Source organism: Carya illinoinensis, chromosome 9 (assembly GCF_018687715.1).
Source record: "Carya illinoinensis cultivar Pawnee chromosome 9, C.illinoinensisPawnee_v1, whole genome shotgun sequence".
Lineage (NCBI taxonomy): Eukaryota > Viridiplantae > Streptophyta > Magnoliopsida > Fagales > Juglandaceae > Carya > Carya illinoinensis.
This window is the reverse complement of record NC_056760.1, coordinates 18,174,130-18,318,308: the sequence shown is the minus strand read 5'-3', so window position 1 is coordinate 18,318,308 and position 144,179 is coordinate 18,174,130. Positions and strand designations below refer to the sequence as shown.

Below are 144,179 nucleotides of genomic sequence, written 5' to 3'. Positions count from 1 at the left end.
AGCTAGCCTGCTCTCCAATATTCTTTTGTCTATGGCTGCATCAATAGAGCTCATCTGAAACATATAAATTACCATACGGACAATCAGAAAGAAACCATGTCAATCAACCACTTGGGCAAACCAGATATGTCATAAAGATTGGTCCTAAGCAAGAGATACCAAACTTTGCAAAAGAAGCTGACCTGGCCAAGTCTGAATTCACTGATCGACCATAAAACAAATTGTATGAATAGGCAAAAATCTGATGGGTTAAGACCTTGTTCCACCCAAAACCCCAAACTTCGGAATCAAGCATAGGGAGATTGAATAACAACAGGTAAATCCAAATCTCGAGAAAATACATACACATTGCTCTTGACTGACTACAATGCTAGGTTCGAGAATCCTGGCAGCAAGCTTGACGAAATAATTACTATTTACCAGCAAAAATAATGTAAATACCTACTTGCATTTTTTATGCCCACAAGAGTGGTGGCATTGCATGCAAACCGAATGGCAGTTTACATGCCCATCAACCGAATGGGTTAACAGAAGAAAAACACAATGATTAAATGACTTAGCACATTCTTAAACAGGCGTGCAACACTTTTGAAGAGAAAAAATTTGAAAATATCTCTCTAAATAAGAAAGAAAGCACAAAAAATCGAATCTGAAAGAGCTAAAAAGCAAAGCCTACCATCTGGTTAGATGCGAAAGCAACTCCATAGTTTAAAGAGTAGTAGAACTTACCTGGCTAGTTTCATCATGCACCTGATACTTCATTAAGGACATTCTTCTCTCCTCCTGCAATAGCCACATTTAGTAAGAATTATAATAGTTTAAAGCATCCTTTACAGACTTTTAAGGGGGCGAGGGGACTAACCATGGACATTGCCTCATCATCCCAAACTAGATAGACCTCATTAGTGGCTGGCTCTGTAGCAGTAGCTTTGTTTGCAATTACTGGGGGTGGTCCAATTGAAGGACCACCAGTATTTGGACCAGATGCATAAGAATGTGAATTGATCAATGGCCCGCCTAGAGTAAGTGTAAAAAATGCATTAAATTACAAAGATTCACAAAATCAACATAATTATAAACAACAAAGGCACCAATTAGGAATGGAAGATGAACATTGGGCAAGTACACAGCAGAACAGCATGACACAAGTATCAAAGTTCAACTTCTAGAAATAGTGGTATCCAATGTATCCAATGAAAGCAGTTCAAAATTACAAGACGCCTTAAAAACAAAACAAACCAAACTGGTGTAACATTGATACCAATAGCAGGCCCAAAACACACAGCAGCAGCAACAAAGTTTCTCGTAAAAGAACACTTTGTTCACATATATATTAGGTGATGGTTTTATGTCCCTTTTTTTTTTTTATTATTATTATTATTATTATTCGCACTGGGTGTCCAGGAACAGCATTCCGACTAATCCCGGGGTGCACAGGCCCTCGGCAAGGAGTTTCCCGCAAGTGCACCTCGGGTAATTCAAGATTTTTTGCACCCAAGGGGATTTGAACCTTAGACCTAGGGGGAGCATACCCCTAAACCCAAGGCCCTTACCACTTGAGCCAAGCCTTAGGGGTTGGTTTTATGTCTGCACACAGAGAGAGAGATCACAAAAATAACAGAGAAGAGACCAATTTACTCCTCAACATATGTGTACAGACTAAAGTTAAGTGTGCAAACTAAGAGATACAAGAGCAATGGCAGATTGACCAAGTGGTACAAGCTGAGATTGAGAAACTTAAGGCAAATATGGTCAAGATTAAAAAAATGCATTCTTTAAACATCATGATGGAACTTATCTTATGAGGTGCATCGTTTCTATGTTTTTAGGATTTTTTTTTTTTATCTTTTGGCAAACATCTATTGGCAATATCTAAATCACACATATACCTATTGACATGATAAATTGCATAGTAACTACCAAAAAAAAATAAAAATAATAAGAAACATAAATAAAAGAGAGAAACAAGGAATCTCCTAAATTTAACAAATCAATTGAAAATCATACCAGAAGCGGGAAGACACCTCGTCTTAAAGTCCTAAAAAGACAATGTAGTCTAATTTTATATGGTACCAAAAAAACATGGGCATCACACAGCCCTTAGGCAAGCAAGCAATAAATCCATACTGTCAAGAGGCTAAACATGCATGAAATTCATAGCCTGATAAATATACTGTTTCTGAAGAAAAGAGCAGCGGATCTTATACAAGTAATTTACAGAAGATAAATCTAAGCACATCTGATTAAACAATACTCAGTCCAAGCCATAACATACAGAAACATCTAGTGATAACAATGATATCCCAATATCAGGAATATAAAATGATGTAATTTCATGAATGCTGGTTTGTATAAATTTGAACTTATAAAAAAAAAAAAAAAATTGAACTTAACAATTTTATTGGTATATTCCAAAATGTTTTTTTATCAGTAAATGGGAGAGTTGATAGAAAACCAAAATTCAAAAGAGCCTTTTACAAAAATCAATTTTAAGATGTATCCAACCTGGAATGCTTAGTGCTTGGTAATTGCCTGTCACGGAAGTGTTAGCACCTGAATGTGCGTCAATTGAGCCTTTAACTTCTGTTGGAGAGCTTGATAGAATACTTGTCGAAAGCGTGGGAGCAGAAAAGGGTGAACTCTGAGTAGCCATATTGTTGCTCCCAACAACAGGAAACAATGGTTGTGATACAGGGGCAGGATTGAATATGGGCAGTCCCGGAGGATTAATCTGTGAAGGCTGCTGTAGCGCAGGTGATGTGGTTGATGGTAAAGGTGGCCTCATGTTCTGCACAGGAAACAATGGCTGTTGTGCATAACCCAATGGGGGAGGAGGAGGAAATGAAACTGCAGGATACTGTTGGTACCAAGGGTGGGAACGAGGAGGAACTGCCCAAGCAGCAGGAGGCACTGGTACTGCAGAGTTATAACTATAACCAACACCCCCCCTTCCCAAAAAAAAGAAAAAAAGTCAAGGCATTAGCTAAAGTGGAGATTTCCTAAAAACAGTGTTCAGTGCTGTAAGATAAGGTGAAAATTCAGATCTACTTTTACATCAGACCAAATGCAAGATAAATGTGTAGCAGAAAATCTCGGGAGAAAAATTCAAACAGAGAACATACATTGGCTGCATTGTGCTCAAAGTAGGTTGAGGATATCCAATGCCCGATGATCCTGGCACCACGCCACCAAGTGAGGTGGATGGGATATCCACTTTAGCCACTTTTGATGGAGCGTCGTCTTCTGCAAAAGAAACACAAATATCACTAATATGCAAAAACAACCTCCCAAGAAAAACCTCACTCTGGAATTTTTTTTCTATCAGATGTAACCGGACTAAAAGGGAAGACACATATAGCCTCACTTCCATGTTTATTTTATTAGTTTCTAATACCCATAGCAAAAGAGGCAGTAAAACCCCAGATGAAGTAAAAAATGTGGGGGCAGCCCATGGTGCGTCTATACCAAGATTATGGAATATCTATATTCTGAATGTTTCTTTTAGGTTTCTCGGGATACTCAACAAATCCTTAATTTACAGAGAAATTGATTTCTATTGCATCTCCTTATGTCCTCAAACACGCTTGAGATTGAAGATCCCACTAAGGCCTCTTTTAAAGCATTTAAAAAAAAAAAAAACTTTATAGAAACCATTTCATATTGCGGTGCATTTGACAATAAGCCAAGGCCCAAACTTTTGCAGATAATGAGAATTGAGAGGACAGTATCAAAGTTAAAAGCCATTGTATTCAATACCCTCTATGTACACTAGCTCCCATTTCACTAGCTTTCTAGAATTTAAAAATTTTAGCTCTTTTTATTTTATTTTTTATGGTGGTTAGGTGTATCCTTTCATAATGTGCTTTTAAAAAAAAAAAATCATTACTTATTAATAAAACCGCCTGGAAAACCAACAAGAGAATATGATGTAATGTTAACTGATCATAAGCTTTATCAGCCAATTCCAAAGCTCCAAATTCGAGAATTGATAATACAATGTAAGTGGAAAAGGATGGGATAATAATAATTTTTAGAATCACTATAATTACAATGATGAAAAATAAATCAATGGTATAGAAAGTTTTGCAATATTGTTGGCGTATTTTCCATTATTGTAATTATATTATTTTTCATTACTGAAAATAATGAGATAATAAATATTTGTCCATGCTTTTCAAGCATCCTCACCTTCCTCTCCATAGTGAGCAGCCAAGACATCAGGAGGGATTCCTTGCATTCCATATATTTCAATATCTGTGGACTCTCTACTAGGTTTTGCATTAGGGACTCTGTAAACATCATATAAGCACAACAGTTTCAAAAGACTACTTAGATTAAAAATCCCAAAGCAGCCAATATCAATCCATGTACAACACAAAATTTACAAAAAGAAAAATTTCCACTTCCCAGTCAACTAATAATTTTTTTTCAAAGATAAATAAACCCCAACATAAGACTAAAGCCAAGGAGACCTGCTATTCTCTTAATGTCTTGAGAGCCTAAACACCTAAGACGGTTATTGAATGATCTCCTTGATTGAGTTATAACAAGCTTTCTGATAAAAAGAAAAAGTTATAACGAGCTTTCATTTTAGTTATTAATTTGAAAAACACAGCTTGATCAATTTCCTCCATTAATTGTCACCATATATCCTCCCACAGCTCCTCTTCAATTTATAATGCTGAATTTTTTATTTGATGAGGAACTGGAAACAATGCAAGCACAACATTTCTTTTACAAAGTTAAACCCTTGATGTGCGTAATGTCTTCCATCATACGGCTCAAGTAACTCATGAGCTTTTCACTGATGGGACTTGGCCCTAGAAGTTGTTTGCACCCATTAGTTTGAGTCTTAGCGCATGCTTAAGATTGCGGTAGGAAATATAGGTTATAGCTTTATGGTTTATAACTTATAGCTTAAGTAATAAGTTATATTATTAAAAATTTATTTACTTTTTGATAACCACATGTTTAAAGCACTTTCAAACATGTTACATTTGTTTGGAAACAAATTAAAAAAGTGTTTTTTGATATAGAAATGACGATCATTTGATTTTCTAAAGATTATGACCATATCCTTAAAACTTTAAAAGTCTTAAAATTGTAAAGGTATTTTCGCCCATTTGACAGTCTTTTTAAAATTTGAACTACATTCGATGTTTTTCCTCAAACGTACTTTTTAACTTTAGTTAAAAAGTACTTTAATATGTAACACCCAAATAACCTAATTTTTCCATTAAAGAGCTTTTAAGACTATTTCAACACTTTTTAAGAATCCTACGCAATTTACTAGAGATTTACAGGACTGGGAAGTGAGTGAAGCTGCTGATTTCTATGTAAAGCTTTATGATTTGAAAATTGATCAGATCAGGGAGGATAGGATGCAGTGGGTTCATGATAATAAGTCCAGATTCTCTGTGAAATCCTATTACAAGGTGTTAAGTAGTCATGGTAATATAACATACCCCTGGAAATGCATTTGGAAAGCTAGAGTGCCCAGTAAAGTTGCATTTTTTTGCTGCCTGGTGTCACTTGAGAAAGTTTTAACTATTGATAATTTGAGGAAAAGGGGTTTATATGTGATGGATTGGTGTTTCATGTGTAAAAAAGATGGCAAATCTGTTAACCACCTGTTTCTTCATTGCAAAATGGTGACTGCCTTGTGGAATGAGTTATTTGCAAGGGTAGGCATTGCTTGGGTGATGCCTTTTCATGTGGTGGATTTCTTGGCTAGCTGGCAAGGTGCACTGGGAAGTGGAGGCAGTATAGCTGAGTGGAGGATGATTCCTTCGTGTTTGTTTTGGTGTTTATGGCTTGAGAGAAATGGGAGGTGTTTCGAAGATTGTGAAAGCACAATAGGGGAATTTAGGGATTTTTTCTTTAGCACTTTAAATTTTTGGGTGAACAATCTTGTGAAGGATATGAATATTTGTAATGCTTTATTTTAGTACTGTTTTGCTTTAGCTTGTACTTAGGTGTATTCTCTTGTATACTTCCTGTGTAATTGAGCTATGCCTATTTACTTGGAATAAAATCTCTTATTACCTATAAAAAAAATTAAAAAAAAAAAAAGACTCATTCATACACAATCCCAAACAGGCCCTTAGACTTGGGTGAGCATACCCAAAACCAGGGCTCTCGCCAACTGAGCCAATCCCAAGGGCTTTTTTCAATACATAATGCCGATAAAAAGTTCATTTCATTAAAATCAGCTTAGGGCAGTCTATCACCGGTAGGGGTGCACAGCGGGGGCCAGCACCCCCCTACCCCGCCCCGCAGGGGAGACTGCCCAATGGGGCCCCTCCCTGCTTCGCATCACTATATATAAAAAAATAATTTTTATTTATTTATATAAATAAATATATTTTATATGGATATATACAATTTGTTCAAAACTTGAAGTTGTAATCAAGTTATTGGATTGCCTTAGGCCAAGGCAATCAAAAATAAAACTCTAATGAGTTTATATTCATTTTTTTTTTTTTTTTTTATATCCTTGGGTGTCCGGGCCAGCCTACGCACACCTCGACTAATCCCACGGGACCCTGAAGTTAACGGCCAGGTAAACCTCCAGTGGCCCTGAGGGGACTTGAGTTTATATTCATTTTGTATTTATAATTTTAATTATAATTTAGGTCTAAAATATTTTGGACCCAAAAAATCTTTTTAGACCCAATGGGTTGGCCTAGGCGGGGCGGGACGGGGCGGATGAGGGTTTTGACCACATGGTGCAGGGCAGGGTGCGGGGAAGGGTCCCCGCCCCACACCATGTGGGTAGCACCCCTAATCACTGGTTTAAAAGATCGAAAGTAAATAGAAGCAGCATAGTTTGGTTTTCTTAAAACGCATTTATATCGCATGATCACTCCTCAAAGCCAATGTTCAATAAAAACAGTTTTAACAAACATGCTCAAAGCTTCAAAATCGCAATGGTTACCCTAAGAATCTCCCCAATAGTTCGAGCCGTAAAACACATATGGTATAAAAAATTAATCAAGAAAAACTCCAAGAACCCACGGAACAAAACTAAAGCATATCATACGTAGGGATTATAAGGTTTCGGTAAAAAAAATTACTTGGTGACGGACTCCTTGTGGACCTGGAGAACGTGGATGATCATGCCACCGGCGGTGGAGAGTTTCTTGTGGCAGACATGGCACTTGAAGTGCTTCGCCTTCTGGTGCTGCACGAGTATCTTCTCGTCCTCGAACTCCCTGTCGCAGTAGTAGCACCACACCTTCGATGACGTCCTCTTCTTCTTCTTTCCCATTCTCTCCCCTCTCTCTTTCTTTTTCTTTCTCCCGTTTTGATGGTCTCTGCCTCCGATTAGGTATATTAAGGTCTCCCTCCTCCTCTCTCATTACACTGCATGTCAAATACAATACTGCCACGTGGTCCGTTGATTCTGAAAACATTTTTTTTTCCTTGAATTTATGTTTACGAAATTGATTTCTAAATAAAAAGGGATATGGAACACACTGTTCGTGCTTATTTTTCTAATTTATGTTCTACTCAAGGTGTATCAATATAGTTGGTGACTCTGTTATTCATACAGTTGTGTCCTCCTTAAATTCTGATATCATACTTGAAGAGTTAAACTATACTTGCATTGTACTCATTCCAAAGAAGACTAATCCAGAGTATCTGACTAATTATCATCCAATCAATTTATGTAATGTGGTCTATAAAATTGTGACTAAACTTCTTGCTAATCGATTGAAGGTACTTCTACCCCAACATAGATTCAAACACACAATCTGCTTTTGTTGTGAGGATATAGGTTACAGATAATGTTCTACTTGCTTTTGCAATTATGCATACTATTAGAAGGAGGCGAGGAGGACGTGTGTGACGCCCCCAAATCCCCACGTACGAATACGGAAAAATCGAGACGTCCGGATGATGACATCACGAGTCATCATCCTATCGACGTGTGTCAAGTGTGTGAAAAAACGACAAATGTGCACAAGAAATACGCAACGAAAAGCAAGTCAATAACTAAGTACCAGAATTTTTCTTGTTTAATACAAAACTATTCAAAACATACATAAATAAATATTACAATACACAAATATAATTTTAAACTAAATGCAAAACATAACATCAGCACCTCGGCGGAGCCGCATCCTCGGGCTCAGCCTCCTCCTCCTCATCCTCGATTTCTGCACCAAAATCTACGGTACCAAAAATGGTGCCGCAGGTAAGTAAACTCCAAACACCACTAGATAAAAACATATAAAACTCAAACAATATGCATGAAATAAAAACCAATGTACATGCGCCATAAAACATGATTTTTACACGCACGCCAAAAACCCATTTGGCCCACAAAAACACGTCCTTAAAACCAAGCCTCGCCATTATCCCAGATAATGGCCCAAACCACCATTTTCCCAGAAAATGGATCAAAAACCTCGGAAACCAAGCATCGCCATTTTTCCAGAAAATGACCCACATCCAAAAACCATAAAAACAATCTGGTTATGCATGCACCATGATCTCCCCTAGGGATCACCCACATACCCTGGCTCTGTGACACACCGCAGGTAACGATTACGCATGTGACACCTAAACGAGCGATGCCCAGACTCGCGCCTCGCGCGTACCTGGCCAGGCCATCCTTTAGTCCCCGCCACTCTAGGGACCACGGAGTCGACACGACAGCGTTACCGTATCGTGCGATCCGGTCGTCGCAGGGATGTCACTCAGTTTTATCCACTCCCGAGTGACCAGAGGAGCTCCACCGAGATAATAACTCATCCCGGCTTGGGCTCGTGTAACACACGCACCCAAAAACCATTTACGCCAATAAAACAGGATTTTCTCAAATAAATAAAATGCACATATACGCAAAATGCAACTCACGTCTCATGGCTCAAATAAAATCAAGCAATCTCAAACAACCAAAACCAAGCACTTCATCCTCAATCCATCCGACCCCCGAACTCCTCGGACTCAGTCTGGAATCAACTAACCAGCAGCAATAATTTATTGTAAGAGCAAAATATATTTAAATCTAAAAGTAGAGTTTGGAAAATACTTACAGCGCTATACGGTATTTTTAGAAAGCTTGCGGCATTGTAAACGGCGGAAGGAAAGCAACGTAACAGTGAAAATTCACTGTGGCCATGGGTTGTAAAATACCCACTTTTGAACGGGGACAAACCAAGGCTTGGAATTGATAGGGAATGGTCTAAAGATGATTATGAAGCTAGTGGAAGTGAAGTTTGGCCGTGGGTGGCGGCGAAAACGGTGGTTGATGGCCGAATTTTCCAAAATGAAAAGTTAGCTCGTGGAAGCTGTTCCGGTGGCTATTAGAGGCCGTAAATGGGTGGGTTAGGACGGCAAGGAACCGGTGATGAATTGGTGAAGAGGTGGTGGCTGGAGGTGGAGCGACGGCGGCGGATCGGGGCAAAATTCTTGGGGCTTGTTGGGCGTTTTCTGGCCAAACGGCTAGCCGGATGGAGCTGGGGTTCGGTGGGGTGGTGCGCCGGTAGGAGGGGGTTCGTCTAGCGGGGGTGGTGTCGACCACGGTGGCTGGACGGCAGTGGGTCGGGGCTGAGGTTGAAATCGGCATGAGAGAGAGAGAGAGAGAGAGAGAGAGAGAGAGAGAGAGAGAGAGAGAGAGAGAGAGAGAGAGAGAGAGAGAGAGAGAGAGAGAGAGAGAGAGAGAGAGACGAACGGGGGGGGTTACGCGCGGGAAGGAAAAAGAAGAGGAAGAAGAAAAAGAAAAAGAAAGAAAAAAGAAAAAGAAAGAAAAGAGAAAAGAGAAAAAGGAAAAAGGGAAAAGAAAAGATGTAGGAAAGAAATGAGATCCAATCCTCACTCCGGAAAACAAAACAAATCCGCCGAGAATGAGATTAAAAACCGTAAAACGAATAAATAAATAAAACTCAACATCCAACAAATAAAAACCAATTTTAAAACGTAATAATTTAAAATAAATAAACGAATATATTAATTAAATTAAAAACAACCATTCAGTGAAAATACACGTAAAAGCGGGTCATCACATCCTCCCCCCCTTAAAAACAAATTTCGTCCTCGAAATTTGCAAGATTAACCACCAACTTAAAGCAAGTCACAAAAAATCACATAAACCATATGTGATCAAGATTAAGATACGTACCTTCATTACTCAAACAAGTATGGGTACTGCTCCCTCATGTCCGCTACTCGATTCCAAGAGAAGTCTTGAGCTAACGGATCTCCCCACGCCACCTTAACCAAAGGTATCGTCTTGGACCTCAACTGTTGCTCCTTCCAATCTATGATCTGCGACGGAACAACCTCATAAGTGAGATCCGGTTGCAACTGAATACCCTCTGGGTCGACGAAGCGTGGCTCTTGCTGTCCAAAGCTCTTCTTCAGGGATGATACGTGGAAGACATCATGAATATCGCCAAAATACTCTGGCAAAGCAACTCTATAGGCGACGGACCCTACCTTCTCCAGAATCTGAAAAGGGCCGACATACCTCGGATCCAGTTTCCTCTTCTTACCAAAACGCTTAACACCTCTCATGGGAGAGACTTTGAGATAAACCTAATCACCAACTTCAAAAGATAACTCTCTCCTCCTGGTATCAGCGTAGCTTTTCTAGCGACTCTGAGCTGCCGCCATTTTATCTCTGATGATCCGGACTTGGCTTTGCATCTCTTGAATTATTTCGGGTCCAATAATCTTACTCTCCCCGACTTCATCCCAACACAAGGGCGATCTGCACTTCCTCCCATAAAGAGCTTCATAGGGAGCCATCTGAATGGTCGCATGGAAGCTATTATTATATGCAAACTCGATGAGCGGCAAATGGTTTTCCCAACTCCCTTGAAATTCCATGACACATACTCGCAACATGTCTTCAAGAGTCTGAATGGTGCGCTCTGATTGGCCGTCTGTCTGCGGGTGATATGCAATACTGAACTTCAACTTAGTACCCAAAGCTGCCTGCAAACTCTTCCAGAACTGCGACGTAAACCTTGGGTCTCGATTCGATACTATACTCTTTGGTATGCCGTGCAGCCGCACTATTTCTTTCACGTACAAGCGTATCAACTTACCCAAGGAGTCGGTATTATTAACAGGCAGGAAATGAGCACTCTTCGTTAACCGATCAACAATCACCCAAACATAATTTTTCCCACTAGGCGTTCTCGGCAAACCCACTACAAAGTCCATCGTGATGTCATCCCATTTCCACTCAGGAATAGGGAGGGGTTGGAGCATACCAGCGGGTCTTTGATGCTCGGCCTTCACTTGACGGCATGTGTGGCATTTCTCAACATATAAGGCAATATCCCTCTTCATTCCATCCCACCAATAATTTTTCTTCAAGTCCCGATACATCTTTGTACTGCCAGGATGAACTGAATAAGGGGCCACATGAGCTTCTGCCATGATCCGCTCCTTGAATTCTGAATCCTTGGGGACCACTCTGCGATCTCGAAACCGAAGTATCCCATCTTTATCCATGCTATAATGCAACGGCCCTCGAGATTTTCTGACTCTTTTTCTGATATTCAACAGCTTTGGATCCTTCCTTTGAAGAGTCTTCAATTCTTCAAAATCAGTTACCCGAATATCAAGAACTGAAGATAAAATCTCTTCTTGCTGCTAACTCTCAATAAGGAGCCTTCTCATCCCACAAAGCAACGAATTCAATTCCGATGGCTCGGCTTCATCTTCCAAGTGCGATTTTCGGCTCAGAGCATCAGCAACTATATTAGCCTTCCCCGGATGGTATTTGATCTCACACTGATAGTCACTGATTAGCTCTAGCCATCGCCTCTGCCTCATGTTCAGATTTTTCTGGGAAAACAAATGCTTCAAGCTCTTGTGATCAGTGTATACCTCGCAAGCTTCCCCATACAAGAAGTGTCGCCAGATCTTGAGTGCAAAAACAATCGCAGCCAATTCTAAATCGTGCGTCGGATAATTCTTCTCATGGTCCTTTAGCTGACGAGATGCATAGGCAACAACCCGTCCTTCCTGCATAAGGACACAACCCAAACCAAACTTAGACGCATCACTGAAGACTACGAATGGTTTATGCGGTTCTGGAAGTGCTAACACTGGTGCTGTCGTCAACCTGTTCTTTAATTCTTAGAAGCTTCTCTCACACTTATCTGACCAAAAAAATTCTGTATTCTTCCGAGTCAAAACTGTGAGAGGTCCGGATAGGCGAGCAAATCCCTCCACAAATCTTCGGTAATATCCGGCAAGTCCCAAGAAACTCCGGATCTCACGCACTGTAGTCGGGCGCTACGATGACAAAATGGCTTCTACCTTACTAGGATCAACAGGCACTCCGTCTCGGGAAATCACATGCCCAAGAAATTTAACTTCCTCCAACCAGAATTCACACTTGCTGAGCTTGGCGTACAACTGGTGTTCTCTCAATTTCCCAAGTACCAGACGAAGATGATACACATGCTCTTCAACATCTCGGGAATAAACCAGAATATCATCAATGAACACTACCACAAAGGAATCCAGGTAAGGTCGAAATACTCGATTCATTAAATCCATGAAAGCAGCAGGGACATTAGCTAACCCAAACGGCATCACCTTAAATTCATAATGCCCATACCTCGACCTGAAAGCAGTTTTAGGCACATCCTTGTCTCTGATCCTAAGCTGATAGTATCCCGACCTCAGATCAATTTTAGAGAACACAGCTGCTCCTTGAAGCTGATCAAATAAATCGTCAATCCGTAGGAGAGGGTATTTATTTTTGATGGTCACCTTATTCAATTTCCGATAATCAATGCACATATGGAGGGTTCCATCTTTCTTTTTAACAAACAAAACTGGCGCACCCCACGGCGACGTACTAGGTTGAATAAATCCCTTATCTACCAGCTCTTGCAACTGAGTCTTCAACTCTTTTAATTCAGCCGGTGCCATGCTTTAAGGAGCTTTATGTACATGAGCTGCTCCAGGTTCCAAGTCTATAACAAACTCCATTTCCCGAACAGGGGGTAGTCCGGCAAGTCACCCACAAACACATTGGGAAATTCTTCCACAACTGGAATGTCTGCCAAAGACTTCTTCTCAGACGGCGTGGACACCATCTGGACTAAGAATGCATCCGCTCCCCATGCTATCTCTCTTCTTGCTTGAATTGCCGATATAATTATCGGCTTTTCTTTCAATTTACTCCCCGCAAATTCCAGACAATCACCATCTGGAAGCTGAAAGCTAATTATCCGACTTCTGCAATTAATACTCGCAGAATATCGGTATAGCCAATCCATCCCGAGGATGATATCAAAACCCAACAGCTTAAACACCACCAAATCAGCATCCAAGAACCTTCCATCAAAATTTAACGGGCATCCCAAAGCAACCTTGGAACACCACACCATTTCACCATCGGGTAGAGCCACTACCATAGACTTCGGCAATGGTTCCGTGACCAAATTACACACCTGAGCAAAAGTGGAAGATACAAACGACTGTGACGCACCGGAATCAAACAAAGTGCAAGCATGAAACTCATATAAACGGACTCTTCTTGAACCAAACACATTAACCCATGAAATCCAAAAAAAACAAAGGAGAAACCAAATACACCAAAAATTAAATCCAACTTAAAATTAAATTAACCCATACCTGTAATTACTCCAGCATCATGGGTCGCTGGTGCCTCATCATTCACATCTCTGGGTGTGACAGCATAAACCCAGGCTTGCACTGCTTGCCTTGGATTTGTTCTTCCACCGCGTCTACCTCCACGGCTTCCTTGAGCTGTTCTTGGACATTCTCGAGCAAAGTGACCCTGCTGGCCACAATTATAACATCGAGCCCCACCAGAAGGGCACTCACCCACATGGGCTCTATTACAAACTCCGCAAACAGGCACACGTCCTCCCATGTGAACACCTGAGGATGCTTGCGGTTGAGTTCCGGTCCGCTGAACAAATTTCTGAGGTGAACCCGAGCTGCTTCCTTCACTAGAAAAACTTCGCCTCTTATGACCTGGAGGGGAGCCCATACTCTGATTATTTTCTCGCTCCACAAGGGTGGCCACATCCACTAAGTCCTGAAAAGTGGATATCCGATGGCTGACCACCATACGGCGTATATCAGGGCGTAGTCCCTCCTGAAAACGCTCAGCTCGCATCTCCTCTGTGGCGATAAGGTGGAGAGCAAATCGCCCAAGTTCTATAAACCTTCGGGCGTATTGTTCCACTGTCATGCCTCCTTGGACCAAATTTGAGAACTCTCTTGCCTTTTGCTTCCTTACCGATGCGGGAAAGAAGCGGACGTTAAATTCTTTCTTGAAGCGCTGTCAGGATACAGCGGCGAATGAACCCAACTCTACTTCTAGCATCACCCTCTTGGTATCCCACCAATCAAAAGTGGTGCCTTGCAACAGATAGCTGGCGTAGAGTACCTGTTGCGCCTCGGTGCAACCACACACCTCAAAGTTCTTTCCAGGTCTTTGATCCACTTTCCAGCTTGAAGCGGATCCTCTTCTCCAGTGAAGTGTGGGGTCCTATGCGCAAGAAAGCGCTCATAGGTGCATCCGGCTTGCACCATGCTGCTAGATCCTCCCGGGTAAAGCCAAGGCCCTCCCTGATATGGCCAAGGACCTCCTGGTTGCGGCCAAAGTCCTTCTTGTTGCGGACAAGGCCCTCCTTGTGGCGGCCAGGGACCCCCTTGTTGTGGCCAAGGTCCCCCTGGTTGTGGCCAAGGCCCTGTCTGCTGCGGCCTAAAATTTTGCTGCATAAACTCCGTCATCTGCTGTATGGCTTGGGCTATGGAGTCATCTCTTGACGTATTGTCCCGTGGCTCCTGAGTAGATTTCTTTGGCCTCCCCATTTTCCTGCCACCACAACCTTTGACCCCTTTAAGAAAACAAAAACAAATAAAATCCACAACAAATAAAATCCACAACAAACAAAAACAAAACCAAAGACCAACACCACATCACACAAAACAAAAAAAAACCAACTTGCAAAAGCATAACTAAATAAATAAAAACAAACAAACAAGTTCAAACAAATAAAACAAATAAAACCAATCAATTAACAACTCTACTTAACATAATTTTTTTTTTTTTAAACACAACCTTAAAACATTCTGGTACTACCTACGGGACATGTGGTTTTTACCCAGAGCCAAACTGCTCTGATACTACCTGTGACGCCCCCAAATCCCCACGCACGAACACGGAAAAATCGAGACGTCCGGATGATGACATCACGGGTCATCATCCTATCGACGTGTGCCAAGTGTGTGAAAAAGCGACGAATGTGCACGAGAAATACGCAGCGAAAAGCAAGTCAATAACTAAGTACCAGAATTTTTCTTGTTTAATACAAAGCTATTCAAAACATACATAAATAAATATTACAATACACAAATATAATTTTAAACTAAATGCAAAACATAACATCAGCACCTCGGCGGAGCCGCATCCTCGGGCTCAGCCTCCTCCTCCCCATCCTCGATCTCTGCACCAAAATCTACGGTACCAAAACTGGTGCCGCAGGTAAGTAAACTCCAAACACCACTAGATAAAAATATATAAGACTCAAACAATATGCATGAAATAAAAACCAATGCACATGCGCCATAAAACATGATTTTTACACGCACGCCAAAAACCCATTTGGCCCACAAAAACACGTCCTTAAAATCAAGCCTCGCCATTATCCCAGATAATGGCCTAAACCACCATTTTTCCAGAAAATTGATCAAAAACCTCTGAAACCAAGCATCGCCATTTTTCCAGAAAATGGCCCACATCCGAAAACCATAAAAACAATCCGGTTATGCATGCACCATGATCTCCCCTAGGGATCACCCGCATACCCTGGCTCTGTACCACACCGCAGGTAATGACTACGCATGTGACACCTAAACGAGCGATGCCCAGACTCGCGCCTCGCGCGTACCTGGCCAGGCCATCCTCTAGTCCCCGCCACTCTAGGGAACACGGAGTCGACATGACAGCGTTACCGTATCGTGCGATCTGATCGTCGCCCTGCGATGACCCAGGGGATGTCACTCAGTTTTATCCACTCTCGAGTGACCAGAGGAGCTCCACCAAGATAATAACTCATCCCGGCTTGGGCTCGTGTAACACACGCACCCAAAAACCATTTACGCCAATAAAACAGGATTTTCTCAAATAAATAAAATGCACATATACGCAAAATGAAACTCACACCTCATGGCTCAAATAAAATCAAGCAATCTCAAACAACCAAAACCAAGCACTCCGTCCTCAATCCATTCGACTCCCGAACTCTTCGGACTCAGTCCGGAATCAACCAACCAGCAGCAATAATTTATTGTAAGAGCAAAATATATTTAAATCTAAAAGTAGAGTTTGAAAAATACTTACAGCGCTATACGGTATTTTTAGAAAGCTTGCGGCGTTGCAAACGGCGGAAGGAAAGCAACGTAACAGTGAAAATTCACTGTGCCCGCGGGTTGTAAAATACCCACTTTTGAACGGGGACAAACCAAGACTTGGGATTGATAGGGAATGATCTAAGGATGATTATGAAGCTAGTGGAAGTGAAGTTTGGCCGTGGGTAGCGGCGAAAACGGTGGTTGATGGCCGGATTTTCCAAAATGGAAAGTTAGCTCGTGGGAGCTGTTCCGGTGGCTATTAGAGGCCAGAAATGGGTGGGTTAGGACGGCAAGGAACCGGTGATGAAGTGGTGAAGAGGTGGTGGCCGGAGGTGGAGCGACGGCGGTGGATCAGGGCAAAATCCATGGGGCTTATTGGGCGTTTTTCGGCCAAACGGCTGGCCGGATGGAGCTGGGGTTCGGTGGGGTGGTGCGCCGGCAGGAGGGGGTTTGACCGGCGGGGGTGGTGTCGACCACGGTGGCCGAACGGCAGTGGGTCGGGGCTGAGGTTGAAACCGGCGTGGGAGAGGAGAGAGAGAGAGATGAACGGGGGGGGTTACATGCTGGAAGGAAAAAGAAGAGGAAGAAGAAAAAGAAAAAGAAAGAAAAAAGAAAAAGAAAGAAAAGAGAAAAAGAGAAAAATGAAAAAGGGAAAAGAAAAGATGTAGGAAAAAAATGAGGTCCAATCCTCACTCCGGAAAACAAAACAAATCCGCAAAGAACGAGATTAAAAACCGTAAAACGAATAAATAAATAAAACACAACATCCAACAAATAAAAACCAATTTTAAAACGCAATAATTTAAAATAAATAAACGAATACATTAATTAAATTAAAAACAACCATTCAGTGAAAATACACGCAAAAGCGGGTCATCACAACGTGAGGGTTGTATGTCTATTAACTCAACATGAGTAAGATATATGATAGGATAGAATGGGTGTTTCTTAAGCGGATTATGCAAAAATTGGGGTTTAGCCTGAGATGGATCACTCTTATCATGGCTTGCATTTCTTCAAATTCTGATCAGATTTTTCTAAATGGTGCTCCTACTAAAACTATTTTACCTACTCGTAGCTTAAGATAAGGGTGTCCTCTATCACCCTATCTCTTTGTTCTTTGTGATGAAGTATTCTCTTCTATGCTCAGACAAGCTATAGATGATGGTTCTTTACAAGGTATTTGTGTATGTAATAAAGCCCCCCGCCTCAGTCACTTATTTTTTGCTGACAATAACATCATGCAACATTGCAAATGCAAAGGTTCAGCACATTTTAAATATTTATGTGGAAGCTTCGGATCAGCAAGTTAATAGGGCAAAACCAGAATTGATGTTCAGTAAAAATACTAGACTTGAAGCCATAAATTAGATCAAGGCACTAAGGAGTATATAATCTATTCGATCTCATGATAAATATCTTGGGTTATCTTCTTTTGTGGGTCATTCTAAGCATGCTAGTTTTGTAAAATAAAGGAGAAATTCTGGTAAAAGTTACAAGGACAGAAGGAGAAGCTTCTTTCACAGGCTAATTGAGAGGTCCTTATTAAAATAGTGGTAAAAGCTATTCATGCTTAGGGTTTCTGTAAAGAATTGGAAGAAATGTATGTATGGTTTTGGTGGGAACAACATGGTGATGAAAGCAAAATTCATTGAGTCAAGTGGAGTCATTTATGTCAGTCCAAGATCTAGTGTGGTATGGGCTTTCACGATTTGGAAGCCTTCGATTGGGCTTTGTTGGCAAGACAAGGATTGTGGCTAATTCACAATCAGAATTCTTCTTTTTATCAAGTTTTTAAAGCTAAATATTTTCCTTATTCTGATTTTTTAAACTCTAATTTGGGTTGTACACCCTCATTTGCATGGTGAAGTATATTTGAATCAAAACGAGTTGTAAAAGCGGTGTTGATGTCGTATTTTATACACTATTGGGCCTGGCCCTCGACAACCTTGGTCTTTGATTTGGGGCTTGTAAAAAAAAAAAAAAAAATCCAAAATCCAGTGATTGGGGTGGTAGCTGGGAGGAGCCTCCGATGTCTAAATCAATAGAGTTTCAAGTAAAGAGATCAAGGACACTTGTAGTGAGAAGTGTTTAGAAAATCCAACCCCCGTTTCGGTGTCTGTGGGTTGTTTTTTTACCTATCTCTAGGATCAGAAGCCCATGCCTAGTGGCTGGGTGGAGAGGTGTCCTCTTGGAGACATTTCCGCCAAGCCTCATTTAATGTTGTGTGGCCCTCTGATGAGGTAATTAATGCGGCGTTATCCCTTGGTGAGTGTATTTAATGCGGTGTGATCCTTTGGTGTTGCCTTAGAATTCAATCCCATTGAGATGACATATTCCCTCCCTCCTTCATCGGGGTATCCTCCTGTCTCCTTAGAACAGCGACCCATCCTCAACCCGGAACCTTGTACCCAACTTATAAGGGTCGAGAGTCCTCGGTCAGGTTGTCGAGAGGCTTGGCTAATTTAGACATTTGGGTATTGAGCCTAGATTCCTGGGCCTTTGGGGTTTGGGAAAAGTCCCCCTAACACTTGGTCTGGGCCTGAGGCCCCGAGGAAAAATCCCCCTAACAAGCTGGATGCTTATAGCGAATGGGAAAGGGTAACCATATTAGGATATGGGATGAATATTGGTTACCAAATTCTCTTGGTAGGACAATTCTCACTCCATGTAATACTTTATTATCTGATGCTAAACTTGATGCATTATTGGATGTTTCATTGGGTTGTTGGAATGCTTCGTAAGAGATGTTTTTCTTCCTGGCGATGCTGTTGAAATTTTATAGATTTCGTTAAATGTACATAGAAGTGAAGATAAATTAGTTTGGAGTTGTTCTAGAAATGGGATGTTTACTATCAAAATTGCATGCCATGTAGCTTTGAAAATCATTTCTACAAAGGACCAAAGACCTAGTTCTTGTATACAATTTCATGACATGTTTTGGAAAACTATTCGGATTCTGAATCTTCCTACTAAGCTTAAAAATTTCACTTGACGTGCTTGTGGAAATAGCTTACCAACCAAAACAAAATTTAGTGTCTAGAGTCTAGACACATTCTTGGTAATGCAGTGTGTGATTTCTATTAAATGGTAGTATAGAATGCTCTCCATGCTTTGTGTAGTTGTTCTATTATATCTGGGTTGTGGAGGACTTATATTGAAGATAATAGTTTCGATTCTCAGAAGAATTTCAATTTTGATTTGTTGGTTTGGGAAGTGATGCAGCTTGCTGATCAGTCTTTTCTTGAAAGGTTCTTGACTATAGAATGGAGTATGTGGAAGTATTGAAACTTGAGGTTGTTTAATGCATCTGTTGTTGAACCTTATGATCTCGTTGTTAATAGTCTTGCTTATGTGGATAGTTTCCAACAAGTTAAATCTTATCATGTGGTTCGTAAACAACTCCTAGTGCTATGTTGGCAGTCTTCTCCATCTGGTAAATGTAAGGTTAACTTTGATGGCTCTATTTTTCATTCTTCACAAATATTTGGTGTGGGTGCTATAAAACAAGAAAAAAAAAGGTGATATACTTATGGTAATGTGTCATAGAGAGGAGGGAATTTATGGTGTTGAAGACATTGAGGTTGTAGCAGCATTGCATGGCATCCAAATGACAATATCCACGAGGATTTCCGACTTGATTCTTGAAAGTGATTCAAAGATTATTGTTGAGGCCTTATGTTCTGAGGAAGTCTTTCTCATCTTATAGCCCTTTAGTGAAGGAGATTAGAACCTTGTTATCTTCTTTTTATTTCTTTGACATTGTTCATGTTAAACGACATGGCAATGAGGCTGCACATCTTTTGGCACATCATGCATAAATGGTGTTTGATACTGTGCGATGGTGATAGGATCCTCCAGATTTTCTTGTTAGCCACCTCATTGTGGATAAAGCAACACTTACCAATGTTTAACTTTTATTATTTTGCTTGTAAATTTTGTTTGTATTGGTGTATTTGTATGAGATTCTATAACTGAAAGAAATGTTTGTTTTTCCAAAAATAAAAAAATAAAAAGTTTAGCGTATTACGTAAAATTATATCAAATTGTAAATATATTCTTATAAAATCCTTTTGTAACTACAATACTTCTAAATTAATATTAGATTTTCATTATCATTCTTATGACACTGCATTTTGTGGCATTTTAATTTTTACATCAATCATTAAATTAATTTTTTTTTTAAATAATAAATTCAAAAACTAGGAGAGATTATCATGTTAGCGGTGTGTTGAATTGAATGTGTAAAAAAAACAAAAAAGGGTTTTTAAATAAATTTCCTCATCATATTAACAAAATGAGATAAATTTAGAGTTTTACTTTTCACCAATCTGGTCGGAATGATAGCGTAATTGTCTGGCTGGTTGTGTCCACTCCCCGCTTATGCAACGGGTGTCACAAGCCAGACTTTTCAACACATTTTTCTATCCCTTGTAAAGTGCCCCACAACACTCGAGACACGCAAGGGCCAAGACACAAGTGAACACAACCAAGTTGCAGAGAGAGCCCTCAATCTTTAATACAAGCACAACAATAAAAGAAAATGATCAAGGTCCTTACAAACTAATGAGGGTCCCTCAATCAAGCCACACAGACAGACCCACTGCACAGCTTCGCTACACGCGCAATGCTCTTCACTGTACCGTCTATATGAACAAAGATAAGCCCCCCATGTAGAAGAGGCTCTCGCTCATCCAAGGAAAGCTTCTGCCTGGTCAACCAGGCTGCTATCATGCAACTGCTCCTGAGGAATCATAAATTTAATGCAAGAAGAATTTGACTGCAAATCCAGCCCAATAAAAATAAGAATACATCAAAATCCGGGTGTAACAAAATATAATAATCTTTTGACAAGTAAAAAGTGAGCCAAAGATAAATAATAATCTAAGACCAAGCTTGAGAATAACTTTATCATGTGAAATTTTGACAATTATCCAACCAGCAAGTTTTCTCCGCATTTTTTTTAACTTCTTTTTTTGGTACACGAGAAAGTCTTAAGTTTAAACTATTGTTGCTTCTTTCCTGGCTGGGAAGAATTATCAGCTTGATTTGTAGACTGACTGACACTAGCTTTCGCTTCAGCAAGAAATGCAGGATCTGGCTCATGCTTATCTGAAGGTTCCTTCATTGCCATATATACATAGAGGGCAATAACAACATTGACAGATATGACAGCAAGGAAGCCACTAACCAGCGTCAGATAATGGGGAGACAACTGTGTTGAACCTGTTCAGATGAGAAAGTACTGATTGAGGTCATCTGGCTTTCAAAGAAACTCCACAAAGAACTTGCATAACCACACCCCAACAAAAAATAAAAACTATTAGCATAGAATCTGATCAAGTTAAAGCAGAGCCCATAAACAAATATTACCCAAAATTCCAGCTATCAGCACTCTTAGTTGTCACAAGAACAGATATTGAGTTGCCAGAAACAGGCTCTGTATTGCGCTTAGAAGCGTCTCACATAAATGACTTGCATTGGCTGCTGTAAAGATCATAAGATATAGTGTTTTTTTTTTTTTTTTTTTTTTTTTTTTTTTTTTTTTTTATTATTATTATAGTTAATATATAAGAGTTTTATTACCATAAATAGGCATAGCCCAAGTACACAGGAAGTATACAAGAGGAAATACCTACATACAGTGGCTAAGAAGAAAGAAAAAACTGGAAAAGTTCCAACATTTCATCACTATTCAATACAAAAGCCTTAGCCCAAAGACACAGTTTTGAGAAAAAAATCCTTAATATCTTCCATCGAACATTCTTTGTCTTCAAAATGTCTCATGTTCCTTTCAAGCCAAAGACACCACATCAAACACAAAGGGATCATTCTCCAAATGGAAGTGAAAGAAAGACCCTGCCCAGCATACTTCCAGCAAGCTAGTAAATTCACCACGTGCTTTGGCATCACCCAAGAAATACCCATCCTTCCAAAAATGTCATTCCACAAACTTAAGGCCACCTCACAATGTAGAAACAAGTGATTAACCGATTCACTATCTTTGATGCGAACCCCAATCGACTCGCTTTGAGACCCAACAACAATATTGGAAAAACAAATCCAAGAAAACCAAAATCAAGTCAATGGATGGAAGAATCAAGACCCATTGAGAAACAATTCAAAACACCAGTCAACAATTCAAAGACCATGTTTTCTTAAATTATCAGTGGTCAGAATTGTGTCATGAGAAACAAGCCAATAGAAGAAAGCAACCTTATTCGGCACTTTTAACTTTCCAAATACTTTTCCAGGGGTAATCACTTACACCATGACTAGTTAAGACATTATAAGATATAGTTTATTACTTCAACTATTAAATACATGGAAACATGGAATACCTTTCAACCATGTATTAAATATAATATGTTACAATTGGAGCCCCTCGAAATTCTTAGTAAAGATTGAGAACTTCTCTTTCCCCAGTAATATAGAATCTCATTCCCCACCTTCCTATGCTAAATCTAGGGTATTACAACTTCAACCAAGTCGGCCCCAATATATAGCTTCCAGCACCCATTTCTTGCAATTCGAACTTTATTGCTTCTAATCTTGTGGATACTTGTTGAAGCTTTTCTTCAAACTTTTTGGTATTGAGGTCCTATCATAAATTTCCCACATTGCCAAGGCTTTCAAAATAAGCTTCATAATGTTTTCTTGTTAAATATGTTTGCATATAAACAGAGGCACAAGTGCACTTGCCAATCTGTACATTCCTCAATTTTCAATAACTAGGACCCATAGGCTTCCTACGTAAGCATCTTTAAAGACAGGTGTTGGGCTGTCTTATCGAGTGCAAAGGAAACTAAAAAATCCTTGCCAGAAATAATTTAGTTTGATAGGTAATCGAGAAGTTTGATTCATAACAATAGGCATAGCCAAGTACAAAGGATTTATACATGAGTAATACTTTTGTTTTATATATATTTTTTTAGATAAGTAAAATAACACTTTATTGATAGTAGTAAATAGGCATAGCCCAAGTAAATAGAAGGTATACAAACAGCATACACCTAGTTACAAAATAAGAAGCTAGAAAGTGATACAAGAAATTCATTGCAGCAAGCTCAATTAAGTACACAAGAGGAGGCCCAAAGAAATAAAGTGTCGAAGAAGAAACTTCTTAGCTCATCTAGAGAATGCTACTTATTTTCAAAGCTTCGACCATTCATTTTAATCCATAAACACCACATGATACATAGAGGAATTCACACCAACAATATGTGAATTGGTCTTACATCTTTGCTGACTTGCATACAAGTCAACCACCCTCTTGGGCATTACCCAAGCAATGCCCGTTCTATTAAAGATGATTCACCGATTCCCCATTCTTACATATATAACACCAATCCATTACGACGAGACCTAGCTTTCTCAAATTATTCAACGTCAAAATTTTCCCAAGAGATGCTGCCCAGCCAAAGAAAGCAATCTTAGGTGGCACCTTACTTTTCCAAATACACTTCCAAGGGAACAAAGTATGATTTTGACTTGACAAAACCTTGTACGATGATCGTACAGTGAACTTTATACTCCCTGTGTTCATCCAAAGCATCCTGTCCGCCACATTATTACCAAAATTCAACGAATACAATAAACTGGCAAAATCAGAAATAACTCCAATTTCCCAGCTGTGAGCAGCTCTGCTGAAATAAACAGTCCACTACAGGGAAGCACTAGAACAATCCAATAACTCAGACACCGAAGCCTCCTGATTAAGAGCCAACCAAAAGAGAGTGGGGAACATGGTCTTAAGAGCTGAATCACCACATCAAAAGTCATGCAAAAAACTGACCCTAGATTCATCACCAACCACGAAACTAGTAAGACGAGCAAAATCCTCCCATCCATATCTAATATTCTTCCACAAACCAACACTATGGGCACTTCTCGCTTTATTAGAACACCAAGCCCCTCGCAAACTCCCATACTTCAACTCAATAATAATTTTCCATAGACTTCCCTTCCTGATGGTACCTCATAACCATATTCCAAGGAGTGCCTTATTAAAAATCCTCATATTTCGAATTTCCAGCCCTCCACTAGAAATCGGTGGTGTACATATTCTGAATGACCAAATGGAACTTAGTCTCCTCTCCAATTCCTCCCCACAAGGAAGCAGGAATGTTTAAAACCTAATTAGAATTTAAAACCAAAATAAGAAACTCATGTACAAGAATTAATAGGTAACTGTCATATCGAGTGCAATGGGCAAAATATTGAACCAGTGAGCAGCTGGATCAAGAAAAAAATCTCTTCTAAATGCAATACAAATTTTAAGACAACCTATTAGGAAGCAAAAAGTAATCTTACCAGGAAGTAAATTATGGTTAAAACCATACAATATTGCAACTGGAGCAACCCACATAAACATGGACGCAATGAAAAACTTTCTTATCACTCCTGCCATTGTTACGTCCAACCTAGAAAGAAAGAAGTAGCAAGCAATAATGTTACCACAGAATCTCTCTGAACAATGCATACCTGTCAAAAATGTATTGCTAGGAGAAACAATTAATTCCATTTCATCAATAGCTTTTTGGGGTATTCCTTAGTTGAACAACAAACAACATTTCTTTTGAGTGCCCATCATTCTCTTTCAAAACCCTAATCTTGACACAATGCAGTAACGCAAAAGTTCCTTGAAACTCAGAAAATTGAAATTTAATAAGCATTTACTAATAATTTACTAATAGAGTACAGTAAAAATCACTTCAGAATAAGTAGTAACAGTAACAGTATCAGAACAATATTAGTAATGGTATCAATAAGTCACGTTTGCACCCCATGGCAAGGTTTTGTGGTTCAACGGCCAACCGAACTAAAAACTAAGTGAATTTTCCCTATTAAACTCAGAGTTTGGCGTTGAGCGTGCACCAAAAAACCACCACTCAGTGAAACCGCTCTGTTTCAAGAGAAACATAGGTGTCGGTATAGTAACAGTAACATAGGTGTTCGTACCAACATGGTAGTGGTAATAGGACAACAACAGAACAACAGCAGAAACAGTAATCTCATGCCTAAAGGTTTCAAAACATACATCTACAGTATTCAAATGCACAGTTGGTACAATATCAGAAAACAGCAACTGTAGCATTAGATATAACAGTGTCACATGTTGTTTACCAAAATTGATACAATGAAATAGGCGGAAAATACCGTCCGAGTGCAATGCAATGCAAAATCAGTTTTAGATTTTATGCAGTAAGAAACAGTACATGATCTTGCTAAAACAGCTCATGTCTACATCATTCACGTCCATAAATCCATTCAATGTCCAGACCCCAAGAATAGGCCAAAAGAGGCAGTTTTCAGAGCAAAAACACATTCTTCTGAAAATTTGACTTATGTTAATAATTTTAAAAAAGTTTAGCATAGATTCAATGCTTGCCTAAGCTTGTTAATGCAACCAAATTGCCTCACAACAGTGTCGAGCAGAACCAATTGAAACCGCAACAAGATTAGCACATTCTACTAAGTTGGTGTAGTGTCTCTTAGGAATATCACAAATCATAACAAATAAATGAATGTCAACCACTTTGGTCCCAATACACTAAATAGTATATTCACAAAGGCCACAACACAGACGTTCTTAAAAAAATATATAGGAACTGGATGTGATGAGACCCATTTATTCAATTCTATGTCTTCCAAGTAATTTCAATTAAGCCAAAAAATAACCTGATAGCCACTGCAGAAACCCAAACAAGACCAAATGCCAAGCTCCAATCCTTCATTTACCCACAAGCATATCCTTATGACCCCAAATGTACTGCATAATAATTCAACTCATTTTATTAATCATTAAATCTAAAAGACATGCCGAAACTTAGGGACCCAAACCTTCTCCTTTCATGAACATGCAGGTTAATATAACCGAGTATAAAAAGTTGATCTTATCAACACAAAAACCTCACACTTTTATAACATCAAGCTGGCAAACAAAGAATATGCCAAATATACTCAAACTCCAAACTGAACTTAACATCTATAAGACCAATTAATGTCTTCTGTTAAAAGCCTGCACAATGCAGAATAATCCTCACAACGCCAATTACTGCATTGTTCAACCAACATAGCAACCATTGGCATTCCCAAGTTAAACCAATCCAATGAATTATCAATTTTGATAAGCTTCCTCATAAATATCATCCCTGTATTCTAATTTCCAGAACTTAATCAAAAAAATTAAATCTCTGTTTTTTGCAACTAAATATCGCCCACATTTTGCTCAAACTCTTCTCTATAGCTGCATTAAACTAAATAGACTCAAAAAAACCCAATTTTACTTCACTCAAAATCCACTTTACCAAACTTAACTCAGACAACACGCCAGCTTCATTTTAGCATAGCCAACCTACTTATCGAAAAAAAAAATTATCATAGCCAACCCACGAAGACAATTACCCACCTAAACCATTCTTCACTGTCAGTTCAGAATATTGACACAAAATCTTCCATACTTTTCTGTAACAACCCTTCCTGTAGGTTAGGAATATTATGCACATTTGTAACATAACGACCGGTAAAGAGATTCGGTCTCATAAAATACCTCATTTATTGGATCATAAAACTTATCTAGCATGACAGTCTTTCATAACATCAAAGCTGAAAAATAAAAAAAAAATGACATAATCTAGTTTCTATGTGATTTAGTTTAACATTAGGCTTAATTTTGAAAACTTACATATGTCGTCACACATATACATAATATATAGATCATTCATTAGTAACATAAGCGAAATCAAACATAATCATGGCAATACATATAACGTGGACGGGAGAGAGAGAGAGAGAGAGAGAGAGAGAGAGAGAGAGAGAGAGAGAGAGAGAGAGAGAGAGAAGTTTAGAGAGTGAACTTTCAAACCGAGAACCAACGAAAAAGGGAGGAAGATTCCAGCGTGGGCTTATTGGAATGGTGTGAGGTGGCAGGGTGTGCCTGGTCGGCGGGTTCTGGGCAGTCTGGGTGGTGCTCCAACGTCCTCTATGGTCGACGGTGGGCTGAGCAACAACACACAGCTATTCTATTATTCGCGGTGGAGGGTGAATGACAGAAAAATGGGTTTAGAGGCTTACCGACAGAGAAAAGGTTGTGCATCTGCCTCAGGTGGCTAGGTCGGCAGTTTCTGGGGCTGTTTCCAGTGAGAGGGTGCTTGGTTTGTTGGAAGGAAGGCTATGGTAGTTTGCTGTGTGGAAGAGAAGGTTTGATTTTACTGCAGAAAGGTTCTGGCCACAAAGGTACATTGGGTTTGCTGAAGGGAATATTGTGAGGAAAAAGAGAGGATTTATGGGAGGGTTTTTGCCATGTGAATTGGTTTCAGATTAGGAAACCATTCAAACTTGGGAAATCAAACATAGGGATATATGGGGTAGAGAGTGGAAAAAACCTAATAAAATAAAATCAATATCTGACTTAAATAAATAAATAAAATCACTATCTTCTATAAAAATAAAAATAAAAATAAAAAATAAAATCACTATATTCTATAAAAATAAAAAATAAAAAATAAAAAAAATAAAATCACTATCTCAAAACAGATTTTAAGAATAATAGAAATACTAATAATAATAATAATTATAAAATAATAATTCTAAGCCCTAATTTAGGACCATATGTTATGTTTTCTGACCAAACCATACTTGCCAACTATCAAATCAAATACTCCTGCAACTAGAAATAACCCATTCAAATTCAATTAGGAAGCAATCTTCCAAATTTACTCCTAATTTGCATTACAAGAAAATCATTGAGTCTTGCCAAAACTTACAAATACAATAAAATCAAACAACAAAATTACTCTGGACGACTCTACAGATGCACTAATTCTCCCAAATTTCATTCTAACCCATGACAAAACCAAAAAATTTAAAAAATCTGAAATAGAATTAAATCAAAGAACATAGAATGGAAACACTCACCAAAGCTTGAATCAGCTGACGGAAACCCGAAAGAGTGGGTGCAGGAGACAATATTTAGAGTTATATGGCAGAGAATGAGAAGTAGAAAGTTGGGGTGTGGCGGAGAGCTTTGGGATGGGGCAGAGTTCGGTGACTAGGTCACGGTGGCCAAGCAGCAACAACGCAGAGAGAGGAAATCAGAGTGAGATGCAGCTGAACAGATAAAGGAAAACAGAGAGGAGCGTGTTCGTGACTCTTAACTGGAGTCACTTCCGTCCGGATATGCTGTAAAGCTGAGTTTGACGCCATCTAATTAGAAACCGCCACGTCGTCTTCCTTCAAAATAATAAAAAATTACAGCCACACACAATCATAACTCAGATCTCTCATGGCATTGGCATTGGATTAGCCATTCCAAAAGTTAAAATTTGGCTAATATGTTTCTTCTCACTTATCAAAACAAAAATTTGGCTAATATGTCACCTTTAGCTTTTAGCTAATCATTCAAAACTTGAACTCTACATTGGATTAGCCATCACACTCTCTATAATAATAAAATATTATTATTTTTTATTATTTATATTTCTTTAATTATTCTTTATTTTTTTAAATACTTTTTATTTTCATAATCTCCAATAACCTCCAACAATCATTTTCATTTTCATTTTCACAATCCAACAATCTATAAAATTAGCATCTCTAGTAGACAGTTTCTGTAGATGAATAACAAAAAAAAAAAAAATCAGGAATTTCACTATATTGCAGCACATCAACAATATTCCAGTTCACTATACTCCAAGAATTTCTCTAGTTCACAATATTCCAATATTCCTGCACATTCACAATATTCCAGCATATGCAGTCACCATATGACCGCAAAACATAAAACATAACAACAACATATAGATGATGAACAAAAAATAAATAAAAAATCAGGAATTTCACCAACATATAACAGCCCAAAATGAATATTCTTAGTTGCCTCCTTTGTTTATAGAGTTTGCTTTCAGTTTTCTCTAATAAAATGTGTAGGCAGTCATGGCCTCTTGCAACAGGGGAAATCAATGGAGGAGTGGCTAATGAAAAAAAAGGCTAACAACAAACAAATCAATTTTTCATTTAATTTGATCAATTTGAATGTTCAATCCAATTTTTCTAAGGTTCCTTGAATTTCTGCCCAAATTTGGCCAAGACCATTTTGGTGATTTCTGGAAGAGATAAAAGTAATCATTTTCCTAATGCAGACATTTGGAAACCATTTTATTTTTCGAAAATTTAGACAAAAGCCTGGCTCTACTTGACTTGAATTCAATCTAACAATTCCCTGCACGTACCGGGCAAACCATGTATAAACTACAACCAGAAGTAGCAAGAAGCACAAACCACAAGCCACAAACACACAGTGAGTATGAAAAACCACAAATCACTATCCAGCTACTAGTCTATCAAAATCACAGAATCCAAACGAGTATCAGAAGCCAATTCATGAGTATCAAGAAGGAGCAAGAAATTTTACCCAAGGGTTTTTGGGTTGAAATATGCAAGATTGTCGTTGGATTCTAGGGAATAAAAAAAAAAAAAAAAAAGTCTGCCGTTGCGTTTTTCACTCCGTTGATGTCGATTCTAACCCAGGGAAGATGAGAGAGTCAGCAACCGAGTGGAGTAACCGCATGCGACGGACACCCAAAACAGAAATGAAACAAAGAAAAGGAAGAGAAAAGCAACAATCATACCTGGGACGATGAGAGAAATACTCAGATGAGAGTAATCCTTCAACAGGTTTCTGGACACGAAAATGGTGAAGAGGGGGGGAGGAGAGAGAGTAGGACGGATGCTTGTGGAGAGAAGAAGGAAGCTGGGTTGGGAAACAGAATTTCGAGGGAAAGATGGAGGCCAGAAGAGACGTTTATTCAATAAAAAAATTATTTAGTCTTTGTACAGAGCCAAATATGACCTCCGAGTGTAATATACTGTAGCTCAAAGACGTATTATTTTTCCTTTGGCTAATCCAATACAGCTAATTTTATGTCAAATTAGGCAAATCTTAGATTTTATTGACATTTGACTAGTCCAACATCAGTGTTCTCAGAATCAAACAATTTCTCTCCCTTGATTTCTCAGCATCAAAATATAACAATATGAAAAACTTAGATTTACATAAAAATGGCGTGCCAAGAAAATGATTGTATACCAAGAAAACGTGTGTTTAAAAAAGGAGTTGAAGTTGTGAAACTAAGATTTTGGGTAACATTAAGAATTTTGATTTCAATAACATACTTTGATTTTTTTTTTTTTAATGGGTATTCAAATATTTCCTTTGATTTTCCAAGTATGCAAATAAATGATAAGAAAAACCTAGAGTTGATACCAAAAAAAAAAGTAACTCAAAACCAAGAAATAAAGAGCAAAAAAAGAAAAAAACAAGAAAAAAAAGAAAAAAAAAAAGAGGACCTATGATATCATGCCCCGTAATGGGGGTGAACCATTTAACCTAAAATCCACAATAACAAAAACGTAAATACAAAAAGTTCTCCTAAATCAAATGTCTAAAATATTCTTCCAAGTAAAATAAAGTAAGCACTTGAGAAATTTCTCTTAACTCAACAAATCCACTTATGCCACTCGACATTTATCTCACCTTTCCACTTATAATCCTGCCACATGCCATCCATTCCAACTGTCACAACCATCAAAATCATATGGAAAAATAAAAATTGTGGAAATAAGGGTTAGGTCTACTGACTCAGTAAACAGCGAACATATACTATTGCATAAACATGAGCTAGTAACCGAATGCAAAAACAGACAATTCTAAAAAATATGGCAGTGGAATTTTCATAAACATTTCTTTGTCAATAATAAGATATACAAAAGACCTTAGGCATAAACGTATTGAAGAACATCAAAAATGAAAATAGAAGCCATGTTTACCCCCGTGATAGAGTTGTGCATTCTTCAAATAGCCAAGTAGAACATAAATCATTTTGTCATTAAAGTGATTGCATTCAAAACAAAAGCCACTGTTATATCCTGTGGAAAGGCCAGATATAAGAAGCCACTATTATATCTTATGGCAAAGCTAGAAATTAGAGCAAAACAGAATCTTATACCTTGGGGTTTTCAAATACAATCCAATAACTGAATAGTATACCGATCAGATAATATCATATAATTGAATAAAATATTTCAGATTTCATGTTCACATTTTATGCAATAGAGATATAGAGTACAAAAATTGATCAAGTCCACACCAGCCATGACAAAATGTTACATTTTTATGTTTAGATACAAAGAATAGTGCAAAAAATAACCGAGGTTTTTATAAAAAAATGTGTAAGTTTTTCACAAAATCAACCTCAATCAATTTTGGGCAAAGTCTACCATAAGAGCACCACTTACCTAACTTTTGGAGAGTATTATCAAAGTCTTGAACCTGAACAGTAGTAATATCACAACCTAATCCAGGAAAATATCACCAACACATCAATAACTCATACAATACAAAACCAACCAAACTACCAAAAATCCTATAACATGAACCATAGCTCAGTAAGAGCCAAAATCCATGAGCCCAAAAACAGTCCATAAACCAATTGTCCACCATGGCGTCTTGAGTTCATAATGACCCAAGCACAGTGTCCAAAACACTATTCCACCAACAGATTAGCCCAACCTCCTTGGATGCACATAAATCCCATTCCAACACATCACGTTTACATTCATACCTCGACATATCAAAAGAGCAACTCACATCTTCCAACATCAACTGAGCCATGAAAATCCTCAAACCACAATTCTAACATCCAACGTAGACAACCCAATCTTCCAGTAAGCACCAAACAAATCAGTCACGATGTTCACTTTCAATAAAATCTGATCTGATTTTATCTTATCACATCTTAATCATTACAATTTTTTTAAATTTTCATATAAAATAAAATAAACAATTTAACTTTTTCAAATTATAATATAAAAATACTATTAAAATATATTATTTTAATAATATTTTATTCAATTTTTAACTTTAATCTCAATTTATCTCATTTCAAAAACAAACGAGACGGTGATAGCGTGGGTAGGATCGAGGTACCTTACTCAACTCAGAGGGGCTAGTCGGTCAATTCGAGAGTGAGGTGATGCTGCCTAGAGTTGGTTCGTGGTAGCTTGAAACACTTGGCGAAATGAGGTGGTGTGAGTACCTCCGGTGGCCTTCAGAGAGGCCTACCAGCGTGGAATCTTGGTCGAATGGTGAGGAAACGACTTAGGCGCGAACGGCGGACTGCAAGTTGGAGCGGCAATGGAAATTTCGCAGAGGGAGAAAGAGACAGCAGTTGAGAGGGAAAATTCTTCTTGTCATTCTCACACTTCACACACCACACTTATTTTAATTTTTTTTCATTTTTTATATAATAAATATGTAGTGTGTGGATGATAAATAGAATAATTCAATTAGTTTAATAAGAATAAAATGAAATAAAAAATAAAAAAAATAAAAAATAATATTTTAATATATAAAGTGTGTGGTGTGGGATGATGTGTAGCATTCCTCAGTTGAGAGAGAGGGTAGAGTGGGGAAGGCACCCATTAAACACACCGTTTGGTTTTGTTTTTAGAGCCGGATGGGTTGGGCTTAGGGACTTGAGTCTGGGCTCATAACGGGCCGAGTTGTTACCTATGATGAGGACAAAAAATTATAAATTAAAAACATCTCAACAAAGAAAGGCAGGTTAAGCAGATGATATATAAAATTTTTATTTTATTTCATTTTATCTCATGTTTATAAACATAATTTAAATAAAAAAATTTTGAATTATTCATTAGAATTTTTAAAAATTTCAAATAAAAAATAAAAATAATTTAAACATTTTCAAATATTTAAACAAAAATAATATTATAAAACTATATTCTTATAATATTTTAATTTTATAATATTTTTTATTGAACTTTCTTTATTTTATTTTCTAAAATTCAAAAAATATTCAATTCAAACTATTTCATTATTATTTACAAACTATCTTACTATTATGTCCTAAATTATCATCTCATTTCATTCTTCAAATCTAACAAAAGTCTAGTTTGATTATACAGATGAGATGAGATATTTTTTAAAAATAAAATAAAATATTATTATAATATAAATTTTTAATGTTAATTTTATTTTAAAATTTGTAAAAATTAAATTATTTGTTATATTTTAAGTCAAAATTTATAAAAATTATAATAATAAGATAAAATATTTTGGATAATCAAACTCACTCTTTGCTTAAAATAATGGAGCTCATTCGGCGATGTAGGGAGCGGCGGAGTAGAATCTTTAGGAAGTCTCGCTTGAATTGATTTTGTGAAGACCGCGTAAAGATTTTATGCAAGGAAATTGATTCTATGCCTCTTGGTTTTGTCTCCAAAATTTGCTTATTTTTTTTAATATTAAAGAAGTGATGATTAATAAATTTATAATTTTTTTTCTAATGTTTAAAAAAATGATTGAAAAATAAAATAAAATAAAAAGTATAAATGTGCTATAGGGCACTCTAAACGTACACAATGCACCGCATAACAGGCTAACAGTAATATGATACTACTCATCATCCTACACTATATATTTTAATATTATTTTTTATTATTTTTTATTTTATTTTATTCTTATTAAACTAATTAAGTTATTCTACTTATCATCTATACATCACATATTTATTGTAGAAAAATGAAAAAAATTAAAATAAATATAGTATATGATGAGTGAAGATAACAAGTAGAATTTATAAAATTATTATTATTTAAAAAATCTGAACATATCATATTTAGTCATGTTAATTTATGAGTATTACTTTTATTAGATTATTTTTAATATCTAAAGTGGAGGATTCCATTTACTAGGATTATCATATGTTGGGCTTAGAATTAGAGCTTAAGAATAGCATGATGCACCGTTTATAATAATAAGTAGCACAAATTATAATTAAGAAATAGTTTTAAAGACAAGAACTTTAATGTTTTGGACACAACAACAATTGTTAAAAGGAATTCAAGATAGAACATAGAAAAATTATTTGTAGAAAAAAATTGAATGGGACTCAAAATTTATATAACAAAGACGGATTGAAGATTTAGACGCATGAATTTATTTGTGTGTGATATATATATAAGAAAATTCTATACACCATATTATCATCCCACTTATATCACACTGAGTAGAAAGTTACAAATTTAAAACAATTAAATGATAATTTATTGCATACTTTTTTATCATTAAATTATGATAAATACGTAACTTTATATATAATAAAATATAAATAAAATGATAATATAGTGTATAACATTACTCATATATATATATATATATATGAAAATTTATATATGTATTTTACAACTCTTTCTAACAAAAAGCAAGAGTATTTAGTGGAAGGGCTTCAGCCTTAATCCTTTCTCCACCTCTTGGCCAGTTGGGTCATATCATGGGCCTAGACAATAATCTGGCATATGAACCTTGAATCTTGACATTCTGACTCATGGAGAGGATAGCCATCCCAGAAACCTCGGGAGAGAAGTTATCAGTTTGTTATTCTTAACAAGTGAAATTTGAATATCTCACGACTTGATTTTTAAATGAAGCATTAGGTGGTTATCACATCAAATCGAAGATATGAGGAGCTCTATTTATATCGCCCACGTATGTCCATGAAGCATCTTTTTCAGACCAAGTAAATAGTTATATTATACTAATTTAGACATCGGTGGTATTCCCAAGAATTTCCAATACTTGTTTCTCTTTGATTGTAGGTGATTATGTGGGAAGAGCTACGAAACACGTTCATAACATATAGATTCTTCATTAAATATAGGTGTTTATATGTAGTATTAAGGGGTTGTTTGGATAGTAAAATGAGATGAGATGGTTTTAAGAGTCGTTCGGATTTAAAAATCATCTCATTTCATTATTAAAAAATTTTCAAATTTTGACACAAAATATAATAAATATTTTTCTTTTCAAATTCCAAAACAATAATTATAACAATATTTTATTCAACTTTCAATTTTAATTTAAAACCATCTTATCTCATGTCACTATTCAAACAACCTCTTAGAAAAAAAATGATATTTGCAGTCGTAAGTGTATAAACACCGCACAATCATTTTTAAAAAAATAAATAAATACTATACACTTCATGAATATATATATATATATATATATATATATATATATATATATACATTACTTATAAATAATAATGATAATAAAATAAAAGAATCAAATAAGCAAGATAAGCCCGAACACGCTAACAAAATTTGAATTAAAAAGAAAAAAGAAGGAGAGGATCTACGTACGTCATGAACTAAAGTTTAATCAGTGTGCTTCTCACAGGAGATTGGTCAACACTATCAAGCAAGTTGCTAATGAGAATGGAGTTACTGTTAATAACCAGAAGGAAGTAGGTTTGGCTTTTCAAGACTTTTATAGATACCTTTTTTCTACTTCTGATCCTCAAGGAAGTGATGCTTTGCTTCATTCCTTCCAGGCCCGTGTCACTAGGGAAATGAATAGGTCCCTAACCAGTCCATATTCCACAGAGGAAATACAAAGAGCTATTTTTGACATGAACCCGATGGGATCTCCTGGGCCAGATGGCTTTCCAGCCCTATTCTATCATCAACACTGGCCAGTAGTTGGAAAAGGAGTCTCTGAGGCAGTCTTGGAATTATTGAACACAGGAAAGGGTTTCAAGGACATTAACAGTACCTTTATATCCTTAATACCAAAGAAGAAAGTCCCTAAATCTGTTACAGACTATAGGCCTATAAGCCTTTGCAATGTCTTCTATAAGATCATTGCCAAAGTGTTAGCTAACAGATTAAAAGTCATTTTGCCAAATGTCATATCTCCAAACCAGAGTGCTTTTGTGGCAGGAAGATTAATCTCGGATAATATTGTGGTAGCTTATGAACTCTTGCACTCAATGAAGAACAGGCTCAAAGGTAGACAAAATGGTTACATGGCACTCAAGCTTGACATGAGTAAGGCATACGATAGAGTGGAATGGAGTTTCCTACAATCAGCATTATTGAAGGTGGGCTTTGACAGTAGCTGGGTGGAACTGGTGATGGAATGTGTATCTACAGTGAGCTACTCGATCTTGGTGAATGGCATCCCACAGCCAACCTTCCAACCAACTAGGGGAATTCGGCAGGGGGACCCTCTCTCTCCCTATCTGTTCATTATTTGCTCAGAAATGCTAACTCACTGCTTGAACTAGGCAGAATCACAAGAGGCAATATCTGGGATACCAGTGGCACGAGGAGCCATGAGAGTTACTCACTTGTTTTTTGCAGATGACAGCCTAGTGTTTTGTAAATCTAACCCTGAGGAATGGACTAGACTACAACATACTCTATCTCCCTTTGAGCTGGCTTCTGGACAGCGCCTCAATTTTGAGAAGTCCTCCATCTATTTCAGTAGCAACACCAAACCAGACACTCAATTCTCCATTTTAGAGCTAGCAGGCATCAAAGCAACTGGAGCTTTCGACAAGTACTTGGGTCTACCATCTTATGTTGGTAGAAATAAGCAAAAAGCCTTTAGCTCCATACTTGATCAAGTGAAAAGAAAGATGTCAAACTGGAAGGTAAATATGCTATCTAAAGGTGGCAAGGAAATACTACTGAAGTCAGTTTTACAGGCCATCCCAACGTATAGCATGGGCATATTTCTCCTGCCAAAAGCAATTCTGAGAAGACTTAACCAGTTCTTGCAGTCTTTCTGGTGGGGCCAAAAGGAAAACAGATCCAAGATTCACTGGATCAGCTGGAAGGAAATGGGAAAACAGAAGAGCAAGGGAGGTCTGGGCTTTAGGGACTTTGAGCAATTCAATTTGGCTTTGCTAGCAAAACAAGGGTGGAGGCTCCTACAAGCTCAAACCTCCCTTGCTGCACAGGTCCTTAAAGCTAAGTATTATCCATCCTCGAGTTTCCTCTCAGTTAGGAAGAGAGCTTCAGATTCCTATGTATGGAAAAGCCTCCTTGCAGCCAGACATGTCCTCGAAGAAGGCCTACTGTGGAGAGTAGGCAACGGTAAACATATTAGGATTTGGTCTGACAAGTGGGTGCCAAGGCCATCCTCCTACAAGATACAATCCCCTGTGAGTATACTAAGTAAGGAAGCTTCAGTTGACCAACTAATCAACCCTCAGACCATGCAGTGGAACCTTGGCCTAATCCACTCAATTTTCTCAGAAGAGGAGGCAAACCTTATCAGTAAAATGCCTATAAGCCCCTGCGGGAGCCAAGATGTCCTATCTTGGAGGTGCTCAAGTAATGGTAAGTTCTCTGTAAAAAGTGCCTACCACCTGCAGAGCTCTATGAGAGAGTATGTTAAGGGGCAACCTTCCAATAGCAACACGGTTTCTAAGGTATGGGACAGGCTGTGGAGCATTGGAGTTCCTAATGGCACCAAATCTCTCCTGTGGAGAGCAGCAAAGGAATCTCTTCCTACTAATCTCAACCTGCTAAAGAGAAAGGTGGTGACATCTCCCTTATGCCCCATTTGCCTTACTGAGGAGGAAACAGTTTTCCATGCTCTTTGATCATGCAAGTCAGCTCAGGATGTGTGGTATTTGGGCTCGAGACAGTTACAGAAAATGAGTAGCACTGCTGAGACATTCAAAGAGCTTCTGGAATCCATGCTTGAGAAACTTCCCCCAGAAGTTTTGAGTGAGGTGGCTGTCACAGTCAAGTTCCTGTGGAATCGAAGAAACAACCTTGTTTTTGAGGACTTGTTCTCTTCACCTGCAAACCTCTCTACAAGGATCCAAGCAGAACTGTCTTTTATTAAATCAGGAACTGAGCAAGGTGAGATCAAGCAACCAAGGCAGGTACTGAGTCCACAGTCGTGGACACCTCCCCCTCTAGGTATGCTCAAAGCTAACTGGGATGCTGCTATTGATAAGATCAACTCAAGGGTGGGGATTGGGGTAGTCATTAGAGACTCCAAAGGTCTGACGGTAGCTACTTTGTGGGCATGCAAAGACATGCACCCGGATCCTCTTCTCGGTGAGGCAGTGGCTGCTCTCCGAGCAACATCTCTCTGTGCTGACCTGGGGCTAACTCACATAGTGTTGGAAGGTGATTCGATGGGAGTAGTAGAGGCTGTGCAGCAGGCAGAAGAAAGTTGGTCGTCAGTTGGTCTTATGGTTAGAGACATAAGGCTTATCCTCTCAAACTTCAGAAGCTGGTCTATTAGGCATGTACCAAGGAAAGGTAATGGCGTTGCTCATGGCCTGGCCAAACACGCCCTGTCTCATCCAAGTGAATGTATTTTGCTGGGGGACTATCCCCCATGTATTCATAACTTATTTCCTTGAATGAAAACAGGTTCTTCCTTTCAAAAAAAAAAAAAAAAACTTTTTAATTTCATAACAAGTCAATTAGCGAGAAAAAAAAGGTTAGGGCATATAAGCAACCTTATGACAAAGTCAATGGCAATGAAGTGTTTTTTTCTTTTGTTTAACGGGAGCCTACCTAATTAAGTTAAGGTTTTTTAATTTAAAACATAGAGAATTAAATAGGCAGTTAGGAGAAATTTAATAAGAAAGAGAAAAATAAGCGATTTTGAAGTGATTAAGATATAAGATAAGATGAAATGAGATAATTTTATCTGTGTAACAAAATCAAGCTGAAGATATGATATTTAGCCTCGACCTATATATCTTCTTGGTTTACTTAATGTTTATTTGATTTTACGTTTAATTTGTTTATACGATGGCCCTTCACTTCAACTTCACCATAAATTACAATCTAGCTAATTTTACTAAAATTCTATTCTCATCCCACTACAAACTAATTTTAGTTAAAAGAATAACATTATAAATTAATTACACTCTCATTCCACTATCATCTCATTATATAAAAGAAAATCAATATTTGAAGTTTTAGGATGTGCAAGCTCACCGCACTCAATTCCTTTGAAAATAGTAGATAAATTTGAAACCCACATGAAAAATTATTTTTTAATAATAGATTTTTTTTTTTTTCAAAATGAGTGCATAGAGCTTACATACCCTATAACTATATCTAGTATTACTCTATATAAAATGTATATTTTTTTATCACTCTTGGATGGTCTCTTATCATCTTAAAAGAATTCAAAGGTTGTAACGTTACCTCGTTATAGTAGGGTTTGAATATAATGATAGTGTAGTAATTTGTAGATAACATCCTAAACCAAGAAGTGGTGGTTAGAGATTATATATGTTATTTTCCTTTTACCCATAACAAGAAGTACTTGTCTTTTGAAATTTTCACCTACTTACATTCTGTAATGTAAAGTCTATGAGATTTAAGATCTCTAACTACGTACAGTCCCCACAAAGTTGAATGAGCGCACAATAGACATTTCAGGGCACTCTAATCAATAGATTTCCCCGACAAACTACCTTCAGAACAAAAATATATGAAAACAAACTAATTTTTGTAATATATTTTTTTTTTCTCTGAATTATGTGCCATTTGGATAGTGAGTTGAAATGAGATAAATTGAGATGAAAGTTGAAATTAAATAAAATATTATTAGAATATTATTTTTTTAAACAATTATTGTTTTTAGAGTTGAAAAAATTGAATTATTTATAATGTTTTGTACGAGAATTTGAGAATGTTGTAATAATGAGATAAGATAAAACGTTTTTTGTATCCTTAGGCCCTATTTGTATAGGTTGCCTCGTTTGGAACATAGACTCATCTCAACTTATCTGAGTTGAGTTCAAATTTAAGCCTAATTCAACATTCAAACACATAACTTCCAAATCACTAAACATCATTCAACTCAAGACTTTTTTACACGCAGGATCTACAATTTTTTTTAACTCAATACCTTTATACACGGGATTCACAACCTTTTTTAATTTTCATAAACAGATTTAAACTCATCTTAATATTCAAACACATCTAAACTCATCTTAAGTCGGCTCTACAAAACTCACTCCATCATCTCAACCCACTACTATTCATAAAGAATTTAACTTATCTCAACTCAGCTTAACATCCAAATGTAGCGAATTCTAGGTTTGTAATCCTTTTGTTTTTGTTTTATTAAAAATTGAAATTTTCCAAAGCGCCATCCACAACACCGCCATTACTTTGACGCATGCTTAGATTGTCATGTTTTGACCTTTTACATCCTTGAGAATGGAATTCTGATGAACGTAATTGCATAGTGAAGTGGTTGACGTATATAATGCTTATAAAGTTAAACAAATAAAATATTTCAATGGGTTTTCCAAATCTAATACAACATACTACATGACTATTGAAACTCTGAAGTACTCGAAAATTTGACAAACCTGCAAGCATCTCCATGCCCTAAGCCACAATATCCATCTCACAAAACCCAAAATTTGACCTAAAATTCCCCACTCTTAGTACACAAGCAAAACTCAATAATACGAAAGGAAAAATGGTAGTGGAGTTACCTATGAAGCTGGGCAGAGGGGTGGCAAAACAGAGCTCATGAACTCATCTGCACGAACTAGAGACCACAGGGGACTGGGCAGAGGGAGGAGTGAATGCGAGGCGGTGCTGGGCAAACCAAGGAGCAAAAGAGGGGTAGCGCTAGATAGAGGGAAGGGTGAGCGAGGTGGCGCTGGGCAAAGGAAGGGGTAACGAGGGCTGCTGGGCAGAGGAGGTTAGAATGCGGGACTAGATGAATTCTCTTACAAATTTGAAATGGCATCTTTCTTCTCCTCAAAACAAGCATTTCAGCATTAAGGAAAAAAAAACCACAAGTGACACATCAGTTGTGGGGTAGTGAATAGTGACTAATCTATGGCAAAACTCCATATATATACAAGGATTCGAAACTCATAAAATGTTTCGTTGAATCATAAAATGCAAGAAGAAGGGCACAATTCTATGAGCACACTGAGCATAAACATTTCAAATATCTATTATTTCCTCTTAATTAATAAAGAATTATTCTATTATGAAGATAGCATGTACATCACTTAATGATAAGATTTGATTGCCAAGAGCTTAATGGCATATGATCCGGTTCTTTAAATGAAAAACCTGGGTTCGAAACCCCCTACTCTTGTTGTATAAAAAAATGATAAGATTTGGTTCATAATATTTAAACTTTAAAATTGATCTTCTAAATCAAATTATAATATAAGTAGCTTATTTACCCTTGTGCTCTACACACTGACTTAAAAGTATAGTTTTTCATTAATAAATCGCAATGATATAAAAAAGTATCGAAAACAAAACAACATAATTGCAAATTGAGAATCAACGAATGAACTTGCTGAAATTTTAGGAAGAAAAAATAATAAACCGATGTCAAGGCTTCTTCTTTGTTCTTACAGTTGGAAGCCCATACCCAAAACCAGACAGAGTTTAGGTGTTGACTAGTCGACCAATAATCTCATCTATACACTTATTTGAACTTCCACTCCCATTCACTGCCTCCTTTGCAAACTGTTGCCACTACATGGCTTTCTTCTTAAACTCATGCTCTCTTTCTTTGGCCTACATGACTTGGCTGATGTAGCTCTCGATTTCTTCCCTACAAGCAACATCTCTTTCGTTTAATTTTGGCTGAACTCCCACTTCCCAAACTTTCTCCAACAAATACACATTCATCATTTGGTCTAGAAACTATGGCATTCCAACTATTGGCACTCCTAAGCTTACTCTTTCCACCGTCGAGTTCCATCCGCAATGTGTTATGACGCATTCGATGGCTTGGTGGGCCAGCACCTCCAGCTGCGGGCACCATGCCATAACCAATCCTTTCCCTAACATCTCCTCCACAAATTTGTTGGGGAGAGTACTCTCTTCGGTTGCCTTCATCACCCACAAGAAGTTGCTGCTGGTTTGCCTCAGGGTGTGTGCCATTTCTGTCATTTGTGGAGCACTCAAAGCTGCATCACTGCCAAATGAAACATACACCACTAAACTTGGTTCCTTTGAGTTTAGCCATTGCATGCATGTCTCGCTGATTGAATTATAGAGATTGAAACCGTAATCTTTGTCATCTTCTAGCCTCTTGTCGAGGTAAACAAATGGCACAGTTGGTCTGGTAATTCTAACTATAGAGTAGAGATTGGTCATCCACTTCAAAAGTTATATCTTAGCCACATTTACCTTGTCACCCATTGTATGATTAAATCATTGACAAGGATAATGATATATATAAATTCCAAATGAACAAATTTCGCATAGGTATATTTTATAAAAAAGTAGACTCCATTACGAAAAAGTATGAAAAATTCTTTTTTTCTCGATGGAACCCACATTTTTACAAAATAACTTGCCTAACACTTGTGCATTTGGAACTTATCTCTAGATTAATCTATTGAAAATGACTTGAGAATCTCAAACTTATCTATGTAAACAGTTTAAATTTTGGGCAGAATCAAATTTTTGATAACTTTTCAAACTTGAGCCTGGAGATCAAAGAAATTTTCTCTATTTTGTCGATATCCCCAAGAGTGAACATGGATACACATTTTTTAAATATAACTGCTATAGACACAAAGAGATTACACAAAATAAACTCACAAACTGATGAAATTCGTTAGATCTAGTTTATAATAAAAGTAACTTTACAATCTAACATATCACATCAAGGTACATCAGTTTGTGAGTTTACTTTAGTGTAATCCACTTGTGGCTAAAGTATTTTTCTTTATTAAATGCATAACAAATATAGGATAGGGTTGGCCAGCAACACGGATTAATGCTTGGTATTATTATTCCCACTTCCACATATGAATCTCTTGTAAGTTTACTTATTGTGTTTCACTACAAGAAAAATGGTCATTTCCAGCACCAGAATTCGTCTAAAACAATGTAAAAAATCGCCAGAAATAGACTTTTCCATTGATTTCCATTCGACGCACGTTGGATGCCACAAACTGAGAGGCAACTGCTTTTTACCAATGATTTGCAATAATTATGTGCTACATAAGGTTTTAGCACCAATCCAATATCGCCATAAAAGTTAAATGTCGCTGCAATCAGTTGCAGTGATAATATTTCTATTGTAAAATTTATTAGTTGAATCCCTTTCCCCACAGGTTTTATTGTAAAGACAAAAAGTTGCCTGATAAAGTGTCAAAACTGCATAATTAAATTGCTAAAGTGAATAAATTGTTTAACTAAAAATGAATTAAGCACTTAATTATGCAGTAGATTATAAACTTGAGTCAATTGTTAAATCATGATGTTTTGCACTTAAAAAGTTTGTAATGCAGCTAGCATACTCACACTGTTAAGGCAAATCAGAATTGATCTTCCAATTTTACCCTTATAGTGTTGAAATCCTAATTATTATTGTAACACTCATCCTTGTGGTGGGTCTTTTAGAAAATGATTTCAAGAAAATAGACAGAAATTACGGTTCCTTTTGAAATTTTCTTTCCTTTCATACCAGGATACAAAAAAACTCTACGCTTATAAATAAAATGTGTTTTTTAATTTAAAAGGTTACAACAAAAAATATTAAATTTTATAATTAAAGTCTATCGTACAAAATAACATGTCTAGACTTTCGTGCTCTTTCCCTTGGGCCATGCCCTTCCTGACTCGTCATGCTCATCTTATTCCTGGGAGGGCACACATAAAAACTTAAACGAGTTAATGACTCTTAAACATTATTTCATACAGTTAAATATAATAACATAGGTTTTCAATCATGCATTCATCACTCCATACATATCATATACATAGCATGCATAGACATTCAGTTCGTTTTAAAACGTTGTGATGTGAGATTTTTCTTTAAAGAAGGTTTTCTTTTGTAAAACAGTTCCCCACGCCTCGCTGTCTTTATTTTTTAAAGAGTCTTTTTATACATATATCTTTTCATACATACATACATTCTTTCTTAAAATGCATACATTCTTTCTTATCGCTTTTATTGGCCGTTGCACATTGTTGCGCCCCTTTGTGCTGGGGTTAGCGGTATTTTGAATCTGATTTCGCCCTTGGCCACGGGTTGGGAATCCATTATGTCAGGGTGCAGCATTGCATGCACTACCAGTACCATTTACCCGATATTGCAGTTTGTCCAGTCCAATCCTTTGGTATCTTTTCCTTTTCATTTATGTGGCTGTTACGTATTTTCATACATTAAGCATTCAGTCTTTGTCATTCATTTCAGTTCTTTCATTCTTTTACAGTCCATTCAGTCATTTACAGTTCTTTCATTCATTTCTTTCAGTTCTTACAGTCCTTCAGTTCATTTCATTCAAAAAAGTCATTTAAAAAGCATGGGCTTACATGTCATCTTTCATGGCATCCTTTAAAACATCAGTTCATAGGGACATTTTAAAACACTTTCTTCGCATTGTTAAAAGCATAGGGCCGAGGTCTCTCATTTCGTCTCGTAAAAATACATACAATACGTACCATGTATAGCATCCATCCACATGTATACACTTACGTACTTTGGGTGTGTGAAAAGGGGCTACCAAGGAGAGTCGTTACGTACGTATACTTGAAAACTTATGCTTAACGTTCTTTTTCATAAAATGTGTTTTGTAAATAAAATCATTTCATTTTCCTTTTCTTATCTTTTAGAAAACTTTAGAAGAGTATAAACACAATACTTATCTGGACTTCATGCCATACTCAATCCATGCAGTCCATTCGTGTGTGTGTTAGATGGCAACCTACATGCATACACATAACCTCACATCATTCTCTATCTAATGCATAAGCACTATACTAGAAATAGAACTATGGTTCACTTAGAACACTTTCCGTCCATCTATGGGCTCTTACGTGCCATTTACTATGTTAAAATATTCGGAATCTTATTCCTTAAAGTGAACTTCCATGATTCACCTTAGGATTAAGACATTAAGACCTTCACCTTATTCTTCTATCAACTACATGTCGATGTATGACTCAGACTAACTAAGTCACACACTCCAATCCTAGATAACTTACCCATTACTACTTTCATGTATCCTAATCCATAGTCAATCTTCATTCCCATCCATACAGGCTACATGACTTTAAGCCAACTCTGAGACTTAAACATTAAGCAACCATGTTGAGAATAGATTACTCATTACATATGGTGAACCTGTCCGGCATACGTGTCTCGCCAGAAGCATATGTACCTTATCCCTTCATCGCTTAAGACTACACATAGTCTATTAGTAGCTTGCTTCTATGAACAAGTACCATATTCCGATACCAACTTGCTTAGACCTGGTTGATAGGATTCTTCCAACTTTCCGGCCATGTACAAGTTCATCCCGACACTTAACAAGAGGACTACATCCACAAATGCACCTCTGTCACATCATGTAGCTTGAGACTAATCCCAAGTTAAGGCATGACGCTCGTCATGCTTCCGCTATACTATTCTTATACTTTTACACCACTTCACATATACTCTCAGCCTTAAATCAACCACAAGGTGACATCCATCACCTCGGACTACAGGCCACACCACAGCTACTTCGGGATATTGTTACACAGTTCCCGATACTACACAGTATGTTCTACACTCCTCAACTATGCAGCCATCCTTTTATTCGTGACACACCTTACGATGCATCGCTACACAATACAGAGCACATGCCATGTGTACTATCTTCCACTCACACTACGCCACGCATCACTACGACACATGTCACACAGTGCATCGCTACACTACAAGGAGTACACACCACGTGTACTCCCTTCACACACCATGCCGCATCACAACTATGGTACACCTCACACCCATACTTCAAAACACAGTCCACAATACTACACAATTATGCTCAACACTTCATTACACAGCCGCACTTCACTTTACAACTACACAGCAAACTCCACAATTACTAACAATACAGTCTACAGTCCAACCAACCAACTAACATTAATATAAATAATGAGAGATAGAGGAGTCGACGAGATAACCCATGCATCGCTCACTGCCCGTCACGATCAAGACGTCAGAGGAGTCGTACGTGATAGTTAAACTGCATATAGTGGCTGTTAGCCACATACAGTGGCTGTCCACCATGTAAAGTGGTGCTTTGAGCTTGAGGATAGCTAGGGTGGTCTTGGAAAGGCTCAAGGTCGCCTCGTGGTGGTCGGGGTAGCAGAGCATGGCAAATCTCACTGTGAACAGTGCACCTGAGAGAGAATGAGGGTGCATGAGGTGGAGGAAGGCTATGGAATTTCGTGGGGAGCTAGAGGGATGAAGAGGGAGGCTAGTGGAAGTGTTTGGTGGCAGGTGGTGGCCAGATGGTGGCTCACGGTGGTGGATCTAGTCGTGAGTGGTGCAATTCGTGCATGGGAGAATGGGGAAGAGTGAGACCTGTAGGGACTTCGGTTGGGCATGAGAATTGTTAAGGAAGGTCGTCGTGATCAGGGGAGGTTGTTGGTGGTGGTATGGTGGTGTGGGTAACCGTGCACGGTGGAGAAACTGTGTGTGTGTGTGTGTAGTGACCCATCGGAGAGAAATAGAGGTAGGGGAAATGAGACCATGGAAATAAAGCCCATGGAGTGGGGATGCCGTTGGTGGTGGTTGGGGGCCAAGCTGGCCGTGTACGATGGTGCTAAGAGGAGAAATGGGCTCGAAACCCATTTTGAATGAGCTGCCGTGGGAGGAGGAGGATGTTGCCGTGTGACTCACCACTGGTGAGGTTGAGCTCCTCGGCTTGAAGGGGAGCTACCGGTGGTGAAGGTGAGGTTGGGCGGTGTGTGGTGGCTTCGACTGGGAGGAGGGAAGGTTATGGTGAGAAGAGAGGGAGAGGGGCATGTCGGGCTTGGAGAGAGAGAGAGAGAGAGAGAGAGAGAGAGAGAGAGAGAAGTGAGAGAGAGAGAGAAGTGAGGGGAAGAGAGAGGCTTGGATATTTAATCCAGGTCATTCGTTTCAGAATCTATAAAATGATCTATCAATGAATTTAAATACTGATTTGAAAATGCATAAGCATTTTATTTAAATTAAAACACTTAGAAGTATTAAGATAGAATATTATTTTATACACTAAAATTTATAAAATAATATTCTTTCATCATTAATTAAAATGATAAAATCTCATTAGTTACTTGAAGAGAATAAAACCATTTAAATTAATTTAGAGTTTTCAACGTAAATTTAAATCTCTTAATATTTTTAAATGACTAAAATACTAAAAATATCGCATATAAATATTTTCATAATATTTAAAATATTCATAAGCTTTTAAAATAATAGGCTTGCTTTAAAATCGGCTTGATATCTTTTAAAACACGCCATCAAAGTAAGACACGTAGATCGAAACTCGTAATTATAGAAGAAAGAATGAGAAGGTTATTACAATTGTAGGGCACATTTGACTGAACTGGAAGTGGCTAACAGAGAGGACCATGACTAAGGGCTGAAAGGGATTTGCACACTCAGCAGGATCCCTAAAAATCGTGGCCTCAAAATTGCATAGGAGTTGGCCTCAAGCTGGGCAACAGACTCGTGCATGCAGGACTGCAAGGCACGATCGCATATGGCCTCAAGCGGTGAAGTGGAGCAGCATTTGGAGGTAGCCAAAGAGGAAACCAATGGTAGAGGCCTCAAGCTGGCCATTAGATGACCCACGTGGAGCAAATGCCTGAAACGGAAGAAAAAAGAAAAAGAGAAAGAGAGGATATAAAAAGGAAAAAAGATGGCGCACTAGTAGAGTTTTCTTTGGAGTTTTTTTTTTTTTTGTTCTTTCTTTTTCTAGGTTTGAGTTTTTTTTCGGCTCCTACTTTGGGATTTTTTTGGATTTTCATATTTTCAGTAGTTTGGGTTTTGCCATAAGAATTTTTACAAAGATGAGGAGAATCTAACTTCTCAACTGGAGCTACGAGTTGTTGATTCCTTTGTTCAAGCTGCTGATTGAAGTAATTTAGTTTGATAATTTCCATTTTATTGAGCTACAAATAAAAATCTGAGAATATTAATTCCTGAAACTCTTGTTCTTGTTTTGCTGTTGACGTTAGGCACAATAGAAACACGGTAATCTTTTCAAGGTTTCTCATGGCTAGTGCTTCATAGTAAATTTATTTGCATTCTATAGACACTTAGAGTTGACAAAAATTTGGTTTTATTTCCTTTTTTTTTTTTTTTCTGATTGTTAATACTCGGAATGGATTGACAATTGAGTTATAGAGCTTGAGTAAATCAGAGTTTGGGATAGGATGAGAGAGTCCCGTAGCCTAGTGTTTGATGTATTGTCTTTTAAGTGTTTATTTTTCTAAAATCTCTACTTTTCTTGCATCCACTTCTTTCAATTTACAAGCACCTAGAAAACCATTTTGAAAAACAAAGATCTTAACCATCCTTTCCTCAATACACTCCCCTCCAATATATAAACACATGTTCATTGAATCTCTTCCCTTAGCTGTGTAATCAACCCTCTCATAAATAAGATTCTTGCACAAAATATACTTCATTATATGTTTGCTCAGCATAAATACTGTTTTCCCTATGGAGATGACCTTGGAACTCATCCTTGTAATACTTTGATAGCTTCTGCACTTAGAAGAGAAATTTAGAAGACCATCAAGTTTTTGACGTCTTTGCTGGGGACAACTGGTGTTTATTAGAGCATTCCCTTACTGCCAATAGGACATTTGAAGGACATCTATGAACCTCTTCACAGATTGGGTGACATTATTTTATTTTATTTTTTTTCATTTTCTTTTATTTTCTACTCTTGTTTGTATGACTGGTTGGACTAGAGACCAAACTTCTCGGTTGGTTAGGATAGAATCACTATCATCTTTTAACTCTGCATCTCCTTCTTTTAAATTATCTTCTGACACTCATAGCACCATAGCTGAAAATGAGAATTACGATAGGGAAATGGTAAATTAGAACAGGACACGTAAAGATTATTTACAACCTGTCAAGACTAGCACACCCTCAGGATTAATCCAACCTTTGAATGCATACAACTTTAATTTCAAACCTGGAATGATCCCATTGATTCTACATTTTCATGGTATGGAATCCGAGAATCCTTACCTGTATATCAAAGAGTTTGACAATGTTTGTTCTACATTCATGGACCAAACCTGCACTGATGAGGTTATTTGACTAAAGTTGTTTCTATTTTCCTTGAAAGATAAAGTTAAAACGTGGTTGAATTCATTAAGACCTAGAACCATATGCACATGACAGAAAATGAAAACTGAATTCTTAAAGAAATTCTTTCCAATACATAGGACAAATGCACTTAAAAGGCAAATCATGAACTTCGTTAAAAAAGATCCTGAAACTTTTTATCAAAGTTGGGAAAGGTTCAAAAATCTTTTAAATGCTTGTCCTCATCATGGTTATAAAAATTGGCGAGTGATAATGTTTTTTTTTTATGAAAGTTTGACACCTAAAATATTCCAATTTGTACAAATCATGTGTAATAAAGAATTTTTTGACAAAGAGCCTGAGAAAGCATTCGAATATTTTGATTACCTTGCTGAAAATGCTTAATTTTGGGACACAGCTGATGTACATGATATGTTTAGGCAAGTTAAGTCTGGTCATGGAAAATATATTTTAAAGGAAGATGATGATTTGCGTGCTAAGTTAACTTTGCTGTAAAAAAAAATGAAAATCATGGAATTGAAAAAAGTTAATGAAGTGCATGCTGTCCCAAAAATTCCTGAGAAGTGTGGCATATGTGAGGATCATGGGCATTCAACTAATGAATGTCCCACGATCCCTGTTTTCAAAGAAGTATTGTTGACCAATCTAATGCTGTAAATATGATACATAAACCATATTCTGGTCCTTACTTTAATTCTTACAATTTAGAATGGAGGAGCCACCTAAAATTTAGTTGAAGGAGCGACTAGCATGTAGATCCAGCAACCTTGGCTCCGGGACCCTCTCAACTCACAATTTAAGCACCTTCAATGCAAAAGAAGGGACTTGAGGATACAGTGCAGCATATGGCAAACACCTTGCAGTAGTTTATGCAAGGTCAAGCAACAATTAACAATCAAAATTCTCAAGCAATAAATGACATTCGGAACACACTTACAAAGATTACCACTACCTTGAGCTCCCAAGAAAAATGAAAATTTCCTGCACAACTCCAACCCAATCCACAAAGTTAGCCACTTCAAGAAGTAGTTGAGAGTTCAAATGTCAGGTAAGTGAAGGCAGTCAATACTTTGAGAAATGGTAGGGTGGTGAACATTCTAGCTAAAGGTTCAAACAAGGTTGGTAAGATCTCTAAACCTGTACAAAATGAGGCTGAAAAGAGTGAGGTTAAACAAACTGAAATTAAAATTGAAACTGAAAAGATTTCATGTCCTGTACCTACTCGTTTTCCTAAAAAATTGGCTCCCCTACACAAAGACAAATACCAATATGAGATTTTAGAAATATTCAAGCAAGTTAGGATTAACATCCCTTTGATGGATGCTATTCAACAAATTCTTACCTATGCTAAGTTTATAAAAGACTTGTTAACTATTAAAAGGAAATTAAATGTGCAAACGGAAGCCTTTCTTACTGAGCAGGTTAGTGCCATAATTCAAAGTAATACCCCACCAAAATATAAAGACCCCGATTCACCTACAATTGCTTGTGTTATAGGCAGTTCAAAAATTGGTCAAGCATTGTTGAATCTTGGTTCAAGTGTGAATTTACTGTCTTATAATGCATATGAGCAACTTGGTTTGGGGGAATTAAAACGAACTCCAATTATTTTACAACTGGCTGACAAATCAATTAAAATGCCAAGAGGGGTTGTTGAGGATGTCTTAGTTCAAGTTGATAAATTTTTTTTATCCTATAGATTTTGTTATGTTGGATGTTCACTTGACACCAAAATCTTCTTTTCAAGCACCTATGATTCTTGGGAGACATTTTCTTGCTACTTTAAATGCATTGATAAATTGTAGGAGTGATGTTTAAAAACTGAGTTTTGGGAACATGACCCTCGAACTAAACATTTTTAATATTTGTAGGCAACCTCAAGATTTGGAAGATATACAAGAAGTCAATTTGCTAGAAAGTATCCTTGAGGAAGAGGCCTATTTGGCATATTAGACCACTGACATGCTGTTTGAATTAGAAAATATTTGTGACTTCATCACTAGTGACACCCCCACTGATGCTTCTCTTGTTTTTAATGCAGAAAATAAATTTAAAGCTAAATGGAGGCCTAAAGTTGAGCAGCTCCCAATTGACAGCAAGTTTGAAGCATTCAGTAGATAAAATCCCAACCTTAGAGCTAAAACCATTATCAACAGACCTGAAGTATGCATTTTTGGGTCCTGACAGCACATTCCCAGTGGTGATTTTAGCCCAAATCACTCATGACTAAGAAGGTAAACTAATGGAAGTCTTGAGGCAGCACGAGGGTGTTATTGGATGGAGAATTGCGGATATAAAAGGTATAAATCCTCTTATGTGCACTCATAGGATTTATTTAGAAGAAAATGCTAAAGTCTCTAAGGAGATACAAAGGAGAGACTAAATACTACCATGAAGGAGGTAGTAAAAATAAAAGTTTTGAAATTACTTGATGTAGGAATTGTCTGCCCTATTGCAGATAGTAAGTAGGTAAGCCCCATTCATGTAGTTCCAAAAAAACTATGGGCTTACCATTGTGAAAAATGAGCAAAATGAACTGATTCCTACTAGGATTTCTACCAACTGGCGCATGTGTATAGATTATAGGAAGTTGAATGCCACCACTAGGAAAGACCATTTTCCTTTGCCCTTTCTTAATCAAGTATTAGAAAAGGTTGCTAGCCATGATTTTTATTACTTTTTTAATGGATTTTCTGGTTACTACCAAATAGAAATACCACCTGAGGATTAAAAAAAAACCACTTTCACTTGCCTGTTTGGCATTTTTGCATTTCGAATAATACCTTTTGAATTATGTAATGCACCAATTACTTTCCAAAGATGTATGCTTAATATTTTTAACGACATGATTGAAAACAGTTTGGAAGTATTCATGGATTATTTTTTAGTATTTGGTAGTTCTTTTAATGCATGTTTGACTAACTTACAAGCTGTTTTAGCCAGGTGTGAAGAGAAGCATTTGCTTCTCAATTGGATGTCACTTCATGGTTTAACAAGGCATACTTCTTGATCACAAAGTCTCATCCTGATGTATTGAGGTTGATAAAGCTAAGATTGAGCTTATCTTCAAGCTTCCTATACCCAAAATAGTAAAGGAAATCAGATCATTTCTTGGGCATGCTGGGTTCTATAGGAGGTTCATTCAAAATTTTAGTTCTATCTCTAAGCCCTTGTGTGAGTTACTTATGCATGATGTTGCTTTTGAATGGACCCCTACCTATCAAAATGCTTTTGATAAGCTGAAAATCTTGTTTACCACAACCTCTATCATGCAACCCCCTGTTTGGTCAATTCCATTTGAGATAATTTGTAATGCTAGCGATGTAGCCATAGTAGCTTTACTTGGACAACGTAGAAATAAGTTCCCACATGTCATTTCTTATGCAAGTAGAACTCTAAATGGAGCCTAAAGAAATTATTCTGCCATAGAAAAAGAATTACTTGGTGTAGTTTTTGCATTAGACAAGTTTTGAATTTATATTCTTAGTTATCCTGTGGTTATTTTCACTAACCATGCAACATTAAAGCACCTATTGTCGAACAAGGCTGCTAAACCATGACTAATCCGGTGGATCCTTCTTCTCTAAGAATTCAACCTTATAATCAAAGACAAAAAGGGTACTGAAAACATAGTTGCCAACCACTTGTCTCGGCTTACATTTGCTGAAAATGAGCACACTGTCCCTATCCTTGCCTCTTTTCCTAATGAGCAGTTAATGTTAGTTGAAAATTTGCCGTGATTTGCTAATATAGTTAATTTCTTGGTGACAGGATAAACCCAGCCTCATTGGAGTGCTCAAGACTTAAGAAAATTCATGCATGAGGTGAGGTCATTCTTCTTTGATGATCCTTATTTGTTTAAATACTATTTTGACCAAATCATAAGGAAGTGTGTGCCTGATCATGAAATACAAAATAGTGTGTGGAGGACGTACATTTTTTTACACATAAAACTGTTGCAAAAATTTTACAAAATAGATTTTATTGGCCTAATATGTTTAAAGATGCATATAATTTTTGCAAGACTTGTGAGCCATGTCAAAAATTAGGCACAGTCACTAAGAGAAATATGATGCATTTACAATCTATTTTGGTCATTGAGATTTTTTATTGATAGAGGATCGATTTTATGGAACCGTTTCTATCTTCTTTTGGTTATTTATATATCCTAGTGGCCGTTGATTATATTTCTAAGTAGGTTGAAACCATTCCATGTAAAAAAAATGATCATAAGGTGGTGCTTAAATTCTTAAAAGAAAACATTTTAGTTAGATTTGGCATGCCTAGAGTTATCATTAGTAATAATGGAACCAATTTTTGCAACAAAACCTTTGCTTCTCTCTCGAAAAAAATATGGTATACACTATAAGGTTTCCACTCCATATCTCCTTTAAACAAATGGGCAAGCTAAATTAGTTAATAGGGAGCTTAATCACATCTTAGAAAAAAAGTCAACCCTAACAGAAAAGATTGGTCTTTAAGGTTGACTGATGGACTTTGGGCTTATATGATAGCCTTTAAAATCTCTCTTAACATGTCCAATTATCACTTAATATATGGAAAAGTATGTCATTTTCCCGTTGAGCTTGAACATAAGGCATATTGGGTTGTTAAATAATTCAATTTTTCCATTGACCATGCTAGTTCTGTCAGAAAGTTTCAAATTTCAAGGTTGGATGAGTTTAGACGAGATGTATATGACAATTCCAAATTGTCAAAGGAGTGCATGAAGATGTTACATGACAAGCACATCCAAAGAAAGAATTTTGAGTCCAATGAACAAGTTTTACTTTACAATTCTCGCCTCCATCTATTTCTAGACAAATTAAGATCGAGGTGGAGTGGTCCTTATTTAGTTAAGGTTGTGTTTTCATATAGAACTGTTGAGATTATTAATCCTCAAAATGGAAATATTTTCAAAGTAATGGCCAACGACTTAAACCTTTTTTGGCAAAACTTTCACTTGAGGATACTTCAATTCCTTTGCAAGATCCTACTTATTCTAATGATCCTTAGTTCATTTCTATTTTGTTTTAATTTTTTTTTGTGTTGTTTATTTCACTTCTATTTTTTGTTCTTTCCTTTATTTATTTATTTTTTTATCTTTATCTTTTTCTTTTTCTTTTTCTTCATTCTATCTTTTCAAGTTTAGCACTGTTTGTTTCTTTTTTTTTTTCTTTTCTGGTTTCACGTTTACTTTCATAATCTTTTCAGCCATCTCGGGTATTTCCTTCAGCGCTATTCTCTTTCATGCCTTATTTATTCATGCTTTGCAATGAGGACACTACTCATTTTTAGTTGGGGGGTAAGGAGAGTTTTTCATCACTTAATCTCTCATAATTTATAATTGTGGAGTTTGAATTTTTTTTTTTTTTTTTTTGCTACCAAGTTGCTGTTTTCACACTTCTCTAATTAAGATCAGATAGTTGTAGTCTTGGTCTACACTAATTCCCACTGGTTTAGATTTAAGTTCAACACATGGCATTATAATAGTCTTAGCAACTCAAACTTAGGCAATGTGTTTCAAAGCTAATGATTGATTACCTTATTAGACACATGCAAATATTTTTGTTGTTTAGTTCGATATCAATCAGTGGTTTTCATCTAAACAACTAACAAGAACTACAATGAACCATACCTTAATGGCTTAGGAAAAGTGAATGAGAAAATCCAAAAAAAAAAAAAAAATTGTAGGGTGAATGAGAAACTCCAAAAAAAAAAAAAATTGTAGGTAAAATAAATGAGAAAAGGAACAGGCTAGATGTCAAGGAAAACAATTGGTGCAAGTGCATTGGAAAAAGGCTACCTATCACCGGGATTTCTTTCTTAAAAATAAAAGAGAGATTTTTTTTTTTAAAGTGTAATAGCGTGAAAGCCACCAGTATAATGGTTTTGAATTGGAGTGAAAACCTTTTGGTTTTTCTTAAAAAGTTGCTGGTTGGAGACTATTGTGAGAGATCTTGAAAGTAACAAATGGCAATCTGTTCACACACTTGCATTGAAAGATCTGAAACTTTAATACATTCCCCTTGTTTGAATTCTTGAGAATTTCATCAACCTTTATGTTGAACTATAACTTGACCTAACTACATTTTAATGTTCAGGATTTCAATAAGATTTGATCTTTTGCAGAGATTTTTGAGTTCAGTAACTCACTCTTAGATCTTTCATTCTTTGATTATATTATTTGCTAGAGACTAGCAAAAAGCTAGTTGGAGGGTGTGATAAAGTGTCAAAACTACATAATTAAGTTGCTAGAGTGAATAAATTGTTTAACCAAAAATGAATTAAGCACTTAATTATGCAGTAGATTATAAACTTGAGTCAATTGTTAAATCATGATGTTTTGCACTTAAAAAGTTTGTAATCTAGCTAGCACACTCACACTTTAAGCCAAATTATAATGGATTTTCCGATTTTACTCTTATAGTGTTGAAATCCTAATTATTGTAGGGGACATTTGATTGAACTGGAAGTGGCTAACAGAGAGGACCACGACTAAGGGCTGAAAAGGATTTGCACACTCAGTAGGATCCCTAGAAATCGTGGCCTCAAAATTGCGCAAGAGTTGGCCTCAAGCTGGGCAGCGGACTTATGCACGTGGGACTGCAAGGCACGATCGCATATGGCCTCAAGAGGTGAAGTGGAGTAGCATTTGGAGGTGGCCAAAGATGAAACCAATGGCAGAGGCCTCAAGCTAGCCAGCGGATGACGCATGCGGGAGTAGAGGGCTGAAATAAAAAAAAAAAAAAAAAAGAGAGGATATAAAAAGGAAAAAAGATTGCACACTAGGAGAGTTTTTTTTTTTGGAGCTCGAGTCTTTTTGGCTCCTACTTTGAGGTTTTTTTGGATTTTCATCTTTTCAGTAGTTTGGGTTTTGCCATAAGAATTTTTACAAGGATGAGGAGAAGCTAACTTCTCAACTGGAGCTATGGATTGTTGATTCCTTTGTTCAAACTGCTGATTGAAGTAATTTAGTTAAATAATTTCCATTCTATTGAGCTGCAAATAGAAATCTGAGAATATTAATTCCTAAAACTTTTGTTCTTGTTCTACTGTTGTCGTAAGGCACAGTAGAAACTTGGTAATCTTTTCAATGTTTCTCATGGCTAGTGCTTTATAGTAAATTTATTTGCATTCTATAGACACTTAGAGTTGGCAAAAATCTAGTTTTAATTCCTTTATTTTCCGATTGTTAATACTTGGAATGGATTGACAATTGAGTTATAGAGCTTGACAAATAAATTAGAGTTTCGGATAGGATGAGACAGTCTGTAGCCCAGGTGCTTGATATATTGTCTTGTAAGTGTTTATTTTTCTGAAATCTTTACTTTTCTTGCATCCACTGCTTTCAATTTACAAGTAATCAGAAAACCATTTTGAAAAGCAAAGATCTTAACCATCCTTTCCTCAATAAACTCCCCTCCAGTACATAAACATATGTTTATTGAATCTCTCCCCTTAAGCGTGTAATCAACCATCTCATAAATAAGATTCTCACACAAAATACACTTCATTATATATTTACTCAGCATAAATACTGTTGTCCCTGTGGAGATGACCTTGAAACTCATTTTTGTAATACTTTGATAGCTTCTACAATTGGAAGACAGATTTAAAAGATCATCATCACCACAAAAACTAGATTTCATTGCAAATTTTCTATCTCAACGAAAAGAAAATATTGCTACAGTAAAATGACTTGTTGCAACGACAAAAACTATCACAAGGTATAGAAGTCGTTATAAAAGAGTAAACAGTGAATTCTTTTCAACTTCACATTGGAATTCACCGGCAAAATGAAAAATGTCGCAATTAACCACTATTTGCAATGATTTCTTTTGCGGCAATCTTAAAATCGCTGGAAATGGCCTATTTTCTTGTAGTGAATTTGGGTCTTTGTTGAACTTGTATCGTGCCTATCCACAAAAGTGATAGCAATAATCTTAAAGATTGAACAATCAAAGGAAAAAGAAATGGAAAATAGAAAAAAAGGGCAGATATAATGCCCTGTAAAATAGTAAAAAAAAACTAAGCTCACCTCCTCTTTCAACTTACAGAATGAGTTAAACAGGATCCAATCGGCCTTCTCAATATTGCTGAATTGGTTTAATATGTGTTTGATTAAAGGGGAAAGCGTTCTGTCTCTGAACCAACGGATGCAAAGTTTGGAAGTGCAGGTTGTCGCAATCTAGACATTGAAAAGGCAAGCACCGATAGTGGTTTGCCACACATCTCCACGTACATGGGGTAGTAGCAAGCAATTGCAGCACATGATTGAGTGAAAAATGCAGCACTAGCAACACCAAGTTGCTTAGCTATGTTTAAAGCTCATGGTAAATTAGTAACATAAACCAGTCCCTTCAAAGGGTACTCAGAATTCTCTAGCTTCTTGAAGAGTTCTCCTAAGCAACGTCTACCAACAACTTCAAACGTGTCGAGGAACCCCATCAACGTTATTGGTCCTGCGAGCCCTTCTTCCGTGTTGTCATCATATATTGATGTAGTGTAATTGACCTAGCTCGAGATTGCATGGACTTGACGCTGGAAAGTGTTGTGGATACCATGATTTTGATCCCTTTTGAGGCCAAGCATTTAGAAAATTGGAGCATTGGATTTATATGGCCTTGTCTAGGAAACGGAAGAACCACGATGTGAGCTGTGTAGCCTTTCTTTTCCTCTATTTGTTTTCAACACTTTCAGGTTCTTTTCCTTGCCTTTGTTTCCTAAGCTGCTTAAGCTTGTCAAGACAACGATTAATGAATAGGAAGGAATTATAATAATAAAAAAAAAAAGTGTTGTTTTTAAGTGTTTCTCTTGGTTTGGATTGATCTTCTAAGCATACGTTTGGATGTTGAACTGAGTTGAGATGAGTTGAATTCTTTATAAATAATCGTGAGTTAAGAGGATGGAGTGAGTTTTATGAGGCCCATCTAAAATGAGTTTAGAATCTTTGGATGTATTTGAATGTTAAGATTAGTTTAGAGATTTTTATGTGAAATTGAAAAAAGGTTATGGGTTTTACGTATAAAGAGATGTTGAGTTTAAAAAGGTTGTGAGTCCCATATATAAAAAAGTTTTGAGTTAAAATGAATTTAGTAATTTAAGAGTTGGATATTTAAATATTATATTCAATTTAAAATTACATTAAACTGAGATCAAAAGTGAGTTGCTCTTAACTGAATCTTATGAAAGCCTTGACTCCAAATATTCGGACGATTGTTTGTCAGTAAAAGAGAGAAAAGTGGAGCCATATCCGACTCCAACAATACCGAGTCCACAGAGATTAATCTGAACTTCAGTATGATTAACATACTGTAATCTTCTCCGATTCTTTAATTTGATCTGATAACAATGTATGATTAACGTATAAAAATGACCAATACATTGGATCTACGATTCCAAAAAACCGCCACACCGGCCATCAGAGGTTGGAACTGGTTGGCAGGTGGCAATATTTTAACAAAATCGATTGGTGTCGGTTTGGTCTCGGTTTGAGGCCGATTCAAACCATTGAACTGGCTGATGCCTTATAACATTATTTTTTTTAAAAAAATTATATGTTTCTAAAACGGCCTTAAACCACGTGTTTTAAACAAAATTGAAACGACGCGGTTTGGTAGCGTAGTTTTATCCATTACGTATGAAACAAAAAATAAGTGGAATAGCGCTGTTGGATTTAAAACCAAATGGCATCGTTTCCAATTTTTATAGTCTTCTTCAACCCTTATTTTTCCTCGATTTGTTTTACACTTCTCGCTTCCTTTCTCTCTCCTCTAAAACTCTCTCTCTCTACTCTCTCAGATAACCATCGCCACTAGGGAGAATTGAGAATCAACCGTGAACTGCTAGAAAATTGCCGGAGTCGATATGGCCCATTTTTCTCCTCCTCATTGACAGGTTACGGTCGACTGTTCCATCATTTTCCCTCTCGTTAGTCAACGTTAGTTTTACCCAAAAACTGGGCCAAATGGGTCGGTTTTCACCCCTACCATACATAATTTTTGGCTTTCAAATTTTATTGGGATCAAAGTTTTAATTTTTAAGAAAAATTCTAGGCTTTTTAAGAATTTTTTAGGATAGGATCGATAGCTATTTCAAAATTTCTTTTATAATTTTGATAATTTTTCTAAAAATGGTTGGCCCTTTATAAGAGGCTTGTCTCTCTCATATAGAGAGAATCCAAAGAGACCACTTCATTGATTCACACGACTATATAAATGAAAATGAGTAGCGCTACACGTAGGTATAATTTCATGCATAATATATATTATATGCAGTCACATTTTATTAATATTTTTTTAATTTAAATTTTACATTTTGAATTTTAAAATTTTTACTATTTTCAATAACTAACAAATAAACATGTATGATTATGTAAATAAAATTATAAATATAAATAATATTTTCCTATAAAAATGTTACTCGACTAGTGGACACCTAACATTATTATTATTATTATTATTTTTGGATCTTTGTTTTCTGCTTTTGTATGAAGGCTTAAATTGATAGGAAAAGCCAATTCAATCATTTTGAATTTGCAATAATGTAATTACCGTACTGTGCCTTATAGTACTACGAGCGTTTCCTAATCCATGGTTTAGTCATGTTTGAAACTTGGACTGAATTAAAATCAATTCAGTTTAGTCTAATTTTAAATTAAATCTAATATTTAAACACTTCAATCTCAAATCATTAAATTTATCTCAACTCAAAATTTTTTACATGTGGGAACCATGCATAACTTTTTTCAACTCAACACCTCTTTACATGTGGGACTTATAACCTTTTTCAACTTCACATAAGTATATCTAAACTCATTTTAATATTCAAATATATCTAAACTCATTTTAGATAGGTCTCAAACTTATTCCATCATTTTAACTCACTACTATGTATAAAAAAATCAACTCAACTCATCTCGACTCAACTTAACATGATTCAAACGGAACTTTAAAGGTCTTGTTGGAATCCCAACCCTCATTTAATATTCAATTAGTAATATTATTGGATAGAGCTAGAGCCACCCTTAGTGGATCAGCACCAATCGAAAGTGTAAATATTATTATTATTATTATTATTATTATTATTTGGTTTTTTAAAGTATTTTTTATGTATTTAAAAAAAACAAAATATTAAAATATAAACAAATACAAATCCTAAAAAAAAAAATTAATATACTTATTTTGTCGGTGCAAAATGTCGGTGGAAATAATATTTTCCAATATGATCCTTAAATAATAACAAAGTCTAAAAAAATAGTTAGAGCAAACAGAAGACTATGTTATAATATGGCAAGATATCATGACAAAGTCAATAACAAAAACAAAGTCAAAGTTATGACCTGTCATTGCTATGTCTACATTTCCATTATAAAATTAACTGATAATGGACAAAGAGATCACTTCGAAATTTGATCTATACCACAAAAGTCGATTTTAAGGAAACACATGCTTAAAGTGTACGTTTGGCCATACAAAATTCCTAATGTTCATATAATATGGGATAAAATCAAACCGATAGATCCAGTTGAAATTGGACAACTCCAAGCATTAATATATAGATGCATTTGCCCTTATTCTTTTACTCAGAATCTACCTTATGATAAAGTAAGTCATTTGATTTACAAAAGAAATTCTACAAAAAGAAATTAATAAATAAATATATTTTGATGTGGTGCGCGCATTATAATTTTTTTATTCTAAAATATATAGATTTGACGTCTCACATCGACCCACTTTAAGGTTGATCTAGTTTATTTTATAATATGTCCTTATAGATTAATTAACACTTCTCAAATAATTTATTATACACTAAAAAACAAAAGGTTGGTTTAAGGCAGCTTGGATGATCGCATTCAAAACAATTGGAGTTTTATTTTTCCTAATCAAAGGAAATGGAGCCATGTGTTTTTTTTCTCAAAGTTTTGTCTCTCTCGCAGTTGAATATCTCATGCTAATCAACTACAACTGTGGTCTAGATCTCTCTCTCTCTCTCTCTCTCTAAATCTTTAACTAATTGTAAGTATCTCATGAATGCACACAATTTATGATCTGGAAGCCGTAGTCTGTTGATCACAAGTCAACATTAATGGCTGATTTTCGTTGAAAATGTTCATCTTAGTGATCACCAAATTAATTGCAAGGGCCAAGGAGTGATCCAAACATGCAGGCTTCTTATCGACAAGCTGGAATAGTCTCTTCTGTTCGATCTTCAACAGCATTAGATCTGGAGACAAATTACTTTGGCTTACCTCCCGGAGGTAGCAGGTTAATTAATGCAGGGATATCATCAACACCAGAAATCGAATTAATGGAGCTGATTGATTTGGAAGTACAAGAGCCAAGCCAAAGCCAGTATTCGGAAAGGAGTAAGCGTACTCATGATCTTGATCTCTCATTTGCATGCAATCATTGTTTTTTTTTTTTCTTTCTTTTGAATAACTTTGATCAGCATGCAAAAGTTATACATACACAAAGAGATGTCCTATGCACTGACTTATTGAGTTTATTCACCATTATCCTATTTGTGCTTATATATATGCATGTCTTTAAAATATTTAAGGGGATAAAAGACTACCTGAAGAATATCGTACCTTGTCTGTTCCCCTCCTCCAAGCTGCTTTAAAAGGTGACTGGAAAGCTGCTAACTCGTTTCTTAGGAAACACCCAGAATTCGTTCGAATTCCCATAGACAGAGAGTATGCAACAGCTCTTCACAATGCAGCGGCTTCAAAACACACCAACTTTGTAATAGAACTTTTGAAATTGATGAATAAAGAAGACTTGGAATTGAAAACCACAGACTGATGCACAGCCCTTTTCTTTGCTGCTCAATCAGGAGTCGTGAGAATTGCTATGGAGATGGTGAAAATGAACGAAGATCTGCTATGCATCCGTGCTAAAGAAGATGTGACACCACTTCTCGCTGCAGCTATGCGTGGACGTAGGAACATGGTTTCATATCTATACTCTGTGACTCCTTTCCAAGAGTTGACTACTGTAGAACGCCTTACACTCCTTCTAGCAACAGTTTCCACTGATATGTATGGTATGTTTTACATCTTATTAGTGACTGTTATTTTGAGGAATCTAATTTTCAAACCTTTCTTTCATATTCTTATAGAGCTTTTAAGAATGAGTTTTAGGTAATTTACGCCATTTATTCAAGACAAATAATGTTTTGTTTTATGGACAGATGTAGCCTTGAACATTCTAGAAAGGGATCCAAACCTAGCAATTGCCAAAACTGCAACGTATGGAAGAATAACATTGAAAACAATGAACGCGGTGGATACTAGGAGTACTTCATTTGCCCATACTGTGTATGGGTGGATAGCATTGGGGGAGATGGCGAGAAAACCTTTTGCAATTGGCAAAAGAAGTCAATTAGCAATCTGGGAAAGATGCCTCAAGTACATCTGTTAGTTTATCTCCAAACCATTATTTTCTTTAATTGCATATATATGCACGTGTACGACGTTCAATATAAAATTTTCTAACAAATAGTTCAAACAAGATGTGCCATGTATATGATTATTTATATCTACGGATCAAACAGATCTTAAAAGGTTAGAAACTAAGCAGCCACATGATTGATCTTTTCCTCAGTCACTACTCTCTCAAATTGGACTACTTGTGCAGATGGTTGAAGCAATTGAAGAAATGTTTCGTGTATAAGTAGGTTATTATATATAATGATATATATATATATATATATATATTTATATATATATTTATATATGCTTAAATTAAGTAGATTCATTAGAAATTGACCGGATTTGAATCTAAACAACTTAACACAAACTTAAATGACTTAAGATCTACTTATTTATTCAAGTTGAATCAGGATAAAGTCCTTTATAGCTCGAATTCGGGCGCTGGACTGACAATTGACATATGCAAAGCCAGCTGATCGGATATGAATTACCATTCATACTCAACATATGTAGTTTCTCTTAGAAATAAAATTTTGATTAATGCAAGATATTAATTGTACATTTTGCTACATATATGATAAAAGAGTTTAAATGCAAAGACAAAACATATCCAAAACAGTCAAAATTAGGACTAAAATAAACTGCCTTTAATGTTTCCATATATTACCTTTGCTTTTTCCTTCGATGAAATTCTGATTTCATGATTTTTTGGTAAGGAACTGTATATGGATCTCTTGTCAAGATAATATACACATTCTCTCTCTCTCTTCCCCCTAATGCTAGGGTTCAAGGGGTTTTATAAGAAAGCTTTGAGGCGGACATTAGCTCATGAATTAGTTGAAGTTCTTTGGGAGAAGGTTGGAATGTTGTCGATCAACCAGATGTCATCAAACCTGGTTCAGCATCATATGACTTTACTCATTGAAGCTGCAAAAGTAGGGAATATTGAGTTTCTAAATATTCTTATACGCTCACATCCTGATCTCATATGGCAAGCAGACGAACATGGAAAGACTTTACTTCACATTGCTATTCTTTATCGGCAAGAGAGTGTATTCAATCTTATATATGACATAGCCGCTACCACGAATTCCATTGCACTCTCTATTGACGAAAAAAATAACAACATGCTACACCTAGCTGGAGAATTGGCTCCTTCAAGTCGTCTAAAAATCGTATCAGGAGCAGCCCTTCAGATGCAGCGGGAGTTGTTGTGGTTTAAGGTGGGTGCATGAACTTTAGTGTCATTTAAGACAACATTTTTATATCATATATGGTCTATTTTTACTAGTCACCTTTTTAATCGTTAGTTAACGTTTACACCATATATATATGCATGATGTTTGTAGGAGATAGAAAAAATTGTGCCTCCTGCATATGTGGTCAAGAAGAACCTAGACGACCAAACACCTAGAGATTTGTTTACAAAGACACATGAAGGTTTATTGAAAGATGGTGAAAAGTGGATGCAGCGCACGACAAGCTCTTGCATGCTAGTGGCAACACTTATTGCAACTGTGGTTTTTGCAGCAGCCTTCACTGGGCCGGGCGGCAAAAGTCTAGATAGTGGCACTTCTATCGTTTTGGAAAGTAACTGGTTCCTATTATTTTTCATATCAGATGCAGTAGCATTGTTATCCTCTTCAACTTCAATATTAGTTTTCTTGTCAATTCTCACGTCACGTTATACAGAAAATGATTTCCTTAGATCATTGCCTACGAGGTTGCTGCTTGGACTCACTGCACTCTTCATCTCTATAGTAGGCATGGTGGTAGCCTTTAGCGCAACCTGTTTTTTGATTTATAGCAGAGAAACCTCAAGGGTTCCGATTGTTATTGCTGCTTTGACTGTTGTCCCAGTTGCTTTGTTTGTTCTGCTACACTATGAGCTCTGGATTGATATTATGCGCTCAACATACGGGTCTAGGTTTCTTTTTCGGTCATATAAGCGTAGACTCTTCCATCTTGGGGAAGATGACGAGTGGGCAATTTGGCAATATAAATTCTGAACATGCAAGCCAAGTGAAAACGGAAGGAAGATTTTCAGAGCTATTCACTGGATTTCGACCAAGAAAAGCAAAGGAAAGTATAATATTGAACAAATTATCATATTAATGATCTGCAATGTTTCCAACAAAACTTCAGTTTGATCCTCAATAATTAGAATTGCTTTCGTTTATTTGTACGTGCGCGCGTTTACACACCCACATGATATACAGTATGTATGGATCATATATCCCATTGTATTTTCATTAATAAATCCAATTGTACTTCATGTCTTGCACATTCATTCATAGGTACTGACCGTGGATATTTAAACTCTCTCAGTAGGTTTTCTTCCACATTTGTAAGCCTCTGCTCCTTTTTTCTTTTTCTTTTTTTTCCAGTTTTTCATTTGGTTTTTGTGTTTTTTAAGTTTTTGAATTTGTATGTGGGCGCAAGAATGAAAAGCTAGAAGGTAGGAGCAAACATTTCAAACAACTTGATTTGATCTAAACGTCATCAGCATTTTTTTTTTTTTTTAGATTCGATCAAATGCATGTCATTGGTAAGATAAAAATAGCAAGTCAAAATTATAATCTCTAGTCATGCGGTATTCATGTGTTGAAAAACATATGTATATATAATGATGAAGTCACCAGTACCCTGGCCTTAAAAACAATGTCAAAAGCTATAAGTTCCAATATGAAAGCTATATATTAGTCTTATTAGGATGGAAAATGACTCGGTTATCTAGTAAATGACCTTAAGGAGTCAATTAGTAATATTATTGGGTGGTGCTAGAGCCACCCTTAGTGGATCAGTACCAAATATCGAAAGTGTAAATATTATTATTATTATTTTATTTATTTATTTATTTTTTTGGTTTTTTAAAGTATTTTTTATGTATTTTTTAAAAAAACTCAATATTAAAATATAAGCAAATACAAATCCTAAAAAAAAAATTAATATACTTATTTTGTCGATCGGTGCAAAATGTCGATAGAAATAATATTTGCCAATGTTATCATTACATAATAACAAAGTCTAAAAAAATAGTTAGAGCAAACAGAAGACTATGTTATAATATGGCAAGATATCATGACAAAGTCAATAACAAAAACAAAGTCAAAGTTATGACCTGTCATTGCTATGTCTACATTTCCATTATAAAATTAACTGATAATGGACAAAGAGATCATCACTTCGAAATTTGATCTATACCACAAATTAAAAGTCGATTTTAAGAAAACACATGATGCTTAATTAAAGTGTACGTTGGAGGCGTAAAAACTAGGTTACTCGGTTATATTTGGATTTGCATTCAAATTTATAATGCGGTCAGATCGAGTATCCATTCAAGTTAATTCGGTTATAAAAATTTAAATATCTAGTGAATTATAATAGGATATAATTTTAGTTGAATGCTTACGCACTACAGAAAATTGCTTCATTTCTGGCAGGTAAAGTCGTCGGAAAAAAAAAAGCATAATTTAACCGCTATTAGTTATTACCCGCTATTTCTAGTCGTCAACAAATAGCCACTATTAAATAGCCAAGTAAAAATTTTTCTGACTACTTTGAGAATTGCCAGAAATACCAATTATTTCCAATAATAATAATAGCTGTAAATGAATAAAATTTTATCGCAATAATTTTTGTCAATATCCATTATCCATTGCCAAAAATAATTTTCGGCTATATTTTTTAGCCAGAAATATATATTTGTGGCTACATGTTCAAAGCCAAAAATAGGTACTTGCTAGTTGTAAGTCGCCAATTTCTTTTCCGGCTATATATTTATAGCCGGAAATACGTATTTGCAGCTACTTTTGTAGCCAAAAATAGTAGCTGGCTTGATTGGCTTTGACAATTTTATTTTCCAGCTATATATTTGTCGTCGGAAATAAGTATTTGCATCTATTTTATTAGCCAGAAATAGTTGCAGGCATTCTTGGTTGGCCAAATTTATTCCAGCAGAATATTGTCGCCATAAATGTTTGAAATCTGATCCTGTTTTTTGATTCATACGTTGTTTTTCCTTGAAACTTAAAGGTACTTGCTTGTTAATAAACAAAGCAAGTTAATAAACCAAAAAATATTATATTTGGAGAAATTCAGTTTTTGCTTGAAACATCATTCATATAACTTCAAAGTACATATTTGAAGCTTAACCATTGCACTACCATTGTTTTAAGTTTTACATAAAACCATCCAACATATCACAATGGAATATAAATTTTCAAGTGAAAGTTTTTTCTACATGGGTTTAGCTAGCTTTTCCATCAATCTTTGACAGCTTCTGAAATGTTTTTGCTCTATTTCTTGATATCTTGGTTCAATCCTATGAGAAACAAAAACAAAAAATAGGTCATGAAATTTTAGAGATGTCATCAAACACAAGCTAGCTAGCATGCACAACCAACCGGATAGAATGCAAAATGCAATAAATCAAAGTATAAGTATTCAACAATGTTGTAGATTTTTTTCGTACATATTTTCTATACCAACTATGAATGCAGATTTTCTAATCAGATTTTTTAACAATGTAGCAACAAATTTCTACCCTGGGGGGGAGGGAGGGAATCATTGAATGAGCAATTTACCAACCTCAGCAATCAAATGAAACGACTAAACCATTTGTTAGTTTATCTCCAAACCTATATTTTCTTCAATTGCATATATATGCACGTGTATGTTCAATATGAAATTTTCTAAGTAGTTCGAACAAGATGAGCCATATATGTATATGATTATTTATATCTACGGATCAAAGAGATCTTAAAAGGTTAGAATTAAGTAGACACATTGATCTTTTCCTTGGTCACTACTCTCTCAAATTGGTCTACTTGTGCATATGGTTGAAGAAGCAATTGAAGAAATGTTTCATGTATAAGTAGGTTATTATATATATTGATATATATTTATGTGCTTAAATTAAGTAGATTCATTAGAAATTGACCAGATTTGAATCTAAACAACTTAACACAAACTCAAATGACTTAAGATCTACTTATTTATTCAAGTTTAGTCAGGATTAAGTCTTTCTAGCTCGAATTCGGGCACTGGTTTGACAATTGACATATGCAAAGCCAGCTGATCCAATATGAATTACCATTCATACTCAACATATATAGTTTCTCTTAGAAATAAAATTTTGATTAATGCAAGATATTAATTGTACATTTTGCAACATGTATGATAAAAGAGTTTAAATGCAGAGACAAAACATATCCAAAACAGTCACAATTAGGACTAAAATAAACTACCTTTAATGTTTCCATATATTACTTTCGCTTTTTCCTTCTATGAAATTCTGATTTCATGATTTTTTAGTAAGGAACTATATATGGATCTCTTGTCAAAATAATATACACACACACACACTCTCTCTCTTCCCCCTAATGCTAGGGTTCAAGGCCAGGCTTTGGGGATATCTATTCGCTTGTGGTGAAATTTACATCCGTGAGACTAATCATGTCTATTGTTGCAAAAATGAATTTAGAATTACATCAGTTAAATGTTAAAAAGGCTTTTCTTAATGGTGAGTTAAAAGAAGACATCTTTATAATTCAACCTAAAAGATTTCAAATTGAAGGATATGAAAAAAAAGTCTACAAGTTAACGAAATCATTATATGAACTTCAGATATTTTGAAGACAATGGTACTTGAAGTTTTACAATGCAATTTTAGAAATTGGATATGAAATGAGTCCGTTAGATCATTGTGTATATATATCTAGAAATATGACTATAAAATAACAATATTATTATTATACGGTGATCATATATTGTTAGCGATCTAGATATGATGGATAAAACAAAAGAACATTTGAGATCTAAATTTCGAATGAAAGACATGGGTGAGGCCACCTATATTCTTGGCAAAATAATTTCAAGGGATAGGAACTCAAAATGTTATATTTAGATCAAGAAAAATATTTAGAAAAATTATTTAAAAGATTTGGTACAGAAAATTGTAAATATTTAAGTATATATGTTTATAAAGGTCATACTTTGAGTTAAAGTATGTCCCCAAAAGATGCAGAGGAAAAGAGCGAGATACTTAAAATTTCCTATGCTCAAGCTGTGAGAAGTCTCATGTATGTAATGACAAGTATGAGACCCAACGCTTGTCTTGTAGTATGATTGGTAAATAGATATCAATCTAATCTAGGGAAGGAGAATTGGAAAGCAGTAAAACTTATATTAAGATATTTACCAAAAATGTGAAGTTTTGTTTTGGAATCAGTGATACGGAATTAATTAGCTATAGTGATGCCGATTTTAAAAGTGATGTAGATGATAAAAAATCTATATGTGGATATATAGTTCTATTTGGTAGAACAATAGTTTCTTGGTTGAGTAAGAAAAATGGTTGTGTTTTTAAGTCCATAATGGCAAAATATATCGCTTGTAATAAGACATTGATGTACATTATTACTATATTTTAGATATAGTTAAAAGATGAAAGGTTAAAGTTAATTTTGTTTCCTTGACTGAGATGGCAGTGGATCTAATGACTAAGAGATTATCTTTGGAGAAATTCAGAGAGCATGTAGCTCGAATGGGGTTAAAAAATACTTAGGTAAAGTAACCTCATGGTCAACATACATAATTCAGGAAGTTCTGGGGATGCTTAGATAGATGGAATTATGGGGAGTTACTCAAAATAAATGGTTGGTCATTTGTAAAGTCACTGATAAGGTAATTAAAGAAAGTCCCACGAATGGCTTCAAAGGAAGTACTTGGTAAAAGTTTAGTGCAGGTTGATTATCCAAAATAAAGGATTGATCATTTATAAAACTGCCAATAAGGTAATTAAGGAAAGTCTTAGGAATGAACTTTAAAGGAAGAACGGTTGATACATGTTTTATGTATTTGGCTGAAGTCATCCATTATGGCAAAGATATTTATTCAATCATGGATAATTGATGTCATTCACTAAAGATATAGTGAAATGAAGTCACCCATAATATGTGATCAATGGGAAAACATATTGTAAAGGATGGGGTTAGATAGGGTAATGACTAAAGCATATGCACGTAAAGGATTGTCATTACTAATGTTAATTTGCAAGAGTTGTATATGATAGTTGAGTTGTGAAAAATTAAATTGATACTAAGGTAAAAATACTCACCTAGATTCATCACCATTGTGTGTTCAAGTAGGAGATATGGATTTAATGGGTGGTGATCACACACCAAACGATGTACCCTTTAGATTTGTATCATTCCCATAGTGATGGTTCCCACTGGGTGTTGGCTGAGGAAGTGTCAAGAGATATAACTGTTTGATTGAATCAAATGGTTGTGCCCCTTGCCAATGATTGCACCCATTGTCAACCATTGCCTTATAGTCTATAAATATAGACCAAATGTGCACAATCACTACATTTACAATTCCTCTGTCAAACAACAACCTATGGGACAAACACCATAATGAGATTGTCTGATTTTGTGTAAACACCAATGTATCTTCATTCGTTTATTCTAACATCTTCATCTATCTACATCATGCTAGCTCAATGATGGTGTTGGGCAAAATGCACTAATGGACAAATTAACCAGCAAGTGCTTTCAACTTCCTTTAATGTGGCTTGGGTTGCAGCATATTATATATTTAGCCTTCTACTTGATCTAGAGAAGCCCTAACTTTTTTGAACTCAGTCACTTTTTTTTCCCACATAGTTAGTTGCTTTCCCTTGGTCCTAACTTCTTTTGGCATTGACAACGTCTTGTGCATCTATGATCACACGATCTTACCAAAGTGAATGTTTCCAAGAGAGTATTAACAAAAGACTTATTGAGAATCATTCGCTGGGAGAGTTTCCAATGCTAAATTATAAAGAAGTTGCTATGTCTACATTAGGAATAGAAAAAAAAAAGGGATAATAATCTTTCATGCACCTCATGGTCTCTAATAGGAAACGATCATGAAAATAATCACGTCTAATAGACTTTTCATTACACATCAACAAACCGCCTGCATTATGAGCTTCTTTTTAGTGATGTTCATTTTGGAACATGAGGTACTTATAAGTAGGCTGCTACATGCCCATATAGGTTGGGTACTGGGTAGCCACCTTCCCTGATCCTGCCTTGGCCAGTTGGGTGGCTACCTGCCCATATAGGGCGGGATTGCCATATGTACCCTTGTCCCCAACCTATCCTTTGGCTCGTTGCTAATAATCATTGTTAAATAAGTGGGCAAATTGGCAACATCACCATTTAGTCCCCTGTCCATTTATGAAAATCACATCTCATCAACTATCCAACCCAATAATTTCAATATCCATTCAAAAAATCACATACAATACAAATGATCCAACCTAAAACTTTAACAATCCAACTCGAGAATCATATCAACAATCCACCTTGTGGATCTAAAGGATGAGGACCTAAGAGCCATAGTTGCGACATGGGAATCTTAGACTCGAGAGATGCAGTGATGGGTATAGGGTGGAGATGTGGAGCTTGTGTCCTCAAATAAGAAGAGTGAAGAAACAAGAAGGAGCATGAGAAGAAGAACAAGAATAAGAAAGGTGGAGGAAGGAGAATGAGAATGAGAAGATGGGGGAGAAGTAGAGATCATAGGAGAGAAAGGAGATTCAAAAGATGGGTTTAAGGTACATTTTTTAGATTAGAGAAATGATATTTGCAGTCATAAAATGCACATACGCTGTGTAATCCTTTTGAAAAAAATGAGTAAAAAGGAGACTTACATGATAAAAATTAATTTTTTAATAGTGAACCTCACTCTTTAACAAAAAGATTACGCGACACTTGTACACTCCATAACTGTATCTAGCATTACTCATATATAATATTATATATACAAACTAAGTGGGTGGGCCGGTGGGTATCTTACCCACAACCTACCGCCCATCGCTATTTAATATTTTTATGGGCCGGATCTTGTGATGAAGTTTAACCTTTGCACAAGTTGATTAGTCAACTTTTCTTTTGAGATTCATCCCTTGATTAAAGGATTCAATAAACTATGGATGTTTACATTCTAAAGTGTGGCCATCAGACTTATAAGGATAAGCTTTTCTCAATTTGAGGAATAATTTATGTCCATTCATCAAAATCCAATGAGTCTTAAGACATTACTTATTCAAGTTTAAAGCTCACACGCAAAGATAAGACATGGTTTTTGGAACAAATGAGTCACAAAAAAAAAGATACATGGTAGGTTTTGGGAACCACCAAAGTCTACCACAAGCTACCCTTTCTTCAACTAAGTTATTTCCTTCAGAGGTGAGTCCCCCTATCTTTCATTTCTACCTCTTCTTCTAAGCAAATTTGTAGTTAATGTCAAATTTATTTGCATAACCATCCTTAGAATCTAGTTACGTGGCAACCTATGGGTTGGCTCAAGAATTGCAAATGGGGCTTGTTGCACATGCACTTGGGCTGAAGTATAGGCTCAATTTTATGTCTAAACAAGGGCCAAATTTCAAATATACTGTAGTGGGAATACAATTTTGGGCCATTAACTTAGTCCATTGGTTGAGTCTATTTTGACCCAAAACTTTGTGTTGTAATGCATAACAATGCATGCATCATACAATTCTTAGAGCATTGACATTTGTTTATGTAAAAATTTAGCCAAATTTAAGAAAATGAAGTTACTTTTTCTAGTTTGCATAACCTATTGTAATAATCTCCACATTAAATTAGCAACTTTATGTCCATAGCCCTTCCTGGAACTATCCACCAATTATTTTTCTTGTTTCTCGACTGTAGCACAAAGACAGGCTGGTCTACTGCTTTTAGGCCACCTACGATTGTCACGCACCACATCACAAGACTCCTCAATTGCAAGTCCCTTGGCCAATAGAAGAAGATCATAAAAAGGCGCATGTGGCTCATGTGTGGCCTAAACCACATGGCATCCACGTGCTGCCCGCCATAATGAGTTTTTAGCCACCATATGTGGCAGTAGTGGGATCAACAACATTGAATATTTCAGATCCAACCAACCTCCTCTCTCCAATAGTGGCGCATGTCCCTTATGCGCCTACATAGCCACTATAGGTCTTTTGTTGGAAATTTGAACCATATATCACTTGCTATTTTTCTACTAACCAAAAATTGTGAGAAAGAGTAAGTAAAAGTCTCATTCAGCCAATCTAGACCAACAAAACACAACACAAAATAATTTACATGACTTTTTATTGTAAAATCTAGGGATGAAAACCGACGCCTTCGGCACGGTTTTTGGGCAAAATTGATGCCAACCGACGCTGTGTAAGAGGGAGGAGACACCGATCGTAACGGGTCAATGGAGAAGAGGAAAACTAGTCGTCTCGACTTCGGCGGTCCTTTCTTAGTTCTCGGCCAATTTTCAGCTCTCCTATAGGTGATCTAAGCCTAAGAGACTAGAGAGAGAGAGTTACAAAGGAGAGAGAAAGCTACTACAATTGAAGCGGGGAAGAAGAAACTTAAGGCAGAAGATGATCCCACATCACAACGACACCGTTTGGTTTAAAATCAAACGACGTCGCTTCAAACATTTTTTTTTCGTACGTCTCTCATGAAGCAACGTCGTTTCAACTGTGTTGTATAATATATGAAGAAAACGACGCCATTCCAAATGGCATCATTTTGGAGTAGGTATATTAAAAAAAGGGTTTGTAACATAGGTCGGTTCAGCACTCCAGTCTAGCTTCAAACTGAGATTGAACCGTTGAACTTCAATTTTCTCCATTTTCCACCGCACGCCAACCAGTTCCTGATGTGGCTGGTCGATTCATGTCTGCGGCGTCTGGTTTCATCAGTTCCTGTATAGCCCAAATAAAATTATAGTCTAAATTTTGGGATTGCATTAAAATTGCTTTAGACGGCTCCCCCTTGTGGGAAATGAGTGGGGCCCAAGTTATTGGCTCCAAATCTCTCTTTTTTTCTTTCTTTTTCTTGTATTGTAATAGCTAGTTTGGGATGATTGTTGCAGTCTCCACCATTCTCTTGTATTTTTTCATTTTTCATATATATAAATATATATATACACACACACACATACACACATGTGCGCACGCTACAACTACAAAGAGGTCTACAAAAATAAACTTACAAATTGACATAATTTCAGATTAACGATGAGAAGGATTCATTCTGGCACTAGTTGAGCTCACTTTCTTTTTTCTTGGTTGGGATACATACATCAAGAATAAACAAAAAAGAAAAGATTTTTTTCATTCCTCACCGGCTTTATCGACAAGACAAGACACACCCGTGGTGGCTAAAGATCCACTCCTACATACCAACATGTAGAGGGCATTGCCAAACATGCCATTGGTAACAACCTTATGTTGAGTAAGGGGGAAAGGTTACTTTCTCCCTACCTGGCCTCTTTGAGGCCCTAGTATAAGCACTCTACCTAGTATCTTTCCATTTTCAAAAAATTATTATGTTTTGGTTCAAGCATCTTCTAAACATATATTCATGCATTTTTTGTCTCGTGTTACTAACAATTGTCCTCAATTCATTTTGACCCAAAACAATTTATATCAAACTCAAAGTTACTTATTTTGTCTCATGTACATGGATTCATAGGTCTTGCCATATATTACAACCCAAATAAATGTTGATAGATAGGTATCAGCCTTAATTATTGCAATATATACAACGTTGCAATAATGGTTCCCCTTTACGCAATAACAGTGAAAAAAGATTACATTAAATAATGGTTATTCCATTTCTTTTCTTTTTTATTTCTTGAAAAATGATCAAGAGAGAATTATTTTTTATAGCTCCATTTTAAATTGGAAGTGTTTTTGTATATCACAGTTACACAACTATAGCATTGTTGTTGAATGATGCAGGGGGATCTGAGACAGATGATGCTGAGCTGTCAGATTGCACCTTAATGGCGCTGAGATACCATGAGTTGGTAGATCAGAGCAAAGGCAGGAATTGATTGTGATATGTTCCTCATTAAAGCCGTTTTGAGTGCGTTTTAGTCTTTTAGCCATAACTTTGGCTACGGGTGTCGGAATCGCACATAAGACCCCAATTCGAAAAGCTCTTTTCGGCGCGCACGCTATCCACATCAAGCATGGCTCCATTTGACCTCAAATTCTACTGTTTTTCCTTCTGAATCACTAGTTTTAGTTATTTTTTTCTATTTATGGTAATATTCACTTGTCAATTAGGAAGTCATTTTAAACCTGATTTGAGCCAAATTTTTTACAGATTGCTTATTTTATTTCAAATTTCAATTTGGAGTGATTTCTGAGATTTTGCTATTTTTGGCAAAATTTGGATAAACACGATTTTTAACTATAACAGTCCGGCTTGTGGACTAATTTTGATTATTACTTGATTTGATAATATTCAGTTAAACCCTAGAGACTTTTCTCTTTGGTTTTGGGTGATTTTTCTCCTGTGAATCATCTGTTGGAACTAACCTGCAGGATAATCGCTATTCTGTTTGGCGTCAGTTGGCATCAGAGTTTCAACATCTTCCTGGGAAATTTCACCAGTTTCAATGGCTGGTGGTTGTGGTCATGGTCGTCGTGGGCAGGTTCCGAATGAGGTAGCCCAACGCCATGATCGTAGCATTCAGGATGCGATGATTGAGGATTTGCAGAGGCAAGTCACAGAATTAACCCAGCGCCTCGCGGCTCAGGATTTTGAGGATCGTAAGGCCTCTGATCACCATTCTAATTCCACTTTCAAAAACCCATATCACAATCCTGCTCTATTTCGGGAGCACAGTGGTCGGGAGGAGCATCATGGATACCTCGATTTTTGAGTCAATCTGCCCGAGTTTTCTAGTACGTTACAGGCCGAGGGATTCGTGGATTGGATTAACGAAGTGGAGTGTATTTTTGATTATAAGGAAGTCCCCGATCGTGTGAAAGTGAAACTAATTGCCATCAAACTCAAGGGCAGAGCATCTGCATGGTGGAAGCAATTGCGACATTCACGAGACAGGCAAGGCAAGGCCAAGATCACTGATTGGGAGAAGATGAAGATGAAGATGAAGGGTCAATTTCTTCCCTTCAGCTACACGCAAACCTTGTTTCAGCGACTTCATGCGTTGAGGCAGGGCGCGCGATCAGTCGATGATTACACGAAGGAGTTTTACCAATTGGTCGCCCGGAAAGATTTATCTAAGACGGAGGAGCAGATGGTGGGGCGGTATTTGGGGGGTTTGCACCAGCCCTTGCAAGATGTCCTCAGCTTTCATTCACTGTGGAATGTTTCGAAGGCCTACCAGCGTGCATTTGCTGTTGAAAAATAGCAAAACAGGAGACCAGTGATTAGAAGCGATCAAAACAGTCGGCCAATTCGCCCTTAGGATTCTCGTCCTGTCCAGCAGCCACCGCAAGGTAATTCTAACCCTACTATTAGATGTTTTCATTGTGGTGAACAGGGGCATAGGGCGACAGATTGCAGGAAGCCTGCTAATCAAAAGGGCAAAAATTTGTTGATTGAGGAAAACGTGGTAGACGAGACTGAGGAGATTGGCGAACCCGTGTATAACGATGATGAGACTGATGATGTGCTGTATGGAGATGTTCATGAGACTCTGGTCATTCACAAGAGTCTACTGACTCCCAAGGGCGATTCAGGGGACGATTGGTTGAGAACCAATATTTTTCACACAACCTGCACAGTTACAGATAAAGTCTGCAAAATGATCATTGATAGCGGTAGTTGTGAGAATGTAGTGTCCGAGGAAGTTGTCCAGAAATTACAGTTGAAGACGGACCATCATCCTAAGCCATATAAGTTGTCATGGCTAAATAAAGGAAGTGAGGTAACAGTTGATAGGTGATGCCTCGTGTCTTTTTCAATTGGTAGAAAATATTTCGATAATGCCAGGTGTGATGTTGTGCCTATGGATGCACGTCATGTATTGTTGGGTCGACCTTGGCAGTATGATCGCAGTGTCATTCATGATGGACGGATGAATACGTATTCCCTTAACATCAAAGGAAAAAATATTGTGTTGGCGCCCCAGCTGGAAGGACTCACTCCTACCCCGGTAGCTAATAATACTAACCTGCTTTCTATGTCCAGGTTTTTAGATGAGATTGAACATGGAGGCGTGGTCTATGCTTTACTACCTTGCGAGAATAGTGCAGTAGACGTGGATACAGATTTACCAATAGAGGTGTAGCGACTACTAGCAGCATTTTTTGACTTGATGCCAGAGGATCTTTCTCCTGGGCTACCGCCTATGAGGGATATTCAGCATCAAATTGACCTTGTTCCTGGGTCAAATTTGCCAAATCGATTAGCATATCGCCTCAGTCCTAAAGAGGCTGAAGAGTTGCAACGACAGGTGGTAGAGTTGTTAAAGAGGGGCTATATCCGAGTGAGTATGAGCCCATGTGCAGTCCCTGCCCTACTAGTGCCAAAGAAAGATGGTTCTTGGAGTATGTGTGTTGACAGCAGAGCGATCAACATAATTACAGTGAAGTACCAGTTTCCAATTCCTCGTCTGGATAATATGTCCGGTTCTAAGGCCTTCTCAAAAACTGACCTTAAAAGCGGATACCACCAAATCAGAATAAGGCCTGGAGATGAGTGGAAGATGGCATTTAAGACGCCACAAGGTTTGTATGAGTGGATGGTCATGCCTTTTGGGCTATCCAATGTGCCCAGCACGTTCATGAGATTTATGCATCAAGTCTTGCGGCCTTTTATGGGGAAATTTTTTGTAGTTTACTTCGATGATATTCTCATTTATAGTCCGACATGGGCTTCACACTTCGATCACCTCCGTGCTGTTTTTGAGATGCTAAAAACGGAGTGCCTGTTTGTCAATCAGAAGAAATGTTCTTTCTTCACTACTTCTGTGACTTTTCTTGGTTTTGTTGTGTCTATTGATGGTGTTCATGCAGATTAGTCAAAGATAAATGCAGTCTTGGAATGGCCCAGACCAAGGACCTTACATGACATCCGAAGTTTCCATGGATTGGCATCTTTCTACCACCGGTTCATTAGAAATTTCAACATTCTGATTGCCCCTATCACAGAGCGCCTCAAGGGGCGTGATTTCCAATGGTCTAAGGAGGCAGAGGCCAGTTTTCAACTGGTCAAGCAGAAGATGACCGAGGCTCCAGTTTTGGCACTCCCTGATTTTAACAAAGTGTTCGAGGTAAATTGTGATGCATCTGGCGTTGGCATTGGTGGTGTTCTAAGTCAGGCAGGTCGTCCACTTGCTTTTTTCAGCGAGAAGCTATTGGGATCAAAGAAAAATTATTCCACTTATGACTTGGAGTTCTATGCCATAGTTCAATCCCTAAAGCATTGACGTCACTACCTAGTACAGAAGGAGTTTATTCTGTTTACCGATCATAAGGCCCTGAAGTACATCAATGGCCAACACAAGTTGAGTAGACGGCATGCCAAGTGGGTGGTATACTTGCAAGAGTTCACCTTTACGCTAAGGCACCAAGCAGGGAGTCTGAACCGCGTCGCAGATACCCTGAGCCGTCGTACCTTACTCCTCACCACCATGGGTACCAAAGTTGCAGGCTTTGAGACGTTCACAGATATTTATGCAGCTGATCCTTCCTTTGAAAGAATATTTCAAGAGGTAACTGATGGTCACCGTCATGATTTTGTTTTGCATAATGGGTATCTGTTTCATGGATTACAGTTGTGCATTCCAGACTATTCATTGAGGCAGAAAATTATAAGTGAGCTTCATAATGAAGGACACTTTGGCCGAGATAAGACCTTGGCCCTTATCTCTTCTGACTTTTATTGGCCCAAGTTGACTAGTGATGTGGCCCATTATGTGGACCGTTGTTATGTGTGCCAACGGTCTAAGGGAGTCCTCACCAATGCGGGTTTGTACACTCCCTTACCTATTTCTGAAGCTCCTTGGTTCGATGTCAGCATGGATTTTGTATTGTGCTTACCCCGCACCCAAAGGGCCTTGGATTCTATATTTGTTGTGGTTGACAGGTTTTCCAAGATGGTCCATTTTGTAGCTTGTAGAAAGACTATGGACGCTGTCCGGATTGCCCATCTTTATTTCAGGGAGATTGTGCGTTTACATGGTGTTCCTCGATCCATCACTTCAGATCGTGATACTAAGTTCATCAGTCATTTCTAGAAGAGTCTATGGGGGAAACTGGGAACACATTTGAATTTTAGTAGCGCCTACCACCCCCAGACAAATGGCCAGACCGAGGTGGTGAACAGGAGTTTGGGCAACCTTTTGAGATGTTTGGCAGGAACTAAGCCAAAGCAGTGGAATTTGGCATTGCCTCAAGCAGAATTTGCCTACAACAGATCGAAAAACAGAACCACAAGCTTAAGCCCATTTGAGATTGTCTATGGTCAGAACCCATCCGGGGTGCTAGACTTAGCCCTTATTCCACGTATAGGACGTTTCAATCCTAAAGCAGATGAGATGACAGGGCATCTTCGGGGTATCCATGAGCAGGTGAAACAGACCATTCATGAGAGCAATACCAGATACAAGACTAGGGTTGACAGTCATCGTCGTCAGGTACTTTTTGATGTTGGTGATTTTGTTTGGGCTGTATTAACTCGTGATCGTTTTCCTATTGGTGAGTATAATAAGCTTAAGGATCGGAAGATTTGACCTTGTGAGGTCATGCAGAAGATCAATGATAATGCTTATAGGTTGCGCCTTCCCAGTCACTTGAAGACTTCTGATGTCTTTAATGTGAAGCACCTAAGTCCTTATTTTGTGGATTCTAATGACACTACTCTGAACTCGAGGACGAGTTCTTTCCAACTCAGGCTGACTGATGTAGGGAGATCTAAGACAGATGATGCTGAGCTGTCATATTGTACCTTAATGGCACTGAGATACCATGAGTTGGCAGATCAGCGCAAAGGCAGGAATTGATTGTGATATGTTCCTCATTGGGGCTGTTTTGAGTGCGTTTAAGTCTTTTGGCCATAACTTTGGCTATGGGTGTCAAAATCACACATAAGACCCCAATTCGGAAAGCTCTTTTCGGCGAGCACGCTGTCCACATCAAGCATGGCTCCATTAGACCTCAAATTCTACTGTTTTTCCATCCGAATCACTAGTTTTAGTTATTTTTTCTATTTATGGCTATAACAGTCTGGCTTGTGGACTGATTTTGATTATTGCTTGATTTGAGAATATTTAGTTAAACCCTAGAGACTTTTCTCTTTGGTTTTTGGCGATTTTTCTCCTGTGAATCATCTGTTGGAACTAGCCTGCAGGATAATCGCTATTCTGTTTGGCGTCATTGAACCCAAGGTTTTAAGTTTTGTGTAATTATATATCTACAAATGGATTTTGATGATAACAAATGAATTCAAAGAATAAAAGAGTCTCAAACTCAAATTGTCTACACAATAGAGTCAAACACATCAAGAAAATAAGCATGAGCAAGAAGGGAACAAGTTCACATTAAAGTCATAGAGTAATGTTATAAATCTCTTAAAAATTCGAAATTAGAATTAAGGCTCAAAATTAATATTTTATCATAAAGCACTAAAATACATTTTCAACATGTGCATGAATATTTTGAAAATTAAATTTGAAAATTATGAAAGATGATTGATTGTCATCTTTTACATGTGCATTACATGATTAAATGTTTGAATTTTAAAAATATTAAAGATGATTGATTGTTATCTTTCACTTGTGCATGTTTTATTTGAATATTTTCAAAAGTGATTGATATTTTTTTGACTTATGCAAAAGGTAGATGTTTTTGTTTAAAATATTTGAAAAATAAAGTGTGCTTCTTTTGTCATATGCAAAAAGTAAAAAGATTAGGTTTGAAAATTTTGAAAAGTAAAGTGTGCTCCTTTTGTCATATGCAAAAAGTAAAAGATTAGGTTTGAAATATTTGAAAAGTAAAGTGTGATCATTTTGTCATATGCCAAAAGTAAAAGATTAGGTTTGAAATTTTTGAAAAATGAATAATGTTGTCTTTGACAATTGAAAAAAAAAAAGGAACTTTTTATTTGAATTTTTTGAAAAAGTGAATGATGTTGTCTTTGACATGTAACTCTTTTTAAATTTGAATATGAAGTCTCATATGCCTATAAATAGATCATTTGAGAGTTTCACACTTACAATATCCAGAGCATACAACATTCATTCAAAGCTTTCATTCTCTCTTCTCTAAGCATTAAGTCTTAATCTTTGTTCATTTTGAGAGATATATAATTTGCGTTGTATTATTCTTATTTCACTCATTGAAGAGTGTTTTCTGATAACCTTACCCAATATCAGCTCTTGTATCAGTAAAAGGATGTGTATAACCCTTATGCGTGTAGAAAGTGTTCTATACAGAGAATAGTTGAATCACCACATATAAGGTGATTGCAAGTGTAGAAGGTATTGTACACGGATCCTTTGTATTTCCACTTGAATAAGGTTGAATAGTGAATTTGAGAATTATCAAGGGATAGCTTGAGGCGAGGACGTAGGTAGTGGGGCCGAATCTCATTAACATACTGAGTTTACTTCTCTTTTACCCTTACTCTTTATATTTATTACTATTTCGTATTTTGTTTATATTTTATATTGTATATTTAATTTATAATTGTTAATTTTTTTAGTACAACTCAATTCATCACCCCTCTTGTGTTAGTCAACTGGGCAACATTTGGTATTAGAGATAAGAGATCTATTATAACATTAACTATCTTTTAAGTTAAGATCTTATGGCTAATATTGCAGCTTTATTTGGTGAAAGTCAATCTAGCAGTCGGCCTCCACTTTTTTGTAGAGACAATTACTCATTCTGAAAAGTTAGAATGAGAATATTTCTTCAGACTCAAAGTAGAGAAATCTGGAAATGTATTGTAAATGGACCTTATATTCTAAGAAAAGTGGTTGATGGAGTAAAGGTCAAAAAGGAAGAAAAAGAGTTTGATCGTGAAGACGATAGACTTTATACTTTGAATTTAACTGCTATGAATTTATTATTTAATGCTTTCAATGGAAATAAGTTTGATAGAATAATAACTTGCGCTATGGCAAAAGAAATTTGGGATAATTTGAAAGTTAATTATGAAGGAATTTCACAAGTCAAGAAATCAAAAATTTATATTCTTACTCATGAATATGAAATGTTTAATATGAATGATGATGAATCTATTTTTAGTATGCACACTCGTTTTACTAACATAATAAACAGCTCGACAGCTTTTGGCAAAATTTATTCCAAAATGGAGATAGTAAGAAAAATTCTCAACTCTCTACCAAAACGCTGGGAATCAAAAGTGATAGAGATTTTTAAAGATAGAGACCTCAAGAAGCTCGGAATGAATAAACTCATCAGATCACTTATCACCTATGAGTACAAATTGAAAAGAGCAGAAGAAGAAGAAAAGCTAAATAAGAGCATGACACTTAATACTATTCCTCATGAAAGTGAAAGTGATGAAAATGAAGAAAATGAGGACAAAGATAAAGAAGTTGCGATGATAACGAGAAGATTTCAGAAGTTCTTAAAAAAATAAAACTCTTCTGAGGAAATCCTTTAAAAAGTTTTCCAAGAAAGATTTAGGTAAAAATGACACTTTAATTTGTTATAAATGCAATAAGTCTGGTCATATCAAGTCAGATTGTCCTCTGCTAAAGAAAGATCGAAACAAGGGTAAGAAAGCTATATGGGATGATGATTCAAGTAGTTCAGATAGTGAAGCAAGTAATAGAGAATCAGCAAATCTTTGTCTTATGGCTAAAGATGACATTGAGGTAACAAATCTTAATAATATTGAAGATCCTTCATATAAAGAATTGTAAAATGTTCTAGAAGAGTAATATGAGGAATTTGAAAAATTGGGTATCAAGTATACTGTTTTGAAAAAGAAATTTTTTTTTTTTAACAAACGAAATTGATATTTTAAGAAAATAAAGCATCGTTTTGAAATATAAAAATCTTGAATTGAGGAAGAAGAAAACTGATTTAGAAAATATTATTGAAAATTTTACGAATGGAAAAAGAAATTTTGAAAAAGTTATTGGTAGTCAAAGATGTGTTTTTGACAAGGCAGGTTCAGGATATATGCCAAAACAAAAATACAAACCCTATAAAAACTTCTTTGATAATCCTTCTACATCAAAGTCCAACATTCAAAATTCTTTTCATAAAAATAATTTTGTCAAAAAAAAAATATTATTATAATTACTCAAGTTCTTCATATATGCCACATGCTATTTGTAATTTTTGTAATAGAAATAGTCATAATTATCATGCTTGTCCTATTAGAAGAAAGCATATAATGACTATTAGGGCCATATGGGTACCTAAAAATCTTGTTTCTTCTAATACTAATAAATAAATGACCCAAAGAACTTGGATACCAAGAAAAATCATTTTAATTGTTTTTATAGGTATGCATGAAGTCTTCCACAAACAAAAACAAATGGTTTTTAGATAGTGGATGTTCAGGACACATGATGGGAGACAAGACTAAGTTCTTTGATCTTAGATTTAAAGAAGAAGGACATGTGACATTTGGAGACAACTCGAAAAAGAAGATCGTGGGAATAGGTAAAATTGGTAATGAATCTTCTCTCATAATTGAAGATGTTCTACTTGTTGAAGGTCTAAAACATAATCTTTTGAGTATAAGTCAATTATATGATTAAAGATTTACAGTTACTTTTAAAATAGATAAATGCATTATTTTGAATGATCATGATTGTAATATTTGTTTTATTGCTTTTAGAAACAACAATATTTATACAATCGATTTTGAAAAAATTACCTCACAAGATGCGATTTGATTTTCAACTCAAAATGAAACTAGTTGGTTATGGCATAGAAGACTAGGTCATGCTAACATGGAACTTATTTCCAAACTTTCAAAAAATGATATTGTAAGAGATTTAAGAAAAAAATATTTTCTTAAAGACAAAATTTGTGATGCATGCCAATTTGGTAAATAAACAAAAACTTATTTTAAAACCAAGAAATATATTTTCACTATTAGACTATTGCAACTGATACACATGGATCTTTATGGACCAAATAGAGTTGCAATTTTAGGAGGAAAATATTATACATTTGTTATTATTGATAACTTTTCTAAATATACTTGGGTCATCTTTCTTACTCATAAAGATGAAGCGCACATAATGCCTTTACCAAGTTATGTAAGAGAATTCAAAATGAAAAGGGTTATACTATTTTAAGTATCCGAAGTGATAGGGGAAAAGAGTTTGTTAATAAAAATATTGAAACATTTTGTGATGAAAATGGTTTTATATATAATTTTTCTGCTCATTGAATTCCTCAACAAAATGGCATAGCAGAGAAGAAAAATAGATCTCTTCAAGAGATAACAAGAATAATGCTCAATGAGAACAACTTGCCTAGTTATTTTTTGGCTGAAGCGGTAAGTACTACATGTTATGTTATAAATAGAGTTATGCTAAGGTCTAAATTAGATAAAACCCCCTATGAGCTTTGGAATGAGAAAAAGTCTAACATTGGTTACTTTCATGTATTTGGATGCAAATATTTTATTTTGAATAACAGGGATAATTTAGGTAAGTTTAATGCAAAATCTGATGAAAGTATCTTTTTCGGGTATTCTACTAATAGTAAAGCTTATAGAGTATTCAATAAAAAGATTTTGACTGTACAAGAATCTATGCATGTAGTATTTGATGAATCTAATTCTCTACTCTCCAAGAAATCTATTAATGAAGAAATAGGATGTATAAATAACACGAAAAGTCTCAATTTTAACAAAGAAAACATAATAAAAGAAGTTCAACATGGAAAAATCAGGAAAGACCATCAAAATTTAATACAAGATGTAACCAAACAGTGAAAATTTGTGAAAGATTATCCAGTAGAACAAATTTTAGGAGAACATTCACGAGGTGTAAGTACTCAATCATCTCTTAGAAATATTTGCAATCATACTGCTTTTCTATCTCAGATTGAACCCAAAAATATTGATGAATCACTTCTTGATGAATTTTGGATTCTAGCTATGCAAGAAGAGTTGAATCAATTTGAAAAAAATGATATTTGGACACTTGCTCCTAGACCTAAAAATCATATTGTTATTGAAACAATATGGGTTTTTAGAAACAAAAAAGATGAGTCCAGAATCATTACTAGAAATAAGGCTCGACTTGTAGCTCAAGGTTTCAATCAAGAAGAAAGAATCAATTATGATGAGACATATGCACCAGTCGCAAGATTAGAAACTATTCGAATACTACTTGCATATGCTTGTTATAAAGATTTCAAATTTTTTCAAATAGATGTTAAAAGTGCTTTCTTAAATAGTTTTATAAATAAAGAGATATATGTTGAGCAACCTCCAGATTTTGAAAATCATATTTCCTCAAATCATACTTTTAAACTCACAAAAGCACTATATGGACTCAAACAAGCTCTTAGAGCTTGATACGAGAGACTCAGTGGTTTCTTGATTGAAAAAGATTTTTTAAAAGGAAAAATCGACACAACTCTTTTCATTAAATATGAAAATGATTATATTCTTTTGATTCAAATTTATGTTGACGATATAATATTCGGTGCTATTAATGAAAATATGTGTCAAGTTTTTGCTAAGACTATCCAGGAAGAATTTGATATGAGCCGGGAGAACTTACATTCTTTATCGAATTGCAAATTAAGCAAGCAAAAAGTGGGACATTCATCAATCAATCAAAATATATTAAGAAATTAGTGAAGAACTTTGGGATGGAAGGTGTTAAGGAAATTGGAACACCAATAAGCCCATCAACTAAACTTGATAAAGATGAATCCGGTAAACCAGTTGACTCGAAAATATATCGAGGTATAATTAGTAGCTTATTATATTTAACAACCAGTAGACCAGATATTATGTTTTGTGTGTGCTTATGTAGACGCTTTCAATCATCTCCAAAAAAATCACATTTAATTACAGTTAAGCGCATTCTTAGATATCTTAGTGGTACAATTAACCTAGGGTTATAGTACCCTAAGCACACATGTTTTGATCTAATCAGTTACACAAATGCAGATTATGCTGGCTATAAAATAGATTGAAAGAGCACTAGTGGAGCATGCCATTTCTTAGGTCATGCACTAGTTTTTTGGTTTAGTCAAAAACAAAATTTTGTTGCACTATCTAATGCTGAGGTGGAATATGTTGCTGCGGGTAGTTGTTGTATTCAAGTTTTCTACATGAAGCAACAACTTGAAGATTTTAAACTCATATATAATCACATTCCAATCAAATGTGATAATATAAGTGTTATAAATTTTTCAAATAATCCAATACAACATTCTAGAATTAAACATATTGAAATAAGATATCATTTTCTTCGAGATCATGTGCAGAAAGGCGATATAGTACTAGGGTTTACAAACACACACGATCAGTTAGCAGATATTTTCACAAAACCTTTACCAGAAGATAAATTATGTATGATCAGAAGAGAAATAAGTATGATGCATGCTATGAATATCTCTTAAAAGATAGACCAGAGTCAATAAAAATAAAGAGAGATTTTTTAAATACTTTTACATAAACTTGAGATTTTTAGCCTCATGTTTGAGATACTCATTTTCTTCATACAATATCATATCATTCTTATCCATGGAATCTGGCAAACGGAATGAAGAATCTAATAAAGATTTCAACTGTTTATTCTTCTTCCGAATGATTCCTTCCCTTGTGTGAGACTCTTGAACAATTTGTTGAAGTACAACAATTTGTTCTTTAAGCCTTTCAATTTCATGATTTCTGACTTTTAGCCGCTGAAAAAAACAACAATAGAGGAGGAGTAGAGAGTCTCAAGACTCACCAAGTCGTAGATAGCATCAGAATCTGACTTATTAGCCAAATTATTATTTTCTTGCTGCAACATGACACCAATGGCAGCTGCATAAAGGACAGGAGGTTGGGGTGCAGAATACCTCATGGATGAATCCAGAGAAATGTTAGAAAAATGGCCATTGAGAAAACAATTGAAAGCTTAAAGCGAGAATGTTGAAGGAATGCAGATGAGTTATAGAGATGAGAAGAAAATTTAATGCAGATTGGATGAACTTTAAGATTGATTTTATAGAGATAGTATAAAAAATAAGACAAGCTATCATCCAAGTTAAGAAGTAATGTGATTTTTTTACCGTTTGGTGAAAATGACATTTTTTTTACACTTGGAGCCTTTAATCTCGTTTGTCAACGACATTAGGTGATTTTTCTGTTGAACCCAAGGTTTCAAGTTTTATATGATTATAAATCTACACATGGATTTTGATGATAACAAATGAATTCAAAGAATAAAGGAGTTTCAAGATCAAGTTGTGCACACAATGGAATCAAGCACATCAAAGAACCAAGCATGAGCAAGAAGGAAACAAGTTCACATTAAAGTCATAGAGTAATATTGTAAATCTCTTAAAATTCAAAATTAGGATTAATGCTCAAAATTAATATTTTATCATAAAGCATTAAAATAAATTTTCCACATGTGCATAAATATTTTTGAAAATTAAATTTGAAAATTTTGAAAGATGATTGATTGTCATCTTTTGCATGTGCATGCCTTGATTAAAGGGTTGAACTTTGAAAATATTAAAGATGATTGATTGTCATCTTTCACATGTGCATGTTTTATTTGAATATTTTCAAAAGTGATGGATGCTTTTTTAGACTTATACAAAAGGTAGATGATTTTATTTGAAAAATTTGAAAAGTAAAGTGTGCTCATTTTGTCATATGCAAAAAGTAAAAGATTAGGTTTGAATTTTTTGAAAAAGAAAGTGTGCTCATTTTGTCATATGCCAAAAGTAAAAGATTATGTTTGATTTTTTTGAAAAAGTGAATGATGTTGTCTTTGACAATTGAAAAAAAAGAACCTTTTATTTGAATTTTTTGAAAAAGTGAATGATGTTGTCTTTGACATGTAAATCTTTTTAAATTTGAATATGAAGTCTCATATGCCTATAAATAGATCATTTGAGAGCTTCACATTCACAACACCAAGAGCATACAACATTCATTCAAAGCTTTCATTCTCTCTTCTCTAAGCATTGAGCCTTAATCCTTGTTCATTTTGAGAGATATAATTTGCGCTGTATTGTTCTTATTTCACTCATTGAGGAGTGTTTTCTGATAACCTACACACTATCAGCTCTTGTATCAGAAAAATGGTGTGTATAACCCTTGTGTGTGTAGAAAGTATTCTACACGGGGAATAGTTGAATCACCACGTGTAAGGTGATTGCAACTGTAGAGGGTGTTCTACAAGGATCCTTTGTAGCGGTGTTGTTCAAATGTGTAATAGGTTTCTATCTCCACCTGAAGGAGGTTGAATAGTAAATTTGGGAATCCTCAAGGGGTAGCTTGAGGCGAGGACGTAGGCAGTGGGGCCGAACCTCGTTAACATACTGAGTTTGCTTCTCTCTTACCCTTACTCTTTATATTTATTGTTATTTCATATTTTGTTTATATTTTATATTATATATTTGATTTATAATTATTATTATTTTTTTAATACAACTCAATTCACCCCCCCTCTTGTGTTAGTCATCTGGGCAACAATTGATATCAGAGCTAAGAGCTCTATTATAAGACTAACTATCTTTTGAATTAAGATCTTATGGCTAACATTTCAGCTTCGTTTCGTGAAGGTCAATCTAGCAGTCGGCCTCCACTCTTTTGTGGAGATAATTACTCATTCTAGAAAGTTAGAATGAGAATATTCCTTCAAACTCAAGGTCGAGAAATCTGGAAATGTATTGTAAATGGAACTTATATTCCAACAAAAGTGGTTGATGGAGTAAAGGTCAAAAAGGAAGAAGAAGAGTTTGATCGTGAAGACGATAGACTTTATACTTTGAATTTAACTGCTATGAATTTATTATTTAATGCTCTCAATGGAAATGAGTTTAATAGAATAATGACTTGTGCTACGACAAAAGAAATTTAGGATAACTTAGAAGTTACTTATGAAGGAACTTCGCAAGTCAAGGAATCAAAAATTTATATTCTTACTCATGAATATGAAATGTTTAAGATGAATGATGATGAATCTATTTCTAGTATGCACACTCGTTTTACTAACATCATAAACAGCTTGACAGCTCTTGGCAAAGTTTATTCCAATGTGGAAAAAGTAAGAAAAATTCTCAACTCTCTACCAAAACACTGGGAATCAAAAGTGACAGTGATTCTTGAAGCTAGAGACCTCAAGAAGCTCGAAGTCAATGAACTCATCGGGTCACTTATCACCCATGAGTACACATTGAAAAGAGGAGAAGAAGAAGGAAAGCCAAAGAAGAGCTTAGCACTTAAAGCTGTTCCTTATGAAAGTGAAAGTGATGAAGATGAGGAAAATGAAGATAAAGATGAAGAAGTTGCGATGATAACAAGAAGAATTCAGAGGTTCTTGAAGAAAAATAGAACTCCTCCAAGGAAATCTTTCAAAAAGTTTTCCAAGAAAAATTCAGGTAAAAATGACACTTTAATTTGTTATAAATGCAATAAACCTGGTCATATCAAACCAGATTGTCCTCTGCTAAAGAAAGATCGAAACAAGGGCAAGAAAGCAATGAAAGTTACATGGGATGATGATTCAAGTAGTTCAGATAGTGAAGCAAGCAATGGAGAATCAGCAAATCTTTATCTTATGGCTAAATATAACATTGAGGTAACAAATCTTGATAATATTGAAGATCTTTCATATGAAGAGTTGCAAAATGTTTTAGAAGAGGTATGTGAGGAATTTGAAAAATTGGGAATCAAGTATACTGCTTTGAAAAAGAAAAATTCTTCTTTAACAAACGAAATTGAAATTTTAAGAAAAGAAAGTATCATTTTGAAAGATGAAAATCTTGAATTGAATAAGAAGAAAACCGATTTAGAAAATATTATTGAAAACTTTACGAATGGAAAAAGAAATTTTGAAAAACTTCTTGGTAGTCAAAGATGTGTTTTTGACAAGGCAGTTTTGGGATATATGCCAAAACAAAAATACAAACCTTATAAAAATTTCTTTGATAATCATTCTACATCAAAGACTAATATTCAAAATTCTTTTCATAAAAATAATTTTGTCAAAAAAGGATATTATTATAATCATTCAAGTTTTTCATATATGTCACATGCTATTTGCAATTTTTGTAATAGAAATGGTCATAATTATCATACTTGTCCTATTAGAAGAAATCATACAATGACTATTAGGGCCATATGGGTACCTAAAAATCTTGTTTCTTCTAATACTAATAAATAAAGGATCCAAAGAACTTGGGTACCAAGAAAAATCATTTTAATTGTTTTTATAGGTATACATGAAGTCTTTCACAAGTAAAAACAAATGGTTTTTAGATAGTGGATGTTCAGGACACATGACGGGAGACAAGACTAAGTTCTTTGATCTTAGATCTAAAGAAGAAGGACACGTGACATTTGGAGACAACTCGAAAGGGAAGATCATGAGAATAGGTAAAATTGGTAATGAATCTTCTCTCATAATTGAAGATGTTCTACTTGTTGAAGGTTTAAAACATAATCTTTTGAGCATAAATCAATTATGTGATAAAGGATTTACAGTTACTTTTAAAATGGATAAATGCATTATTTTGAATGATCATGATTGTAATATTTGTTTTATTGCTTTTAGAAACAATAATGTTTATACAATTGATTTTGAAGAAATTACCTCACAAGATGCTATTTGCTTTTCAGCTCAAAATGAAACTAGTTGGTTATGGCATAGAAGATTAGGTCATGCCAACATGGAACTTATTTCCAAACTTTCAAAAAATGATCTTGTGAGAGGTTTACCAAAAACATATTTTCTTAAAGACAAAATTTGTGATGCATGTCAATTTGGTAAACAAACAAAAACTTCTTTTAAAACTAAGAAATATATTTCCACTACTAGACCATTGCAACTGATACACATGGATCTTTTTGGACCAAATAGAGTTGCAAGTCTAGGAGGAAAATATTATGCATTTGTTATTGTTGATGATTTCTCTAGATATACTTGGGTCATCTTTCTTGCTCATAAAGATAAGGCACATAATGCCTTTACCAAGTTATGCAAGAGAATTCAAAATAAAAAGAGTTATACTATTTCAAGTATCCGAAGTGATAGGAGAAAAGAGTTTGTTAATAAAAATATTGAAACATTTTGTGATGAAAACGGTTTTGTGCATAATTTTTCTGCTCCTCGAACTCCTCAACAAAATGGGGTAGTAGAGAGGAAAAATAGATCTCTTCAAGAAATGGCAAGAACAATGCTCAATGAGAACAACTTGCCTAGTTATTTTTTGGCCGAAGCGGTAAGTACTGCATGTTATGTTATAAATAGAGTTATGCTAAGGTCTAAGTTAGATAAAACCCCCTATGAGCTTTGGAATGCGAAAAAGCCCAACATTGGTTACTTTCATGTATTTAGATGCAAATGTTTTATTTTGAATGACAGGGATAATTTAGGCAAGTTTGATGCAAAATCTGATGAAGGTATCTTTCTCGGGTATTCTACTAATAGTAAAGCTTATAGAGTATTCAATAAAAAGACTTTGACTATACAAGAATCTATGCATGTAGTATTTGATGAATCTAATTCTCCACTCTCCAAGAAATCTATTGATGAAGAAGCAGAAGGTATAAATAATACAGAAAGTCTCAATCTCAACAAAGAGAAAACAATAGAGGAAGTTCAACATGGAGCCATCAGGAAAGTTCATCAAAATTTAATACAAGATGCAACTAAACAGTGGAAATTTGTGAAAGATCATCCAGTGGAACAAATTTTGGGAGAACCTTCACAAGGTGTAAGTACTCGATCATCTCTTAGAAATATTTGCAATCATACTACTTTTCTATCTCAAATTGAACCCAAAAATATTGATGACGCACTTCTTGATGAATTTTGGATTCTAGCTATGCAAGAAGAGTTGAATCAATTTGAAAGAAATGATGTTTGGACACTTGTTCCTAGACCCAAAAATCATACTATTATTGGAACAAAATGGGTTTTTAGAAACAAGAAAGATGAGTTCGGAGTCATTACTAGAAATAAGGCTCGACTTGTAGCCCAAGGTTTTAATCAAGAAGAAGGAATCGATTATGATGAGACATATGCACCTGTCGCAAGATTAGAAGCTATTCGAATGCTACTTGCATATGCTTGTTATAAAGATTTCAAACTTTTTCAAATGGATGTTAAAAGTGCTTTCTTAAATGGTTTTATAAATGAAGAGGTATATATTGAGCAACCTCCAGGTTTTGAAAATCATATTTCCCCAAATCATGTTTTCAAACTCACAAAAGCACTATATGGACTTAAACAAGCTCCTAGAGCTTGGTACGAGAGACTCAGTGGTTTCTTGATTGAAAAAAGGTTTTTCAAGAGGAAAAATCGACACAACTCTTTTCATTAAATATGAAAATGATAATATTCTTTTAATTCAGATTTATGTTGATGATATAATATTCGGTGCTACTAATGAAAATATGTGTCAAGTTTTTGCTAAGACTATGCAGGAAGAATTTGAGATGAGCATGATGGGAGAACTTACATTCTTTCTCGGATTGCAAATTAAGCAAGCAAAAAGTGGGACATTCATCAATCAATCAAAATATATTAAGGAATTACTGAAAAAGTTTGGGATGGAAAATGCTAAGGAAATTGGAACACCAATGAGCCCATCAACTAAACTTGATAAAGATGAATCCGGTAAGTCAGTTGACTCGAAGATATATCGAGGTATGATTGGTAGCTTATTATATTTAACAGCCAGTAGACCAGATATTATGTTTAGTGTGTGCTTATGTGCACGCTTTCAATCATCTCCAAAAGAATCACATTTAATTGCAGTTAAGTGCATTCTTAGATATCTTAGTGGTACAATTAACCTAGGGTTATGGTACCCTAAGCACACATCTTTCGATCTAATCAGCTACACAGATGCAGATTATGCTGGCTGTAAAATAGATCGAAAAAGCATTAGTGGAGCATGCCATTTCTTAGGTCATGCATTAGTTTCCTGGTTCAGTAAAAAACAAAATTCTGTTGCACTATCTACTACTGAGGCAGAATATGTTGCTGCGGGTAGTTGTTGTGCTCAAGTTCTCTACATGAAGCAACAACTTGAAGATTTTAAACTCAAATATAATCACATTCCAATCAAATGTGATAATACAAGTGCTATAAATCTTTTAAAGAACCCAATACAACATTCTAGAACTAAGCATATTGAAATAAGATATCATTTTCTTCGAGATCATGTGCAGAAAGGCGATATAGTACTAGAATTCACAAACACACACGATCAGTTAGCAGATATTTTCACAAAACCTTTACCAGAAGATAGATTATGTATGATCAGAAGAGAAATAGGTATGATGCATGCTATGAATATCTTTTAAAAGATAGACTAGAGTCAATAAAAATAGAGATAGATTTTTTAAATACTTTTACATAAACTTGAGATTCTTAGCCTCATGTTTGAGACGCTCATTCTCTTCATACAATATCATGTCATTCTTATCCATGGGAACCGGCAAGCGGAATGAAGAATCTAATAAAGATTTCAACTGTTTATTCTTCTGCCGAATGATTCCTTCCCTTGTGTGAGACTCTTGAACAATTCGTTGAAGTACAACAATTTGTTTTTTGAGCTTACTTCATATTTTTGGCTTGTAGCCGCTGAGAAAAAGCAACAATAGAGGAAGAGTAGCGAGTCCCAAGACTCACCAAGTCATAAATAGCATCAGAATCTAACTTATTAGTCAGATTATTATTTTCTTGCTGCAACATGGCACCAATGGCAGCTGCAGAAAGGACAGGAGGTTGAAATGCAGAATGCCTCATGGATGGATCTAGAGAAATGGTAGAAGAATGAGCCATTGAGAAAAGAATAAAAGACTTAAAACGAGAATGCTGAAGGAATGCAGATGAGTTATAGAGATGAGATGAAAACTTGATGCGGATTGGATGAACTTCAGGACTGATTTTATAGAGATAGCATAAAGAATATGACAAACTATTTTCTCTTCAAATCTTATTTAGTCAAAAGAAATACAAGATATGCTGGACACACATTGTCAAAAGTTTTCTTATTAAGCCAGTGAGATTAACAGTAGATTGTCCCTATTTTTCTAGTAAACGATGAACTTCTGCTGTTATCTGCTGATGTTGACCTTGTATCTGAACCCTTTCTCGTTTCAGCTCCTCTATTCGTGGTTGTAGATCATGAGCATACCAATCTGCAAATTTTTTCAACTCTTGGTTTTCTTACTTTAGCCTTTTATTCTCACTATCCTTATTAGCAAGCTTCTGTCGTAACTCAAATATTTGCATGTTAAGATGATCAATCTCACTCACCCTCGTCATTAACCTCCGAGACATGATCGTAACAGAGGCAGCATATTGACTACTGAGCATTCTTGATTTTGTAATAATCTCAGAATCAGCCTTACTAGAAAAACGGTTCACTGCTCCTATCATGGTATTGACGGCCTCAGGAGAGAAGATTGATGATTGATGCGTCAAGAGTTCCTGATTCAAGTCTGGAACATTAGTGGAAGAGAATTGCTCAGCCATTCTATCGTTGTGGAAAAACAGAACTCAGGTCAAGAAGCGATTATTTTTTTGGCATCCGATAGATGAAAATGATCATTTTTTTATAGAAACTCGGAGCCTTCAATCCCGTTTGTCAACAACATCAGGCGATTGTTTAAATCTTCAGCCATGTTAAATTCATAGAGTTAGGCCTCGAGGCTTTGCAGCACTTGTCGGGTCACAGACGGCTCCATTTTTCAACTATCTATAGTGTCTACTAACGTACCGTTTTCTTCAGTCTATTTACTTGTTGCGGATCCTTTTTAATGATGCCAAAAGGGGGAGAAGTGTTAGACTAGAACATTAACACTGTTTAAATTGCTAAACTTGTTATATATGCTTGGAATTATATTTATACTTTTGCTTGAAAAACTAACGCATATTTTCAAGGGGAGCTTAAGTATTAATACAGGTTTCAAGTTCTATCAAGTATTTGTCATCATCAAAAAGGGGGAGATTGTTGAACCCAAGGTTTCAAGTTTCATGTGATTATAAATCTACACATGGATTTTGATGATAACAAATGAATTCAAAGAATAAAGGAGTTTCAAGCTCAAGTTGTTCACACAATGGAATCAAGCACATCAAAGAACTAAGCATGAGCAAGAAGGACACAAGTTCACATTAAAGTCATAGAGTAATATTGTAAATCTCTTAAAATTCGAAATTAGGATTAATGCTCAAAATTAATATTTTATCATAAAGCATTAAAATACATTTTCTACATGTGCATGAATATTTTTGAAAATTAAATTTAAAAATTTTGAAAGATGATTGATTGTCATCTTTTGCATGTGCATGCCTTGATTAAAGGGTTGAACTTTGAAAATATTAAAGATGATTGATTGTCATCTTTCACATGTGCATGTTTTATTTGAATATTTTCAAAAGTGATTGATGCTTTTTTAGACTTATACAAAAGGTAGATGATTTTGTTTGAAAAATTTGAAAAGTAAAGTGTGCTCATTTTGTCATATGCAAAAAGTAAAAGATTAGGTTTGAATATTTTGAAAATGAAAGTGTGCTCATTTTGTCATATGCCAAAAGTAAAAGATTAGGTTTGATTTTTTTGAAAAAGTGAATGATGTTGTCTTTGACAATTGAAAAAGAAGAACCTTTTATTTGAATTTTTTGAAAAAGTGAATGATGTTGTCTTTGACATGTGAATCTTTTTAAATTTGAATATAAAGTCTCATATGCCTATAAATAGATCATTTGAGAGCTTCACATTCACAATACCAAGAGCATACAACATTCATTCAAAGCTTTCATTCTCTCTTCTCTAAGCATTGAGTCTTAATCCTTGTTCATTTTGAGAGATATAGTTTGTGCTGTATTGTTCTTATTTCACTCATTGAGGAGTGTTTTCTGATAACCTACCCACTATCAGCTCTTGTATCAGAAAAATGGTGTGTATAACCCTTGTGTGTGTAGAAAGTATTCTACACGGGGAATAGTTGAATCACCACGTGTAAGGTGATTGCAACTGTAGAGGGTGTTCTACACGAATCCTTTGTAGCGGTGTTATTCAAAGGTGTAATAGGTTTCTATCTCCACCTGAAGGAGGTTGAATAGTGAATTTGGAAATCCTCAAGGGGTAGCTTGAGGCGAGGACGTAGGCAGTGGGGCCGAACCTCGTTAACATACTGAGTTTACTTCTCTTTTACCCTTACTCTTTATATTTATTGTTATTTCATATTTTGTTTATATTTTATATTATATATTTGATTTATAATTGTTATTTTTTTTAATACAACTCAATTCACCTCCCCTCTTGTGTTAGTCATCTGGGCAACATTTTCAAATCTCCAGCCACACTTGTTGAATCACGAACGGATCCATTTTTTTAACTATCTACATTGTCTACTAACGCACCATTTTCTTCAGTCCATTTACTTATTGCAGATCCTTTTTAATGATGCCAAAAGGGGAAGAAGTGTTAGATTAGAACATTAACATTGTTTGAATTGCTAAACTTGTTATATATGTTTGAAATTATATTCATACTTTTGCTTGAAAAACTAACGCATGTTCTTAAGGGGAATTTAAGTATCAATACAGGTTTCAGGTTCTATCAAGTATTTGTCATCATTAAAAAGGAGGAGATTGTTGAACCCAAGGTTTCAAGTTTTGTGTAATTATATATCTACACATGGATTTTGATGATAATAAATGAATTCAAAGAATAAAGGAGTTTCAAACTCAAATTGTCTACACAATGAAGTCAAACACATCAAGAAAACAAGCATGAGTAAGAAGGCAACAAGTTCACATTAAAATCATAGAGTAATGTTGTAAATCTCTTAAAAATTCGAAATTAGGATTAAGGCTCAAAATTAATATTTTATCATAAAGCATTAAAATACATTTTCAACATGTGCATGAATATTTTGAAAATTATGAAAGAAGATTGATTGTCATCTTTCACATGTGCATTACACGATTAAATGTTTGAATTTTGAAAATATTAAAGATGATTGATTATCATCTTTCACATATGCATGTTTTATTTGAATATTTTCAAAAGTGGTTGATACTTTTTTTGACTTATGCAAAAGTTAGATGTTTTTGTTTGAAATATTTAAAAAATAAAGTGTGCTTCTTTTGTCATATGCAAAAAGTAAAAAGATTAGGTTTAAAAAATTTGAAAAGTAAGGTATGCTCCTTTTGTCATATCCAAAAAGTAAAATATTATGTTTGAGATATTTGAAAAGTAAAATGTGCTCCTTTTGTCATATGCCAAAAATAAAAGATTAGGTTTGAAGTTTTTAAAAAATGAATGATGTTGTCTTTGACAATTGAAAAAGAAACTTTTATTTGAATTTTTTGAAAAGTGAATGATATTGTCTTTAATATGTGAATCTTTTTAAATTTGAATATAAAGTCTCATATATCTATAAATAGATCATTTGAGAGTTTCACATTTACAACATTCAGAGCATATAACATTTATTCAAAACTTTCATTCTCTCTTCTCTAAGCATTGAGCCTTAATCCTTGTTCATTTTTAGTAAGATATAGTTTGTGCTGTATTGTTCTTATTTAACTCATTTGAAGAGTGTTTTATGATAACCTACCCACTATCAACTCTTGTATCAGTAAAAGGGTGTGTATAACCCTTGTGCGTGTAGAAAGTGTTCTACACAAGAAATAGTTGAATCACCACGTGTAAGGTGATTGCAAGTGTAGAGGGTGTTATACACAGATCCTTTGTAGTGGTGTTATTCAAATGTATAATAGGTTTTTATCTCCACCTGAAAGAGGTTGAATAATGAATTTGAAAATTCTCAAGGGGTAGCTTAAAGCGAAGACGTAGGCAGTCGGGCCGAACCTTGTTAACATACTGAGTTTGCTTCTCTCTTACCCTTATTCTTTATATTTATTGCTATTTTGTATTTTATTTATATTTTATATTGTATATTTGATTTATAATTGTTAATTTTTTTAATACAACTCAATTCACCCCTCTTCTTGTGTTAGTCAACTAGGCAACAATTGTTATCATAGTCCTCTCTCAATGGTTTTTTTATTTTGTTACTTTTTCTATTTTAGCTAACAATTTTTACAATATATGAACTTCTTTATATCGTTTAAATATAACTATCGATAAGTTTATAAAATTCTCATATCTTCCAAAATTTCTCATATATTAAAGTGAACACAGTTTCTTTCTGTTGCCAAATGACATCAATTGCCTAATAAAAAATTAAAAAGAAAATAAAGTTCATTCATCCTTTATTTTGTGAATTTTTATCTTTTTATCATCATAGTCTTTTGTCTTTTTTTTCATAACATGTGTAATTTATATCTTGGCATGAGTAATATGAAATGTTACCATGGCCTATTTAAAAAGTTTTTAAATCATATATACCACTTTTAGAAAAATAAAAACTGAGAATAATGTAACAATTCTAAAATAGTTTTATCTCAAACTGCAGTTAAAAGAGAGCGTGGGGTGTGTCGTGTGTGTATGAGACTGTCGGGGTTGTGTGTGGTCTATATTTACTCCTCTGCTTCAAATATCAGCAGCACCAACGCCAACAACAACTAGTCAGTTTCCCAAACCGCACTTTCTATCTATCTCTCTCTGTCTCTCTGAAAAACGATGGAATGTTGTTCTATGCAAATATCGTCGTCTCTGTCTTCCTCTATTCTCAAAGTTCAGGTAACCCCGCACCCAAAAAGATTTAAAGAATAAATAAATTGGTAGGAATTTCTTTTTCTCTTGTACCGTTTAAAGTATCTCCCACTTCACATGAAGGTCGAACACTCAAAGTTGCAGTCTTTGTGGAGTAACTACTCTTAGGAAAAACGTTAAAAAAACAGCTCGTGTTTGAAAACATTGCCATTTGTTTTGATGTTAAGCAAATCAGAGTCTTTTAGTTTCAGTCCGACCGGACCACGTGATATGGAAGTTCAATTTTAGAGTTTGGATGGTATTGATGTGCATATATTGTATGCTATGAGCCTACACAGCTGTTTGGTATTTTATTGTATATAATGTATCCATGAAATGTTTAGAATTTGGATGGGTAATGAGTGAATTGAATGGGTATGTTTTGTAGTCTGGGATTTCTCTAGAGAGACTAGGGTGGGTTAGAGGCTGTCTTAACGATATGGATGGTATTTCTTTTGAGCCGGTTTGTAATCTATCAGCAATTAATATTTTGCGCGTTGTGTCAATGGGAGACCAACAATGTTTGCTTTATGTTGTAGAAGTGTTGCTGCAGTATTCAACTAGTTCTCCTGGAGCATCCAATCTGACATTATAAGTAATCTGATCCCATGATTTCATGTACCCGTAATAAGAACACAGTGTTCAGTTTCGTACTCAATTCTAGGCAGCCGATTTATTACTAATTTAAGGCATCTCTTAATTTCTTGACTATAGCATGAATATAAAAATATATATATATCCTCTCTTTATTTTCTTTTCTTCTATAATTAATATTATGCCGCTTTAGAGAAAAATATCTATTGCGAAGTACATCCAAATTGTTCTTCAATATGTTGCCCAATTATTTCCGTATTTTGTGGTTAATTTGGGCATTCATCTATTTCTAAATGTTATTGGATGTTTGTGAACATGTCTAGGAGTCCTTGAAAAATGATAGATGAATTTGAGCCAAAATACTTCCCATGACACTTTTAGAATGAAAAACATAAATATGTAGATTCTCCATATTTATCCCTATACTATACTTTATTGCAAAAGTATATCTGCTTCAGATGATATTTCACATGCCAACATCTTCGAATTTGCAATTAGTTTAACTTGCATGGCTCAATTAATTGACACTGCAGGGCTCTTCATCTCCTTTTGGTAGAAAATTTTCGAACAAATCTTTCCATCCTCGGTTACTGTCCTCTCCACTACCTAAACCATTTCTTCAACTTAATGACAAACCGAAGTCCTTTGTTTACAGACAAAGCTTAGCTTCTCTCTCCTCAAGAACAAATAACAGGCCTGTATCAGCAGAAGCTGGAAAGCAGAGTTGGGACTTTGGCAGATTTTTGAAAACGTTATATTTTTTTAATGGACCTCCATCTCCTGCCAAGGTTAGACATGGTGTCTATTCCAATTTTGATCGCCTCTAACATTATCTTGCCTGTTCGAACAAGAATTTATTTTTGGTATTTACTAACAAGAATTCAATTTTTGGGAGTTGTGAAGTTCTTTGAATTTCTGATAGAGAAACTATCCAGCCCATCACCCAGTGAACCAGTAAAGGCCATGGATACTTCTGGTATTATCCTGGTAGCTGGAGCTACTGGTGGTGTGGGTAGAAGAGTAGTCAACATCTTACAGAAGAAAGGATTGCCAGTCCGAGTATTGGTATTTCTGCTCCTACCTTATAATGTGTTTGTCAGGCATGCTTAGCTGAAAATGCTGCAAGCTATTGTAGCATTATTATTCATTTAGAAAAAATTTCAATATGCTCTTAAGACTTTTAGTAGTCATTGACTATTATACATCCCAATTTTTGTATGACAATTTCTTAGGTCAGAAATGAAGAGAAGGCAAGAAGGATGTTCAGCCCAGATATTGACTTGGTGAGCCAGCTAGTAGCTACTGCATAAAGTTTCTCTTCCTAACTGATCGATCACATTTATGACTTTGAGCGAAGCATGCATTTCTGGGCATTTCTGGTTGTCAGTTTTTGATAAGCAGGCCTAAACAGGCCTACTCATATTGAGTCTGGAGGATGTATGTTTTCTGTACATTACCTATCTAAAAAGAATGTACTTCTGACTTTTGCCTCTATTTTGCCCTATCTTTATGAGTAAATGTATTCATGTCAACTTGGGAAGTTTCTGAATTCTTTCCCAGTCTCAATAGATGTTAGTACCTGATTGTGCGACTCTTTCTTGGGCGGAAGAAATGAATTATTTAGAAAATATGATTCTTTGGTACTCTCAACTGTAATCACTACATCCTCTGAAAAAGCAGATGCTTCATAGCACACAATATCTAATCGATTAATCAAACTGTTTGTGACTATCCTGATTTTTTCTGTGAGCTTTTAATTATTGATTGTTTTACTAATTATTTTTTATGTGGAGTGCCTAGTATATTAAATAGTTGAGGGCATTTCTCGGGTAGAGTATAGTCAGATTCTTTCATTCAACACTTAAACCCTGCCAAGTGTTTCCATTACATGATTGTACATAATAAGTTGGTTATATGAAACTTGGTTGTGTTTTCATCCCTTACTTTACATGCTCATGACTCTGCCTTTTTCTGCAAATTTCAGATTGTTGGAGACATTACTAAGGAGAGCACTCTGGTCCCTGAGTACTTCAAAGGAGTGAGGAAAGTTATTAATGCAGTTTCTGTTATTGTTGGTCCAAAGGAAGGGGACACTCCTGACAGGGCAAAATACAGCCAAGTACGTTTTTGAAAACTTGGAAGATGGTAGTGAAAACCCATTGTTTCACACATAATTGTAGGAGAGTTTGCCTATCCACCAATTTGTTGATTTCTCAATAATGGAAGTTGTATGCTTGCTATATTTTTTACCATTGGTTCTTCTCTAACTCAATACTAATTATTGTCTACAGGGAATCAAGTTCTTTGAACCGGAGGTTGTGAACTGATTGCCTTTTTTTATTGGTTTTCCTTGAATTGGAAGTTCAATTGTTTTTCCCTTGTGAGTTATGCATACATCTGGCTCTTGATAACAATGAGGCCTCATTTGATTGATGGGAACAGATAAAAGGTGATTCTCCTGAAATGGTAGAATACATTGGAATGAAAAATTTAATCAATGCTGTAAAAGGGAGTGTTGGACTTCGAAAGGGAAAACTACTCTTTGGATTTGAAGGTACATAATCATTGATCTAGCACCAAGCTGTTGCATTTTGCGCGTGTACTTTATCATGCAGATAAGAATAAAATAAAAACGAAGCTTAGAAAAGGAAAAAAGAAATAATGGAAAAGGGGAGTAAGGGATGGCAAGGGGGGGGGGGGGGGGGGGGGGCGCATTGCATGACATTCAAGTCCATTTTTAAGTATGCCAGCAAGAAGCGTAATGAGAAGAAAAGTTCATGAAGTTATATGTTGCATACAAAATTTGTATTAAAATTCCATTTATAACACGGTCGTTTGTGCACCGAATTTATAATTTTATTGTCTTTTTATTATTGTTTCATACTACAACAGATCAATCAATACATGCATCAGTGCTTTGCAACTAGGCCAAATCTTTACGTCATTGTTCATTACCTGTTTGATATAGGAATATGTTCTGTGATTAAGATTTTTGTTCTCCTGCCCCAATTTTGCAGATAATAACTCTAGAGAACTCGCTTGGGGTGCTCTAGATGATGTTGTAATGGGAGGAGTTAGTGAAAGCACATTTCAAATTGACCCAATAGGCAGCGAAATTGGTGGACCAACTGGCCTTTTCAAAGGTTTGTTCCTGCAGCCCCTTCCACACACATTTCTCTGTTTTATGTTTTCTTGCATCCTTAAGCATGATTAACTATCCATCTCCAAATGCTTTGATTTATTCATTTCGTTAGTATTTTTTGTGTATCTCCCAGGCGTTGTCTCCACTGCTAACAATGGTGGTTTTACCAGTATCAGAACAAGGGTAAAATGCAATGACTTATCTTGACTTCTTCTTAGCTCCATGAGATTATCCTTGTTGTGGTCTAATTCAACATATATTCTGATAAATGGCCTTCCACAGCATTGGAAATGAGCTTGCTTCTTATTTCTCTTGAATTGTCAGTGAATTTGTTCAGATGATCTCTAGATGTGAGATTTTCTTAATTTTCATTAATGGTATCAATGTTGTAAAGAAATGGAATGCATGATTGCACTTAGGGCTGTTCAAGCATATCTTCAATGAATTTTTATTTCTAACAACCTTTTCACAAGTTGCTGACACGAAATTTTGGATGTTTCTCTAGGCCACTCAGTTCATTTAGTTTTTGTTATCTGCATGGCTCTATGGACCATAATTGTTTTCTTAGCACACATGGAGGTTGTTTTCCCTGTGGATCTTCTTTCCTTGGAACTATCTATGATTCAATTGTATCGAAAGACTTTGTTTTTGTTACACCCACCTGGTGGGTGAATTTTTCCCAAGGATCTGGGCTCTTGTTGTCAGGCTATAAGATAAGATAGATCACTTACCTGCCAAATTTATACTTTGGGTCCTTATGGATTAGATCCATGCTATTCTTAATGAAGTTTGCATCCCTTGTAGTATGAGGATTTGAAAAAACCCCCAAAAGCCTTGTTGTGCCTGATCTTCCTGTATTTTCTACCCAATGGATATCCTTCAATTCTTCTTCTTCTCCTCTCTTCTCTTGGCTTGTGTTCCAGACCTTTTGGGATGCGCCAATTTATGATTCCATTTCTTATATAAAGAGAAAATCATGTGTTTGGTTTTCAGAATTTTTCAGTCCCAGAAGATGTTTCCGCATATGATGGTTTGGAGCTTCGCCTTAAAGGTGACGGTCGCAGGTATAAAATGATAGTTCGCACTAGCAGTGATTGGGACACTGTTGGTTATACGACAGGCTTTGACACCGTAGCAGGCCAATGGCAGTCAGTGAGTAACGTTATAAACCCCTCGATTGAATGGCTATGCTTGATAATCACTACTAACAAGCTGTGGTTCCCTTTCACACCCAGATACGCTTGCCATTTTCTTCCTTGAGGCCTATATTTCGAGCACGAACTGTATCAGATGCCCCACCCTTTGACCCAACCAATATTGTATCATTGCAGGCATGCTTCAGTTTGTAACTGTTTATCCATATTCTGCTTCATGGTTTTCTAATTTTGTTCTTAATGAAGTATCCAAATCACTGCAGCTCATGTTCAGCAAGTTTGAGTATGATGGGAGATTGAATCCAACTTTTGTCGAAGGTGCATTTCAACTTCCTGTATCAAGCATTCGGACGTATATAAAGGATCCCATATGTCCAAGGTTTAACAGTACTTTCCATTAGATCTTTTATAATATTAGTATCATTGTGATTATATATATGCTTTAATATACTTGGTCTGCTAGATGCAATTTTTTTCTGGGATTTCTTTCTTTTTATGGGTTACTTGTAGGTTTGTACATGTGGGCTCGGCTGGAGTTACCCGACCTGGGAGGCCTGGACTGGATCTGAGTAAACAACCTCCTGCCGTCCGCTTGAACAAGGAATTGGATTTTATTCTCACATTCAAGTTGAAGGTTTAAAACTAATGCTGCAAGCTTTTAAGTAAAGATAGATCATTTGTGTTACAGTCCTCTGGGTTAATGCATTTTTAGATAGTGCCCTACTGCTGCTTGAGCCTAGAATTTTAAAATGCGGACTATTCATTAAGCTGCCTGAAGTCATGGTACATGGGTTGATGAGTTGAGCCTTTTACCTGACTAAATGACTTGTAATATAAAGAGGATAGAAATATTAATTAGTTTCTTTCAGTTTGGTAGACATTCTTATTCTAAAAATAAATACTGGGAATTGACCGCTTTTATGGAGATGTGTCTAGGTCTAAAAGATCACTAAATGAATGCAGGTTGATATGCATTGTACTTAGTGACAAGACTGCACTTATAATCGCATATAGGTAGTTGAAAAGTAAAAGTCTATACGTTAGTTGAACATTGGTGGATCTGTGCATGTTAAACGAGTATGTGCTGTATCAAGTTAGTGAATTAAACTTGTGATCATCTAGGTTACTGACAATTAAAAGTCTCAATGTTGTTGACCTTTTCTTCACAAACAGAAGTGATCAGATAAATATGGACTGGAGAAGCTTCATTATGGTAAAATCAGGGAGTTAAATTTGACCAATGATCAATATAACTCAAACACGGTGCAAAATTTATTCGATAAAATTAAGGTGGAAAAGAAACACATTTTACGTGCACACAAAAATCACTGAAGCTCAACTTATGCCAGTTCTATGAATAGAGAAGAAATGAGATAACGAAAATGTAAGAAAGAATTTCAGCTTCAAATTAACATGATGCTGTGTGATTCTTCTCCTGGTACCTTAGGCCATATTGTATCTCACTTTGTTTTTTTTAATTGGTAAACAAAATTTTATTGATCATAAAATAGACAATGGTCCAAGACTTTATTTGTAAGCCATAGTTACCTAGTGTGAAATCTACATGTCTGCTCGCCATTTTTCTTAAACTTGCCAATTTCCTGATAGGGGGAGGATTTAATACGGGAAAGTGGAATGCCGTATGCAATCATTAGGCCATGTGCATTGACCGAGGAGCCTGCTGGGGCAGATCTCATTTTCGACCAGGGAGACAATATAACAGTATGCTTTTCAATTATATCTCAGGTTTTATTACTTAAGTTAAAATATTTAACAGGAGGGTTCTATAAGCAGCACTTGCTGTGGAACTGAACTTTTTGGGCTTTTGGTTGAACCTCCTAGGCTCCAATCTCTAAGGATGATTTTGTTGCCTATCTAATACATACAGGGTAAGATATCAAGGGAAGAAGTTGCTCTTATATGTGTTGCTGCTTTGGAAAGCACATACGCTTGTGACAAGACATTTGAGGTACTACTCGTTCTCCCCCTTATTTTTGGCATATAAACGTTGTATATGCTATTAAATATTTTTAGTGATTGTCATCCTGGTTTTTTTAGTATGGGATGTGAATGATTATTAGCATGTAACATAGTGATAAAGGTCAAGTTTTACTATGAATTCTTGCAGCTTGTATGTAATCTTTCCCACAGAACCACAACATAAAGAAGTAATATAATCAGAAATCTTGTAACTTATTCCTTGTCTTCCCCCAATTCCCTCCAATCATTTCAGGGTATGTACATACAAATAACAGGCATGCTCATTTGTAAGCACTTCCAAAGATAAGGGTGTGCTGGTTCTGATTCTGTTCTCTCACTACTTTACATGACATTTATGATAGTAATTTCTGATCGCAACATTCATATTAGAGAACAGGTTGCAAAATTTTTTAAATGATTGGAATTCAAGCTCAAAGGGTTGTAACATCCATCCTATGATAATCATCCTTAGGTGCTTTAGTAATTTGACTGACTCAAGGATGGAAATTTTATCATCCTGACATAAATGACAAAATTTGCTTTAAAGGTTTACTATTGCACTTTATTCATCTCATCTCATCTCATCTCATTATTACAATTTTTCCAAATTCCCACAAAATATAATAAACAAAATAATATTCTAACAATATTTTATTTAACTTTCAACTTTCATCTAAAATATCTCATCTCATCTCACCATCCAAACCGCAACCTAGGAATGGTCTTCTGAAAATTTTTGAAAATGGATCGCAGATCCCCCTATTTACAGAAAAGGCTGGAAAATTGGAAATCCTTTTGCAGTTACACGTTCACTTTAGATTTCCACTACCAGTAGACAAGACAAGTGCAGCCAGTTCCAACTTTGGCAATTTTTACCATGGAATATGTATATACACTCACATACACATACACAAACATTTTACCTTGGAACTCCTTCACTAAAAGTTGATTAAAAGATGACTGTTTATGACATGAAATGAAAGTGTGAGAACATCTAAGGTTGTGATGCTCTCTTATTTTTCTCTTGAGCTTAAACGAGTTTTACTTGTGAACACAGCTGCCCAAGTTATGTTTTTGGTCCCTTTCTAATTGTAGATTTGGATTTTATTGGGTACTTTTGTGTTTTCTGCAGGTTAAAAGTGTCATTCCATTTAGTGAACCTTTCACAGTGGACCCTGAAAACCCACCACCAGAGAAGGACTACAATGCATATTTCAAAACTTTAAAGGATGGCATCACGGGAAAAGAAATCCTCGAAGAAAGTCCCGTTCCAGTGTGATAATGAATGTAAGCTGCTCTGATTTCTAAACTGTAAGTATGGTGGAGATGATTATATAGTTATTTATTACAGAGTCTTTGATCCAAATCTTAACTGGGATTTGAGAATGAAATCTTTAGTTCTTATACTTTCCTTTGCTACACACAAAAATTATCAGTTGGCTCACAGAACATTGTATTGAGTCAGGTGGATAATTTCTTGGTGCTTGTTATCGTAGTTAGTCAAGCCAAGCAAAGTAGATTAAGGTGCTCTTTGACTGCAACGCCTATACTACTCTTGATCAATGCAGGTATATTAAACACCTGGGAGCAAAGAGGAAGAGGTTTCTGAAGAAACGTGCAAGCATGGAAAGAAAATATAGCATATGTTAGCTTTGCTCTCAAGCAATGACAACGTATAGTCGTAGATGCTTCACATATATAGTGGAAAATACCGACATTCAAAAGGGTTTGCACACTGTTCATGGATGTATACTTACATTAATTAAGAAGTAAATGGGAACATGTTTTACATTCATACTGAGCAATAATAAGCCAAGTTCTTCTTTTGTTAGTCTCTAGGCTTTTCAAGTCACTCCCCTGACTTTCCTGTTCCACGTCTGCATTTTCATCTCAGGTCCGGTTTTTGCAGCTCGTTCCACTTTCCATGCTTTTCTTTTCCCCTGCATAACACTGGAAGCCAGTATAGCCATTCCGTTTCCACTTAAGTGAGAATTAAGCTCTGAAATAAAAAATAAAAAAATAAAAAAATTAGCACCCCTTAAGCATTAGGTACTTGGCCAACGTTGGATTAACCGGGAGATTTCTTTTTTATAAGTAATCACCAGGAGATTCTGTTGTAGTAAGGAGTTAGTAATAATACTCTTCATGGGCATGATGTTAAGAACATGAAACTCATACACATTATTCCTACCCACTGGCTTAGTATCTATCACGTCTTCGGCGGAATGTGGTTAAACTATAATGTATGTCTATCTTGAAAGAGGGCTTGCATCAGTTTCCAAAAAGGGTTTTGTTTCAATGGTTAGGCTACAAAGAGGGTGCGTAGGGTGTTACAAGAGCTGGCACTTTTTCCTTTTTAAATTTTTTTTTTAATCTACCCTTCTTATATTGTGACTTTTTGGTTGAAGGTAAAAACTCCATTCCCTTTCATCCGATATCATCATGACACGATGACATCGAAATCAAGCGGTTCTTTTCATATTTTTGCGAGCTAGACAAAGGTCTTCATCCCCTTGTGATGGGTTCTGATAGCTTTATGCTTTCTTCTTTCTTTCTTTCTTTCACACCGCCTACCCCTCCCGGGGCAAGTGATTCCATTTCCACCTTCGGTGCTTACCCAAATATCAGAATGGCTAGATGCAGTTGGTACATGTAAACGGTTATACGAAATGAATAAAAAAAGTTATAAAAATAATTTTTTTTTACGTAAATTTCATATTAATTTACTTTTTTTAAAATGATTGCACGCCGCTTGTATAAACACAACTATAAATATCATTTCTCCCAAATATTAGGTGGAATGCAGGACTGAAAGGCCTGTGAGCAGCATGGGGCCATGGCTGGGGGGACATACTGGTTGGTAATGATAACGACTGTACGAAAATGTTGCATCCATAGTTGAAACACAAAATCAAACGAAGCTGAAAGAAAAGACAGAAGCAAAACCCAAAGGACAAATAAAAAATAAAAAAGGAAAAAGAAACGAGATTACAAGTGGATTAGTGTTTGTCTTCATATACAAGTTGGACAGAAGGTCTTGATCAGACTGGAATTCGGAAATATCAGATTTCTTTTCAACATCTATACTGGCATCTCATATCTTCAAGTTAACTGCAAAGTCGAGGAATCATAGCCAACTGAGAAATCGAATATATATATATATATCTTAAGGTGTGAAAGAAGAGAAGTCGGTGGGTTCATTTAAAAACTGTACTTTTGCTTTCTCACTTCACTTACCTTGTTATATCTCGTTTCTCTATCCTAAAAGAAGGCAGCTGGTACCTAGGTTACTCCGGACTGTAAAAGGCTGGTATGCTGCAGCAGCAGCTGATCTTAGATGTCTGTGATGCACATGTCCCACATGCAAGACAAGTGACAAATCGTGTCTTCTCATGCAGATACGTCAGAATATTGTTCCGTTTGTTTTTCTACGTAACAATTGCCAATTCAGATTTGCAATTAGTAGGACTGTAGGAGCCTCAAAGTTTCATGTCTTAATTGACTTCTGTTTCGGGAGATGTGTTCCTCTCAAAATTATTGGTTTCCGAAGTACCCCTTGTGACAAGTGGCTTGGAATCCAAGAGATGTGAGTGGTAGTAACGGAGAGAAGTGGGGAAGTGGATTGTAAATTTGAATCATGCAGTGACTTCTAAAATGCTTTGAGCTTTGGAATTCCTCTTAATTACGGTGATTTCATATCTGAACAAACAAGTGGCAGATCCTTTAAGAGCCCACATGTTACCGTTTGGATTCAGTTTTGAAAGCTTCAGGCCAACTTGCCACTTCAGCTTTGTGCAGAAACAACAAATGAAGACAGTATTTATATATAGCTTGACTGTTCTTGACAATATCTGCCACTGACAATGAGAATTCACATCAAGGCTCCTAATGCTAGTTTAAGTGGTTTGCAGTTTAATTTGGTCTCTGCAAGACTAATCTTTGCAAGTATTTTACTAAAATTGAGACCTTTCTTGAAGGCACTCATACGCAAAGATAGTGTAAGAGAAGTCAAATTATGACATCAAGCGGTACTTGGCAAACCAGAGAGCTGGACTTTCCAGACTCAGAAAGTCAGGCAAATGAGTTGGTTCCTAGACATAAAAGAATTACATGAAAAAAGCCTAAAAGGAGCTCACAAAGTATTTTGGACTTCAGATATTTGAGAGAGCTTTGCCTTAGCTTACAAAAACCTAAGGCTTAAAGACTTAAAATTCTCATCTTACTTACCAAACATGCAAAATTCTCTCGTAAAGACTACATATAATATGTTGAAATGGCCTTAAGACTAGATGGCATGTTCCCTTAACCAAAAACTGCTACATTTGTTTTTTTTTTTTTTTTTTTTAAATAAACTCTTACATTTGTTAATTCGGATTCAACAGTGTTATATGAACATTTTACTCGGACTGGATTACCTAACCCATTCACACCCCTCAGCATTTCTACACTTGGAGCAATGTAACATTTACATGATCACCAAAAGAGGAAATTGTTGAAGAAACTGAGAAGCTGGGACAGGTGAGACGGAATGGTGCTGTTGTCGCTCCAAAGTTAGCTAGACATGCTCAATTCACTGATGGTATGGATATTTGGTAGTTTTTTTTTTTTTTTAATTATTATTCCTGATTTTATTAAGGTGATGCACAAAATTTATCAAAAAGAATAACATTTACATCGCCAAACCAAGTGGAAGAAACTTACACGGAAAAAAGCATTTTGTGTTGTATTTTGACTGGTTAAGTTACAATCGTTCCTGGAAACAAGGGTTACCTTGAACATCTCACTCAGAAGCAGCAAATGAATACCTGCAAAAGAAGAAGCTTTATGCATCAGAAGTACTTCTGAAAAAGAAAATCGAAATTAGCTCCTAATCTCTCTCTCTCTCTCTCTCTCTCTCTCTCTCTCTCTCTCTCTCTCTCTCTCTCTCTCTCTCTCTCTCTCAATAATAAAGAGAGAGGAAGGAATAAGAGCAGCTTCATACATTGAAACAAATTCTCATGTGTTTCCTTCGACGACGATGCCTCTGCAATGCGCTTCTGAGTTTTGACAGAATATCTGCTTTCGTGAATATTTTCCCGGAGGAGCTCATGAACACAGTCCTCTGGACCGGAGGAGACCACAATCCACTTTGCTCGTAATCAAAGTCGAATTCAGACACATCGTAAAACTTCTGAACAAGTCGCTCCGATACAAACTTGGAAACTAGTTCAACTCTCCCAAAAGAGGTCTGAGGCAAAGAAGGCGAAGAAGAAGAAGAAAACGGGCTTTCGGGAATGGACATTTGACAAATTTGAATGAATAATAAGCCAACGGGAGCATATATGAGATAACGAAAACAGGAGATTTGTGATTGACAAAAGAGCGACATAAGAGGCCAATGTCAAGGTGGGAACCATGATAAGGACGTGCATGGATGTATGCAATCATGGAGAGGTCGTGGTTACAGGGTAGCATTTATAGGAGATTCTTATTTCGGTGTCTGATATTAATGTGCAGTCGGAGCTAAATAGTGGCTGGAAGTTGGAAATTTGGAAACCTACCTATTATTTTATTTTGTCCCATGTGGCTGTGTTTGGTGGACAATTCACATAGAATCACATATGCATGTGTGGAGTTGTGGACCTATTTCATGGACTTTTTTTTTTTTTTTCTATGTTATATATATATATATATATATATATATATATATATATATATTAAACAGTTACACGATAAAAGATTTAAAAAAGCTGGAAGCCCCAACAACTATCTTAACTAATACAAAACAAGAAAAAGAATGAAAAAAGCGAGTATCATAACTCTTATAGAACAACACCAATAATAACTCTAGCCCTAACCATACATACCATCCTTTTTGCCATCATATTTTCATCATTTTTTATTGTAGTATTAAATGATTGTAAAACTATTTATCATTCATTACTTATCATTCAATCATTGGATCCCAAATAATAAGATGGTAAAGAGATATTAGTTAAAAGGATAGTGAATAGAATTATTCATGCATAAATGTTCAAATTGATGGGTTCAAACCAAAGTTTTAAATTTCGTACTGTAATGGTCGGTACGCCTGGTATTTTTCGTATCAAAATATTAACCAGTACAGGAAATGCATTTATTTCGTGCCAAATCAAATATTAGTTTTACCAATGCATTTCAGTCAATATCAGCCGATTTTCTATGTATCAATATCGGCTGAAATTAGTAAATTTTTTGTAATTAATGTAAAAATTTTAGTTATTTTCATAATTTTACTTCAATTCTTATATCTGAAAACTATTTTCTTAACTTTTTTTAATCCTTTGTTTTTTAAGACTATAAATCAAATCTCTGTTCTCATTTTCTTGATAAAAATGAGTGATTATTTTTTAAAATAATTGGATTGAAAAATTAAAAGTATTATTGAATTTTATAAAGAGTAGTGTTATACACCATACCACTATCTCACTTACATCCTACTATATATGATATTACGCATTTATCACCGTTTGATGATAAAGAAGTATGTAATAAATAATCATTTAATAGTAGTAAATGTGTCAGTTATTATTTAATGAAATATAAATAGGATGATAATATGGTGTATAGAATTTTTCTTTTATAAATACGTGCTTTAAATTTTTAAGGACAGATTTAACAAGTGAGATGAGACATAAAATTTGCATCTCATCATTACAATTTTTTTAAATTCCCACACAAAATATACTAAATAATTCAACTTTTTTAAATTTCAATTCAACTTTTTTAAATCCTAAAACAATAACAATATTAAAAAATAATATTTTAAACTTTTATCTAAAATAAAAAATTCTCATCTCATTATCCTAACCTACCTTAAGACTTGTATTAATATTATTTTGAAATATAATTTATACACACATAATTAATTTATTATATATAAACTATCCCAAAATAGTATCAGTATTGAAATATTTCTTTCTAGTGTCTTAACCGAAATGACCACCAAAACAGTATCCAAAATTTTGGTTCAAACTCCTGTTGTTTCTCTAATTCTTGGTAGCAGTAAACACTTTAGATTTAATTAACTGTATCTGGCCAAAAACAAACAATTACAATAAATAAACAAATACAGATTTAACCATATGTCCACCAAACATCCACGTCTGCTATTAGCCAAGTCTGCACTTTGTGTCCTCCCAGTAAATCTTTACAGGTCAAAATCAGTGGCAAGAAAAGATACTTAAGACTATCACCACCTAAAAACCATGGAGTTAGTTTATCTGCTCTACAATTGCCTACAACATGGGTATTTTCACCCACCTGCTTGGGTTTATCGACTTAATTAAACTAAGAAACCTGCATCCCTTCTTCCGCCAACAATGATGTGATTAATGTATGAACACTAACAGTGATTCAGGAAAACCAACTTCAAATTCCCAAAACACCATGCTTGGCTTAGGCAGGCAACTTAAGCTTTGTATTGCTTTTCCAGCTGTAAAACAAACAATTGTTAATGCCATCCATCGAGTAGAAAACTGTTAGCATGGTTCGTCATCAAGAATGTGTCAGATTCCTTTACCTAATATAGTAATAGTAAAAGAAATCTGCATATAAAGCTGTCTGAACAAGTCCGGAGATGCAAGCTGCAAAATTGAGAAAAAATTTAATTATACTCACAAGCTGCAAGGCGCCTGACAAACAGTTGTTCTCTGATTCTAGGCATAGCTTACCTATCCATCGACTAAAATGAGGCTCTTTGAAGTAGCGATATATCCAGTTAAGGATGTAGAATGCACGATATGCCCTGCAGAATGAATATATGGATGGTAAGTAGTCTCGCCACAAGTTCAATAACATTACTTCAACGGCAAACAAAAACGTTTCGTTTACAAAGGTTTTCCACCACATTGAGTATCCAGTACAGTGGTCTTACCCTTGTCATAACATGTGGAGATGGGTTGGCATGGGAAGCAAAGGGTTGGGTGGTGTGTGTGTGAGAGAGAGAGAGAGACAGAGAGAGAGAGAGAATGATTTGCAACGCTCTGAAGGTGTTCAGATTTCTTTTCTTTTTTATTTTTTTTATTTTTTGATCGGGTGAAGGGATTCAGAATTCTCATCAACTACAATACCTATTTCTGTTCTGCTTTACCACCTCATGGCATTATACCATTTTTAGATGGGGGCACAAGACGCTCACATATAAGTTCAATTTTCCTTGAGTTACCAGTAAGATAGCTATGTAGGATGTGGGGTGTATCGTCTTCAAGGAGTTTTCTGGTCTTTGAACTTATAAACCACTATAACATGCATGAAAACACAAACCAACACCCCATAGAAAAACACACATTGACAAACACATACAAATTCACTCAAATATATCACTTTCTTATTTTTCAGTAAATAAATCACCTTAAAGAAAGCTAGGGAGCAACAGAAACAGTCATTACATGGTAAAAACGAGACACATCATGGGGTGCACAAATCCATACGGGTTTCATTGTATATGATGAAACTGGCCTATCGGATTTTTATTCTTGATAAGTTAAGATTGGCCTATCACATAATGATAAGTGCACTTCTATATCTTTCCCTGTTTTTTTCTTTTTTTTTTAGGTAATCAAGAAGTTTTATTCATAAGAGAAGGCAAAGCCCAAGTACACTACATCCATAGATGTTCATATACACACAGCTCTAAACTTTCACGATGTATCAAGCTGCTACCAAGTGGTTAGAAACTGCATTTCTATGTTCACGAACAGTACAACTTGCTTAGTTCCCCCTTGGTTTACTTGCTAGAGCTGGCTCCTATATTACCATGGGTGCTAAGTAAGATTACATGCTACCTAGTCCAATACAAACATATATGTTTCCAAAGTAACTGCATAGACTTATGCTGGCAGTAACTGATTTATCTTCCACACAGATACTTAGCTAACCACACAACAAAGAGAATTCTTGAGAGCAACACTGGTATTAAAAAAAGATACACATACCCAAGAAAGAAAACATATTGCCCCGTTAAATTGTCCACATTTCCGCTACGCTGAAGCAAAACTAACTGAGGAAGAATTGCAACTGCCTCCAAGTATATTGAAAATGCCCAGAAGATCTGCAAAAAGTTACACCATTAGAAGCAGATCATCATGTGTTGAAACAAGAAGAAAGTTGGAGATTCCAACTGTTTGAGAAAAGGCCAAAGAGAGACAGAGAGCTCAATCAAATTTCCTTCTGTATTTTTCACACTGTTTTGGATACAAATAGTGCCTTTATTTATAGACACAATATAACAACCTCAAGAAAAATAAACCAATCAATATGAGACACCTGGCTAGGATTCTGTTACAGCCTAAGTGCCAATTCCATTACAGAGTTGGTTGTCTAGAATATTCTTAAGTGGGATGGAATTTGGTTGTTGTGCAGGTGTAGACAAGGCTGATGCCTTAATACACTCCCGCGAGTCAAGCGGTATTGGGTTGATGGTGATGCTTGACCGAAGCTGAATGAATCTTGCTGATGACAGTGGCTTTGTAAGGATATCTGCGAGCTGATCTTTGCTGGATATGAAGGAGACTTGTAAGGATTTGGATGCAACTCTATCCCGAACAAAGTAGTAGTCGAGTTCGACATGTTTGGTGCGAGAGTGAAGGACAGGATTTACTGAAAGATAAGTGGCGCCCAAGTTGTCGCACCACAGTATTGGAGGCTCCTTAAGGAAGATACCAAGCTCTTTTAACAAGGATTGGAGCCACAGAATGTCACAGGCCGTATTGGCCAATGACTTGTACTCGGTTTCAGTGGAAGATCAAGTGATAGTAGACTGTTTTTTTGAACCCCAGGAGATGAGGTGAGTCATAAAGAATACACAAAATCCACCACTTGATCGGCGATCATCAGGGCAACCTACCCAGTTAACATCAGAGGATGCAGACAAAGTAAGTGAAGATGAGGCTGAGAAACAAAGACCAAATGACCGAGTGCTATTCAGATAACGGAGACCTCTTTTTACGGCCTGCCAGTGGGGCACCCATGGGCTATGCATGTATTGGCATACACGGTTTATAGCAAAGGAAATGTCTGGACGTGTGAAGGACAGATACTATAAGCTGCCAACTATGCTCCTATACAATTCAGGATCCTCGAATGAACTTCCTTCTAAGGCTGACAGCTTTTAAGTAGTGGACATGGGTGTCGATAAAGACTTAGATTTGTGCATGTTTGTTTTCAACAGTAAGTCAGAAATGTATTTATTTTGAGTGAGAAACAGAAATATATTTATTTTGAGTAAGAAACAGACCAGATGACTTGCGGATCACCTCTATGCCTAAAAAATAATGCAACATGCCTAGATCCTTGACTAGAAAGAATTTACTTAGAGAAACAATAAAATCAGAAATCAAGGTAGAACTAGACCTAGTGATGATGATATCGTCGACATAAACTAGGATATAGATGCAATCAGTAGAAGACCTTAAAATGAACAAAGAGGAGTCAGATTTTTTATTTTTTTTTTTATGTCGGGGAACCTCTCCAAGGCAGGGCCCTTTGGACCCACCCCTGCAGAATAAACCCCGGTCCCGTGCACCGCACCCTCGGAAGTTTCCCTACACAGAACTGGTTAAATCGCTGGCTTTTCACCAGGGGGTGTGGCCTCAAAGGATTGTTTGCACCCATGAGGTGTTGAACCTTAGACCTTGAAGGGAATGAGACCCCAAGACCAAGGCCTTCACCACTTGGGCCAACCCCTTGGGGTTAGGAGTCAGATTTTGAACCATGAAAACCCAATGAAAGTAACCAATCACTTAATTTTGCATACCAGGCCCTGTTTCAAACCATAAATGGATCTAGTTAACTTACAGACATAGGAAGGACGTTCAGGATTGACAAACCTGGGTGGCTGCCTCATATATATGGCTTCTTCGAGATCTCCATGCATAAACGCATTTTGTATGCCCAATTGGTGAAGAGGCCAATTGGAAGTAACAGTTAAAGATAGAAGGAGACGGATTGTCACAGGTTTTATGACGGGGCTGAAATTTCGAAGAAACTAAGCTGGGTTGTTGATGGCATCCTTTGGCCACAAGCCGAGCCTTGTGGCGTTCAAGGGACCCATCAGCTTTGCGTTTGGTTTTTAGAATCTACTTGGATCCGAGAACATTGTACAGAGGTGAGGGTGGGATGAGTTGCCATGTCTGATTTTGTAGGAGGGCATGAAACTCAAGTTCCTTGGCATGGCACCATTCAGGATGTTTTGAAGCTTCAGACTAGAGGATGGTTCCTCAAGAACCGATGGACTGAAGAAAGAAGTAGGGGTTGTGGATGTGGTCAGGGACAGAGTGGGTTTGGTAGGTGGCCACAGGATGGTGCAATCGGTGTAAGTACGTGGGCAATGAATGTTGGACCAAGATCAAGTGACCATGGAGTGAGTATTGAGTGGCGGTGGAGGAGAGGAAGGTAATTGATCTGGAGACACAAAAACTTGTTGAGAACTTGAAGACGGACTCGAGGAAGCCCTAGGGGAGGGAAAGGAAGATGATGGGGAAGTGGGTTGATCTAGGCCAGATGAGGAAGTTGGGCTTAAGTGAGAGGGAGGAGTCAAGAGAGGGGAAGTGGGCTCAGATATAGCACTTGGAAGGAGAGAATCAGATACAGGCCCAATGAAATGATGATTGTGAGAATCAGTTGATGGTCTAGTCTCGGGTGCAAAAGGAAACAAATTTTCATGGAAGGTCACATATCGAGAAATGTATGTTCAGCCTGTAGTGAGCTGCAAGCATTTATACCCTTTATGATCTAGGCTGTAGCCCACAAACACACATGGATGAGACTGAAAATCCAATTTGTGTTTGTTATAGGGCCTAAGGTTGGGCCAACAAGTAGAGCCAAAAACCCAAAGAAAGGTGTAGTCCGAAGGTTGGCCCAACAAGACTTCATATGGAGATTTATGATGGAGAAGAGGGGTAGGCATGCGGTTAATGAGGTAAGTGGCAGTTTGGAATGCTTTGGCCCAAAATTTTTGTCACATGTGAGAATGAGATAGAAGGGCAAGGCCCGTTTCAATTATGAGGCGGTGACAACGCTCAACACTCCCATTTTGTTGATGGGAGTGAGGGCATGTGATGCGATGTTGAATGCCAAGATTTTAACAAATGGGTTGAAAGGGGCGAAATTCCCCTTCCTAATCCGATTGAATGGACACAACATTAGTAGAGAATGAATTTGAGACATAGAGTAAAAATGCAAGTATTAGGACTGAAACATTAGATTTCATTTGCATGGGGAACAACCAGATGTATTTTGTATAGTCATCTACAATGGACAAGTAATAGCGAAAACCACTAGAAGAGAGAACAGGAGCCGAGCCCCATACATCCAAAAATAAAAGACTAAAAGGTGTGGTAGACTGAGATGCAAACAGATGATGAGGTAGATTGTGGGCCTTGACCTGGAAGCAAGCTGCACAGGATGGAAGCCCATGAGATGTAGTGGGAAGCTTGAATCTATAAAGAGTGAGAGTAGTAATGCGAGGAGAGGGGTGACCCATTCAAAGATGCCAGAGATGTGGAGAGGTTCTAATGCCGATGAGTGCATGAGGAGGAGTTGGGGAGGTAGACGGTAGTGGAGTAGTTTTGAGGACATACGTTCTCAACGGTTCCCTGAAGAAGTGCTGCCCAAGTACTCGAATCCTTCACAAGAAAGAAAGTAGAGTGAAATTCGAAATAAACTCTTATCATGACAAAACTGTCTAACTGAAAGCAAATTTTGAGAAACAAGGGGAACATGTAAGAGATTGTGTAAAAGAAAGTTGCCAGAGGGAGTGGGAAGTTGAGCAGATCCTTGGTTCTAATGGAAATGTTGCTGCCATCGCCGATGCTAACTTGATCAAACCCCTGGTACAGCAGTGATTCAAGATTTGTGTATTTTGGAGTGAAGTGGTGGGTTGCTACTATATCTAGGAACCATGCCAAGTTTGACGGTGATAGTGGTTGATGAGGTAGGGTGGTGAAGTTGGCAGCAAGTGAAGGTGGAGCAGCTTCTTGATAGGAGTGATTGAATCAATGGTAGCAGGAGAGTGTTGTGTGTCCATGTTTATGACAAACTTGACACTGTGGTCGAGAGTCAGATCTGTTGCTGAAGTAGCTGTTCGATGTGCCTCCACCTCGAGAGCCAAGAAAGCCTCCTCTGCCACGGCCACAACAACCCCCTCAAGACTGAGGATTGCAACCCCTATTAGATTAACCAAAAGGAAAAGGTGGGCAAAAGTCAGTATTATTGGCTGACATAGGGGTGCCCGAAAGTAAGGATCGAGTCTGATGGGAAAGTCTGGATTCATGGATGAGGAGATAGCTGAGGAGTTGTTGTGGGGAGAGAGGATCAGGTTGTGTGGTGAGGGAGGTCACAATGGACTTGTAGTCCATACCAAGACCAGCTAAAAGGTAGATAGAAAATTCAAGATCTGAGAGGGAGTGACCAGCAGCTCCGAGAGAGGCTGCGGGGGATTTGGCTTTTATGTAGTATTCCATTATGGATTCAGAACCCTTTTTGAGAGTGGCGAGTTGATATTGGTTATGCATGATTTGTGCTGATGATTGAGCAGTGAATAGGTTTTGAAGGGTGGACCAAACCTCGTGGGAGGTGGAACAGCTAAGACTTGGCTTAAAAACGCATCTGATAAGGAGGAGTTGATGGCTGAGATGATCAGTTGATCTTGGAGGAGCCACCTCGTGTGAGCTGGGTTGGGTTTGCCGTCTAGAGTGAGGACAGGTGAAGGGATTGAACCATTAACATATCCATAGAGTTGATGTCCTTTGAGGAAGGGAACTATTTGGGCTTTCCAGAGTAAGAAAATTTCTGTAATGAGTTTGATGGTGACACTATGTGCTGCAGCTGTAACAATGGAGGTGGGTTGAGGCGTGGATTTTTCTGAGTGCTCCATATGGGGTAGGACGTGGATCTCTTAGGCTCTGATTACCATGTTGAAACAAGAAGAAAGTTGGAAATTCCAACTGTTTGAGAAAAGGCCACAGAGAGCTCAATCGAATTTCCTTCTGTATTTTTCACATTGTTTTGGATACAAATAGTGCCTCTATTTATAGACACAAAATAAGAACCTCAAGAAAAATAAACCAATCAATATGAGACACCTGGCTAGGATTCTGTTACAGCCTAAGTGCCAATTCCATTACAGAGTTGGTTGTCTGGAATATTCTTGAGTGGGATGGAATTTGGTTGTTGTGCAGGTGCAGACGAGGCTGATGCCTTAATATCATGCACCTTGATGATTTGATCATCCATCAGGGAACTACTAAAAAACTAGCATGCTTGATACTAAATTTTAATTGGAGAGGTAGAATTTGCCGAATAAAATTATTGATAAATTCTAATAAAATTATTGATAAAGAACCATATACAGTGGGTCTTCAGCAAGTATTTATAATATGAACTTGAATGCAACAGGAAGGATTCAGATAGCACAGTGACCACTTAAAACCATAAACCTTATCACCAATGCCCATAGTATGACAGTCAAACGATTAAGCCAGTAACACTCTAAAAGTTCCATCTGCTAAGTCTAGCTATTTAAATAATTATAATAATAACACAAGGGAAGCAGAGAGGGGTAAACTCATTAAACCAATACCCAAATGCAGAAGGGTAAAGCATCAAGCTCAGGGCCAAAAAAAATGGAAGGTAAAGCTTTAATTAAAGGATTTTTCTCCATTGCCACGGATTAGCATTCTCAAAACAACGGCCTCTCCAAAATCCTAATAATAGAGGTCTAACTATGCGCCATATACCACTCATTCACTGAGGAAGAAGAGATTGAATCTAACACTTCCAAACTTTTATGCACAGAATTATTTCAACATTTAATTTAACAATAATATAATTCATTATCCTTCCTACTCTATGGAAAAATTCAATGATAGCTGATGCGATCAACAATAAAAGTTGAGTAAATATTAGCAAAGTTTGGATGAGTACCTTATATTTGGTTTTCTTACAGGAACTCAATAAAAGCACAAAAGGTCACCACTCATCAACAAGGGAAGTAATACATGAGAAAACCCTCCAAGAGAACAGGTCAAATTAGTCATTAATCATTACCAGACCACACTGCGTAGGAGTAAAATATTCAATCAAACTAAAAGGAAATTATTCCAGAACTTTGGATTATGCATTCATCATAACTCTCCGGATTTGATGGTATAGCAAGTATAAAAATTTTCTCAAGAGTTCAATAAGTATTAAAAGAATCTGATGATTACTAGTTAAAGTTAACGATGAACCACCTCTTGAAACGTAAACTTCTCGTTCACAAGAAGCGCCAAAGCAAAGCTTGCAGCAATGAGAAAATAATGGCGAAATGTGTCGAGCTCTTTATCATACGAGCGCCTCACCACCCGGTGCCTCTGCATGCACCACACGATCGCCGCAGAGCTTGCAATGAACACAAGCTTCATCACCGTGTTATAGACAGAGATAAAGCCCGTGAACAGATCCAAATACCGCGTCAGAAACACCAGAGCATAAAGCTCCTGAGTCTTGAGCGAAATCCCTGATATGGTACACCAAATTTTCAAGCTTAATCACAATTATGCGTATTTATTCATTCTTAAAGGTCTTCCGTTATTCTGAGCCGTATATGATGTCACTGCAACTAACCCCATTCAACTAGCTGTCAGCAGAAATTTGTATAACGTCTTTAGAGGAAACGATTAAATTACAAAAATGTAAATACGTCTCAATTTTCATTTTTTATAGGATTCTTTTCTTTTTTTTATAAGAAATTTTTTATACGCTAATTATCAGCAACAAAACAGAAAAACCATAATACTTCCATTCGTTTACGGACAAGGTGAAAATTAAGATTAAAAGCCGGATAATAAGATGGCAAATCACAAACCATACGACAATGCGGGACGAGGCAAACATAAAGGTCCATTTAAACGAGATGGATACGGTACTCGGGAAAAGAAAAAAAATAAATAAATAAAAAAAGAAGTTTCCATTTAGTTTGTTCTAATTTCCCGAGAGAAATGAAGATTCGGTTTCTTTTTTTTTTGTTTGGGGGGGGGGGGGGGGGGGGGGGGTTGTTGTTGTAAGAGAGATATTTAACTAACCTGAACAAGACTTGGTTGCGTAGATTTTGAGAAGCAGGACCAGGATGCTAATCAAGTGCATCATATCGCCGGAGAACCTGAAGATATTCATGGTTTCGGAGGTCAAACCGGGACGATTCGAGCCCTAGATTTCAGCAATTTGAGCGCACGCGCATGAGAGAGAGAGTGGAGTTTTTGGTGTTGGTGGGGGCTGAATGTCGTTGGCCCGTGGCAGACGGAAACGGGTTTTATCGAGTCTACGGCGTTCGCAGACTCCAACCTGTACGGTGGGTTTTCTTAGGTGGGAAGCTCGGGTCTATTTGTTACAGCGAGAGAGAGAGAGAGAGAGAGCTCCGTGTTGACACTTGACCCCCAGTTTTTCCCACATGGGCGGTCTTTTTGGAAGGCGGTATGTTATTATCTTCATTAAAAATCTCCTTTTACGACGGCGGGACACTGCAGTAACGTTTTAGGCCAAGGTTGTTCATACAAAATCAATTTGGGAAATTCTTATTGCAATCCTCTTAAGAGGCCTGCAATATAGACATAAAGAAATGGAGTATTTCATTTTAATAAATACTACGTTTCATTTAATGGAGACCCAAGGGAGTTAGCAAAACACTATGAAGTCTTTTCACCCCAGAGATCCAAGATTGACTCGGTAGATGCTGTTTTATTGATATCCAACAGACCCAGTCCGATACCCAGCAGACTCCCTCACCGTCGCCATCGCCACTCCGCATCGTCGTCGCCACTTCCAATCGGTGCAGAGCTGCATCTTCATCACTCAGATAGCAGCAAAAAAAAAAACTTTTCTGCAAGACCATAGCTGTAATGTATTCTAAAACTATAGTCCATCATATTTTTCTTTTCCCTTCGTGTTTGGTGCTGGAAAATAGCTATAACGTATTCTGAAACTATAGTTCATCATATGGTGAATGGCATAATCCCATGAAAGTTATTGTTCGTGAGATTCAAGTACTTCAAGCTCTTCATCTCCGAAAAGAACCTTGGAATCATACCATTCAACAGCAAAAAAAACTTCTCTAGAAGACCATAACTCTAATGTATTATGAAACTATAGTCCATCATATTTTTCTTTTCCCTTCGTTTTTGGTGCTAGAAAATAGCTGTAACGTATTCTGAAACTATAGTCCATCATATGGTGAATGGCATAACCCCATGAAAGTCATTGTTCGCGAGATTCAAGTACTTCAAGCTCTTCATCTCTGAAAAGAACCTTGGAATCGTACCATTCAACTAGTTCGAACTCGGATCAATATTAACCAAACTGGGTGTTGCCGACATCGACTTTGATATCGACCCGGACAAAGAATTCGACGCCAAGGACGCATTCTTTAGTGAAATCAAGTCCCCAAACGAAGTGGGTATCTCACCAATGAGCACATTCGACGAAAGATTCAAGAGTACAAGGTCTCGGAGAAGCGTGAAGGAGCTGGGTATCCTTCCCCTGAACCTATTACCCGAAAAATCGATGTGTGTAAGGTTAAGATTCAAGTGCCTAGGAATATTTCCGGAGAGATTGGCGTGGGAGATGGTTATGGACTTAAGTTTCTTCATGTTACCGAGACAGAGATGTGCAGAGAAAAGATAGGGTAGAGTGAGCTCTTGGAGCTTGGGTAGAGTGAACTCTTGTAGAATGAGGGTAATTTAGTCCATTCTTGTTTGAAAGTAGAGACAATTTGATAATTTTCATAATAGGACTGCAATACAGTCCACTTAATCGGCCTGTATATAGAACTACTCAATGAATTTATACTGATCGGTCTGAAATTTGAAATTTTACATGTAAGCTCACGATTACATGCATATCTACTTGTGCGATATCCATATGGTGCATGGAATTTCACATTATTTAAGAATAAGAAATTCTTACTTATTATTCTTTATATAATAGTTCTAATTGGATCTCAATGATATTATTAACTAATTCTTTTGAAGTGTAGCCCAAGATTTGGTTTGAGCTTTCGTTGGATGTTATAAATGATATCAGGGACTATCTCAACCATATTTGTGGGATTTGAACCATGCTACCCACAACCAATTGCCTCAACAAGGACCATACTAACTGTGAGTGATAAGTACAAGTTGTGTATGAGATCTCATATTACTTGAAAAAGAAAAATTCTTACTTTTTTATTATGGTTCCTATGGAGCTCTAATTGCATAATTAACTAGTCATTTTAGAGTAAAGGCCTAAGTGTAGTTTAGACCTTCCTTGGACGTTACACTATGAGTGAAAATTGACGTTGTCGATGCAGTTTAGGTCCAAAATCGACGCCTCGCCAGCATATTTTTTAGATTTTTCAAACTGGCCGATTAAGGGGGAGCAAACCAGTAGCCTTGATGTTGGCGTGATTCCTATCAGTTTTTTAGTTTCTCGTCAGTGGCGCTGTGAAGGAGAAATAGAGTAGAGGGTTGTGGCGTTGCGGGGCTACGTGTGAGAGAGGAGAGAGATTTTGAAGAAAGAAGAAGAAGTGAGAAGAAAAAGAAGAAGAGGGAGGGGCGGGGTTATTAAGCCCTACATCAAAATGGCAAGCACCATTTCATATAATTTCTTTTTATAAATGTTAGAACTAAAACGACGTTGTTTCACTCATTTAAGTGAAATGGCATCGTTTTCTATATGTATAATATAAAATATATCTATACGTATAATATAAAATATATCTATATAACGCTAAACCGGCCAATGTCAGTTTTCTTATTTTTCTGCTATTGGCCGATCGGTTCTAGACTTTGGCAGCCGGTTCATATTAGTAATAGCCAATGTAGTTGGTTTGGGTACAACCATTGGTTAAACTTTAGATGATTGAATCCACTACCCCCACCTCTACATTGGGGATATCTATTTTAAAGTATAGGGGTGCGGATGGTAATTTTAGGGTAGCAGGTAGTTACAAGTTTAAAAAAATTAAAATTTCTTTAAGTAAAACAACACCCTTTGTTATCATGATGAGAGGGAAGGAAGAAAGAAAGGACTGATTATGACAATGCTTGATCGGATATAAATGTCAGATAGAATATAAAGTTAGAGGACAAGACATAAAATAAGGATAATAGACCTAAAGAGGGAGGAGAGGCAACTTAGAGGGGTTTGGGTTTCCTTGGAAATCTGGACTGTTAGAGAGAATGAGAGAACTTCTCCTAGAGAACTTCAATACCATTTTTTCTAGAGAGAACTTCATAGGAGTAGTTGTAGAAAGCTTGTATCAAACTCTACTTAGAATTTTATACCTTAAATTCGCGAACGTAAGTCTTACTACTGAACTACGTAAATATTGATCTTCTTTATTTCCTCAAGTCATGAATGAACACTCAAAGCACATCACCACCACATGAGAGGAGAGGGTCACCCAGCCAACTGAAAAGCATATAAACAAGAATGAAATCACTTACTTAAAATGAAATAAATCTAAAAATTTTACCCGAGACTCATTCTTCCTCCCTCCCCCCTTGAATTCTTCTGTCCTAAATGGAACCCTCGTGACATGTTTGCTCCTCAACTATAACCTTAGACAATCTTTAAAAAAAAGTGAAACAATGAAGATCAGGATTTGGGTGGTTGGTATTATTAATAGCAAGTTAGTCTCTCAAAACCAATCAAAATTTGAGAGAGTTTTTCATAACAAAGAGAGTTAAGGTTCTAAAGGGGAAAAAATATCTCATACCCAAATAAACTAAACCCAGCCCATCAAATGGCTCCTATTAGACGACAACAGAAGGAGAGAGGGAGAAGGGACAAAGAGGAGACAAGGAGATGAAAAGGAAAAATAAAGTGTCAAAGGAAAAGGAAAGAGGTGGGAAAAAAAATGGGAGAAAAGAGATGAGGTCAAACATGCAAGAGAAAAGATTGTCAATCCTCACCACTCCCAATGGGCACAAGGAATGAGGGATTAGATCAAATAAAAGGGGGGACTTCTAGACGACAGGGGGTTTTGACTTCTTCAACTGCTCCAACCTCACAACAAGAGCTCCAAAGAGAATCCTCCAGCAAATAGATCTTTGACTTTTATTATATAGTGAGGATGAGAGACTGTAAAACAATAATATTATATTAGATTTTCCCTCCAAACGATATGTGGACGTAGGTACTATGCCGAACTACGTAAATCTGCTTGTCTCCATCTCTTTTATTTTTCCTTCATTTATTTTCTATTCACTATTATGAATGTACGTATATACATTGTACAACCGCCCTGGACTGCTACTGGAGGCTCTAAACCACCCCGATTGAGGCTCAAAATGCCACCAGGGATTGGAATGATTCTTTCTCCTATTTCAACATGTAGTACAATTTTTTGACATTAACAGATTCCTTAGAACTAGGGTGGTTTTGAATTTCAAAACACTCAAACCAAATCATGAAATCATGGCTATCAATAAACGTCAAAATTAGAGAGAAATTATCAAGACCCCAATAAAAATTTCAAACATATTAATCATACCAACACTCATAAAAAATCAAAGAGAAATAATCAATCCTTAATTACTATCAAACATAGCAAGATGGGCTGATCGAATAGTCAGGTGAAGAGGCAAATGACAAAAATTATGATGGCAATGCAGTGAAGGTGGCTCACGAGAGAGGAGAAGGGAGAGAAGCAGGTTACTATTTTATAGAAACCTTCACACAACTTATGAGATTTAGAATTTGAACCAATTTGAATTTTATCAATTATTTCAATTTTCACATTAATCATTTGAACAAAGCTTTGTAGACAAAAAAATGAAAACAATAACATAAATATTCTATAGGAAAAAGCTAAAGTCGAGGATGGGTTCCAATATATATATGTATATATATTAGTAATTAAAGAAGTATTTTTTAATAATTTTATGAATTGTTTTTTACAAAATATTTAAACATATAAAAATAATAATAATAAAGACTAAAAGACCTTATCGAAAACTATTTTCAAACTACACTGTCAGTGAATATAGTATGACTCCATTTTATATATGCGAGAGGGTAAGATATTTGGGCCCAAGCCCAGCCCACCAAGCTACTAGGGGACAAGATGAGATAAGGGAAAAGAAAGGCCAAGACGTGGGTGTCAAGGAGAGGGGCATGAGGCAGGGGGTCAGGGAGTAGGGTGGGCTATCAGGGGTTAGGAGGGCTGTAAAGGGAAATGGAAAAAAGGTGGGGCTGTTAGGCATGCGTAGCAGACCCTGCCTCACCACTGTAGGGGGCACGTGGGAAAAATAATCAAATAAATAGAGGGATCTGGATAACTTTCGAGTATCTTCTTCTTCTTCAGTTTCCTTTCTTCTTTGACTTCTCCTTCAACCCCAGGACGAGGAGTTTTTTTTTCTCCAATAAATGTATCCGAAGCCACTATTATACAATGAGAAATGAAATGCCGTGAAATATTTTAAACAAGAATATTATAATGGGTTTCTCATTCTCAAACACTCGTGAACGTAGGCATTATGTCAAACTACTAAACTCATGTGTTCATCTCTTTTTATTTCTCTGCACTTGCTTTCTTTTTATTGTCATGAATGTATGCATCGACATTTTATAGTCACCGAATCACCGTCGGGGACATCGGACCATGCCGATCAAGGCTCGAATCGCCTCGATAGGCCGAAAATGACTCTTTCTCTCATTTCAACCTGTTGTGTGATTTTTAGAGTATTAAGAATGTAGGTAATTTTCAAGAAGTGTATGTAAAGCCTATTAATTAAAGGACATGAAGATCACCTTGCTACTTTGACTTCATTAGTCTTTTTTTTTTTTTTTCTCCTTTAAATTATATAACCAAGCACATGATAATGATAAGTATATGGCATGCAAAGGGGATATTGGTAATCGTCTGATCATGTATAGGTTTAGGCTTGCAAGAAGTCATGGATGTGCTATATTATATCTACTATATATATATAAATGCGAAGGTTGGATGAACATTATTTTCATCTAATATTTTCATTTCTAATTTTACCCTTGCTTGAATTCCTAAATTCCATTTTGTTGCTTTTTATTCTACTTTTGCCGACAACTTTTTTGGTCATTTTACATGTCTCCACTCTATCTTTTCTATTGATTTTTTTCCAATTTTGTTCTTGATTTTATAACCAAATTCAAACACTTTTATTTTTCATTTTCCTTGGCCGCCTAGTATTGCGCCTAAACTTTGACTCAAACTAGTGAACCAAAAATTTAGTACAGTTTTACCTATAAGTATATAGGTGATGTAGTACATAACATAATCGAATTCACAGTGATTGACTTATGTAATAAAGAAAATAACTCAAACAATGAAAATAAATTACTAAAATGAACGTGCAATCAAATGAAAGAGAAAATTACTAAGATGACGATTTTAAAGTAATAGAATAAAATTAAAATGATAAAATAAGTTGATATGGAGAATGACTAAGGTTTCAAGGATCCATCTAATAATTTAAAATATTGTTTCCGATCGACTTACTTCAATTAAACTAGAATAATAATTCTATTTAATTAGAAGATTTAACATTTAAGGTCGAGAAAAATAATGACTAATGATTAAGCATGAATGATTGATGGTTAAAATATTTACAAACTCATTTAAATATCACAAGAATTTTTTCAAGCATTCACTGTATTAAAAAATTACAATGAATCAAGATAAATATATAAATAATCAAAAAATCAAATAATAAAATCCTTCAATCGATTAAAATCACAAAATAAATTCCAATGTTGACCCGAAAATAATGTCTAAACTATTATACTTCACCTCTAACGTGAGTACGAGAATTTAGCCAACCATATTCATCACAAGTGCTATAGAAATTAAATAAATATTCTTCATGATAATACTAAAATAAAATACAAGAAAACAATAGAAAAATAACCGAAAAATAGAACAAAAGTAAAGAGAAGATGAGAGCCCAAACAAAAAAATACTCCCTGTCCGTTCGGTTCAGCGTTCCATAGAAGAAAAGAAATAAAAACTCCCTCGTAGCCTTTTGGTCTCTCAGTGCTCCGTTCGGCATCCTCTTCATGAGTCACCTTTCCTTTTTTTTTTTCTTGTAAACCTATCTCTCTTTCCTTCGATTTCACTTCAAACATCCGGCATCGCCCAAGCGCCCAACAGTTCGTAGCTTTTAAGTGCAGCGTCAAGAAAAATTAGAGCTTCCAGGTGCTGCATACCAGCTTCAGTCACACAGTGCTATGTTTTTCCTCTCACCAAGAAAAATAAAATCAGAAGCCTCAGCAACCAACTCCTCTCTTCTACGTAAGTCCCTGTTTTCACTCTCGAAAACAGAGTAGTTCCAGTCCCGTTCTCTCCAATTTCTAGACCAGTCCAACCTCTTCACCTAGCTGTCGTTTGCTCTCCTCTCTTTCTATCAAGCGAGGAGCTCAAACTCCCCCTGGTTTCAGTCTCAGTCCCCACGAAACAACGGAAAAACTCCAACTCTCTTTCTCTCTCAGTCCGTTCTCACCTACCGGAACTCAAACCCCTCTTCCGTTCGTCTCTCGCCCAAACCAAAAAAATCTCCACTAGTTCTCTCATGTCTCCAGCCTCTCAGCTCTATTCTTTCTTTACTCCCCGTAAGCTTCCTCTCCAAGTCAGTCCGTAAGTCTTGCTCTCTCCATTCGTAAAAACACTCATATGTTTTTTAGTAGCTGGAACAGAGGAGAAGTGTTGGGGTCGCTTGTCTGAGCCGTAAATTACCGTCGTGTGGTAGCTGAGTTCACGGTGGCTCGTTGGTTGTTTCCTGGATGTGGAGGGGAACGGCGTGCTGTTGAGTAGTTTTCTCCGTGTAGATGGTCTTCTCTGAAAGAAAATGAAGGTATCCCAAAGTTGAGTGTCCTCCACTGTGTTTCGTAGCTCTCCCCTTCCGTCAAAAACCACATTCTTCCCCAGTCTGTTTTGTCTCAGCCCAACTCTCTTTCTTTTCTTATTTTCTTTCTCCAACCTGTCTCCAAAAACCTGCTTTCCAACCTTCTCTGTAAGCTTCTTTTTCTTTTTCTTTTTTCTTTTTTCTCTCAGTCCATCGAAAAACACCAATTTTCTTCGTAAAAAACGTCCTCCCTCCTTCAACATGCCTCTGTGATTTTTTTAAAACCGTAAAGAGACCCATGTTCTTCTAAAAAAATATTTTTCTCCCACTTGCGTCCATGAGCACCAACTATTCCTAGTCTAAAGCAAGAAAGTAAAATCCTTTCCGCCGAAAGTTCTTTTACGTTTAAAGTTCATAAAAGCCAACACTCACCAACTTTTAGAGAGATGAGAGCCTCGGTCCCAAACTTCATGCCAAAAAAAACTACCAAATCTACCCACGACAAGACACAACAAAGGTGATCAACAACATAGATCTGCACTCCAGGGCATAGATGAAAAAACAAAACAAGAAAAATGATACCAAAAAATGAGGCCCATACATTTTTCTTCAACGACAAAATCAAAAAATCTACCTATAACAGGACACAGCAGAAAAATGAAACAAGAGAAACCGGCCTAGTTGCAATGAAAACGAGATGATTATGAGGATGTTGCTGGTTAGAGAAGATTTAATAATAACCCAGAAGAAGGAACAACAACTGCGTTTAGCTGGGTTTGCAGGCTGAGTGACCCAACCAAAAAAGGAAAAATAAAAAGAAAGAAGAAGTGTGTCAGAGAGAGAGAGAGAGAGAAGGGGGCGCCTGGGGAGAGGTTAGAATCATTATTTAGTTTATATATTTTTTATTTTATGTGTATAGACTGAATTATATTATATTATATATAATAATATATCATAAATATAAAAAAAATATATAGATATTATAAATTTTTTAATAAAAAGGAATGTTTAAAAAATTAAAAAAAATATTATTTAATCAATATAAATAAATAAATAAAGTTACATATGACATATTATAAATAATTAATATATAAAATACAAAAAATAAATTTTAGTGAAATGTTTGATAAGAGAAAGTAACAAGTATGAAAGCTATTCTGAAATGTCAGCCTTTCCACAGATTCGAAAATCCAACCAACCCCCCGCCCCCGGTAGCCATTTTCACACACATGAAAGGAAAACAGATAGGGGGGCCGGCCGTGTGGGATCTCACTACCTTCGCGGAACACATGTTCAGATCACATTGAAGTTGTTCTATTCCTTTGCGGTTTGGAGTTAGAGAGTATATGATTTTAAATAAAAGATGGAAATTAAATAAATATTATTCAAATATTTTTTTAATATTAGTATTATTTTAGAATTTAAAAAAATTGAATTAAGATTTAAAAAATTATAATGACAAAATAAGATAAAATATTTCGAATCGGCCTTAAAATTTTCTACTTTCGCTTTAGGGTTGGTTTAGATTCAGAAATGAGATGAGATAAGATAGTTTTAAATTAAAGATGAAAGTTAAATAAAATTTTGTTAGAATATTTTTTTTTAATATTATTATTGTTTTAGGAGTTAAAAAAGTTGAATTATTTATTATATTTTATTTAAAAATTTAAATAATTATAATGATGAGTTAAGATATTTTTTGAAGTCAAATGAGACCTTAAACTCATATGTTAGAAGCCAAGAGAAATACTAATATAATAATACTTTTCAAAGGGAATTTGTACTTAAAAAATATCTATACATTGTTTTTTTTTTTAGAAATTGTGACTTAAGCCTTATTTGTTTTTTAGAAATAAGATAATATGAGTTGAGATTAAAGTTAAAAAATAAATAAAATATTATTAGAATATGTTATTTTAATATTATTTTTATATTGAAATTTCAAAAAATTGAATATTTCATCTTATTTTATATGAAAATTTAATAAAATTGTAATGACTATATAAAATCAGATAAAAAGATTGTAAAAGTGAACAAAGCTTTAGCTCTTGTAAGTTTTTGTAATATGGTTATAAAAATTATGCAGATGGTATGTATAATATGTGTTGTAAACAAGGAAAAAAAAAAAAAAGGTTCTGAAAATATAGAAAATTTCTGTCCGTGTTTAGATAAAAATTTGAAACTTGACAAAATTGGTGAACTGGGCAACGCACGTTGACCTTATTAGTGTATATATATGGGGTCAAAATTTAACACATACATGGATAGTGATCAACTATATACATTCATGCTTGTGATATAGATATGGCCAAAGTATATATTCTATATAATTATATTTATATAAGCTCAAATTATTGATGGAAAATGTTGCATCCACCGAGTATGCATCATTACAAAAATCATTGATTGACGTTTTATTTTATTTTTTTATTAAAAAAATATTTTAAAATGAATTTGTGAATTTTTTTATTTTTTTTAAATATTTAAGAGTATAAAAAATATATGAAAAAATAAAAAGGCTATTAGCTTTATTGGTCACTGTTTTAAATACATGTATCGTACCGGTCATTGGTCCGGTACATGTATTATATCTATTTCGTACTGCCTCAAATATTGGCTAGTCGGCCATACCGGCCAATATTTCAGCCTGTACCGGCTTACATACCAGCCTGTACCAGTCAGTATTTCAGTCTTTACTTTTCTTTTTTCAATTTCTTTAAACTATAAACTCATTTTTTTACCCTCAATTCAGACCAGACTATTTATAATTTATATATATTTATATATATGTATTTATATATAATTTATTCATATATAGACTATTATTTTAGAATATAATTTATATATATAATTTATTCATATATTGAGTATCCTGAAATAGTATCGATAGTGAAATATTTGATTTTAGTGCCTTGATCGGTATGGCATCTGGTACGGTATTTAAGAATTTGTTATCGGTTACCACTCTTGTGCTACACCCACACCCTCAATGGGTGTAACATGACTCATTATTGATCTGTAGAAGAAGGTAGATAAAGTCTCAAGAGATAATATTAACAATCTATTTGTGAAAAATAAAAAACAAAACATTAAAAAAAAAAAAAGTTTTTTGTTTATTACATATTCAAGATTTACCAATTAAACTTCTACAAATTCATATATAAACTCACAAATTGAGACTAACAGTATTGTTGAGCCTAAACTAGTCTAATAGGCAAGGAAATAGTTTGGGCTCCCGAGTTCCATGTGTTTTAGGCAACTAAGGGAGAACTCAACAAAATGCACCGCATCGTGACGGAAATTGTATCCCTCTTGTTTTATAAGTAATAATTTTATTCAAAAAAATAGGCATAAGCCCAAGTATACAAAATGTATACAAAGGAAATACCTACATACAACTTCTAGAAACAAAAAGAAAACTAACACCAGAAAACTAAAACAGATTCAGAAAATTATCTACCATTACATAAGATGTAGCCCAAAAACCCAAAGTACTCAAGAAAAAATCCCTAAGATCTCCCAAAGAGCATTCTTTATCTTCGAAGCATCTCCCATTTCTTTCAATCCATATGCACCACATAAGACAATGGGCAATCATCTTCCAAACACTCCTCGCCTTCTTACAGCCTTTCAAACCCTTCCACCCTACCAATAAATCCACCACTTCTTTGGGCATTACCCAATGTAAGCTTGTTCAACTCAAAGCCTCATTTCACAAGAATCTCATCACTTCATAGTAAAGGCAAATATGATTTACTGATTCTCGATTCCTTTTGCACATGACACACCAATTAGCAATAAACAATCCTCTTCTTTTAAGATTATTAGTTGTTAACACTTTGGCCAAAAAAGCCACCCAACAGAAAAAAGCAATCTTGGAAGGAATTTTCGCTTTCCATATACTTTTCCTAGGGAAAACACAACCACTATGGCTTGACAAAATTCTATAATAAGATGAAATTGAAAACTTAGCATTTCTAGCAAGAATCCACACCATGCTATCCTCTCTTTCTAGCACCAACTTTTTGTGATTCTTATTGTCACTAATGCAATAAGAATCACAAACAGTTGCATTTTGATCCCTTGCAATTCTGAAAAGGGCAAGAAATTCTAACTTGGGAGCAATATCCCCACACCACAAATCATGCCAAAAGAGTATCATCTTTCCATCTCCCACCTTCAATATGAAATTATTAGGGAAGGAATCTCATCCTTTTCTAATAAATTTCTACAAACTCAACCCATAAGCTCCACTAGATTCTTTAGAACACCAAACTCCCCACAAACTTCCATACTTCACATCTATCACATTTTTCAAAGAGCTTTACTTTCCAATAGATCTCTAAAGCCATTTCCCAAGTAAAGCTCTATTAAAAACCCTTAAATCTTTAATCCAAAAACCACCACGATCCAATGGTTGACAAACCTTCTTCCAACTAACTAAATAAAACTTTTTTTACTCACCTTTGCCACCCCATAAGAAGTTCCGAAATCAACTCCCAATTCTCTTTTCAACCCTTGCCAAGAGAGGAAAAAGAGAAAGGAAATACGTGGGCAGGTTAGACAAAGTACTTTTTTTAATGAGTTACTCTTCCCCCCTTCGACAAATAGATCCTCTTCCAACCAGCTAACCTCATTTCAATTTTTTCAATCACCCTATCCCATATGTCTATAGCTTTAAAAGAGGCCCCCAAAGGAAGTCCAAGATACCTCAAAGGCAGTGAAGAGACTTTAAACCCCAGTAAATTAACCAAAACTGATAAATTCTGAACATCACCCACAAGAACAATTTTAGACTTTAATAAATAAACTATTAACCCTGAAGTAGTTTCAAAACACATCAATAATGCTCTTAAAGCACGTCAATTATCATAATCAAGCTCACTAAAAATCAAGGTATACTCAACAAATAATAAATGAAAAAACTTTAAACTATTCATTGTCTCATTATCCACCACAAAACTAGATAGAAAATTACCCTCCACAGCCTTCTCAATCATTCTACTCATAGCGTCCATAATCATAACAAAAAGAAAGGGGGAAACGGGATCGTCTTGCCTCAAACCATGAGAGCTACAAAAGAAACTAGCCGATTATCCATTCACCAAAACAGAAAATTTTGAAGTTGATACACAATACTTTATCCACAAGCACCATTTAACTCTAGAGCCATATCTCTTCAACAGATAATCAAGAAAATCCCAGCTTACATCATCGTAAGCTTTTTCTATATCCAATTTAACAAGAATACCAGCTTTCTCCAACTTAAATCTACTCTCCAAACATTCATTAGCAATTAAAACAGAATCTAAAATCTGCCTCTCTCTCACAAAAGCATTTTGAGATTGTAAAATTATCCTCTCCATCACCCTACTCAAATGATTTACCAGCACTTTAAAGATAATTTTATAAACACCATTCACCAAACTAATAGGCCTAAAATCGCTTATCTCCATAGCCCCTAACTTTTTCATAATAAGAGTAATGAAAGTCACATTCAAACTCTTCTCATACCTCATTTATGAGTGAAACTCAGCAAACACCTTCATGATATCATCTCTAACAATACCCCAGCACACTCGAAAAAATTCCAAAGAGAACCTATCCAGACCAGAGCCTTATCCTTGTCCATACCTTTTGCTACATCAAGGACTTCTTCTTCTTCAAACTCTCTTTCCAACCAAGCAACATCAACTTGCTCTGTAGAATTAAAAACAGGCTGTCCAATTTTATGAAATCAAATCCCTTAATCGCACATGATCTAAAATCACCATCCTTCTATAGTCAACTGCCACATAAGTAAATTTAGACGAGATATTCGCATTGAAGTGACTCTATTAATGGCCAAATCATGCTCTGAAAGGAACATTATCGTACCGAACCTCCAAAATCAAGCCCTCAGAGGGGCAATGCCATACTGGATTTCTCATTCTCTGTAAATATGTCGACAAGCACGCATTGAATACTCTCTGAGATCTTAATTATCAATGACAATATCATAATTTATAATGTAACTATAAGAGGTTTTCTCTTTCCGAGTCTCCGAGCCTTTATTCTGATAGCAGGTTATTGGCTACATGCATGTTTGGGATTGCAGTGAGAAAAATAGGTTATAGCTTTCGAACTTATAGTTTATAACTTAAGTAATAAGTTTTGCTATTAAAAAGTTATTACTATTTGGTAACTATATGTTTAAAACACTTTCAAACATGTTATATTTGTTTATAAACAAATTTAAAAAGTGATTTCTGATGTATAAATTACGATTATTTGAAATTTTAAAGATTATAATCATATTTTTGAAAATTTGAAAGTTGTCATTATTTAAAAATTGTACGAATATTTTTATTCGTTAACAATCTTTTTAAAATTTAAATTACTTTCTGCATCATCCAAAATATTACGTTTGAGAAAAAGCTTCAATATATAACACCCAAACGTACTTTTCCTCTAACATATTTTTTAACTTATTCGAAATTAAAAATATTTTAATATATAATACTTAAACAACTTAATTTTTTTATTAAAAAATTCTTAAAATTATTTAAATACTTTTTAAAACTCTGTCATAACCTCAAACAGGCACGTGGAAGACAGTCGAAAATTGTACCAACAAGCACGGTGGAATAAATGATAGAAGACGAGGATGACATATATTTAATGGACGGTGCTATTTCCACATAGTGAGACTACCGAAACACTCATCGAATAGGCAAAATTGCTTTATCTCTTTTTAGTTTTTTGTTTTTTAAATATTTTTCTAAATTCATTAAATATTTTTTTTAAAATTATAAATTTATTATAAAATATTTACTTAACTATTAAGTAAAAAATAAAAAATAAAAATAATAAAGACTGTGGTCACCACCTTATGGGGGAGAAGCAATTTTTTTAATAAAAAAGTCTAGTTACAAGTATACTTGTACACTAATATGTGTATTAATTTATTGTGATTGATCAAAAAGTAAATTTTATTAAAAACAGTACTAATTTAAATTTTAAATATAAAAAAATTAATATTAATATATAAATTAATACGTGACTTTACTTATATATAATAAAACTCTTTCTTAATTTAATATTGATCCTATGTGCACGGATTTTGGGTGTGAAACCGCTCATTACACGGTCACTCTTAGCTCACCGATACAACCGACATTCATAAATAAAAAAGGAAGAAGATGGTTCCCTAACTACTACTCAAGTTCCAAAATGAAGTCTCTTGTTCAGGCAAAAAGTCTCATTTCTCTATCTTGTTTATGCTTTTAATCATCTCTTCAATTTTAAGTAACTCATTATTTCATGTCTTATTATTGCACTTTGGAAGGATCTCTTTGTCTACTTTCTCTCTTAATGAGATTTTATATAAAAATAAATATATAAATTAACGTAATTTAATATGGTATATTAAATTATAAAATTATTTTTATTATAGAATAGATATAACGTATAATATAAAATCATATTAGATTATATTTTTAGTTTTATAAAAAAAATTTGTAATTGTAACACTTTAATTATTCTTTAATTTATCATTGGCTCTTGTTTAGACATTTCATTCTTGGCCACATTTTAACACTAACAACCAAGATGCTAAAATTATGAGAGAAGTGAAACCCAATAGAGTTTTTTGGTAAAATGTTTATAATTTTTTTAAAATTTAAGGGCTGATTCCATAAAAGCAGTAGGTTTGAAGAGTGAGATGAAAATTTTTAATTTTTGATAAAAGTTTAAAATATTATTTTTTAATATTATTATTATTTTAAAATTTAAAAAAATTGAAATATTTATTAAATTTTGTATAAAAATTTAAAAAATTTATAATAATAAGAGGAGAAAAAAATTTTATATATCATCCGTTCCCTTGACCTGCCCTAATTAGGTAATTTAACCGCTAAATTTTCTGAGAGGAAAGTCAAAAAATAGAGAGGATAAGACCGTGGACCCAACCCCAAGCTGGAATTGAATTTGAAAGAGACCAGAAATATCTGTACGGATTTCCACTCAGCCCCGAGGCGATCCCAACCTCACTCCGCCCTGTCTCTTCCTCTCCCTCGGATCTCAAGTTTCCTCCAGGAAGAGAGAGACTCGTGGGAGTTGATTAGCTATAGCTGTCTTTTTCGGAAAATTCAAGCAAGTACGCAACAGCCATTGCATAAACAGTACTGCATCCTTAAAACCTTCCCTTTTTTTTGTTTTGTTTCCCATACGCTCGTCTTTCAAATTGTATTTCTTGCTAATTCCCGAAAAACCCAACTCACGCCCGGGAAAGTTTAGCTGAGTTTTATTTATTTTCACTCTGTCTTTCGTTCTCATGGGTTGTACCGGATCGTCTCGGGCCAAAGGGGATGGTAAACATATGAATCTCTTTACCTCTTATTTTGGTATTTCTCTGTTGTCGTTGAAGCAAATTTTGTTTTCATTTTTTTTTTTTTAGTATGTATTTGGTGTCTGAATTGGTATGGGGGATTGATAGTTTTGATTTTTGATGGATAATTCCGTTTATTTGGTGGAGTAGTTATATTTCTTTTTACGTGATTTCAGAGAACGCTCAGAAAATTCGGAAGCCGAAACCTTGGAAGCATTCTGAACCGATCACAAGGACACAATTAGTGCAGATGCGTGATGAATTTTGGGATACCGCTCCTCACTATGGTGGCCAGAAAGGTAATCTTTCGATAAACTCTCGGGGAATGCATGCAGTACTGCACATTTATTGTTTAGTTATTTAATATTATGGTAATGTGGAAAAATTATGCTAGGCCCAGGTTAGGTATCTAATGACAGCCACGGTCTCCAAACCTCAGTAAATTAGTTGCCCATAAATATTAAACTGATAGAAAAGAGTGATTTTAATCATATTAACCATTCTAACTTGTATCCTCACGTTATACATTCAAACACTCTTCACGTGTGAGATCAGACTCTAGAATGGAATGAGTATTTCAAACTCAAGACCATCTGCCCATTATCATAACAATTTACCAGTCATCTCAAATGGCTAAACTGATATAGGAAAGAGCTAATTTAATTGATAACCCTTATTCAAAGTAAAGGCAGGAGAAAGTATGTCCGTTGTAAAATTGGGAGAATAAAAATTTACATTTTGTTTTCTTCTTTGCTTTCTTTTATGTGTGTGATTTATGTGAAGAACAATGTCATGGACCCTGTTGTGTGGAGCTTATTTGAGACAATCTGATATGCCTGCAGTTGTGTACTTAAGCCCTTCTATTGTTTTCCTGTTATATGTCAGTGGTTTATGCAAAGATCAGCATGCATGTTTCTAACATCGAGTCATTGACTATTTAAAACAAGGGTTAACATATATGTCGGTGCTTTTAACCTTTTCTTAAATACGCTTAGTAATGTGGGAAAAATATGGATATGATTATAGAACAAAAGGAGCTAAAAGTTGTCATAAAAGATATAACCTGAGGGATGAAAACGCCAATATATCAAATGAGGGAATAACAAAAGGAGCAAAGATTTAGGACTTGATAGACTGGAATATCTTTAGAACATTTTCTTTAAATTAAACTGGTCTGCAAGTAAGATATCTTCTTCTTTTTTCTGTATTCCAGCACATGCATCACGTAGGGCAGTAAGTACAGCTAGAGGGATTTTTTAAGTTTCTGTGGCAACCATCTATAGTAGATATTGCAGTGAAACTCTAGCCATTACCGTGTTATGGTTTGTAGCAGAATATGCACAAGAAAACCTTCAGTTAAATAGATCCATAATGAGTGATTGCGATGACACAAATCAACCTACCTTATTTGTTAATATTCTGACTGTTGTATGCTTCAGCCTCTTAGCTGCTGTAGAATGAGAAATTGCGTCAAATTTGTTGATCTACATAAATTTCTGTATTATATGGTTGTTGACAGAACATAGGCAACATATGGCCATTTGATAATTGATTCAAACATGTGATGCTCTTATGGAGACTTAATGTTCAAAGCTGTGCTTAATAGCATCATGAGGTTATGGGTTTGGTATGTGGTTGCACTAAGATCAATGCCAAGAGTCGTGCAATATTTTTCATGTCAGGTTAACTTACATAAGCATAAATCTTCACATGGCAAAAATTGCATGTTTTGCTTTGATTCTTTGGTCCCCAGTTGGGGGCTTTTATAATCTCTGATAGGTAACCATGCCTATGTCTTTGGGTTGGAGATAAATATCTAATTAAGCTATGTTCCATTCAATAAACTGAAAGGGGTCACTGATTCCATTTATCAGCTCACACTAACTGTTTGAGCTTCCTTAAAGGTTTGCAAGAAGGACCCACACTTCAATCAATCCCTACTGCATCAGGCAGTAAAGATAGTTGGTGGACATTTTCCAATGTATTAGGCAGGAACCTTTCCAGCTGGACCAGAATGGTCCAAAAGTTATCTCACAAATCCTTAGGAAAATATTTACTGCCACAGCGAGATATAATGTGAATAACATTTATCAAAAAAAAAAAATAATAATAATGTGAATAACATGGCTTGTATGACCATAAATTGATCATTATTACTCTTGAATTTTTTGTATCCTTCTAGAGAATGCCATCCAGGGAAAATATGAAGCCTGCACAGAAGTAGGACTTGCACGCTTATGTATGGAGTTTTTTTTTTTTTTTTCGACATTCATGTAGACCGTGTTTTTAACATGCCAATCACTGATGGCTTTGAATATATACATAAGCTTTTCCTAGTGTTGGAGCACTCATTTCTGATAACTTATTGTATTTTGATTCCTGATAACTGATGGTTGTTTAAATACCTTGCACTGCAGTTCACTTGTCTGTCGTATTATTTTTCAGGTTCTAATTGCCCCCATACTGTGTAAACTCTGTGCAGAATCTTGAGATATCAATTAGGAAAACAAAACAACTAATCTGAAGTTAGGAACTCGCCTCTTTCACCTTTTCTTTCTCCAAAACTTGGAAGAACTTGCTGAAGTTTTTAATGATTTAAATGCTCTGGTTATTATCCTTGACTGCATGTGTTACACTGTTTTATTTTTGTAATTAACATTCAAACAGAATGTATCTACACTGCTAATGATCAACCATCTTTCTTTCACCCCCTCCTCCCCTTCACAGTTTTAAAAGGAATATTTACTATTGTCTACATTAGGATTCACTCATGACGTGTTAAGGTCTCCATCTTTATTCACTTATTAAGGTCAACATCCACATTCTCTCATATCATGGTACATCTCTTGGACAAATGGATAATGCCGTATTTTAATTTCTTAATTTCTATTGATTTTTCATGACATTCTTGTTAGAACGTTGTGATAACTATGAATGCCCTACTTCACACAAACATCTTTTTTTTAATTCTCGTCCCATCTTTTTATGAAAATGGTACCAACTGCTTACCTCTATTACTATGAAGCTAATTGCATAAAGGTCCTGGTTGTTTGCTTCCATGTACAGTTTTGTGTTGATCATGGTAGTGCGAATTCTGCAGCACGCAACCTCGCCAAATGGGCTGCTTCCAGTAGTCCAGTTGTATTCCTTCTCTTGCTCTCATTAAAATAATTAATAATAAGATTATACTGGAAACAAGATGATTATATATGCTTTGCAATTCACATGTACAATTCTTTTGGCATGCAACAAGTTGTTCTGAAGAAATAATTTGTTGATGGTGGGGGAAGAATGGAGATATCTGAACAGTGAGTGTTGTATTCTTTCCAGAGATATGGGAGGCACTTCGAGCTGCTACTGAAGCTGACTTAACTCTTGCACAAGTGATTGTGGATAGTGCTGGTGTGATCGTTCAGAGTGCTGATTTGACAATCTGCTACGACGAGAGAGGTACCTAATCCCCCTCAAAATTCTCTCCTTTATTTTTCCATCTTTTTATCTAATTTACCTATCATCTAGCTTACAGAATCTCCATTGCAGGTGCAAAATATGAACTACCCAAGTATGTTTTGAGCGAGCCAATCAATTTGATGCAAGATAGTTGACAACTGGGTAAAGAATGCATTGCTTCATTGAGATTGTAAATTTTGTTCATGTATTTCCCCGCCCCTAGCGTTCTGAGTCTTGTTAGAATTGAACAGCCAAATTGATTGTCTTTCAAAATTTTCTCCTATATATCAATGTATGTGTGCTAAACTTTTTATTTATTTTTCTGTCTAAATAAGTAAAGAAAAAGATCTTCTCAGGGTGACTCCAAAGATTCTGTGCATCAGAACATATTTTTAGAACATTTTCAACTTGTGTTGCATGGATCTACCTGGTATAACGCAATTGTTTTAGCGCATAAACAGAATATGTAGTTGGGCTCTACTGAGTTTCGGTTCTCAGCCCATCAGATTGCTATAGGGAGGGACTATTCGGCCTAGTTTGACTTGCCCAATTGACCACAGTTCTCATAGCTAAGACTTGGAAAAAAAATAAAACCAAATGATATGTCCAGTCTGGAATACTCAATCTCTTTAAAAAAAAATTGAATAAATAAGAAATTTATATGAAAACAATTAATTTTTTAATAATAAGTTTTACATTTTATCAAAATAATTGCAACACTTAAGCATTATGCAGGATTACTCTTTTATCCTAAATAGATGATATTTTAAAATCCCAATTTGCCAAAGCAAAGCTACCTTCTTCCTTGTACAACCTCCTGGGCCATAATTGCCCTATAGGCAGAGGAGTTCCAAACAACCGCAAAGGTGCATGTAGGCACGTGTTTAACTCATGAGCAATAAAGACAAAAATGCTTAGAACTTCCTTTCTCAAGGTTATATATTAACATTAACCCCAACAAAGTCTAATTATTATTATTATTTTTTTTTTAAATTAGGGTTTGGAACACATAACCATCATATTGTCCCTCCGGAACTAGACAAACAAAAGTAGCTTTTCCAATGCATAAAAATGATTATCTCCACCATTTCTTTAAAGAATTAGAGATATAATTGTACACAGTTTCTAAGGAGTCAGCCTAATAAAACATTTGGGGATCCACTAGAAGGAAAAAAAAAAAAAAATGATGAATTTTTTTCTTTTGAGTATGATACATCGATACAAATGTTTTTAAATTTTTTTTTAATGTAGAGAAATGATATTTGCAATCTTAGAGTGAGTAAGTTTTGTATACTGTCTTTAAAAAAAATTGAATAAATATGAAATTTATTTGAAAAAATTAATTTTTTTAATAGTAAACTCTACTATATTTTAAAAGGAATGAGCGGAACTTGCATTCTAAAATTGTATCTAGCATTACTCTATTAGCTTATATTTAATTGGCCCAGTTCAAGTTGTTGTGTATGTGTCCCAGAGTTTTTATCTTCTCTCTTTTTTTTTTTTTTTTTTTTCTTTTTCTTGCTTGTTCTTTTCTTTGCTTTTCGTTAGTTAGCTTCACGGGTAGGTAGTTGACCGAACCAATTAAACCAGAAAACAAACCTCCAGTTGGCCTTAAAATCACCGAACTTAAAAATGGCAAAGCACCTGAAAATCATGCTGTCTTTCAATTGCTTAGGAGTCAGTTCAATTGTTTGGATTGGGAGGTGGTTTCGTCTTATTTCATCTCATTTTATCACATCATTATAATTTTTTTAAATTTTTACATAAAATATAATAAATAATTCAATTTTTTTAAATCTCAATTCAACTTTTTTAAATCTTAAAACAATAATAATAATAATATTTTATTTAACTTTTATCTTTTATTTAAAACTATCTCATCTCTCGTACCAAACCGATACTCACCTAAGTCGCCTCATACATACATACATACAAATATATATATACACTCCCCATGTTAATAGAAAACAAATAAGGGTATGTCCAATCTTTTAAAAGGAAATGGTTAATGTAATTTTAAAATGAGTAAGTCTCGTGTAATATTTTTGAGAAACGCGTGAATAACAAACTTTTTTATGTTGTACCCAATTTTTTTTATTTTTTTAAAAAGAGTTTACACACTTTAAAATTGTGTACATCATTATTTATTTTTAAATTGCATAATATTTTTTTTGAAAAGTAAAAAAATTAAATAAAATTCAATTGAAGGATTTTGTTGATAAATTTTGTAGGTAGAAGTAGTGTTTTTCCTTGCATAAATTTATTAACATAACATATCAAATTACTTTAAAACATCAAATTTATGAACATGTAACCTAAAAATAAACTTAAAAAATTATACATGCTAGAAATACTTGTGATTAATATACAATGTGGGTAGGTCATATATAGAAAGGGCTTGTGTAGCAAACCTACTTAAAATATGAGTAATGTTATATATAATTGTATGATATGTAAGCGTCAAGTAATTTTTTTTGAAAGATAGTGAGGTTTATTATTAAAAAAATTATTATTTTTTTCATGTGAGTTTGATATTTATTTATTATTTTTAAAATAATTACGCAATATTTATACACTATACAACTATAAATATTATTTCCATTAAAGATAGAGACGACTATAAAATTACTAACGTGTCTAGTTGGTGTATGTAGATGTCCGTTTGCACGGATATGTGGTCCAACTTGGAGACTTTACCCAAATCGAGCTTCCATTAATGATGTGAACCTCTCTGCAAGATGTTAGGTTCCAAAATCGGATGACACAAACAGTAGACTTAAAGTTAAAGGTCCTTATCCTTTATGTATCATGTGGTCCTAACATTATTAATACAACATGGCTCGAGTTCTTCATGTACGTACGGTTGAACGTCCCACCATGATCGATCGATATAGAATTAATTAATTAATTCACGAAAGTTCTAATTTTACTGAAACGAAGATAAAATTGAATATTAAAATTAATAGCTAGGCCTTTAATTTTATTAATTAATGCAATATATATGCATGTCCTTTGGCTTTCTCATATGGATCATGCCTTTTTAGGTGTGTAATCGACGGATTTATTAAATTTTAGAGGAAGTTAACGAACTTATAAATTATAACTCTTGATGGATAGAGTTTTTTGTTTGTCACAATATATTTTATGTATATACATATATACACACGACG

At 35.7% G+C, this 144,179-nt stretch overlaps 7 protein-coding genes, 1 long non-coding RNA gene and 1 other non-coding gene across 20 annotated transcripts in view; 3 read left to right on the top strand and 6 right to left on the bottom strand.

Moving 5' to 3' along the window:
- Positions 1–7,330, bottom strand: part of LOC122276708 (protein SUPPRESSOR OF FRI 4-like) — a 7,617-nt gene extending 287 nt beyond the window's left edge. Inside the window, exons 1-7 of one of the 2 annotated variants that reach the window (XM_043086614.1) lie at positions 7,077–7,330; positions 4,189–4,289; positions 3,123–3,243; positions 2,554–2,948; positions 863–1,017; positions 730–783; positions 1–54 (exon numbers count right to left, since the gene is read on the bottom strand). The exon at positions 1–54 is cut by the window's left edge and continues 287 nt beyond it. In XM_043086614.1, the coding sequence (XP_042942548.1) occupies positions 1–54; positions 730–783; positions 863–1,017; positions 2,554–2,948; positions 3,123–3,243; positions 4,189–4,289; positions 7,077–7,270 (1,074 nt within the window). In that variant the 5' untranslated portion in view covers positions 7,271–7,330. Of the gene's footprint in view, positions 55–729; positions 784–862; positions 1,018–2,505; positions 2,949–3,122; positions 3,244–4,188; positions 4,290–7,076 lie in introns of both variants that reach the window. The other variant, XM_043086612.1, reaches the window with a different exon arrangement.
- Positions 7,331–20,848: 13,518 nt separating this feature from the next.
- LOC122276449 lies at positions 20,849–32,578 on the bottom strand. Of its 6 annotated transcripts, XM_043086172.1 has the most exons (5): positions 30,000–30,220; positions 29,783–29,889; positions 26,050–26,140; positions 24,682–24,791; positions 20,849–21,594 (listed from the first exon to the last, which is right to left on the bottom strand). In XM_043086172.1, exons 3-5 carry the CDS (start codon positions 26,103–26,105, stop codon positions 21,374–21,376), a joined length of 387 nt encoding a protein of 128 aa, XP_042942106.1. In that variant the 5' UTR covers positions 26,106–26,140; positions 29,783–29,889; positions 30,000–30,220; the 3' UTR covers positions 20,849–21,373. The 6 variants fall into 6 exon arrangements, with proteins under 6 accessions (XP_042942106.1, XP_042942110.1, XP_042942107.1 ...); XM_043086176.1 differs by lacking the exon at positions 26,050–26,140 and having other exon boundaries at positions 30,000–30,219; XM_043086173.1 differs by lacking the exon at positions 29,783–29,889 and having other exon boundaries at positions 30,000–30,219.
- A 16,878-nt stretch (positions 32,579–49,456) lies between these two features.
- Positions 49,457–49,563, bottom strand: LOC122277896. Its single transcript, XR_006229204.1, has one exon. It is a non-coding gene; the product is annotated as a small nucleolar RNA R71 (small nucleolar RNA).
- Positions 49,564–62,187: 12,624 nt separating this feature from the next.
- LOC122276886 (ankyrin repeat-containing protein NPR4-like) lies at positions 62,188–64,777 on the top strand. The gene is made up of 4 exons (XM_043086780.1): positions 62,188–62,380; positions 62,528–62,752; positions 63,552–63,991; positions 64,118–64,777. The coding sequence occupies exons 1-4, from the start codon at positions 62,188–62,190 to the stop codon at positions 64,775–64,777; spliced, it is 1,518 nt and encodes a 505-aa protein (XP_042942714.1).
- A 33,515-nt stretch (positions 64,778–98,292) lies between these two features.
- On the top strand, positions 98,293–107,164 carry LOC122276303 (protein HIGH CHLOROPHYLL FLUORESCENCE PHENOTYPE 173, chloroplastic). 2 transcript variants are annotated; one of them, XM_043085917.1, is made up of 17 exons: positions 98,293–98,451; positions 99,591–99,845; positions 99,961–100,122; positions 100,290–100,340; positions 101,042–101,176; positions 101,349–101,372; positions 101,500–101,611; positions 102,075–102,200; positions 102,333–102,382; positions 103,193–103,351; positions 103,435–103,530; positions 103,617–103,732; positions 103,864–103,987; positions 104,962–105,075; positions 105,242–105,322; positions 106,466–106,620; positions 106,902–107,164. In XM_043085917.1, the coding sequence occupies exons 1-16, from the start codon at positions 98,392–98,394 to the stop codon at positions 106,610–106,612; spliced, it is 1,812 nt and encodes a 603-aa protein (XP_042941851.1). In that variant the 5' UTR covers positions 98,293–98,391; the 3' UTR covers positions 106,613–106,620; positions 106,902–107,164. The 2 variants fall into 2 exon arrangements, with proteins under 2 accessions (XP_042941851.1, XP_042941850.1); XM_043085916.1 differs by having other exon boundaries at positions 106,466–106,644.
- Positions 106,960–110,783, bottom strand: LOC122276304. Of its 4 annotated transcripts, none has more exons than XR_006228825.1 (4): positions 110,315–110,783; positions 108,571–110,138; positions 108,326–108,444; positions 106,960–107,332 (listed from the first exon to the last, which is right to left on the bottom strand). It is a non-coding gene; the product is annotated as an uncharacterized LOC122276304 (long non-coding RNA). The 4 variants fall into 4 exon arrangements; XR_006228826.1 differs by having other exon boundaries at positions 110,035–110,138; positions 110,315–110,734; XR_006228823.1 differs by lacking the exon at positions 106,960–107,332 and having other exon boundaries at positions 108,091–108,444; positions 110,315–110,780.
- A 1,552-nt stretch (positions 110,784–112,335) lies between these two features.
- On the bottom strand, positions 112,336–121,807 carry LOC122276375 (ER lumen protein-retaining receptor A). Of its 2 annotated transcripts, none has more exons than XM_043086032.1 (6): positions 121,416–121,807; positions 120,585–120,970; positions 114,288–114,403; positions 113,025–113,098; positions 112,874–112,937; positions 112,336–112,786 (listed from the first exon to the last, which is right to left on the bottom strand). In XM_043086032.1, exons 2-6 carry the CDS (start codon positions 120,753–120,755, stop codon positions 112,750–112,752), a joined length of 462 nt encoding a protein of 153 aa, XP_042941966.1. In that variant the 5' UTR covers positions 120,756–120,970; positions 121,416–121,807; the 3' UTR covers positions 112,336–112,749. The 2 variants fall into 2 exon arrangements, with proteins under 2 accessions (XP_042941966.1, XP_042941965.1); XM_043086031.1 differs by having other exon boundaries at positions 120,585–120,850.
- An 847-nt stretch (positions 121,808–122,654) lies between these two features.
- LOC122276885 (receptor-like protein 12) lies at positions 122,655–134,557 on the bottom strand. The gene is made up of 4 exons (XM_043086779.1): positions 134,346–134,557; positions 134,170–134,264; positions 133,824–134,010; positions 122,655–122,871 (listed from the first exon to the last, which is right to left on the bottom strand). Exons 1-4 carry the CDS (start codon positions 134,555–134,557, stop codon positions 122,655–122,657), a joined length of 711 nt encoding a protein of 236 aa, XP_042942713.1.
- Positions 134,558–137,146: 2,589 nt separating this feature from the next.
- On the top strand, positions 137,147–141,416 carry LOC122277440 (ubiquitin domain-containing protein 1-like). Its single transcript, XM_043087418.1, has 4 exons — positions 137,147–137,542; positions 137,736–137,858; positions 140,890–141,009; positions 141,100–141,416. Exons 1-4 carry the CDS (start codon positions 137,506–137,508, stop codon positions 141,162–141,164), a joined length of 345 nt encoding a protein of 114 aa, XP_042943352.1. The 5' UTR covers positions 137,147–137,505; the 3' UTR covers positions 141,165–141,416.
- Positions 141,417–144,179: the final 2,763 nt, after the last annotated feature.

Bases quoted from the DNA above. Each gene is read 5' to 3' on its own strand.
- LOC122277440 (XM_043087418.1), top strand. From the start codon at position 137,506: ATGGGTTGTACCGGATCGTCTCGGGCCAAAGGGGATG. The intron at 137,543-137,735 runs GTAAACATATGA...ACGTGATTTCAG, and splicing joins GTCTCGGGCCAAAGGGGATG to AGAACGCTCAGAAAATTCGG. The intron at 141,010-141,099 runs GTACCTAATCCC...TCTCCATTGCAG, and splicing joins AATCTGCTACGACGAGAGAG to GTGCAAAATATGAACTACCC.
- LOC122276885 (XM_043086779.1), bottom strand. From the start codon at position 134,557: ATGGAGAGGATAATTTTACAATCTCAAAATGCTTTTGTGAGAGAGAGG. The intron at 134,265-134,345 runs GTGCTTGTGGAT...TTTCTTTTGTAG, and splicing joins TATGGCTCTAGAGTTAAATG to CTCTCATGGTTTGAGGCAAG. The intron at 122,872-133,823 runs GTTAGCTGGTTG...TTCGGGTAATAG, and splicing joins ATTGAAAAAATTGAAATGAG to GTTCAGGGGAAGGATACCCA.
- LOC122276449 (XM_043086172.1), bottom strand. From the start codon at position 26,105: ATGAAGGATTGGAGCTTGGCATTTGGTCTTGTTTGGGTTTCTGCAGTG. The intron at 24,792-26,049 runs GTTATTTTTTGG...CTTTCTTTCTAG, and splicing joins GTTTCTGCAGTGGCTATCAG to GTTGGACGTAACAATGGCAG. The intron at 21,595-24,681 runs GTAAGATTACTT...TCATCTGAACAG, and splicing joins TAACCATAATTTACTTCCTG to GTTCAACACAGTTGTCTCCC.
- LOC122276303 (XM_043085917.1), top strand. From the start codon at position 98,392: ATGGAATGTTGTTCTATGCAAATATCGTCGTCTCTGTCTTCCTCTATT. The intron at 100,123-100,289 runs GTATTTCTGCTC...ACAATTTCTTAG, and splicing joins GATTGCCAGTCCGAGTATTG to GTCAGAAATGAAGAGAAGGC. The intron at 105,323-106,465 runs GTACTACTCGTT...TGTTTTCTGCAG, and splicing joins CTTGTGACAAGACATTTGAG to GTTAAAAGTGTCATTCCATT.
- LOC122276375 (XM_043086031.1), bottom strand. From the start codon at position 121,506: ATGAATATCTTCAGGTTCTCCGGCGATATGATGCACTTGATTAGCATC. The intron at 120,851-121,415 runs GTTAGTTAAATA...GTACCATATCAG, and splicing joins CGCAACCAAGTCTTGTTCAG to GGATTTCGCTCAAGACTCAG. The intron at 112,938-113,024 runs GTAAGCTATGCC...TCAATTTTGCAG, and splicing joins TCATTTTAGTCGATGGATAG to CTTGCATCTCCGGACTTGTT.
- LOC122276886 (XM_043086780.1), top strand. From the start codon at position 62,188: ATGGAGATGGTGAAAATGAACGAAGATCTGCTATGCATCCGTGCTAAA. The intron at 62,381-62,527 runs GTATGTTTTACA...TTTTATGGACAG, and splicing joins AGTTTCCACTGATATGTATG to ATGTAGCCTTGAACATTCTA. The intron at 62,753-63,551 runs GTTAGTTTATCT...CCCTAATGCTAG, and splicing joins AAGATGCCTCAAGTACATCT to GGTTCAAGGGGTTTTATAAG.